This window comes from Pholcus phalangioides, unplaced genomic scaffold, assembly GCF_987345545.1.
Source record: "Pholcus phalangioides strain wild (caught in Gottingen) unplaced genomic scaffold, Ppha-v1.0 ptg000008l_1, whole genome shotgun sequence".
Lineage (NCBI taxonomy): Eukaryota > Metazoa > Arthropoda > Arachnida > Araneae > Pholcidae > Pholcus > Pholcus phalangioides.
This window is the reverse complement of record NW_028301601.1, coordinates 42,244,192-42,388,370: the sequence shown is the minus strand read 5'-3', so window position 1 is coordinate 42,388,370 and position 144,179 is coordinate 42,244,192. Positions and strand designations below refer to the sequence as shown.

The following is a 144,179-nucleotide window of genomic DNA, read 5'->3' as shown; positions in this document are numbered from 1 at the left end:
CAGTGGTTTTTGGACTTCAACAATCACTTTCGGAACGTTTACTTTGGTTACCGTGGTTCCCTAGCAATGCGTTCCAGATATGTATATGCCTTTATAATGGTTTGCCACTTTTTTCAATCCTCCCAGTAATGAGCTTTTTGTATAGACACCATTATCAGCGTCACTTTGAGGGTAAGGCAAAGGATGATCTCCACAGAAATCAGTGTTGAAATAGAGGATTTTACTGCAGAAATGCGGAAATTTAGTGGGGTTTTCTGATACATCAGTAATTTAAAAAAAATGTATTGAATTCTCGATTGTTGAAATATTGAGTTCGCTGAGAGATATACGAAGCCAAGGAGATTAAATACGAAATAATTAGCCGGACCTACTTTTAAGTTGGATATTCATGCAATAACGTTGATTTCAACTTCTTATTTATATCTGATCAACCATGAAAATTAATGTCTCTGTATTGTCTTTTAATATTCAACTGTATCAATTCACACACATATAGTTTAAGATGTTTTAAAATTAGTTATGGGCCCGTAAAGTATATCGAAGAAATTCCACAGTTTTAATTAAGCATTTTTTGAAGCAGAAACGGGCAGATGCATAACTTGAAATTCAGGGGGGGGGGGGGAATCGAAATACCTAGCGCTCTTTAAAAAAGGAAAAAAAAATTAATTTCTACGTTTCTTCAAATCTCTAGATTTGTTTATTTCATGAGTCGCGCAGGAAGTTCTCATATTGGTTAACTCTGACACGGTTTGTATGTCCCTCAAAGAAAGAGGGAGATATCACGTGATCCACAAAAATCCTCATTCAAGAAAACCCGGACAGCGCCGGGTATTATAGCTAATCTCAAATATATTTGTCATTTACATTTTAATTCGCTGCAGACTCGCTCTAGTACTTTATGTCTCGCAAAGGATTATTCATCAGCTCTAATTGGTGATTTCAGTGACAATTAGCAACACTTTTTAGAGCGAATTGATGACATCAAATATTTGTTATACCAATTTTTTCCTATTTTTCTTAATGAAATATGGTCATCCGCCCCCAACTATAATGAAATTACAACTTCCTATTATACTATAAACACAGTACTATATGCAGTACTATATTTGATCAATAGCAACTCATTTGATAACTTCCTATGTAACATGCATTTTCCATTCTTTGAAAATATCAACCGTGGTTATAACGACAAAGTTTAGTGACCTCTTCGATATCGTTATAACCAGGTTCGACTGTATATTGCGAATTTTAAATTTGCGACATTACTATTTCAAATGACAAAAGCCTCTCGATTTTTATTTTTTGTAGACAAAGAAAATGAGTACGATATTGTGGATGTTGCATCTAATGACTTTCGCCCATTGTGTAACCATTGATAGGAAATCTCACTTTTGCTCTACCGGAGTACCGTTCTCTTGTCCTATCGGTGAGGTTCCGTTAAAATTTTTTTATTCTTATGAAAATGAAACGTAATTTTTTTTCAGCGGGAATTTAGTATGTATTATCAAGGTACTGTATATAATGATTATATAATGTGTAATTACTATAATAGTACTATGTAATGAATAGGGCTTAGATTTTTATGACATATTTTTTTATTTTTTTCATATTTTGGGCATTTTCGAGCTATTGGTCATATTTTAGAAATTTTGAAGCCATATACTTTTTTTTTGTCTTGGTCATTTTATCACCAAAATTTTTAATCTGTAGTCATTTTCTTCGGAGATTTAATTCGTGCTTACAATTCTTGTCTTTCTTATTACAAAAAATTCCCTTCCCAGTAGATACTTCTTAGTTCTCGGAGCTGTTTCTTGCGATGTTTGTGAAGGGAAATTCTAAATGGCGCGCAAAGCAAAAGATCATTCGGGCCACTAGAAACCTTGGTGTTCAATGCATTTTCATCATGCCTAAACACAGGGATTTTTGTGAGGAAAGGCAGACTTGTGTGTGTGGTTCTTCCATCACTGTAAAACTCCAAAGCTCTATAACAATATTTTTCGCATCATGTTTAAATATAAAAATAGTTTTTTCAATTCTTTTTTCAATTTTTATTCCTAAAACTGTTTCACTACCTGAAATTTGGTAATTGCTCCCTCCTCGTCCCTTTTTCTAATTATGGCGCTGCCTACAGTTGAAATTTTTTCCAAGACTTTGAAGAGAATATTTTCAGCACCTTTGACGACCGGATACACCCCACTGCCCATCTCAGAGAGATATCGAAGCGTTCGCGAAGGATGGGTGTATCCGGAAAGTTTTATTAAAAATGAAAGAAACAGTCACCTCAAACGAAGGTAACAAAATATAAAATAAATAAATTGATACAATCATCTTGAAACATCAGCAATCGTCAATATGGAATCATATAACGGATAAATAACATATATAAACAATCTAAGCAAATGTGTTTCAAAAAACATATGCGTGTTATGTATCAGAAAATCACTGATAAATTTTCTGAGGAATGTAGTGGATTACGTGGGGAAATTTCTGAACTAAAAAAATCGATTCAATTCAACGATAACATTTTGCGAGATATGAAGTCTGAGTTGAAGGATGTGAAAACAGAGTTGAAGGATGTGAAAACAGAGTTGAAGGATGTGAAAACAGAGTTGAAGGAATTGAAACAAGTAAATGAGAAACTACAATCGGAAAACATTCTGTTGCGAAGAAAAATTGAGAATGTGTACGATTAGATAATATAGAACTAAGGCCGGGATTACACTATAAAAGTTTGACAAATGCCCTTTTATAAAACTGGAAGAATGCTACCAATAAGATCATTGGTTGCATTTTCTAGAATGTAACCAATAACCTTATTGGTGGCATTTTTTAAGTTTTATCAAAGTACTTTTATCAAACTTTTATAGTGTAATCCCGGCCTCAGATTCAAATTAACGAATATTGAAATTGTGGGTGTTCCGGAAGCAACTAGAGAAGATGTGTTAAAAATCGTATCAAATATTGGGAAAGTCCTAAACGTATGAAAATGAAGATATTGTGAAACAATCACAGGGTTAATAAAAACGGGACTAGACCGATCATCGTAAAATTTAGAGATAGTGGTATCCAAGATATAAATGGCTGAATGCCATGAAACTTAAAAAAAGTTTGATTGCAGAAGAGATTGATGATGCATACCCAGATTCGAATATCTTCATCAACGAGCACCTCACAAACAATCTGAAAAATTTATTTTTCTACATTAGCCAGTTTAAAAAACGAACAATTTCAAATTTGCCTGGATCAAGAACGGTAAAATATTGCATCGCAAAGAGGACGGTGAAAGTGCACATCGTATTCGCTGTTTAGATGACTTGGACAAAATTCCTACCTAGTGAAAATGCTGGATATTCAAGATGATATATACAGACAGTTCTTCTCCCTGCCTTAACTCTTTCTCAGTGATATCACAATTCATGGAACTTGCAGGTAATTTGAATATATTTCACTTAAACATAAGATTACGAAAAAATATTTTGATCAATTACTATAATTGATAAAATTACTAGTATATCTAAATAGATTGAACCGTTCTTTTGACCTGATATTATTATCAGAAATTTGGGTAAAAGATGAAATAGACCCTTATAATATTCCTGGTTACTATAGTTTTTACCAATGTCGTACCCTAAATAGATCGGGAGGAGTTATATAGCATTCATAAAAGACCATTTGAATGCATTTCGAAATTTGCAAATTCATGTGAATACCGCAGAAGCATTATATATATATCATGATCATTTTGATTGTGTGATTCTCTTATCTTTTGATATTACTGTGTTTGAATTTTTAAATGAATTTCGATCAATCGCAAATACTATAAAATTTAAAAATGTCATATTATGTAGGTGATATAAATATATAGACATACTGAAAATAAATAATGAAACAGATGAATACACAGGTCTAATCGCTGAATACGGACTTCAGCCATATATAGATAAACCCACTCCTTTATATTAACGTCTTGATCATGTTTTTGGCAGAAGTTGTGAATCTGGTTGGAATTTTACTACTGCGATAGCTGAACTCAAAATTACTGATCACTGGCCATTAATCATAAAATTTAAATTTCCTGAAAATACTGAACACGGGGGTATGAATGATACACATTTAAAAAATTACCAAATAATTGGTTATTATAAATTTGAAACATGTATTAGAACTTACACATTAGATGAAAATTTGTATAATGAACAAGATGTAAATTTTCTGTATGAGAATTTTCTTGATATTATTTGCAAACAGAATATTTTGGGAACAGCAATCACTAAGACGTAACACTAAAAAGCTCAAAAGTGAATGGATCACTACTGAAATTAAAAAAATGATTGACTATGAAGAAAAATTGCACAAAAAAGCATAAACAAAACCCTTTAAATAGTTATTACGAAATAGCTTATAAAATTTACAACAAAATGTTGAAATATGAAATAAAAAAAAACTTAAAAAGATTACTATCATACTCTGTGGTAGAAATTCCAAAAAACAGTGGAAAATTGTAAATTCTATTGTTAATAAAAAAACTCAGAAATTTGTGTGTTATTCCAACAAATAGAGATATTCACAGCCTTGTAGATGATTTCAATCTTTTTTTGATATATAAATATGTTTGTAGTTACCATAATACTACCACTTTAACACAATATTTACCCAATCAACATAATTCTGTGGCTATAATTACCGTTGAAGAATCTACAGTTAAACGAATAATATTTGGTTTGAATAACAATAAAGCAGTTGGATATGACGGAATTTCCGTCAAAATGCTTAAAGTTGTTTGCAAATATCATGCTCGTTTTATTACATATGTTATCAATAGCTCTCTTACGAAGGTGTTTTTGTGAAAAAAATTTAAAAATGCTCTTGTTATCCCTGTTTATAAAAATGAAAACAAAAATGAATTAAATAATTATCGCCCGATTTCAATTCTTCCAATAGTGTCTAAAGTTGTTGAAAGTGTGATTGAAACGAAAATAACAGATTTTTTAAATACAAATGCGTACTTTTCGGACTCTCAGTACGGCTTTTTACGAAATAGAAATACGGAAATGGCTATTTTAAAACTAATGGAAAACATCCATAAAAATATAAACGAAGGTAATAAAACACTGACCATATTCTTAGATTTAAAGAAAGCTTTCGATAGTGTCGATCACAAAATTCTTCTGAATAAAATTTACTGTGCTGGTTTGAGAGGCACTATGTATAATTGGTTAAAAGGTTATCTTGTAAACAGAATGCAAGCTGTGAAAATTGGGAATATGGTTAGCGATTTTAAATATATAAACACGGGTGTTCTTCAAGGATCAACTCTTGGCCCTATATTGTTTTTATTTTTTGTTAATGATTTAAAGTATCTTCAACTAAATGGACGTTTACTAAGCTACGCAGATGACACCGCCATAATCATAGCAGCAAAAAATTATGATGTTTTGAAAAACCATGCAGTAGCAGATCTATATAAAATAAATATCTGGCTAAATAGTAATAAACTGGTCGCTTGAATCTTAATAAAACTACATATATCAACTTTCAACTGTATAAAATGACAACAAAGAACAACTGCCTTTACAGTGCCACAAATCAGTCTGCTCTTTTCATCATTGTGTACGCCCCACGATCTCTGAGGTCGATAAATGAAATACCTGGAAATTACGTTAAACAGAAATCTTTACTGGAAATCGCATGCTATTGCAATCAGTAATAAACTAAAATATATCAATATTAGATTTTACCATCCGAAAAACATAATTTCAAGTGAATTTCTCCATACGCTTTATTTTGGATGCGTTTTGTTCTACTTTACAATATGGTATATGCATCTGGGATGGTGACTAGATCTAATTTAGAACTTATAACGAATAATTTAAGGAAAACCATGAATATAACATCTAGTCAATATTCTTGTTGTTCAAATATTGATCATAATGGTGATTATAGATTTGACATACATAAACTTCATTTATATCGAATTTTACTGGTTCTTCAAGAAACCCTACGTGGTTCACTTTGCGACACACTTTCATAAAAACAAGACAATATGGAATTCAATGATATCATAAAACCTAAAAAAAAAGACACTCATTCAGAAATTTTTTTTATATTTAGCACCAAGATCTTATAACACATTAAGTAATGATATAAAATTCAAAAGAAACATAAACCGCATTTAAAAACTGCTTATAAGAGAAAGATTATATATTAACTTTTTATAATTTAATTCTAAAAATTTTTTTTACCTAAACTCAAAATTCTAAAGAAGCATCAATGTATGTCAAGTATTTAAACAAGTTTTTTTTTTCTTTCTCTTAAGCTTCTATGCTTTACTTCTATGTAAAGAAAAAAAAGTAAGAAACACAACCACTGGATAAAAATATTAAACATACCCTGTACTATTGTTTTCCTTATGGTAAACAGTATAACTGGTTAAATCAAAACGCACCATCCCCTCTCAGCTTTTCAAACTTCTTGGACAAAATGCGCAAGGAACCTAACAGGGACGCCGGAAGTCAAAAATAATTGGTATTGCTCGCTGCGTCCACCTAACTTTCGGTTTCGATATATGGTGTGACCAGGCATCCCGCTTTCAACAAAAATGCCCCGTTCTTTTTTGGGCTTTTTCGTCAAATTCAAATTTCACATTTTTTCCGCCATTCCTCGCTCATATATCTCTGAGGTTCCAAAGAAAATTGGAGTTCTCCGTCTGAATGATTTATCCGTGGAACCCCCACCCTAAAGCAGGGCACCTACGCTGGAGTCTTAGACGGGCCGCAGACTAGACTTTTTACTATAGTCACAGAGCGGGGTTCATGTCTGGTGTTCGAGGCCTCTCTATAGTAAACTGATGCAAATGAGTCGACTGATGCCTCTGAATCCCAACCAAGGCCGTATTCTTAACACCAGGTACGTCGGGAGCGTTTTGAACTTGTGGACTCTTGTCTTGCTCTTATAGAGGAAATTTTGATTTTTGAATCAGTTCGGGGGGGGGGGGGGTTGCTCGGACCTATGTCACAAACTACCGCGGGTGATCGAGCACCCACAGAACCCCCAATTCTGACGGATCTGTTTAATACGGCTTTGACCCCCCCCCCCCCCCAACCAATCAAGTGTGCCATGTCAACCAACACTACCAGTAATATTTACGGTCTTCCGAATATGTCGCATCGTCACACTTTTCACGGGCCCTTTTGTAGTGAATTTAATAGCATGAAAAAACAAAAGATAATGATAATTGTCCCGGGCCCCCAGGACTAGAGACCTGCCAGCCGCACCCTTGTGGGAGCCACTGCTGACTGCTGAATTAAAAAAAAAAACCAAAAAAAACCCATTGTTTAAATGACAGAAGTTTGTTTTTCCAGAGTTATTCATACAAATAAAATTCTAAGAACTCATTTAGATAAAAGTGGACTTACCCTCTCAAGTGAAGTAGAATCTACTTCATCAATGTGGTGTCACTACGAAATTCTTTGAGGCAACAAATATTATGTAATTGCCCTTTTTTTGCTCAGAATAATGATGTTTCATCATTCCAATACTGAAAATTTGAGATCACTTTTAGGAGCAGCAAGTAGGAAACGGTCGCATTCCCTATATGCAACTGATCATCCAACAGAGATGAGAAAAATTTGCCCCACACACGCCATGGAAAGTTCTTGGGAAAAAGTATATGACTGTGCAGCAGTAAAAACGAGTTTTTTCTCTCATGTGGCAAATACTGTATACTGTATAGCTGTTATCAGCATTCTATAGAATGCCTGCTGGTCGTTTCAGGCAAAGTATGAAATACCGGTTTTATTCTATACTGTGTGCCTAACACAATCCAAGCAAAGTATGAAATATCTTCTTCCACAAAACATCCACTGACAAAATTTTCATTAGATAAGCAGCACGATGGCAAATGCGCCAAATAAATTAATAGATTACTGTTAAATTATAAATTCCAATACATTTTTGGTGGAGATAACCACCTGATAAGTTTTTTTTTCTCCAGAAAATGTTTCCGTGTGTCTCGTGAATACGGATTTGTTGAAGGGGCGGTATAGATATGGGATTTTCCTCAAACTTAAATTTCATTTCCCTCGATTTTTTCCGGGATCGTTAACCTCTGGTTCTCGGGAGAAGGGATCTTGTGTTGAGGGGCGGTATAAAATATTAGATTTTCCTCAGATTAAAATTTCACACAGTTTCTTAGATTTTTCCCGGGAATGTTAACCTCTGGCTCTCGGGAGAAGGGATCTGTTGAGGGACGATATATAAAATGTTAGATTTCCTTCAAATTACAATATAATTTCACGCAGTTTCACTTGATAAACTGCAGCTCTTGGGAACTCGCTATTATAAATGATGAAATGCAAAATCTTATTTTTATTTTGTATTTCGTAAATCAGTGATTAGCCATAGTTGTCGGTTGTTGTGCATATTCACCAACTGCCTTGAGTACAGTTTGATAAATTGGGTTACATTTAATACTTTCAATGGTGATTGTGAAGGCTAAGGCTGGGAATCGGTTGAAATTTTCAACTGGTTAATAAAACAATATTCATCGCTTAATGGATTTTTATTAGAATATTCCAAATGCTAATAATTCATTGCAAACGTACATCGGTAACTGTGTAATATTACTAAATGCTATAATAATATATTCTATTCATTCCACGCACCTATCTTCTTCATGGATGTAAACAAATAGGCCTACTACAGAAACATATTAAGAAACTTTGGTGAGCCGATTGAAGCTGTTCAATTAATATGAACACACTAGTCCAGGGCCATGAGGGGGAGGGTAAGGGGTTAAGCAAAATGTAGGGGGTGGCAATTTTAGGTTGGAACAAAGAACACCGTTATAAAATTATCGAATTTTAAAGTTGTGGGAGCTGCAAAATAATAGTTGCTCCGTGCGACCGAATCATATTTTCCCCAATCGGCAAAAACCCTAGTTACCCTTTGCACTAGTTGTATCATGGAATTTCTTAACCTTTTTCTTGACGTTTGTTTTTCAATCAGTTATTGCAAATCACTGATTTCGAAACAAATTTCGATTTTCATACTGTTAGTTTTTTTCCATGAAATTTCCGTCAAATGGTACTGGTGGAGAAGGGTTGCTGATAGAGACCGAGCTCAGCCACGATATCAAGGAAACGTATATTTTCTAGACATTATGCTGTGGTGAACTTGGGAAGAATCATCCGGTTTCCGCTGGGACTCGAACCTATTCTCTCTTGCATACCGGGCAAGCATGCACCATCTACAAAACTGGAGACACGACCCTACCTTCCTCATTTCACGCGGGATGCGCTGAAGTAGGGTAGGATCGTTGATGTTTGCTGGAAAAGAAAAGCACTTAACAGTGGACACAATAAATTTGGGTCTTGTCTTCTATAAACTTCCATGACACTCGATTTGAAACTGAAATCATTTCTAGTTCTTGTTGAATCGGTTTGTATTTCCCCATGTTAAAAAATTAGATGAAATAGTATTGATTCAAATATTTGTAAACATGATCACTAATGAATGTTTTTTATCTTTAAAAACATAATTAATGACATCGAACCGGTTTAGTGAAATTTATCAAGTTAAATTATAAAGTTTTAACAAAAATTTTAATCGAATTTTGATCGAGTCGATTAACTCAAATTAATTTTTTAACTGCGATTAGCAACTGATCGATTAACCGACCTGATTAATCAGACCACCATCAGTGATTGTGCATAAATTTCGAATAAAATTGATAAATATGGTTATGATAAGTATGGAAGAAATCAAACGGAAATATCTCTTAAATTCTATCATTAATTAGTATCGGACGTACGTGATCGATGCACTAAACATAATTCGCCCTAAATATTAAGTTGAATAGAAATAAGTGCCATATGTATTTGTATACTTATCGCACGTATAAATTGTTATCAGCCTTGTGATGTTATAGTTTGTTTGAGGTTTGCAGTGAAGAGAAAGGTAGAGAGTGTATTCCTTCGCCGCAAAATATAGTTCCCATACATCGGAGGTTTCTGACGATCATTTATATAGAATATTTCAATTTTTTTTATGATTTCGTAAAAGATACTGAAAAAATACCGTTTTGAACCAATGCATATTAGTTTAAAATTTTTAAATTAGAAAAAATATTGGTTACCATTATCAAAAATCCATGGCGAGCTCAAGAACACTTTGGCGCGATTTCCAAGAAATTCCCCCGCCAACATCACTGTCGTGCTTTTTTTTTGGTGGCACAATTATATATATATATTATATCGTCATTTTGTTGAATTTTCCATTCAGTTTTGAATGTAGTTATAGGCCTACGACGAATATTCAATCAGGTTTTTTTTTCTCCCGAAAATAGCCTCCAACGAATTCAGATATTCACTCATAGATTACAGGAAGTGTCCCTCTTTCACGACAGCGCCGATACCGTTGTGAGAGGCTCTCTTTATGGGGGTAGGTTACGGTTCCACTCTTTATTACGGCGCCCCCCCCCCCTCTTTTGTTTTTTAATTATCTATTTCTTGCCGTGTTCGTAGGATAGGGGTGGTTTCTGAATTCCAATAGCCGATAGCGGAGGGTGTTGACATAAGTAATGTCTCTTTTGCGTCCACGCCAACTTCTCCCCCACAGCACACACAGAGGCTGTCTCTCCAGATAAATATAAATAAGCAAGAGAGAGACCCACAATGGTTTAGGCTTGCAGTGTATTTTTTCCTTCTGTGACAGTTGTATCTTTTCACCAGAGATAGACACGCTAAAACGTTCTCCTTTCTTTTTGGCAATAATGCATAAAAGCACGTTATTGAAAGGAAGAGGAATTTTGGATTGCAGATGGCCTGATGGAACACATGTTGGAGCAACAACAATTAATAAGTAATTGAGAATCCAATAGTTCTACAACTTCAAGTCAGGATTCCATAGAATGGGAATCCGTAAAAAATGACTAAAACTGTAGTGATAACAAGTGGCATCGACGTATATGCGTTCGGGTGGGTGAGCGACGGAAATTGCGGCAAGAAAAGTGAGTAAAAGAATTCTATATTTTTCCTTATCATTTTTATTATTATTATTTGGGGCTATTCCCGAATTCAAACGTGAAAACCGGGTTAATAGGAGTTACGAAGATACTTTTCAATTAAAAAAAAAGAAAGATTTTTTTTTTTTTTCAAAAACCGCACTTTAATTTCTGAAAGTATCGATGATGGGGTTTTTTTTCATTAGCTAATTGTTACTAACTGACTGCAATTTTTTCTACAAGCATTACGTTATACGTAAAAAATATTTTTTTTCTGCGAGATTGGCGAGAATCAGCCATACCTTACCGAGGCCGCGCATCGATACATAGGTTAAGAGGCTTTCGTTCCCATAGCAACGAGTGATGCGGTTCCCTCGTAGCTTCCTCTTCACTGCAAAGTGAACCTGAAACGGACTAGCTCTCTTTACATTTATCAACATTTTTATTTGTAATCATCATCATCCATCAATCCTAGACTGCGGTTTGTGCAAAATATCCGGTAAATGCAAGTGATTCATGGATGATTTGTCATTTTCACCAATACGAGCTGAGAACTGTACATAATCATCGGAAAATGTGATTAAATTCGCAAAATTTGTCAAACTGACCAAATCGTTCGGTGAGTAATCATAATCACGGATCTATCACATTTACGATAACACACCTATTTTCAAATCAACTTTGTATTCAGGAGTTTCGCCGTTTACTCTTATAGTTGTATGAACACGATTCGCTGAAGAAAAACATTTTTATTTATTTACTCCTCCATTATATAGCAAGACGCATGCAAATTTAATAGGAAATTTAATTTCGAAATATCGTCTTATTAAGGGGTAAACATGTTTTGACGTCAATGCATCAAAAATAAGTATTAAATTCAAACAGTGAATGCAGTCATTTCTCGACTCCAATAAGTTTTTTTTTAATTTATGGACACATTTAAATAAGAAAATAAAATAGTATTTCCTAACTTAATTTTTATTAGAAAAATATAAATTAATTTATAGAACTGTGTGAAAATAAATCAAATTGCCATTTAAGAATTTCAGAAAGTTTGCAATGACCGCTGAAAGGGAAATGAAATAATGATAAAAAGAAAATTGATTACATTCCGATTATATTTTTTACTTTTTACTTGTTGCAACAAGTAAGGCTGCTCTGTGGCATTTCGAGCTGCATTTAATTTTTTTTTTCACACACAAACATTTCTGGCTTATACACTTTGCTTTACACATGCATCGTATGTATCCTTGGCCATTTCCTGTCGACTGCAGTATAGTAACGGAGCGAAGCGGTATTACACCTGTTGGTACATCTTAAATTTTTAATAATGTTTTTGGGCAGATCGTAAATTGGGATCTAGCATACAGTTTTTTCAGAACTCCTTGAGATGTTCCCAATTGGTAGAATCCATCTCCTGTTATGTCCATTACAACGGCCAAGATGTTTCGGGAATCACCACGTCCCTTGTCAACATTGGGAATTTGTACTCTCACCGTCGCACCTACAGAGGCAAGTGGAAACTTTTCATCTGAACGCATTTTCATCTTTTTCGCTTGTTTTTCTAAATTCATTTGAGAGTCAACTCTGTGCTTAATTGAGTTCTCAGTATTGATGCAGAGAATGCACAAAACTTTAGCTCCATACCCTTCTGTTGCCTCATTTTCACCAGTCCCTATGCTTTTACCGCATATGACATGAACATTCCTTTCACATTTTATGCACGTATGGGGCACCACTTGCTTCCTTTGAACAAACGCCGCACATAATTGTCCCCGTTGTTACATCTTCACAACTCGACTTTCCCCCGTCTCATCTATCGCATTATCAACTTCACATTCTGTGTTTTGGTTTTCAAACACATGAACACGTGCTGCTACTTCTTCAAGTTGCTCCTCTGTGTGGACGCTTTCTGAAATGTCTTTTGGTATTAGAGAGGTCGATAGACCCACTCTGACTTTGCAGCCAAAAAGTGCTTCATAAGGTGGTCGCCTAATCCTTGAATGATAAGCCCTATTTTTCATTTTCCCTATTTTATCTAATGGTAGTCCTTCACTCCATCGATTCGTTTCTTGGTCCTGAATCCACTAGACAACATATTTTATATATCTTGGTTTGCTCTTTCTACACTGCTCTGACTTTGTGAATGGCGCGGCTTTCCATGCAGAATTTTCAATTCCGGCCAGGTTTCAAGTTTGTCACAATACTATTAGCAAATTCTCAGAATTGATGGCGCACCTAGTAATGTGAAGATATCTATTAGATTCAATGCAACCTCTTCTGCTGTCTTCGATTTCAAGCTTTTCAGTACAACAAATTTAGTCAGGTGGTCTTGGTAAACCATGATAAACTTGAACTCTCTGTCTGGTTGTCACTGAAGGTCCACTTGACAACGTGAATTGAAATCGGAATGCACGATCGGTTTTACAACTCCTTTTTTGCTCCCTTTTTGTTTCTTTTGGCATGGCTCACAGAGATTTATGAAGAGCTTGATATCATTTCTCGTAATGTTCTTGTATTTCGCCGAGAGTTCATGGATCATCCGATCCCGTCCTCCGTGACCAATACTCAGATGGGTTTCATGTAATAATTCTGAATCAGGCAGGTAAAACTTTATTGCACTGTCTCCTTCTATGACGGGAAAAATGAGCTTGTTTCTTTTTCCTACGACCATAATATCATATCGATTCAATAACCAATAATCTCTAGGTTCTTTTTTAATGGTGTTCTTCGCCTTCTGAACTTCACTCACTAATCTGTCATAGTGAGTGCCGGTCAGAAAAACATCCCCAGCGCGACCCAACCCGCAAGGGTAAAAGGCTTATATCCCTGGAGGGACAGAGCCTGGGCCGTGACTGGTTTGTCGGTCAGAAAAACACAGTTTTAGCAGCGTTCTCTCGAGACTCGACTAAATCCTCGTAAAACCGTCGTTTCATTGCGTCCAAAAGCGATTCCGGGGTTTGATACCGCTATATTCGATATATGATTCCTGCACTCGTTCATTTTCGTCCGCCATTTCTGAAGAGAACAGTATAGGCCAAATCAGCACGAAAGGGTGAAGTTTGTAATCAATTAAAACAAACCGATAAATTAAAAAAGACTATAAAAATATGAATTTACGAATGAGACAGACTCGTGAACTGCACAGCACACGGAATACCAAAGCTAATTTAGGTGAATTTCTCAAAGCTGTTTTTTCTTTTTTCCCCCCTCCCTGCTATCGGCTCCTTTATATGTGAGCACTTGTTTTGTCTGCTTATGTGTCCATAATATCACACCGTCTGCTGAATAGGCGAATCGATTGTAACACCTATTCTAAATTTTCATCAATAATATGCCACAATTGTAATGTTCTTTTCATATTGTTTGTAAAAGTCGCTCAGGTCAGCTGACATGAAAAATATGTCATAACAAGATTTAAAAAAAATTATAGTAACGACAGTATGCGACCTCTTTCTTTCTTCTCTCTCTCTCTCACACACACACACAATACTCCCCCCAAGAGACCAGTGGAAAAAGAGATCTCCCTGTCTGGCTACTACTAGTTGAGCAGTTTTGTCCCATGCTGATTCTGTATTGAGAGCGATATAGAAAAGGTATGTTCCACAACAACATACTCTATTATCAACATATCTCTATTGACATACCATTTGCAGCCCCTTCTGCTGTACCTCTGCAATTGTAACTTGTCTTTGACTTTGCTGGACACCGAGAAAGAATCACCAGTGTGTCTCCGTCTAGCTTCCATCGTTTCTTTGCTTATGTCCATGAAAGGCGCCTTTCATGCTCTTATTTTTTGTCAATGAAAATATCAAATACAGTGATTCCGTTTATAACGCTCTCTTTTAGAACGTTTTTCCACTTGACCAGGGGGTCTATTACGCTCACGTCGTTATATAACGACGTGAGCGTAATAGTGACGTCACGCCCTTAACGCAAATTCTCAACGACCATCGTTAAAAACTTGATTTTTCTCAGCAGCTGGCGGTATATCGTTATCGATTTTACGGGAAACTCCCTGGTCCGAGAGTTGCGTTAGCTCCGAAAGGGATGGGCCTATAGTGTAAGAATTCACTATATTGTACATGTTGATTTAAGATGCTTTATTATACAAATTTATTACTATTAAAATTACTATGGGTTAAACTTTACTATTTCCATCGCAGTCGAGTACAAACACATCCGGACATTCCGAAGTCTCGACCAAAGCCGCTTGAAAGGTACTCTTAATGCAGCTTTGGTCTCGACTCTCTCTGTTGGTATTACACATATATATAAGTACACACTCGCAGCATTCACAGCGGCAATCATGGATGACTAACGCCATCTGCTGGATTATTGGTTACTATACAATAGTATCGCTACAGAGTATCCCCCCAGTAAGTAGGGCGAACGATACATGAAATTACTGCGAAATATATACGCGTATAAGAGTAACATGAAATACAGTATTTTTTTTCTTTGAATTGGTTACTAAAGATGATTTGCATTATGTGAAGCTAAAAAAATATATACATATTCTAAGAATTACATATATAACAAAATTAAGGATAAAACAAAAGTTTTGTTGCACGCATATGGAAAAAATTTATACATAGATTGGTTATATATAGTTGCCATTGATTACTGCAAATGTGGCAACATATCTTTTAGGAAAATGAACTTTTCGTCCATATCGAGTTGTACTTTTTGCAACTGATTGTTCAGACTGTTCTGCTATTGCAGGTTCAGAATGTTTTGATGTATCTGAATTTTTCTTTTCCACAAATGCAGGTTTTACGCGATCAATTGACACTTTGACTGTTCGGTTCGGAAGTTCGATAGTCACTGTCTTGTCATCACTGGTGATCACTTTGTGTGGTCCCGTGTAAGGGTGCGATAGTGGTGGACGCACAGTATCTACTCGCAAGAATACATGTGTGCATTCTTTCATGATGGATGGACATACATCGCCGTTTGACCATGTGCTGATGTAGGCACAATCTTTAATCTACGCATCTTTTCTTTGAGTTCCGTCACGAAATTCGGAGAATATGCTGCTAATGGCTTTGAAGAGTCTGTGAGAATATCAGCTGGTAAACGTAATGAAGTACCGTACACAAGTTCTGATGCACTAGCTCCGATGTCTGGTTTTATTGCTGTTCTGATACCTAATAGCACTATGAGTAGTGTATCAGTCCAGTTTTGATTCTCGTGAGCTTTGATTGCCGATTTTAAATGACGGTGGAATCTCTCAATCAGTCCATTGGATCTTGGATGAAAAGCTGTAGAGCGAATTCGATTTGTGCCAAGAAAATGATTGAGTTCCTTGAATAGATTTGACTCAAATTGCCTTCTTTGGTCCGTAGTGATAGTAGAAGGACAACCAAATCTGCTAATCCACCCCGTAAATAGTGCTTTGCACACTGTTTCGGTGTTGATGTTGGGAATTGGGACAACTTCAGGCCATCGACTGTATCTGTCTATGATGGTGAGACAATATTGCATTCCTTGTGACATAGGAAGGGGTCCTATGATATCGATATGCAGGTGTGAGAAACGTGTATCTGGAGTTGCAAAGGTTCCTAGTTGTGCTCTTGTGTGGCGTTGTATTTTGGACCTTTGGCATTGTGTACACTCTTGCACTAATAGCTTAATAGATTTCTGCATATGGGGCCATACATATCGGGCAGATATCAGTTTGCTTGTGGCTGAAGCTCCTGGATGGGAAAGGTTATGAAAATGCCTAAAAATTGTTTCGCGTTGAGATTCAGGTACGAATGGTCTAGCTATACCTGTTGCCATGTCGCAATAAATATTTGTATCAGCTAGAGGAAATGGTATCATTTTTAATTTTAGAGAAGTGTTCCCTTTTAGGTAGTTTTGGATTTCAGGATCAGTTGATTGAATTTTAGCAAATTCTCTGAAATCTAAATCTGGTGCTGATGAAACTGAATCTACCTCAATGAGACTTAATGCATCAGCTACAACATTGTCGGTTCCCTTTTTATATCAGTTGAAAACTGAGATATAAAATCAAGTTGGCGAAATTGTCTTGGAAAGCATTTTTCTGGTTTTTGTTTGAAAGCAAAAATTAATGGCTTTTGATCCGTAAAAATTGAAAAATTTCTGCCTTCTAACATGTAAAGAAATTTTCTTATGGTAGTATAAATTGCAAATAATTTTCTATCATAGGTTGACCATTTCTTTTGGGTGTCTGATAATTTTTGAGAAAGAAATGCTATTGGTACCCATGCGTAGTCAGTATATTGCATTAATGTGCCACCAACAGCGTTATCAGAGGCGTCAACTGTGATACAAAGTTGTGCACCTGGCATTGGATGCTGTAGCGAAGTGGCTTCAGCCAATGCTTGTTTTGCATCGTGAAAAGCAGTTTCAGCCTCAGGGTTCCACTGTAGTTCATCGGCTTGATTGCATGATTTTGTTAGTTTTGATTTCTTTTTATTTTGTCGACCTTGAAGAAATTTAACTAATGGAGATAATATTTCCGCGGCTTTAGGCACGAATCTCCTATAGAAATTAAATAGGCCTAAAAATCTGCGTAATTGTGTTACAGTTTCTGGACGGGGAAAATCTTGTATTACTTCAACGCGATCTGAAAGTGGTGTAATTCCCTTCTCTGAAACGTTAAAGCCTAAGAAATTAATGTTAGAAACACCGAAGATGCATTTCGATGGTTTAAGACTTAAACCATAATGATTTAGCCTATCGAAAAGTTCGCGCAGGTATTTGAGATGTTCTTCCTCTGATTCTGAAGCAATCAGAATATCATCCAGAAATGCATAGGCAAAAGGCAAACCGCGAATAACTTCATCAATGAATCGTTGAAATGTTGCGGCTGCATTGCATAGCCCAAATTGCATTCTTGTACTTTCGTACAGGCCAAAAGGAGTAGTTATGGCAGTTTTATGAATATTATCTGAATGAATAGGTATTTGATGATATGCTTTAATCAAGTCAACATGCGAAAATATTTTTTTTCTATGCAGTTGTGCAGTGAAATCCATAATATTAGGCACACTATACCTGTCTTTCACTTTTTGCGCATTTAGTGCACGATAATCACCTACTGGTCTCCAGTCTGTACAATCTTGTTTTGGTACAAGATGCAGCAGAGAAGCGTAAGGACTTTTTGAAGGGCGCGCATATGGCCTAAATTAATCATTTGTTGGAATTCATCTTCTGCGGCACGTAAACGATCTGGTGCAAGTCGTCGTGGTTTTGCAAACACCGGTTGACCGATTGTTTCGATATGATGCACAATGTTATGCTTTATTTCTACATTTGCACGTGGTGGTTTTGTTATCTCAGGAAATTCTTTAAGTAACTGATGATATTTAGTGTCACCTGTAATCAGCTTGATTGAGTGAATTGATGCTGATTGAATTTTTGCTATAGATGATAAATTGGTTACCAAATCAAATATTTTTCTTAATTTTAGATCAGGAGTAAGACCGAAATTCAAAAGAAAATCTGCGCCGATTATTGGCGTGGACACGTTTGCTACTAAAAATGGCCATTGGAATTTTCTTCGTAAATTCAAATCAATTGTGAGAAGTTTTTGTCGATATACATTAATGCTAGATGCATTTTCCGCATGTAAAGTGAATAACACTGGTTTCATGCGATCGGCAGAGTTCGCCGGAATAAGCGAAACGTCAGATCCTGTATCTATAAGAAAATTTATGTTCGTCTTTTTATCTGTTACAAAAAGGCGACGGGATTTTGTGAGCAAAGTGAATGCCGCCTCTACACTTTGCTTTCCGCGTTTCCCGAATTATTGTAAGTTCATGGTTGTTTACATTTTCGGGCATTTTGGCCAAATTTTCTGTGATAGAAACAAAACTGATTGTTTTCCCGACTGCGACTTCTACTTCTATACCTAACATTACGTCTGCCTCTGTATCGAAAATTAGGCCTTCGGGCTAGAGCTTCAATACGATCCGATAACTTCCTAATTTCGGGAATTAAAAAATTTTCCGAGGAACTTACCGTTTGAGAGGATGCAGAGGGAATGCTACTGGCTATTGGTGCAACATTGTACTGATTCACTTCCATCACACGATCGGCTACTTCGGCTCGTTCATCCAAGGAAAGTGGCACAACGGCAGCCAAGATGGATTGTACGTGAGAAGGAAGGCGTTGCACAAACAACGGATCTAGAAGTTCATCTGCAACTTTATGTGGCTCCGCAAGGCGTTTCATGGAGCGCAGTAACTCAGATGGTCGTCTGTCACCTAACTCTTCACCTGCCAGTAATTTCCTGATTTCTTGTGTTGAACTGTCCCTTGTTCTTTTTATCAGTTCGGATTTTGGATGTTCAAATGGATCTTCCTCGTCTGGATTGAGAATGACATCGCGAACGAGTCCTGCAATTTTTGGTGGCAGAGTGGAAACAACGTAATTATATTTGGTTAAGTAATTGGTAATTTTCTTCGGCACACCCAGTTTGAAACTCGCCTCCACCATATGAAACCAAAAGATGGGATCATTACTGTTATAGGCCGGGATCTTCACAGCTGTAGCTTCCATGGTTTTTCTTTTTTCTGTTCCATGAGAGAGGAGAGAGGTCAGGGGAAGTTCTTCTTTTCGTGGGTGGCTCGTCCCCTGCTTCTTTTTTTCTTTACATCTGTTTGGATGGAGGTATCGGGTTTCGTTCCGGTTAGCAATGGAAGACTTTAAGTATGGAAGACTCCATGAAGAATATTTTCTTCGTGCGTTTTCAAAGACGGGTCACCATAAATATAGTGTAAGAATTCACTATATTGTACATGTTGATTTAAGATGCTTTATTATATAAATTTATTACTATTAAAATTACTATGGGTTAAACTTTACTATTTCCATCGCAGTCGAGTACAAACACATCCGGACATTCCGAAGTCTCGACTCTCTCTGTTGGTATTACACACACACATATATATATATATATATATATATATATATATAAGTACACACTCACAGCATTCACAACGGCAATCATGGATGACTAACGCCATCTGCTGGATTATTGGTTACTATACAATAGAATAGCTGCCAACTTTTGAAAATGAAAATTCGGGAGATTTTCGCGCACACCCGTATTTTATGCTAAAACCACTCCCTAATAAATACAATAGGGATTTTTCCAAATAAAATAGGGATTTTCCAAATATAAAAGTTAGAGCGTAGGGAATAAAATACCTACTCAAAAACTGAAGTCAAATTAAAATAGGGATTTTACACACATGGAAGTTAAACCCTTGGGAATAAAATTCCTACGCAAAAAACAAGTGAAATTGGAGGCCAAAACTTCAATGATGTAAAAATAAATATTCTGTTAAATCAGAAACGCTGTGAACAAACATTCTGAGCGAATGACCCCAAAATCATGAAGATGAAGGAAAACACCGTCAATTTTTGAAGAAAACTGACTTTTTGTGACACTTGCTTGATGTTTTTTTTTCACTTCACGACTGATGATGGCAGTCTTTCCATGACCGATGTTTATGTCCGTAACACAGTTTGTACAAAAAGGAAAAGTCGGCCCTCTTCTGGAACGTTTGATGGAAGGAAATTCATCGGAATAAGTATCTTTAAAATTGATTAAATATGTTTTTGCTTATCAGTATTCGTGTTTTGTTATATCGCACGTTATAACAAAAGAAATTTTGACCACATGCGCGTGACTATAATCTTCAATAATTATCCAGGACTATTGGCTGCTAAGTCATTTCCCTGCACGATAAGACAAACAACTTTCTTGTTACCATCAGAGGGTTTGTAAAACTTCCTTAAAAAGGGAATTTCCCCATTTACGACGTGTGACGTCATTTCGGGAAAATTAAAAATTCGGGAGATTTAAGAACTTTTCGGGATGTCGAGCGATGAAGGTAAAATTCGGGAGATTCCCGAAAAATTCGGGAGACTTGGCAGCTATGCAATAGTATCGCTACAGGCCAATCAGATAATTTTCTCCGCTGCTGTAATTTATCGCCTCAATTTTTTATGATATACGAATTATAACAAACATTTTTTGGTTCTTATTAGGGAGCAGGCGTGGAAATTGACTTTCGGTACAGGAAATCCCCATGGTGCCTTGGAAAAATGGAAGAAACTGTGTGAAATTTGAATCTGGGAAAAATCAAATATTTTATATATCGCCTTTCAACAAGATCCCTTCTCCCGAGAGCCAGAGGTTAACGGCCCGGGAAAAATCGAGGAAAATGAAATTTCAATTTGAGGAAAATCCCATATTTTATACCGCCCCTTCAACAAATCCGTACTCACGAGAGACACAGGGAAACATTTTCTGGAGAAAATAAAACTTATCAGGTGGTTATCCCCACCAAAAATGTATTGGAATTTATAATTTAACAGCAATCTATTAATTTATTTGGCGCATTTGCCATCGTGCTGCTTATCTAATGAAAATTTTGTCAGTGGATGTTTTGTGGAAGAAGATATTTAATACTTTGCCTGGATTGTGTTTAGGCATTCTATAGAATGCCTAGGCAAAGTATAGAATAAAACCGGTATTTCATATTTTGCCTGAAACGACCAGGCATTCTATACAATGCCCAGATTTCATACTTTGCCTGAAATGACCAGGCATTCTATTATACAATGCCTAGATTTCATACTTTGCCGGTAACATATGCAAATACTAATTTACAAGACAGGCTTGGGAAATATAGACAGTACTAACCATATTTCTTTCAGGTAAGTTTTAGAATGTGGGGGGGGGGGGGATTTTAACATAGAATGCTATGTATCTGTGTATGAATGAGAATTGTGCAATCATCCATATATCGCGTTTTTTCAAACTTCTGAATAGCCATTTTGTCTTTTTCGTTCCACCGTTAGGATTACATTTTCGTCTGCCGGTAAGGCTGTATCCAATCTGGATACCCAGAAAGAGTCCGGGTTTTAATTTTTTATACATAGAATGTACTTATTTATACAACATGCAGGACCGTTGCTTATTTAAAAGAGTGGATACCTTATGTTGTTTTGATATTTAGTCTTAGATAGTGATATTTTTTATTATTATAATTATGCTAGTTGTTTTTGCATTGTTATGTTTGCTTGGGCGTCAATAGCGTCCCACAGCCCCATATCATATTTATTAACCCTGAAATCATATTTAATCTAGATCTTATGTTTATACTGTTACATTTATCTTGTGTTTCGTGATATTTTTCATATTTGAATGGGTTTTTATTATTGTTTTCCATGCTGGCGATTTTTTTTCGGGCGTCCGTAGTGTCTTGGTCGGGTCGGCGGGACATGTTTGGCGCCGAAAAAAAGTAGTAGAAAATCGCCAAGTTGCCCGTTATACCAAAGCTGTTCCGAGACGGGTTTCGAGGACGTATGTCGATGACGTCACGAATATCGGGGTGAGGCTTTCTGCTTTAGGTGTTGGTCAAGCCCGACAGGCCATAGTAACGGACCAGGGGGATGCCCTCAAGGATCGTGTTTGGGGCCACTACTTTGGAAATCTATGTATAAAACTATGTACAACATCTATACCGCTGGTTCAAAGACAAAAGATGAAGTTGCGGCGGCTTTTGCTATCCTTCAGGAAGATGACATCTTCTACATCTGTAAATTGAAAACACGGTATTCCAAGCAGAACTTTTTGCTTTACTTATGAAAGCGGAAGAACTCCAGAAGAGAACATCTATCTTCACAGATTCACTTTCATCACTCTATTCAATCAGGGATCCTCTGTCTCAACACCTCATCGCTAGGCAAATCAGAAAGGTTCTGTGTGTCAATCCTCAAATCAGTCTGAATTGGGGAAAGCTAATGCAGGAACATATGGGAATGAAGAGGCAGACCAACTTGCAAAAGCTGCGACTGCAAGAGTGACGTCTGACTTTTCACTGCTGTTCCGTAAGTCATGGGCACAAAACATCTTATCTGAGGAAATGATGCATAAGTGGCAAAATCGATGGCAGACAGAACGCAAAGTTGGCAGGAAAATATATGCCCTCCTCCCCACAGCTAGATACAAATATAGAAAATGGACCAGGGAAATTATATTCTTTTCCGAACATGGTCCTTTCCCAGCATATCTGGTGAGATTTCATTGACAGACTGAGAAATGCAAATGCGGCGGGGAGAGCACGGTCATTCACTACACTACAGCCTGCCCGTTGACCAAAGACTTCCACTTACAAATCCCTGTTGCTGATACACAGTCTTGGAAGCTGAAGGTCTTCCAAAATCCTCTTAGTTAAATTAAGATTAAAAATCTTATTAACTTTATGGAAAACAATCAATCATTATACAAGGCATATCAAGACAGAGACCAATGGCATATCAAGACAGAGAAGATCCCTTGGACTCTGATACAGGCTCAGACTATGTACCTTACTTGCTACGTCTTTCCTAACCCCATGTGCTATAAAATATATAGTGATATTTTGATGAAATTCCATGATCATTCACGGTTGTCAGTGATGCCAATTTTGTATTCTTTCCATGTTCATATATAACATATTATTTATCCAAAGCATATACTTCAGATTCAATGTTTAATATTATCTTGTTTGAATTTTGCTACTCTGGGCTGAGCACAATTGTTGATTGAATTAGTGATTGAATTTTATTGTTGATTGAATTTTTATTATTTAATCATGCATAGTTTGTGGATGTTGTCCTAAACGCATAATTATATTTTATCTCATTTCATGTATATTTACTACGCATATGTTATATACTGTACCATTGGCGTACCCCGAGCCAAGATTATAGTGTTATTTTGTAGGAAAGAAAGTAAAAACCCCTCCCTCAGAAGAAAAAAAATTCTGCGTACGCCTATGTACTGTACAATGTTTAGATCGTATTATCATGTACAGGGGTTGGACAAAATAATATGAGCACCTGTGAAATGAGACAAAATCTTTATTAATAGGCTGTTGGCCTTCCTTTTTCATTAATTACAGCTTGTATCCGTCGTGGGATAGACAAATACAAGTCATGCACAACAGTCACAAGGATACGTAGCTACTCCTGCAAAAAGGCCACTAATTCAGAACGTGTCTTTGGAGGTGGAAACCTACTGCACATTTTGGCCCGCAAAATACCCCACAAAGGTTCAATTATATTAAGATAAGGGGACCAAGCGGGCCACACAAGGTGTTGCAGTTCATCATGGTGTTCATCTAGTCAGTATCCGACAATTCCAGCAGTGTGTGATGGGCGAATTATCTTCTTGGAACACAGATTGAGAATCAGGAAACAAATATTGCACCATTGGATGAAGATGGTCGGCCAGAATACTGACTGAAACCGCTGCATTAACCCGCCTATCCAGGACAACAAGTGGGCCGATACCATGGTGAGACATGACTCCCCACAGAATCACTGATTCCCCTCCATGCTTAACAGTAGAAAGGAGACAATCAACGTCATAGGCTTGTGCTGCGTTCTCAAAACGTAAATACGTCTGTTAGTATGGAATAATGTGAACGACGAATTCGTCTGATCAGATGAAATTCTCCCATTGTTGTTGTGTCCAATTCTTATGTTCGTGACACCATGTTCGTCGTTTCAAGGCATTGCATGGTGCCACAATTGATTTTGGAATAGTCGCTCTACCTTGTATGTTTGCTGCATGCAGTTCACGGCGGATAGTTTTTGTCGATACACCTTCCTGCAGATGTGTGTTCATCTCAGATGTTATCTGGGATGCTGTTATCTTGTGCTTTCTGGCCACACGCACACACAAAAAATCCACTTCAAAACCCTTCTGGGTCTATCAGCCATCTTCGACTTTCGGCCACTTTTATGCTTGGTAGATGATGTCTTTCCCTGTTTGCTATCGGCTGTCATTACCATCGTCACAGTAATTCTCCCTCCCGACACCGAAAACGGTGGCCGTTTTCATTACTGTGGCCCCGGCAGGACGGGCTCCAACAATCATGACCCTTTCGAAATCTGTGAGGGCAGCCATAACGAAGTTTTAACGCCCCAATATACATCGCATCCGAACGCTATCACTGCTACGACTAAACTGATGTGCGCACATTATCGCCCACTAAGTGAAACTCTTCCACACTAGAGGGTGGGCGTATACGACAGGTTCCCTCCAGTGTTGTTTTTTGCACAGGTGTTCACGTTATTTTGTCCAAGCCCTGTATGTACTCTCTATATCTTACGTCTCGCGTCATCGCTTTATGTCTAGGTCATTCCCAGAGCCCATCTATTACAAAAACTCTGACGTTGTACCCGGTCACCTGCTTTTAATAAAATTATACAGCAAACTTTCTCAACTGCTATACGAAACGCCATAATTATTGTTAGTCATCAATATATTCATGTGTTCGAATATATACCACCGGTGAATCCACTATTGCACAACTGAACTTTATATATTCAAGTGAACGTTGAAATTTCTCCGGACTTGATCATCATTAGGACTATAATGATGATCCAAATATATAATATAATATCCAAATATAAATATGTCTCTAACTGACAATGAAAAGTCCCCCTAGCTCCTTCAGTCTTGTGATATTATTAATACCAGTAATTGGTAAATATTGATAATTTCCCCTTACACCTTTATAGTTCATTGGACCTGAATTTATACACGTATTCTGTTTTTTTTATGTTCTATTTCAGATTCGGGCCTATGAGAAAACCCTTCCAACAGACGACAAGATGAGAGGAGTTGGTGTTGCTGATAGGCTGATGGTTCGGGACAGAATACGGTGATGAGGGCGGATAGCTCGGGATGTTTTCGTTGGTCTCTTGCGGGCGATCCGCCCGGGCTCCTTGGCGGCCAGCGGGGGTTTCCGAGGACTTTGGGGGGGTGTGAATACCGTGAGTCAGAGGCGATTGGGGCCCCGGTGGGGTTGTGTCTTGTGGCTTACGGGCCGGGGATGCCTGCCAGGCCCGAACATCAAGATAGTTTTTCCAGCATGGCCCAGCCGCTAGGTAATCTGCTTCAGAGCGAAGACCATGTTTGATGATAGTGTTTGTAGTCCTTTCGTGGGTCGGAGGTCCGGTGGCGCAATGGCAGCCGGCGTTCGGCCTGTGGTCTTGGACAGAGCGGGGCCACGTTTGGGTTTGCATAGTAACGGACAGCTGCATGAACCTTGAGGACAGCCCATGGCCAGGTGTTTTTTCGCGTCTCCTCCATCTGTTGACATCACAACCGTTCGATCCAATATAGAAATGAGGTTATGAGGAGCCGGTAATTTTCGTACACTAATGATTTTCATCTCGTGGCGGACCGAATCAAAAGCACCACGAATATCTATGGCCGTTACTTGACCTCGTCGATGCCTAATCGTAATCTCCTCCATCAATGCTGCTACTGCTGTTCTCCCAAGCCACCTGTACGAAATCGGAACTGTCTTGAGCTAAACCAGTCTGCCTTCTCTATAGTCCGTTTCAGATTAACTTTGCAGTGAAGGGGAAGCTACGAGGGAACCACATCACTCGTTGCTATGGGAACGAAAGCCTCTTAACCAATGTATCGATGCCCGGCCTTGGTAAGGTATATCCGATTCTAGCCGATCTCACTGAGGAAAATCTTTTTTTTATGTGTAACGTAGTGAGTGTAAAAAAATTGCACAGTAAATTAGTAAATAATTATAGAATTAAAAAAAAACACTGCCGATACTTTCAGAAATTAAAGAGAGGTTTTGAAATCATTTGTTTGTTTTTTTCATTAGAAAGTGTTTTAATATTTAGAAAAAATAATTATCTTCTATCAGCGTGTCACTTACTCTTCATTGATGTGCCGTAAGTAACACAAAAATTTCGAAAAACATAGTAATATTTTTTGCAATATTTCCGTCCCCTCAGCTGAAATTTATTTAAAAAAAAATTCCAAACAATAATATGAAAGCAACGTATAATTTTAAAATACTGTATATTAACAAAAACTTGGGGATTTTAATTTTTTTCTTCAATTTATATGGAAAAAATGAATGTTAAATAAAATTTTTGAAGCGAATTAAAATAAATAAATAAAATAACAAATTAATTAAGAACACGCAGATTAACTCTGTTTTCACGTGTAAATGCAGAAATAGCACCAAATAATAATGATACGGAAAAGTTTAGAATTTTTTTACTCACTTTTCTTGCAGAAAAAATTTTCCATCGTTCACTCCCCCCCCCCCCCCCCCCCCCCGAACGGTATACGTCGATGCTACTTGTTTTCACGACAGTTTTAATGTTTTGTTACGGTTGATGTACCTCGTGGTTATTACGGATGATTCTTATCAAGTTTTGTTTACAGCGAGTATTCAAAAACCAAAAATATAGTATTTAGGAATGGAAGAGCAGAGAACTCTTTAGCGTGGCTATCTCTGGTGAAAATAAAGATACAACTGTCACATAAAAGATGAAAGCCTAAACCACTGTCGGCCTCCTCTCTCACTTATTTTACCTGAAGAGACCCTTAACCAATATTTTTTCTAATTTAAAAATTTTAAACAAATAAACAAGCTCAAAAAGATATTTTTTTCAGTATATTTTTCAAAATCATAGAAAAAATTGAAATACCGTATGTACTCGTGTATAAGCCGACTCGTATATAAGGAGACCCCCCCCCCTTTCCATTAGAGGACCACGAAAACCGCAATAAATTGAAAACCCGTGTATAAGCCGACCCAAAAAAAATCCGTGCATTTTAGAGAAAAAAATGCTTATATATGTTTTTTTTAATTTCAGTTTAAGATATGTCATATAAGATTACAATATATAACATATTATTATAGTCGACAAGAGGCCGTGGCCTGTATAGTCGACCGTAGACAATTTTCTATGAGCAAACTATAAATAAAAGAACAGTGCTAAATGTGTTAAAAAAAATACATTCACCACTTTCAGTATTCAGAAAATACATTTAGCATCAATCAATATAAATAATAATTATAAATATAGATACATTCTTATTTGTATACATTTACAAATACATTAATTATATACATTTACAAATACATTAATTATATACATTTACAAATACATTAATTATATTCAAATGCAATTCTCATATATAATACATTCAAATAAATTTCTTATCTGATGGTGATGAGTTAGAATTATGGCACACGCCGGCATACAAGTAATAAGAATTTCGCTATTGTATATCAAAATATACGTCAATATCGTTAATTGACAAGATTAATTTGAAAATGACCTTTTTAAATTTTGTGTAGGTAGGTAAATTTTGTATTTCTAAAAGTAATGCTTTGTAAAATTTAGGAGCCAAGTAGTAAAAATGTTTCCGGAAAATTTCTTTTCGACAGTAGTGAAAATTTCAGTTGGTCGTCGCAAAGGCATTATTATTTGTTATACATAATGATTTATTCCGGTATAAAGTGAGAAGAATTCGGTACATAAAAGGTAATAAGTTTAGTGAGAAGAATTCGGTATATCTCAAAGGTAATAAGTTTAAGGTTCTGTATATTGGAGTATGTGGAGGACTAATACTATTCATGGTTCTAAAACATCTATTTTGAATTGACACTATTGATGGCAAATTTGTTTTATAGTCTCCACCCCAGATTATTATACCATAGTTTTTATATATATGTAGCAGAATAAAACAAAGCATAATATAAATCATTCAAGAAGTTGGTTGTAACTTTGTGTTTGAGATAAAAAAGTTTATATACAATGAAACAAAGTTTCTTTGAAATTTCATCAGCATGAGTTTTCCATTTTAAATTTTGATTGATATGGAGACCCAGGTATTTAATTACTTCGACTTTAAGTTTTTTACTAAAGTATTTTACTACAAGGGCAGTCAGAGTTCATAGAACAGGTTGGGCCATGGAATTTTAAGTTTAGATCAAGTTCAGTGTTAATTAGTAAATTAAAATGAATGTATTTAGTTTTAGCGATATTTAGGGTTAGATCATTTGCAACTAACCATTTTCTAATAAGACGAAGGTCATGGTTGATCTCCGCAGTTAATGTATTAATGTCGTTTGAAGAATATAATACCGAGTCATCTGCATACGTTATCATGGCTCCGAAAATATTTAATTTGCAGAAATCATTTATAAAAATTATGAAAAGTAATGGGGCCAAATTTGATCCCTGAGAGACACCTCTGTTTATTGAAGTATAATTGCTTAATTGATTCTGTACTTTAACTCTTTGTTGATGATTGTGAAGACAGGAAATGAACCAATTCAGTGTATTTCCTCGAATTCCACAGGAATCAAGTTTATTAATCAATATGGAACGGTTCACATTATCAAATGCTTTGGTGATATCTAAAAAAATAGCAACAGTGTATCTATTCTTATTAGTACTACTGTATATAAATTTTGAGAAGTTTAACAAAGCGTTTATGGTTCCTTGGTTTTTTATGAAGCCATATTGGTTTTCTGCAAAAAAGTTTGTGTATTGTAGAAATTTATAAATTCGGGATGATACGATTTTTTCAATGATTCTGGCGAAAATCGGTAATATTGAAATTGGACGGTATTTAGAGTATTTTTATTGCCAGATTTATAAATAGGCGTGATAGTTGCTCGTATTAGAGATTCGGGAAAATTTCCTGTTTGGTATGATGAATTTATAAATTTAATTAGAAAATCCATATTATTATTGGCGAATTTTTTGAGTAGAAAATAGAATTTCCATCATAATCAGATTTAAATTTCTTAGGAAATGACATCAAGGTATTTATGACTTCATTACCATCCACATCATACAAAGCAAAAAATTCATAGTTGAGCTTAAATAATTTTTATATTCGTCATTCGTAATCGGAGTTGTTAGAGTTTATGTTTTTAAAATGTAAACTGAATTGATTCGCTAAAATTTGAGCATCGGAGGAAGTTGGCAGTACTGGATTCTGATTTTTTTTATTAATAATTTTATTCACAAACGACCATTTTTGCCGGTTTTTATTACATTCCAAAAATCGATTTTTGTAGTATTCATTTTTGGTATTTATGATTTTCCATTTTTCAAAGTATTTGCCAAACAGTGATAAGCTGTTTTATATATTCGGTCATGAGGATATCTTTTCAGTTTATTATAGTTTTTCTTTTCTCTTGATCAGTATAAAAATTTCATTCGTCATCCAGTTATTTTTAAATTTTTTATTCGGATGTGTAGCATACTTAAAGCTATTTTGAATCGAGTTTAGGGCCAATGCAAGATATTTATATTGTACATCTAAATCTACGTTATTCAACCATTTATATTTGTAATTAGATAAATAGGATGACGATGACAGTTTATTTCTATCCAGTCGTATTATAGGTGGGACTTAGAGACAAAATCGTGATCAAAATTCAATTTTAAAAGGATAAGATAGTGATCAGTTAAATCATTTAAAAATATCCCTGAAACAAATGATAATCTGCGATGTTGATTTTTATTAAAAATATGGCCGATACATGTATAGATGTTTCTTATTCTAGTGGGTTCATTGATCGAACACTGGAATCCGAATTGAGATAAATTATTCAAATATTCTTGTGTATCAGGGTTATTAGTTAATAAATCTATATTTAAATCACCTCAAGTAAATTTATATTTCAATCAATATGATGCTATCAAACCTCAGATCTTTTAGTAACGATTCCAACTCAATATTAAAGTTTGAGATCGAAAAATTGTGAGAGCGGTAGATCGATAGTAAAGCAATTTTCAAATATTTTGAATATAAAACGACATATTCCGCAGTTAACAACGGCGGGGGTAATTTCTATTTGCGTAAAATTTAACGTTTTACATGTATAAACAGCTATATCACCTGATCTATCATTTTCTCGGCAACAGAAAAACGAATCAAAGCCCTCAATTTGATATTGATAAATTTCGTTATTGTATATACAAATACAACGCCACAACAGGCAAAATGCCCGACGAGGTGGCTGAGAAAAAGATGCCCATAAAAATATGGATGTCATATATTTCAAAAATATAGCAACCCAATTAAAAATGCAATTGACAAAAGTTGTAAACAATATATTCACACCGATATAGATATTTGATTTATGCAATGAGACAACAAAGCTATTAAATTGTCAAAATTTGCACGCATACTCTGAATATTAACATGAAAAATATTAAAATTGCACTTACAGTTTGTTGGATGGGACGTCAAAAATTTTTTTAAAATCATCCAGGGTATTTATTGTAATACAAGTGGATTGAAAAGAGTAAATTATGTCAATCAGTTCGTCAAAGAATGTAAATCCTCTTCAGGTATTATTCGAAAGATCCTGAATGTGTCATCAGCTCTCACAAATATCTTTCCGTCCCGGGTCCAGCAGTATTTGAAGTTATGGTCAAACTTGAATCTTCGCGCAGCAAAAAAAAGTTCTTTTCAGTTCTGGTGTAAGATGTTCGTTGAAGTAAACCAGATTGTCTAGAAATCTAGGACTTAGCTCAGAGGCATTGATTTTAAGATCTTTATCCTTCAATTTCTTTAATGTGTTGTCTTGGATGGTTTTGGATGTAAACTGAACAATTATAGGTTTAGGTCTGTCTTTGCTAAAGGTGGGTACTCGATGATCGGCTATTGTATTATCGACGATATTTGTGTTTGCCAAGTCATCAATCTTTGTCAGAATTTGATGCATATTTTCGTTTCCGATTCTGGTATATTTGAAATTTCGATGTTCGTGCGTCGTGAATATTGTTTCAGCTCTATCATATCTTGGCGTAAATATTTCAGTTCCTTTTTATTGCGACATTTTCGTCTGTGAGAATATTGTTTTTAGCAACTAAGTCTTTGTTGATGTTTTGGAGAGATTCGATTATTTTTTTCAGCTCACAAATAGTATCATTATTGAAATCAATAGATTTCCAGAATTCCTCCATCTGATTCGAAACAAATTCCTTGAGTTCTTTGTTCTGTTTTGTAATTATCTTGAGAATTTCTTGCGATGATATCACTTCGACGTCGTTAGGTTTTGTCTAGTTTCCTGAAGGCAGCTCCCACATGTCCATTTTTTGTTTTTGTCCGCTGGAAATTTTCGAAAAGCCTTCTCACTGATACCACCACATAGAAAATGGCACTCAAATTTACACTTTGAGCACTGCACTTGATTGGCAGGTACCCCGATGACTTCTGAACATGCCCTGCAAAGCATACCTAATAGACGATGATTATGACTTAATCACAGCGAATAATTAAGAATTATTTACCTCAAACTTATACTAAATAAGATTTTGATTGTTGTCAAATAAAATACTAGACAACAATCCGCGAGAAAGTGTGTGAAAAAGAACGCGTCCTCACAAGAGCGTGCCTCAATTCAGTGTTGATTTTCATGCAAAATGAATTTAGTTTACGAAAATTTACTATAGAAAATGATTCAAACATTTTAATCCGTTTCTTCTGAGTCTCCAAGCTCATCGTAATATATCAGATCATCATAGGGTGCAGCATCTTCGTTTTTATCTTCATCTGGGCTGTCTCATCGCCATTGCCACTTTCAAAGAGGATATCATCTTCAGTTTCGTCCGCATTGTTGATGCAACACTTTTTGAAGGATCGGATGATAATTTCGGCGGAAACAGAATTCCACGCCTCATGTACCGATTGGCACACTAGACCAATGTCAGGTTTCTTCAAGGCACCACTTTTTGTGGTTCCTTTATCATCGGAACTCATCCATTCGATCCACAAATTCCTCAAATAGTCTTTGAGAGGCTTGTCGATGCTCACATCTACAGGCTGTACAATCGACGTTAGCCCACCTGGTATCAAAGCCAATGATGTTTTCGATTTCTTTGCCTCGGCTTTGACATTATCGGTTCTGTGGGGTTTGAACATATCCCATACCAGTAATGCCGGTTTCTCGAACAGTGCTACAAAAATGACTACTGATTGCGGGGTCGATATTTTCTCATCAAAAACTGACCCGAGTATAAGCCGACCCCCCTACTTGAGGAACGAATTTTTCCACAAAAAAAACTTGGCTTATACACGAGTATATACGGTATATATATATTCTAGGCTTTTTTTTCATTTCAATTTATTTTTCAAACATTCCACCAAAAAAAGGTGGTTGAACTTGGGTGTGATATCTAACATTATTATGCGATGAGAGAGATCCATTAACAGATGCATAACCAAAGAGACCAATTTAATTTTTTTATAGAAGATGAAATGGAAAATAGTTTTCTTCCGTCAAACCTAAGGTACTTGTGAGAAGGTCAGTATATTTAAAAGCCCCGCCACCAGTAGCTTTGATGCTTTTACCCTTCCCGAAGTCAAGGGAGCCAATTAAGTTTTACAAGATATACGGAAGACTGGATGTTGTGAAGATATTTATTATTTGAGATGTTAATTTTTTAAGGAAGGAAAAAATTAACATCTCAAATAATAAATATCTTCACAACATCCAGTCTTCTGTATATCTTGTATTAACAAGTGGAGAGCGACATTCATGTCATATATATAGCCCTCTGTTGGCTCGTCGTCCATGAGCTATTAGCTGATCGGTTTCACCGTCCATTGCACGGTTCCGTTCGGCATATATACGCTCTAGCGAAGGAAAATCTCTATCTCCTCTGTAGCTTAGTGGTCAGAGCACTCGTCCGGCAATCGAGGGACCCGGGTTCGACTCCCGGTAGAGGCAGAGATGAGTTTTTTTCCTTCCTTAAAAAAAAAAATTAACATCTCAAATAATAAATATCTTCACAACATCCAGTCTTCTGTATATCTTGTATTAACAAGTGGAGAGCGACATTCATGTCATATATATAGCCCTCTGGTGGCTCGTCGTCCATGAGCTATTAGCTGATCGGTTTCACCGTCCATTGCACGGTTCCGTTCGGCATATATACGCTCTAGCGAAGGAAAATCTCTATCTCCTCTGTAGCTTAGTGGTCAGAGCACTCGTCCGGCAATCGAGGGACCCGGGTTCGACTCCCGGTAGAGGCAGAGATGAGTTTTTTTCCTTCCTTAAAAAAAAAAATTAACATCTCAAATAATAAATATCTTCACAACATCCAGTCTTCCGTATATCTTGTATTAACAAGTGGAGAGCGACATTCATGTCATACAATTAAGTTTTGTTTAATGAAACTAAGGCAAGTTTCAATATGTTTTGTTTCAAACTTGATGAAATGCAGCCTCGGCAACTTCAACATCTATTTCAGCAAAAGCATGATACTTGTCTTGATCATCCTGAAAATGCATAAAGCAAAAAAAAAAAAACCCTTTGAATGCTAAATGAAATGTATATTTGGCATTATACTATTGAAACGTTCAAGAATAACTCCACTTGGAATTGTGTTGGATGCAAGATTATAAAAACCCAGCCTGGGCAGGTCTTAATAAAAAAAAACCCCAAGTTAAATGGGTAATAAAAGCTGGGTTTTTTTGGACAAAATTAAACTTATTCTCTTGCTGAAAATTATCTGATTTACATATATATACACTGAAGAGCCAAAAAAAACTGGTGCACCTGCCTAATATCGTGTAGGGCCCCGACAAACCAGTCGCGCCCCAGGCTCTGTCCCTCCAGGGATATAAGCCTTTTACCCTTGCGGGCTGGGTCGCGCTGGGGAGAGTCAGGGGTGCCGGGCCAAGACGCCCACCGGAGGTTGTCCGAAAGGCGCCCTCTCCCGGCACCCCCAACCCTCTGTCTAAGACCCTTGCTGCAAGCGCAAGGCCTGGTCTTCAGGGTTTTCTGCGATCTGCGGCAGCATCTCCCCCACCCAGACAGCCGTCCCGCCCCCAGGAGGAGCCCACAGACCCGAGCGACAGCCCGGGACGCCCACACCCAAACCCCCCGAGACCCGACCCCAAGAATCCCCCAGAAAATTGTTTATTCGTTTCGTAGGGCCCCCGCGATCCCGCATCAATGCCCTAAAACGACGTGGCATGGACTCGACTAATGTATGAAGTAGTGCTGGAGGTAATTGACACCATGAATCCTGCAGGGCTGTCCATAACTCCGTAGGAGTAAGAGGGGGCGGAGATCTCTTCTGAACAGCACGTTGCAAGGCATCCCAGATATGTTCAATAATGTTCATGTCTGGGGATTTAGGTGGCCAGCAGAAGTGTCTAAAGTCCGAAGAGTGTTCCTGGAGCCACTTTGTAGCAATTCTGGACGTGTGGGGTGTCGCATTGTCCTGCTGAAATTGTCCAAGTCCGTCGGAATGCACAATGGACATGAATGGGTGCAGGTGATCAGACAGGATGCTTACGTACCTGTCAGAGTCGTATCTAGACGTATCAGGGGTCCCATATCACGCCAACTGCACACGCCTCATACCATCACAGAGCCTCCACCAGCTTGAACAGTCCCCTGTTGACATGTAAGGTCCATGGATTCATGAGGTTGTCTCCATACCCGTACACGTCCATCAGCTCGAAGCAATTGGAACCGAGACTCGTCAGACCAGGCAACGTGTTTCCAGTCCTCAACAGTCCAATGTCGGTGTTGTCGGGCCCAGGCGAGGCGTAAAGCTTTGTGTCGTGCAGTCATCAAGGGTACACGAGTGGGCCTTCGTCTCCGAAAGCCCATATCGATGATGTTTCGTTGAATGGTTCGCACGCTGACACTTGTTGATGGCCCAGCATTGAAATCTACAGCAATTTGCGGAAGGGTTGCACGTCTGTCACGTTTAATCATTCTCGTTAGTCCCGTTCTTGCATGATCTTTTTCCGGCCGCAGCGATGTCGTAGATTTCATTTTTTACCGGATTCCCGATATTCACGGTACACTCGTGAAATGGTCGTACGTGAAAATCCAAATTTCATCGCTACCTCGGAGATGCTATGTCCCATATCTCGTGCGCCGACTATAACACCACGTTCAAACTCACGTAAATCTCGATAATCTGCCATTGTAGCAGCAGTAACCGATCTAACAACTGTGCCAGACACTTGTTGTGTTATATAGGCGGTGCCGACCGCAGCGCCGTACTCTGATTGGTTCCATATCTCTTTATTGGCATACGCATGCCTGTACCAGTTTTTTTGGCTCTTCAGTTTATGTTCACAGTCTTTATTATGTCTGAATATAGTCTAGTGTGTATTAAAATATTTGATATATAAAATTTAATACTCTTTGGGCATACCCACCATGAAGTACTTTTATTTGAACTTCAAGTGTGAGGGCACTGTCATATAAAAGGGCCTTAAGTGCAAGAAAGAACTGATCGGGAGAAAAATAGGCTGTTGGGGAGTGAATCTTAGTTAGGGAACGAAGGAAGAGAAAAATAAGATACGTAGAAGGTGCTTCTGGTGATGAGTGCCGAAGGGTTTTATTATTATTGTGTGTGCTCCAGAGAAAGAATGCCATTGTTTTTGTACTCAGCCATTCAAATGAATGATTAAACATTCTTAGTGTTTAAAATTATGAATGGAGTTATGTTATTAAGTGAGATGTTCATAGTTTATCAAGGAAGCAGTTCATAGTGTCGCAGTGGCAAAAAGGATTCGAACCAATTGAGGATCAATTTTCCCTGAGAAAGTTTTTTGTTCCCATCATCTTTCCAGTGTCATGGCTTCCACTTTCCAGGGAGCAAGACAAGCTAAGCTCAATGGCCGGGTGATGTGCGACGAGAGTGCTTCCGTCGAAGGGATGGTCAGCGATCATTGGTGGAGATACAATCAGTGATTCACCATCAGCAGCCGATGGAGGTACATTAAGTATTCCGCTGTATTGCTTAATGTGGTGCCCTGATATAGTGGTGCATTGTTTTTTGTGGTGCCCTTAATATAAGGCTGCACTACTTACTGTGTTCATTGCGCATTGCAGCGCATCGCGTGATATATTGCTTACTGTAATACAGTACTTTTTGCATATACTATGGTGCTTCGCTTATTGCGATAGATCGCGTATTGTGGTGAATTACGTTTTATGCTGTATTGCGGGGCACTGTAAATAGTGGTACATTGCTATTTTTGGTGCATTGCTATTTTTGGTGCATTGCTATTTTTGGTGCATTGCGTATTGTAATGCATCGCTTGCTATAATACTTATTCTAATGCATTGCTTGCTATAATACTTATTCTAATGCATTGCTTGCTATAATACTTATTCTAATGCATTGCTTGCTATAATACTTATTCTAATGCATTGCTTGCTATAATACTTATTCTAATGCATTGCTTGCTATAATACTTATTCTAATGCATTGCTTGCTATAATACTTATTCTAATGCATTGCTTGCTATAATACTTATTCTAATGCATTGCTTATTATGGTGCTTTGTACTGTATTGCATATAGTTATATGTATTGTGGTGCATCGCGTGCTGTATTGCTTATTGTGGTGCGTTGCTAATTGTTATGCATTATAGTGTATCGCGTACTGTATTTCTCATTGCAATGCAGTGCTTATTGCGTATTGAGCTGTATTGCTTATTATGGTGTGCATTGCGTATTGTTGCACATTACTTGTTGCAGTGCATCGCGTACTGTTTTGCTTATTATAATGCAGTACGTATTGTGTATTGTTATGCATTGTGTTGCAGTGCATCGCGTACTGTATTGCTTATTATAATGCAGTACGTATTGCGTATTGTGGTGTATTGCGTTTTGTGCTACATTGCGTGTTGTACGTACATCGTGTTCCGTATTGCTTATTATAATGCCGTGTTTACTGCTTATTGTGCTGTAGGCCTTATTGTAGTGCCCTGCAATATGGTGCATTGCTGATTGTGGTGCATTGCGTATTGTTATGCATCACGTATTGTAGTGCATTGCGTATTGTTATGCATCACGTATTGTAGTGCATTGCGTATTGTTATGCATCACGTATTGTAGTGCATTGCGTATTGTTATGCATCACGTATTGTAGTGCATTGCGTATTGTTATGCATCACGTATTGTAGTGCATTGCATGCTGTATTGCATATTATAATGCAGTGCTTATTCCGTATAGTGGTACATTGTGTATTGTGTTGTATTACTTATTGTGGTGCACTGCCAATACAATGCTGATTTTAGTGCATCGCTGTACTGTTTATTATAATGCAATCCGATGCAGTCTGTATTGCGTATTGTGGTAAATTGCATATTGCGATGTTTCGCTGATTGCAGTGCATTGCTGCTTTTGCTGGTTGTTGATTTGTACTGTTATGCATTACGTACTGTAGTGCAGACCGTGCTGTATTGCTTATTGTAATGCAGTTCTTATTGCGTATTGAGGTGCATTGCGTATTATTCTGCTTTGCTTGATGCGATACATCGCGTATGCGTATTGTGGTGGATTGCATATTATATTGTATTGCTTATTGTGGTGCACTGCAAATGGTGGTGCATTACTGATTGTAATGCATTGTGCATTGTAGTGCATTACTGATTGTAGTGTATTACTGATTGTAATGCATTGTGCATTGTAGTGCATTACTGATTGTAGTGTATTACTGATTGTAATGCATTGTGCATTGTAGTGCATTACTGATTGTAATGCATTGTGTATTGTAGTGCAGTACGTGCTGTATTGCTTATTTTAATGAGTTCTTATTGCATATTGGGGTGTATTGCTTATTGTGGCGTACTGCAAATAGTGGTGCATATAAAAAGTATTTTCTTTCGATATTTTAATTACGATAATATTTTCAATTTTTCCAAATTTTTTTTATCAGCTTAGGGGGAAGTCCGGTGTACTGTCCATATAGTCAGAGATATATTGGTCAGACGTAACGTGTTTCCATCTTCATGATGGATGCCAGTTACACATATGACGATCATAATCAGTTCTCCTGACCTTTCCTTGAGCATAAAAATTGACAAGGTTTGTGAAATTCCTATTTGACGGCTGAACCAACTTTTCTTTTCCTATTGTAACTGACTACGTCTGTGCACCTTGGACGAGTCCAATTTCGCCGCATTTCTCCTAGCATTGAATTGGTAGCCCATTGGCTGATAACGTGCCTGGGGTTTCTGTTGCATGAGGGTTTTTGCCATGCGGGATATTTTTGCCGTCTTGAAGTTCTTCTCTCCGTGTGTCATTGTTACGGTAGCAGGCTCTTTCATAGTCCGGCCATAGTCTCCACATCGTTCAGTGCAGGACAGATGGTTGGATTATCTTTTTTCGTTCACGTGAAACGATAGAATAGCCCCAGCATGCACATCTGATTCCACTGATTTTGACAAGTGTAGCAAGGAGATGTCCACGAACTTAGTCCTTTCAGATGCAAGCTTTCTGCCCGATAGTACTTGATATCTGGACCACATTTTGGCCACTGCCCCCCTCATTTTTGAAACTTCAGCCTACGTTCTCTTTGATGCAAGAGGAGGAGGTAACAACACCTTCTCTTTCAGAGGAGCAGCGCCATTCCCCAGTTGCTTATTCGGGTGCAGATGTGGTCAAGCATCCATCTTTTCAAATTCTATCGAGGGACTACACGTCAGTCTGAACCTATCACTCTTCACTTTACGTTGTCTCTTCGGTTTGGGAGATTCCCAAGGTTCGAGAAATACAAATACAACGCCACAACAGGCAAAATGGCCAACGAGGTGGCTGATAAAAACATGCCCATAAAAATATGGATGTCATATATTTAAAAAATACAGCAACCCAATTAAAAATACAATCACAAAAATTATAAACAATATATACACATGATAAAATATTATACAATGCCCATAAAGAATACTTATGGTTGTCTTATTCTAAGTATGGATAGCTTCTCGATTTACCGTTTTCTACGTTCGAACATAGTCCGGCCGAAGTCCGTTCGTACATGAAGCGACCAGAGAATTCGGCCTTGTAGTTTGGTCCATTACGCGATCGCCGGCTGTTTGGGTCATTTTGCACAGCAGTCCAGGGGTAGTCACTTTGTCTGATCTACCTTTGACTTTAAAATTCTTTGGAGACTATATCCATGACCAGGTCGACTAATAGACGGCAAAAACTGTCTCGATCACTTAATGACACCTTTCGCCGCACCTTTCCAGAGGAGAGCTTTCGGGTAGCTCGAACGAGATTCCAAGTCGATTTAATTGCATCTATGGTGTCTTTTAGCAGGCTCTGTAGCCTTTCATGTTCACTGACAGGCAGGCGGTGATGAGATCTGCCAAGAGAATCATCAGATCCATCTGCCCAACGAATCTCTTCGCGGATCAGTTAAAAGTATCCAGATGTTCAACGCAGCATCATACACATAGGATTCATTCGTGTTGTGGTTAGTTGAGTTAATTTTTAATCACAGAAATTGGTGCAATGTTCTTTTAGAGTCTGGGGATGCAAAGCGGGAGTCGCGACATCTGGTGCGTTAACTATTGATTTCAGGAAGTTCCTCTTGAGATCTATTCTGTAGAGAGGCCTAGTAGTCTTGATTGAACATTGACAGAATCGTGTTGCATATGAAGATATTCCAGGCCCACCGGATAAGTCCAAGGCTTTCACAAGTTGTGAGCTGTGGGCATTGGTGACTTCTGTGGCATCAAAATGGTCGTCCGGCCCATTACGCATCGATTGTTCGATAGTGGTTAAATCAAGAATACCCAAGTTGGTTGATTGGCCACGGTGGCCCAATACAGTGGTCTGCTAGATCCCCTGACTTAAACCCTTTAGACTTTTTTTATGGGGCCATCTCAAAGCGCATGTGTATAGGCATACAATTGACTCGCAAGAAGGCCTTGTAGCCGCATGCGGCAGTGACAACAGTGACGCCTTCCATGCTAGAACTTTCCATCCCAAGCCGTGCCTCTTCATGTAGCTCGCCACAGAGTGCAACAGACCTTCAAACAGTATAAATGTCCAATCATTACACTTCATTTTTTAAATATAGATGGCAGCACTTAAAAAAAATCAGACATCACACAAGATACGCACCCAGACTGTTCGGTACACACTTACACTTCCGGCATAACTCACTAGGAAGTAAATTGCTCATGGCGATAGACCCGAGTTGTGTTCGGTTTGAAAGAAAGAAATCCTCCTTTAAGCCACAATGGTATTCAGCTAAAATGTAGTTTTCTGTGGTTCACAACTTTGAGGCGTGAATGCGAGCCGATTTTCCGTTCAAAAGTCTCCCCAAAGGTAGCAACAGACCTACAACGGTACAAATATTCAATCATTACACTTCACTTAGGGGCCGTTCAAGTATTACGTAAGCAAATTTTTAGCCATTTTTGACCCCCCCCCCCTTGTCAGCAAAATTTCGTCATCAGCTCTGCCCCTCTGAATCCTAACTCATATTTTCATAACGGGTGGTTGATGACGTAAGCATTATCCAAACCCCCCCTCCCCCCTTGTCATCAAAAGTCAGCAAATCGGAACCCCCCATCGATGATGACGTAATACTTGAATGGCCCCTTTACAATTTGAAATACAGCTAACAGCATTGAAAGGTCACACAAACACTAGATATTCAGACTGTCATGCACACACACACATTTCCGGCAGAATTCACTCGGTAGTAAATTGGCCATGGTGATAGATCGAAGTTGTGTTCGGTTTGAAAGAAATCTCTTCCTCTTACCAAACTATCTTTAAACATTTTTCAGAGGGATGAAGTTATTTTTCAAAGAGAGAATTATTTTTTCGAATAAATACTGGCTCTAATAACTACCATAAAACTAAATGTTTGTGAATAGATTAAAATAGCCAAATTTTAGGCTTGAAAAAAAAACCCCAACATTTTCATGTTTCCAAAGAAAATTTCAATTGTTTTAGGGTATATAGGGTGATTCAGAAAATATGGGGAAAACTTTAAGAGGTGATATAGCACACACCAATTCAAAGAATGCATGGTCTAACATGATACGCAAACGTGCTAGCGCGTTTTGAAATGGCCGCTCCGCAAACGTTAAAACGACATTCCTGTTGAAATTTATCGGGAGAAAAAGGAGTTAGCCAGCCCCATTTCACACAGCTGCCGATGAAAGCGCGCAAATGTTTTCGGACTGTGCATTAGGGTGGGTCACCGTTCTATGTAAATTTTTTTTTCCAATTTATATCCGGCACAGCACGAAAAGGGTGCCAAATGATGTCTTTAGCTCACATATAAATTTTTTTAAGGATGGGTTATCTTCTGCCTCCGGATTGACTTTGAAGAATACATATTTGGAAAAAAAATAACTTTTTTTGATGATTTGTCAGTAAGGTTTTACAAAAAAATTTTAATGTGTGTCGGTAAAACAAATACAAATTGCATGAGTAACATTTATTTATGACAAGAAAAAGTTTACAAAAATGGCATTTATATTATCACCATGTTTCAAATAGCGCAAAAATCCTTCTTACTATTGAATTTCGGCACAGCGTTTCGAAACTTACTTACTAACCGAAACGGCAACCCAGTCCATACTCCGAGGAATTTCTAATCGATAGGTCACCGCCGGAGTAAAACAGAGTATGACGGTGGATCAGATATATTCTGCCCGTCAATGAGATCGATGTAAGATGATACATCAAATTTTACAATAGGAAGTTGAAACAGTCGGAGGCTATTTTTCTGAATGCGGCGGGCTGCCAGTTCACGGATGTGCGGTTCAGAGTAGTTCAACATTGCGATCAATGAATTTTCAGGGTGTGCGAAGTAAGTGCTTCTTTGAGAATTACGGGATATATTTTGTGCCTTTCAGTTTTGCGAGCAAATACCTAGTTGCAGCGATGAGCTTGAACAGGTGCTGTGTTCCATCTTTACAGGAAGGATGAGTTTTGATAGCAAACAAAGTTGGAGCGTGAACTTGACGACATACGTTGCTAGAATTATTAAATTTTCAGAAGGAGATTCCATCGAAACGCACAAACGTAGAATTCGATTAGCACGAGTTATCCATTGGGCATGAAACATTTTGCCTGGCGATTTGTTGATCATTTTGGGCATTTTTGTCGCACCATGGTCATTTTTCTGCACACGAGGGCTTAGACCGGGACCTACAATTTATTGCCGATTCCGAACGGCAGGCTTCTTTTTTATACTCATCGAGAGGTTGGTGCGCTAACCCCTCGATGGAGGACTTCCCTGCGGTAGCAATCTTTTTCTGCGGTCATGTCCCCGTTTTTGTTGTACCCCTGTGTCAGGAAAGTTTTCTGACAACGACGAACCGGGTATCGAACTCGCGACATTTCTAAACATTCTTTGGTTTCTTAGACGAATGTCTTATCGACCTGGGCCACCGCACCCCCTGGCGATTTGTTTGCTAAATCCTTAGGCCTTTTGAAACTACTGAGACTATTCTGTACTAATATGTTTGGTCTGTGCATAGAAAACTTGGGTAACTCTGTTGAAATAACTTGAAACGAAAAAACACCGGGTTTTTTTTTCACATATTTCTATACCTTTGCCGATTCTCTCTGAAAATGTTTTGGGTCCCGATTTGCTGCCGTCAATATGTAGAAACAAGTGTCGGAATAGTAATTCATTCATATGCAGTAAACAGATAATCCACCGCAACGGCTTATCTAACCTTTTTTCAAGCAGACGTATGCCACCTCCATATTTATCGACGTTCACATTAGTTCCACGTCACACCCAACTTCCACTAAAGACTCCATAGATATTTCTGATTCCAAGAAGAAATCGAAGATTGCTTGCTCTATGCATTCAGATGCGCCAGAAGCTGGTGCTTCCATTATCAATGGAATATGCTCTTCAAGAATGCTCTGTCTTTAAATTTTTCCGTCCTTTTCTGATATAATTAAAGTTTTCTCCTTCCGTCCGTCGAAGTTGAAGCAGTTATTTGTAGGAGTTTGGTCGCTCGTCCGACGATTAGGAAGCATTTCTTTCTGACAGGTATTTTTTGTACTTGGGGCAAATCTTCGATGTTCTTACACTTGCAGGATGGAATAAATGTCAAACAAATAATTTACGAAACTCTTCTAATTGCTTCTTCGGTATTTTAGGGCGTGATTTTAAAAGATTTTTGTATTTCATACATGATACGCCTTTAACATCGCTTTCACTCGCTTATGCTGGACAGAAGAAATGGAATCTCTTGCCCATATTTCTTCAATTTTTGCCCCGACAATGTCCTCTTTTTCTTTATACGTGGGCTCTTTATTAGTTTCATTATCACGTTATATCTTCTGACGGCTTCACTCATAGAGCTTAATAATATCTTTGTAGGTTGGTAATATATTGCATTTAACATCACTTGAATCACGAAGTAACGGACATTTCCACTTTGAACGAGTACGATCCATGATAAAAATGGCACAAACGAGCGCAACACAACCTCGCCTTATTTCAGCCTGAGTTATACTGGGAAACATGAGCGTCGCATGTGCACGCGTGTAGGGTCTTCCTAGACCAGGGTTTTCCAACGTGAAAACTCACGCGGAACCTTGATGGTAACGAGGCTATTCCGCGGAACCCTTAACAAATTTTGAATATTTTTTCAACATACAGGGTATCCTAAAAGTCCGCATTCGCTCTGCGAAACAAGAATCCCCTCACTTGCAGTAGATAAAAGTGTCAAAATATATATAGTCCTATATTTATGAGTTATGCATAGTGTGACCATATTTTACGGGGCAGAATTATTTTTTCACAATATTCGCTTACTTGCGAGAATAGGAAGAAAGAAAGGAGCCAATACGAATATTGTTTGTCTCCTACTGGTCGATTACCCCAATATTTTCTCTGAATTAGAGTACCCGTTCTCAACAGAAATATAAAAAATAATTGCTTCGGGTGAAACAGTGACAAGAAAATTTTTGAAGCTACCAGGGTTCCGGGATTTTTGGGTACCGTCCCTTTTGATTCCGCGGAACCCCAAAACAGCACTCACGGAACCCTAGGGTTCCACGGAACACCTGTCGGAAAACCCTGTCCTAGACTCTCCCCCTCTATTCCCTCATACCTACAACGTGACGAATTGTCTATGTTTGCAGAAAGTAACATAATTGGTCGAAACCCTAACTGAAGCTTACCTAGAAAAAAAAATAAAAAATATCGAAAAAATAAAAAAAATCGATATCAGTCCAGAGGCAGTTACACTAATCAGAATGTAAAAAAAATCACAAGTGTTATTTTGAGACCATTTAGCACCTTTTTATCGCTGTGCCCCTTTGTCCAAAACCCAACAGAATCAATTTTCATTCCAATCTGACCTCTATTTCGCAAGATATGAGTGATTATATGGAAATGACCACATTTAGGGACCATATACTAGATATAAATTTGAAACTCATTGAATGATTTCCCATGACAAATTATGAAAAAATGTTTAAATATGAAGTAATTTTCATATTTATATCACATATCATAATATATCATATTTTCCTAATAACTTTACTGAAATGGACAATTATTGTTTTAAGTATACTGTCATATGATAAATAAGTCATCCATTCAGTTTTTCAAACATTTTTTTAAGTATTCGAATAAAAAAATAAACAACGAAATTTTGCAATTTTTTACTACACTGCTCAAAACAATTAGGGGAGCAAGCAAAAAAGTGAAGAAAACCGTGCGAGACAGCCACGTATTGGCATACAATGGATGGTACACGCGTATCAATGCGCAATACAGAAAAAAAGACGTAAAAAAATTTGGAATTAAGCTTTAATTCTTTGAAAATATGGAAAAAACATGAAAAGATGATTTAGGGCAACAATTTGGTTACATGTAAACGATAAAAAAAAGTACTGTTTAGACATGAGGCATGAGTTTTAATAGGGCGTGTGGTCTCCTCGAACAGCTAAGACTGCTGCACACCTGTTTGCCATGGATGAGGTTATCGATCAGACTTTGGGGAATACTGTTCCACTCCTCAAGAAGTGCAATCTGCAAGTCTCGGACAGTAACAGGCGGCCTTGGTCGCGCAGCAATGAGGATTCAGGTCAGGAGAGCACGCTGGCCATTCCATACGCTGTATTGTTTCAGCTTCAAGCATGTTCTCCACCAGACGAGCTCTATGCGGTCGGGCATTATCATCCTGGAAAAAAAAGAAACCTCCAATGGCTCCAGCGTAAGGGATGACATGAGGTCGCAGTATCTCGTCTGCATACTTTCGCGCCGTCAAAGTGCCATTCCGAATGATATGCAGGTCCGTACGTCCGCCTATGCTGATTCCACCCCATACCATCCAACCAGCTCGTCTGTATTGTGACCTTTCACGAACGAACGCGGGGTTATTTCGAGTGCCCCTGTCCCTCCATACCAGAACACGTCGGGTGTCACACTCCAGACTGAATCGGGACTCGTCTGTAAACAGCACTTGGCTCCAATCATGTTGCTCCCAATCTCGATGTTCAGCAGCCCATCTTCTTCAGGCCGCACGGTGGCGTGGGGTCAACGGAATGCAGACCATTGGCCTACGTGCATAGAGCCCTCCCTCATGAAGCCGATTACGTACTGTTTGGCAGGACACCCTTCGTCCTGTTGCCAAGAGCAACCGTCTTTGCAGCGCGCGTAGCATTCTATGTTCTGTTTCGACGGGCTGTTAACCGTACATACCGGTCATCAGTTGCTGTAGTGGCGCGTGGCCGACCTTGCCCTGGTCGACGTCTAACATTTCCGTTTCTTGGAATCGATTCCACAGCCTTGCAACAACACTTTTGGCGACTCCAACAGCGTCCGCGACACTACGTTGTGTTTGCCCGGATTCCAGTCTGCCTATAACACGCCATGCCATGGATTCCGGTAAATCACGTTGTTGAGACATCCTCAAGTCACCTTGTCTCAAAGAAAAATACTGCGCAATCGAATTTCACAGTTACGGCAGTAAAACAGACGTTTCTGCAACATCCCGATTTCTGCCCTTATCTCCTTTTTCTGGTTTTTGACGTCATGAACATTGATTTGCGTATGAAGTTTTCATATGCAAGCTGAAAGCTGATCGGTTTCACCGTCCATTGCACGGTTCCGTTCGGCATATATACGCTCTAGCGAAGGAAAATCTCTATCTCCTCTGTAGCTTAGTGGTCAGAGCACTCGTCCGGCAATCGAGGGATCCGGGTTCGACTCCCGGTAGAGGCAGAGATGAGTTTTTTTCCTTCCTTAAAAAAAAAAATTAACATCTCAAATAATAAATATCTTCACAACATCCAGTCTTCTGTATATCTTGTATTAACAAGTGGAGAGCGACATTCATGTCATATATATATATAGCCCTCTGGTGGCTCGTCGTCCATGAGCTATTAGCTGATCGGTTTCACCGTCCATTGCACGGTTCCGTTCGGCATATATACGCTCTAGCGAAGGAAAATCTCTATCTCCTCTGTAGCTTAGTGGTCAGAGCACTCGTCCGGCAATCGAGGGACCCGGATTCGACTCGCGGTAGAGGCAGAGATGAGTTTTTTCCTTCCTTAAAAAATTAACATCTCAAATAATAAATATCTTCACAACATCCAGTCTTCTGTATATCTTGTACATGAAGTTTTCTTCTTCCTTTTCCTGCTAGGCTTTAAATTATGGATGATTCATTTTATGTTACTTATCGGTATAAATCTTTGCGTAATTTTGTTAAAACCATGTGCTCCCCTAATTGTTTTGAGCAGTGTATTTCGGAAATTCGTTTCATTCCTTAGACAACATTCATGAGCTGAAATGGTAAATATAATAATGTGCGGAGAATTCACAAATTAATACCATACAATTAGACTGATGTAGTAATAATATTTATGGAAATAATAATCAATGAATAAAACGGTTCTCTCCTTATCGTAAATCATCTTAGTATGCCCCAAGTTTAGAGTAGTGGCTATTGGTGGAATCGTCTCTGCTAAAACCACGGCATTTCGTTTCATCCGTATTTTTTTAGCATTATTAAAATTGCAAAATGAAAAAAAATTATAATATGAAATAGTGCAATGTTCGACGGAAAATTCGTATATATTTTTTTTTCTAAATTGACGAAATTGTCGTCACAAACAATTGCTTTGTGACACATAGTTTGAAATAATTATGGTGTAAATATTCGTTCGATATATCACGGATATAAAGTCACTAAAATGAAGAGTAATAAATAAAGTTTGTTTTTCACCTCCATAAAATAAAAAATATGTATCTTTTTAACATCACTAAATCCCCCCCCCCCAAACACTCGCGTAGCATACGGAGTATTTATCGTTCGAAACTTGTTTGGTGTGTGTTTTTTCCCCTGCAATCAACCTTCAAATTCAGTTTCTCAATGTTGAGAGTGTCCCCAAACACATTTTTACTCATATCTCTCTCATTTTTATAATTACAGTAATGAAATTTTATTTTTAGGGTCAATGCAATGCGATAAATCAGATAAAATGGAAAAAATAAGGGTTTATATTGAAGATTTTGAAGTTTGAACAATAACAAATATGTTGATGACCCCTCATCAAAACAAATCGCACATATTCGGGTAGAAAATCACAAACCGTAATTTTTGGTGAAAACCGCTTCATTCTACAACTTTTAGCACCCAAGATATCGCAATCGTTCGGTTAAAAGTTGTGGGTACTGTACATTAGGTTATGGGGAGAGCTATTCACACGACGCGGATCCGGGTCGAATTCGTCCGCATCTTTGGCTACTTTTTAAAGATGATTTTGCACGGAATGTTTTTAATTATTTGCCATAAATACCCTTAAAAACACCATATGAAGGCCCCTGTTCATCAAAATGATGTACCCACATACGTCTATCCCTCCGTTTCCTTCTGAGATAAAGGAGATATAGCAACTTTAACTGCCTTTTGTCCATACTTTAGAATTTAATACAATAAAACCTGGCAGCAACGGCCACTGACGGGACCAAAATTATAAGCCGTTCTGTAAGTCATTAGTCATTACGAATATAATTTGCTAAATGCTTTAATAACGTTTAAATTTAATTAAAAAATTTTAATGTTTTTGTTTTTAAATTTTTTAAATCATTTGAAAAATATAAATATTTGAAATAATTTTAAAAATATTTACTCCTCCCTCCATCCCCGATACCTACATATATATTTTACACGATATTGGGTCTATAAACATAAAAAAAATGAAACTTTTACTTCAGAAGTAACTAATCTAATGATGGGATTTCCCTCTAAAAGTTATGAAAGGTATTTTATAAAACTTGAAAAAAAGCAACCAATGAATTTATCGGTTGCATTCAAGAAAATGCAACTGACCAGCTTATTGGTTGCATTTGTAAAATAATTATTATAAAATTTTTATAGCGTAATCCGGGCTTAATACAGAATTTTTATGAGAATATTTTTAAGCACAGACATTTTTTGAAAATCTCCACCCCTCCCACTTTTTCAACCTGCAAAGTCTTTGATATCTCCTGAATTTTTTTTTTTGAACATCATTGGATGTTTTTGGAATTTTTCTTTCATATTTTCCAAAAAGACAGATCTTGGATTTTTTTTTTTCAAAATCTTTTATGAAATTTCCCCCATCGACTACTTGTGAAGATCGAACTGAAGGCATCTTTATACCCATATCTTATGGGACTCTAGATTAAACCACCAAAGTATGGCTTTAGGCCGCCTATGAGCACTGAATCAGGGGTGAAGGAGAAATATAATTACAAAAATTGCAAAATGCAAAAATTTTAAACTAAAAATGTGGGCGTTTCATTTTTAGTGCTAGTGTTAAAGGGTCCGGATTCGCATCCGCTCCTTGTGAAAGGAGCCTAACATGGTATAAATCTGGTAATCAGGGCCACAACTAGGGGGGGGGGGAAGCAGTTGGGTCTCGTGCCACGGGCGCTGGACCCGAGAGGGCGTAAATTTCATTCTGAAACCTCTCCTTCAACATTACAAGGAGGCGTCAAAATGCGTGCTTGCCCCGGATGACCAAGCATCTATCTATGATTGAATATTAGTCATCGCAGTAGGTAGCGATCGTGTTTTCTTCGTTTCAAAACAAGACTCGTTTTTTTTCTTAAAAACGACCCCCAGATTTTAAAACTTCCTACATTAAGCACTGTTTGTGTAACTTCGCTGGTGAAATTGTTGTGTCGGAGCCATGGGTGAACACGTACCCTCCCCCCCCCCTCCGTATTTTTTGGCATGCGTCCGAGCACACCAGAATTTATTCAAAAATCCGAATTTTTTTTTACTTGAAGCTCAAGTCAAGCACCACGGGTCTAATCTTCAGACGCAGTTGAATTGATTCCTCTCTACTTAAACTGAGCATTTAGATTTTAGCACCATGATAACGCGGAATGAAACATTTATGAAATAAAAAATACAAGATTGATTCTCAAATCTTGTCGAAAAAGGTCTATTGGGTATTACATAATGTACGTAGATAACCATATAATGCCTGCTAATAACTATATAACAGCTAGCGAACTATGTAATACCGAATTACCGTAGGCGTAAACTTCTATCCGGTCCAAGAGCCCAAGCGCATTCAATATCTGCCAACATCTTGATCAACATCTCGATTAGATCTATAAAACTATTGGATTTAGCCAAAGCCTTCTGCCTATACAGGAGAATTCGATTTAACCCCCGCCCCACAATATTCTGAGCCCTCCAAATATTTTAAATAACTTCACGCCTTTGCCTATCATTTCTAATTTGATATAACGCAGTAGTCAGTTTTATAAATCCTCTCTATCTTAATAACGAACCCCTGAAGCAAAGACAAGCATGGAAGAAAAGGGAAAAGATTTTGAGCTAAAAAACGTGTTTTTATATACTCCCACAAAAAATTCTTAAGGTTACATTCTTATCTCAAATCGGCACACATACTTTGCAAGCGAAAGAATGGTGTTTTTTTGTATTTCTTTTCTATAGAGCTTCAGATGCAATATTATGTCAGAAAATCGGTTTTTTGTTGGAGTTTTCAGTTTATTCGTTAATTTCAGAGCTTTTGCTGAAAACCAATTTGGCTTCCTTGAAAATAAAAATACAGAATCGGCAATCTTGAAACTTTCCGAGTATATTTTTAAAAATGTTAAAAAATTATTGCGATTTTTCTCGATTTACGCAAAGCATTTGACAGTGTAAACTGCAATATACTCTTGAAAAAAATGTATAAACCCGGAATCAGGGGAATTGCCTATAATTGGTTAAAAAGTTATCTTACTAACAGAAAGCAAGCAATCAAAATAAATAATCACACCGGTTCATTAAGAAAATTTTCAGTGGGGTTCTCTCATGGATCTGTACTTGGACTCCTATTATTTTTAATTTATGTTAATGATCATCATTATGTTAATTCATCATTTACAACTAAATGACAATATCATAAGTTACGCAGACGATACAGCAATAGTTATCTCTGTTCAAAACCAATCAACTCTCAAAATTAAAGTTGAATATGTCATTTCAATAATTTCAATCCGGTTGAAATACAATAAACTAACTCTTAACCCTAAAAAAACGGAAAATGCATTTATTTTCTTGTTATACACAACTAAAAACGGCGAATCTATCATAATCTAATGAGTGCCCGCTGGTACATTGTGTCTGTGAACAAATTTCGGAAACACATGAATTTAAGTGTCTTGGTATTATTTTCAATAAAATCCTTACCTTAATTGGAAATCCCAAGCTGTAGCAATAAGTGATAAGTTGAAATCTATTAACATCAGAATCTATACATTAAAAAATATTGCCTCCCCAGTCTTTCTTCGATCAATATTTCGCTTGGACATTGCCAGTTATACAATATCACAGTTTAGGGAGGTGACTATGTGAATAATAATAACATGGCCAGAAGTTGTTTGCAAAACGTAATCAACAATATATCCCAAAAAATATTTATGATCCAGGACTGCAACAATGACTCTATAGATTTAATACTCAGAAACTGTTACTTTATAAAATAATATTATTTATTCAGCAAAACCCTGCCTGATTCAAAATAAAACAAACAGTGAGACAAATACGACGAATAGAAATCCAATACGAAGTAAGAAAACCAAATAAAGCCACATAATACAGAAACAATTTTTATATATTGCAACCTAAAGAAAATAATAATCTGAATCATCAAATATATATATATATATAATCGGAAAAATGTATTAAAAAATTTAAACGATTACTAATTAATGATATCAATCAAATCTCTTGAGTAATAAAAAGAATACAATCTGTCGTTTTTAATTTTTTAAAGTATCTCATACTTGATTGCATTTGTGTATTATAATCTGATCAAGTATGATTACAACTTAATGACATCAATTTCTCATGTGCATATATACATAGCGAACATACATATATCTCTATTATACATTGCGAATATTAATTTTTATGTACCAAAGTCAAGATACGAGTGATGTTTTACTCGGTTGGTCTATTGCCAAGTATTATGAATTAATGTACCCTGGACGGATCATATTATCCCTTGTTTTAATATAGAAATGTGATATGTGTTTGTGTATCTGTGTTTGTCTTTATGTGTTAATTAAATTTCAATTTTCAATGCACAATTACCCATCTTTTTTCTTTTATGGGCTGAGGACCGGCCTTAGCTTTTTTTCTCTTCAGATTTCACTTCATTTCATAGAAAACTCGCATCATAGTTATGTGCGTACTCTTAACTACCCGTGTGTTGCTTTTCTAAATTGCTAGTAGATAGCATTACCCTATACCCCTGGTTCTCAAACTTTTGTCAGCCAATTCATCTGCTCTCCAGAATAGTTTGGTAGATATCTTCTCCATATAAAAGAACAACTTCAAAGCATAAATTGGCGCACAAATCAGTATCTCTAGCTTGCCGCGACGCCTCTGAAAAAAGTTGGCGACGCCCCTAGGAACTGTGACGTACACTTTGAGAAACACAACCAGCAGCCGTGCTAAAGAGACTCTGGATTAGGGTTTGTAGGATTAGTAAAGTGATTTCATGCCAACTCGTGCTTATTCAATTCCTTAATACAGTGAAACTTCGATACAACGATAATCTGCGGACCAAGAGAAAATATCGTTGTATAAAGAGGCAGCAGTTTACATTAGAGTATACACACACATTTCCAAGCAAGACTTGAAAAAATATCGCTCTGAGAGGGATTTATCATTATATCTAGTTTCGTTTTGTAGCAAGGTTTCACTCTATTATATTTTTTCGTTTCTACATTATTCCCTGTAATACACAGTATGTTTTTTTTAATGCAAACTTACTTTTGAATCACCCACTGTTTCTAAAGTTGATATAGAAATTTTTGTAGGAAGTACTTGCTGTAACATTTTTGCCTGGCAAATGGTTGGTTGCTGCAAAGTGACAAACGCCGTCTGCTGCGGAAACGGCTGCTGTTTCGAAGGAGAAATGTGCTTGGAGCCGATGGGCATGTGTTTAGGACTGAGACCACAAATACCGGGGGTATATTTTCGGAATACGATGAAGTCATTGCCTTTGATTCGACGAGAATCTGAAGAGGGAATTAAGAGAGATGTCATATAATCTGAAACATCAACGTTCCGGGCCGTATCTCTCCACTCCATTATGATCGCAGCTTAAGGCTGTGTAAAACAGCGTATGGTATCACTTAGCATAATCCATTCGCATGTGCGTTTGAATGAAAAATAAATTTTCAAACAAACTGCAGTTCATCTATCAAATGTAATTCATAGAATCTGTTAGAATAAAAATTAATTTTTGAAATTAATGCGGTGATGATCTATTTGATGCATGCTCAAATTTGATGATCCCTTAACAAAAACTTTGAGATAAAACTGAAAATTCTAATAATAATTTTAGAAGACCTTGAAGAACTTTGGGTCCTAAAAGATTTATGAAATTTAAAATAAGATTGGCGCATTTAAAAAAATATGCGTGCAATCACGTCTGTGCCTGCAGGCATATATCACATGTACCTGCAATCGAAATAAAAAGAATGGTAGGTGGAGCGGGGAGGATATTCATTCTACCGTTTTCTTGAAATTCGAATGCATCTTTTGTTTACTTTGCAACTCGTTGCGACTAATCACAGGAAGCTGAATTTCCTCCTGCTGCGCTCATAGTGGAGTGAAGAGGTACAAGTTACAAGAATTTCAACTAGGAAGAAAAAAATGCAAGGGTATGGAGAAAGAGATGTCCGCATATAGTAAAGGAGGAGGAGGATAGAGAAAATGACCGGAGAGGTTTTGAAATGTAAGGGTGTGATGATAATGATCCCTCCGCAGAAGAGGGGGGAAAAAAAGGGAGGAACAGATCAATCAGCAAATAGTGAAAATCAGCAGATCGAGGTGAAAACAAACAGGTTTGTTCAAGTCGTTCACTTCGTTGAGTGGCCTCTTTTTCCTCCTTCGCCTGTTTGTGCGGTGTAGAACAAAACAATACAATTTATTTCGTCGCTAGTCTCTATTATACACTATCGTACCCCTTGGTTGCTGCACTATGTGCGCGGGCTTAGAGCAGTCGTCCGCTGAAAGCTACTATAAGCGAAAAAAGTTGCGTGTATGCGCAAGACTATTTCAGGACCGGGCTTACTTGTATCAGTTTAGGATTTTTAATGTGCCGGAAGCAAAAAGAACCCAGGGACCGACTCAGGGGAGGAAGGTTGCGAAAGTTACGGCCGCACCGGACCGTAAAATTTCAGGGAAGCAATTTTTCCAACAGAAATCATTTCCTTTCTCAGTAGAGGTTTTGGAAATTTTTGATTAAAATTTAATATTTTTCGTCATTCAATTATTATTGATTGTGAAAGGAGACTCAGTTTAAAGCCCATTTCATATCATTTTTAGTGTTGTTAGGTATGACAATAGCTTATTTCGAAGAGGAAAAGAGTGTATATGCAGGGGGTCGCATTTTTCACCCTATAAAAATGTCTGGCCTTTCTTTTAAAGAATAAGAGGACAATGTAACCAAGCAAAAAAAATGCTTAAGGCATCAAACGAAAAGGGACACCACAAAAGACATCTAGAAATTCTTTTCCCTAGAAACCCCTTTCCTTCTCGTTCATCATTTATCGCTTTCATTAGGTCTGGAATTACCAATAGTGCACACAAGGTGAATTTTTTTTTCAATTTATAATTTATTTTATTGAATAACAGTTACATCCTCAAACATAACACTACCCAAGAGGCAAATGGCTGCCAATACTGGGGCTATGATCATGAAAAAAAAAATCAAAAACTGATACAAAACTTTTCATGGGGAAAATATATATATGTTACGGTAAAAGCCCGAAGAGTCGTAAAATCTCCAGTTGTTAAAAGCCCGAAATACGCTTGAAAACGTATACATTTCGGGCTTTTACCAAGCACTTCGGTAAAAGCTAACATTTTGTAACTTTCAAGAAAATTAGTAAAAATGCGGATTTTCTAATTTTCATAAATTTTCAAGCTTGTTATTTATTAATCCCAACGATCCTGATGATAATTAAGATCATAATTAATTAAATAATTAGTCACTAAAATTCGTGAAAATTACTAAAAATATGAATTTTATAATTTTCAAAAATTTTAAAGCTTGTTATTTATTCATCACAACGATCCTGATGCTAATTAAGATCATAATTAACTAATTAATCATTTTCAAATTCGTGAAAATTAGTAAAAATGCGAATTTTCTATTTTTTATAAATTTGAAACCTCGTCATTTATTAATCATTACGATCCCGATGCTGATTAAAATCATAATTAATTAATTAATTATTCATTCGAGTACATGAATTTTTCTAATTTCCCGCATGCCATCGAGTGCACATGTCCCGGATATTTTAATGATAATTGGCAGTAAACTGTAATTACAGCTAATGTCGGGCTTTTTTCACCTCGGTAACAACCAAAACCAATCGGCAAATTTTGGAAAAATATGTTATTATACAGTTGTGATATTAATCGTAATATCTCTAATTTACAAATTCTAAAAATGATTGATTACGATTGTCTTGGCAAATTCATTGAATTTAATTTATAGTAATTTTGCCAGCTAATGTTTTTCGAAATATAGCCAAAAATCTTATTCCTATTAATTATCTTAAATGAATTTTTTAATCAAAGTTGGTTCAAAGAATTATTCTCTATATCATTGCCATTGCTTAAGCAGCGTGGGTTCCAAGCACAGTGGGTAGGAGTTGTTCCATTTTATTTTCTGCAATTGTAGGAACTGATAGAAATCCTGTGGGATCAAAAAAAGCCTGCCAGATTCAATATCAAAACCACTTGTCTGAACTACCCTGTATGAATACCTTTTTACTCCTTTTTTACAAAAAAAGGAATCGGACAGTGTCATCTACTCCACAGGAAGTTTTGAAGCTCTTTGCTTTCTTCTAGATATTTTTAAAGGCCTCATATGACTCATTATCTTATTAGCACTGCACCCCCCCCCCCTCCCCCCGCGGCAGCTCGATCTTATCCGCCGCCCGGGATCGTCGTGAGACAGTTTAGTTCTATCCGAGGATCATGCTTCTTTTTCCGCTATTCATACGAAGGATTTTTTTCACAGCTGGCTGATACGAAGATATATGTATTTATGAAAGAAAGAAAATTCATCTGCCCTTGCAGGGAATCGAACCCACGTATTTTCAGTTTCCGGGTGTACGCCCTGGTTTTTTGCCCATTTCGGGTATTTGCCCAACTCTGACGAACTTTTAAAGTAGCCTACGGTTCAATCCCGGTCCTGTTTGGTATATGTGAAAAATTTGGCGACGATCTCTCGGCTTCCGGCACAACTCACTAGGTAGTAAGTTGCCCATGGCGATGGACCTGAGTTGTGCTCGGTTTAAAAAGGTATAAGTGAGCATGCACAAATATCTGTCTCAATATTTAAAAGGATCTGCCTCAATATTAGAAAGGATTCGCTTTACTCTCTACCAACCACACCATAGAAGTTTCACACCACATAAAGAAGATTAAGTTATTTTCAAGGAAGTATGGATGCAGTACTTCAGAGATATTTCAGGAGCAGCTGATACACAGATTACCGATCAAAATAAGCTACAGCAGCATGCCACAAGACTGATGGAAGTAATAAAAATTAACTGCAAGACTATTTTAGATTGTAAAAACAACCCACTCACACCCTAAGGGTATCAAATGGTGGACGGAGGAGCTCAAAATCACAAAAAAGGGCAAGTACGGGCCATCGAGAGAAAACTAAACCGTATGAAGAGGACTGGACAGTATATCCGTGACACTATGGCCTCATTTCGAAGGGCTCGAGCACTTTTCAAACGAGCAGTAATGCAAATCAAATCCAGCTCCTGGAATAGGCTCTGCACGCAAGCTACTGCGGCATGTATGTCCTACTAGGCAGTATTCCGGCCCAGGTGAACGCAGATGCAACTTCCAGTGCAGTCCAGCTCCACAACAAAAATATAGCAGAGCAACATCTAGCAAGCCTTTTCCCAGCGGTGTGTACATCAATACCGATCCAAAACGACCATCTGAACAGCCCTCTTGTATAGCCACTATTTGGTCCACATGAGGTCTTACGAATAATACCGAGTTATTCAGAAAAGATGGGAGAAACTTAAAGAGGTTCACAAAGATTTATAGGCAAAAAAAAAAATTTTTACTCTCAGTTCTTTAAAGATAAAACGCACTTTAAAGATTTCGGTCACAATTCGGCAGCCTATGATTTAAGTACTTCGTCCCATTACGCTGACTTCCAATTTGGGGAAGGTGCTCGGAAAACTTCTTATACAAAGATTCTCCTACTATGTCGAGCTGGACGTCCTCCTTCATCCTCTTCAATTTGGTTTTCGTATGGGTCGCTCAACTGACTGAGAATAGGGGGAAGGAACATTTACTCAGAGCCGTTATCTCCCTCGACATTAGAGAGCTTTCAATTGTATGCGTCATGAGGTAATAGCTAATGACTTTCGAAATATCTCTATTCCTATTCAGCTAAGAAAAATTTTGTAGGACATTTTCTCGGTACGCACCTTAACTCTTAACACAAGTACAGCACCAGCATCCAAAACGTAGGTTTAAAGTTGCCCCCAGGGCTTATGTAGTGGACCCGCTTTTTGGAATACTGTATTCGAGTCATTACTTCGACTCCAATGGGCCCCGAGGGTCATAGCGCAAGCCTTTGCCGATGACTACCTTCTCTTGGTGTCTGCTAAGGAACTCACTGAATTTACAGCCTCTGCCACCGCCGCGTTGACAGAGATCTCCGAATGGTTACAACAAAATGATCTGCAAGTGGAACAATCCAAATCATCATTTTTCTGGCAAAACAAGAGGAAAAAGAGTCCCATTATAAAAATAACCGGGGAACGAATTAAGTTTGCCGAAAAAGGTCTCAAAATTTTAGGACTATGGTTCGCAAACAAGCTAATTTTTTTAGCACGCACACATTACTTACTTAAAAAAACGACCCATACGCTGGATCATTTCAGACGATTATTGGGTGCAGAGTGGGGATACCATCGTAATCTGAAGAACACCCTCTATACTCTGTATCGATAGATTACCCTTGGGGCTCCCATTTGGTTTTCTTCCCCCCTCTGCTCGGCTCATGGCAAATGTTAAAGATGGACGTGAATCAATAACAAGTTCTAATTTATATCACGGGAGCATATCGAACCATGACCACCACGAATTTAGAGATTGCTATTATCAAACTCCCCCCCTCCCCTCCCCACTGAGCCTGGCTATAAATATTTTCAAATTTATAAAAATTCGCAATTTTACTAATTTTTACGAATTTGAATCACTAACTACTTAATTATGATTTCAGTCAGCATCGGGAGTAAATTCATAAATTTTAACAAGCTTTAAAATTTATGAAAATTAGAAAATTAGCAATTTTACTAATTTTTACGAATTTGTATAGCTAATTAGTTAATTAACTATGATCTTAACTAGCATCAGGATCATTGTGATTAATAAATAACAAGCTTTAAAATTTATGAAAACTAGAAAATTCCCATTTTTTATTAATTTTCACGAAATTGAATGACTGATTAGTTAATTAATTAGGATCTTAATTAGCATCAGGATCATTGGGATTAATAAATAACAAGCTATTAAAATTTATGAAAATTGGAAAATTCGTATATCAAAATTCTTAAATTGGAAAATACTCATTTTTACGAATTTCAGTGACTAATTAGTTAATTAATTATGATCTTATAAGGGGACGTCGTGTAGGAGGTGCGTCTCTTTTCCGGGAGATGGCGGAATAGTTCTAAACCCTTGATATTGGAGGGGTGTCCAATTAAAGCACGAAACTGCGGAACTTAAAGAAGAAGGCTTTATTTCGAAGCACACTCAAAACAGACAACCGTACAGAACGGAAGCTACATTCCAACTCACGTTCTCTTCTCTTGGAAGATAGATTTTCTCTTCTCAACTTCTTTTAACAACGTATAAACAAACAAAACGCATTAGGTGCTGTAAGGCCACAGAGAGTTAGTAAAAATATCCATACTGGGAAAATAGATTCGTTACAATCTCCCCCTCTGGCTCCGACGACGTCTCGGCGAGGAGCCAGTAACAGCCATCTTTTCTTTGGGAGTAGCTCCTGACGAACAGAACGGGAAGCTCCGGGCAACTACTGACACTCTTGTGTCAGGTCGAAGTTCAGTTCTCGAGTCACACCGGTTCTGGGGAGGTCGACTAGGGTTTGGATGCACTTTTGGAGAACGCCACTCTGTTGGGGTCTGGGTAACCACGGTTGTGGTCTCAGCATCTAGTAATGGAGTCAACTCCCTTTGGAATCGGTACTGCTTTACGGGATTCAAGACGAATTCTTGTTTCCTCCCGTTCAGGAAATCTTCAGCTTCCTGAGTAGATTCAACGTTTTCAATGATCTTATCCAAAACATCATTCCTATTTTGGGACTCGCGGAGAGTCCGTGAACTCTTCTCCACTACAATGAAGTTGAACAGCTCACACTGCTTGGCTCCTTTACCAATTGGGCTGGATAGCTTATCAGTGTGGCTGCCTGGACAGTTACGGGCAATATGACCACGATTTTTACACTGATAACACACTATCGGATCCCAACATCTTCGGGCAACGTGTCCACGTCGACCGCAGTTATAGCAAGCATGCCTTCCTCGCGAGGTCGAGCGAGACTTTGAAACACGACACTTTTCGTAGTCTTCTCTAGGGCCACCTTCACAGCGGTGTACCCTGTCATCACCACTCTTGTTGATGTGGTGCTTGAGAAAAGGTCTTCCTCCCCCTAACTTGGAGCATCTATGGGATTCTTCTGAGAAGGAATAAAGTTCTCGCTGCTCGATGAAAGGTATCGGGCCTCCCCCTGGCTTGAAGCATCGCTTGAACTCCGCCGGGGATGAATCAAGTTCTCGTTGCTGAGAAGTAAGGTGGGTACCTTTATCTTCACGAAGTCGACACGATTGTGACTCAGCAGGTAGTGCCAGGAGGGCACTGCTTTCAGATGGGCCTTCGACGAACGGATATCGCTTCTCAGGAGCTTCAGAGAAGTACCACTTTCCTTGCTGAACATCCAGGACGATACCAGCATCACTGAGAAAGTCGGTACCGAGAAGGGTTCGGTTTTCTCTGGCCTGTGGTAGCACCATCATCTCGGTGGGAATCACTTTACCTTGGACGTTAATGTCCACAGTCGTAGTTAGGACTTCGGCTCTACGAGCATATCCATCGGCTAGTCTCATAACGATAGTCTTGCGGGAAAAGGGCAAACCATGTTCTTGTAGGAGATGATATAGCTTCTCCTCTGCCACCGAATGTGTGGCACCCGTGTCAGCACACACTGCTCCGCGCCTGTTACAAATCATCACTTCGATAGCATTTTTTTGACGTCTCTCAGTTGAGAAACTGTAAAAGTCCAACTCGTCGACACTAACTTCTGGGGTGTTCGCGGCAGGATTGCACGTTCGACATCGGGACTTGACGACACCAGGTTCTCCGCACCCGTAACATCTTAGGATATGACTGCTACTGTCATCTTTCGATTCCATATTAGGATGGGATGATAAACTATATAAGTCCAAAGCGTTGACACTGGGTCCTGGTCTATCCATTGGAGGATTACACGTTCGGCACCGGGACTTGGTAACACCAGGTTCCCCACAACCATAACATCTTAAAGCAGGATGACGTCCTGCATCTTCCGATTCCGGATTCGCACGTTGATTAGAATGAAAGTCTCTTTGTCGCACTGGGGACCTAGGGGGTTCATGTTGCTTTGACTGCAACTTCTTCCTCTCACATTGGATCTCGCTCTTTTTGTTTCGAAGGTTATCATAAGCATCAAGCTTCTCCACGATCTCTTCAGGGGTAGTCCACTCACTCCAAACATCCAGAAAATGTTCTTTAACTTCAGGTGGAATCCTCTTCTTCATCTGATCCGAAATCATCAGATCTTTCAGCTCGCCAAAGTTGCTAATGTTCAGTTCGGACAGCCAGCCTTCGAAATAACTTTGGATCTCAAAGTGATAGTCCTTCCAGGTGATTTTCTGTGAGTAGAGAAGAGCTGCCGGAACCTTTCCGCACTCAGCTTGAAACGGCGTAAGAGAACCTCCCGGATGTGGTCGTAATCATGGGCCTTATCTTCAGGTTCTCGAGCAATGAGCTTAGCAACTTCATTCGGCAAAACTCCCAGCAGATACGCAACCCAGTTCACCTTCTCCACTTTCAAGAATTTTAGCTGTCTTTCAAACAACTTTAGGAATAGCGACATATCATCTTCACTCGGATTGAAATTCGGGATCAACCTCTTCACGTCGAACTTGGGCTGATCGATAAGAGCGACGGATGACTCTTCTGCCGGTTGCGAGAGTCGTTGAAACTCAAGCTGCAACCGCATCTTTTCAAGTTCAAACGAACGTTCTAGTGCGATTCGTTCTTTCTCTCTTTCTTCGGCTATTCTGGCTCGTTCCTTTTCTTCGGTGATTCTAGAGCGATTTTCCTCTCTCTCTCTTTCTTCGGCTATTCTGGCTCGTTCTTCTTCTCTTTCTCTTTCTCCGATAATAGTAGCCAGCAGGGCTTTCACGAATTCTTCCTCATAACCGGAGGACTTTGTTATTATGTGCTTGAGATCTACTACACGCGAATCATTCGGAACTTCCTCTCCTAATTCTAGAGCGAGTAGGATCAAATCACGTTTCTTACCTTTGGCCAGGTAAGCCATTTCTTCTAGGCACTATCAGGAACCTCACCACCGAGTTCGAATGTCCGTTTCGTACTGCCTTGAGTTCGAGCCCCACGTTGGGCGCCAGTTTTATAAGGGGACGTCGTGTAGGAGGTGCGTCTCTTTTCCGGGAGATGGCGGAATAGTTCTAAACCCTTGATATTGGAGGGGTGTCCAATTAAAGCACGAAACTGCGGAACTTAAAGAAGAAGGCTTTATTTCGAAGCACACTCAAAACAGACAACCGTACAGAACGGAAGCCACATTCCAACTCACGTTCTCTTCTCTTGGAAGATAGATTTTCTCTTCTCAACTTCTTTTAACAACGTATAAACAAACAAAACGCATTAGGTGCTGTAAGGCCACAAAGAGTTAGTAAAAATATCCATACTGGGAAAATAGATTCGTTACAATCTTAATTAACATCAGGATCGTTTTGATTAATAAATAACAAGCTTTAAAATTTATGAAAATTAGAAAATTCGTATTTTTACTAATTTTCATGAAAGTTACAAAATGTCAGCTTTTACCGAAGTGCTTGGTAAAAGCCCAAAATGTGTGATACGTTTTCAAGCGTATTTCGGGCTTTTACCAACTCGACTTGGTAAAACCTAGGATTTACCACTCTTCGGGCTTTTACCGTAAGATATACATATATATAAATTCAAACACACAAATAATCATAAATACAAAATCAAGTTAATTAGTAGCACAAGTATCTTGAAATTAAATAGTAAATTATGTATAACTAGCTGATTCCCGGCGACGTTGCCCATCCCGTAAAATATTATATACGTATAGCTTATTAATTATTTCTTAATCAAAAAAAATTTCTGCATCAAGTAAGAAAAAATTACTTTTATTTTTAAATATTTTAATTAAAAACTTCAAGCAATCGCTTGTGGATACACAATATTTTTTGTTTTCCCATCCGGTGTGTAGATGCACAAATTTTTCGGATTTCTAACACGCGAACAGGCGACGAAAAGCTGTCCTTGCTAAATACAGGGCTCAAGTAGGTTAACGACTTTCCTTGCACTTTGTTGATTGTCATGGCAATAGTTAAACGAATCGGGAACTACACTGCTCAAAGCAATTAGGGGAGCAAGCAAAAAAGTGAAGAAAACCGTGCGAGACAGCCACGTATTGGCATACAATGGATAGTACACGCGTAACAATGCGCAATACAGAAAAAAGACGTAAAAAAATTTGGAATTAAGCTTTAATTCTTTGAAAATATGGAAAAAACATGAAAAGATGATTCCACCCCATACCATCCAACCAGCTCGTCTGTATTGTGACCTTTCACGAACGAATGCGGGGTTATTTCGAGTGCCCCTGTCCCTCCATACCAGAACACGTCGGGTGTCACACTCCAGACTGAATCGGGACTCGTCCGTAAACAGCACTTGGCTCCAATCATGTTGCTCCCAATCTCGATGTTCAGCAGCCCATCTTCTTCTGGCCGCACGGTGGCGTGGGGTCAACGGAATGCAGACCATTGGCCTACGTGCATAGAGCCCTCCCTCATGAAGCCGATTACGTACTGCTTGGCTGGACACCCTTCGTCCTGTTGCCAAGAGCAATCGTCTTTGCAGCTGCGTAGCATTCTTTGTTCTGTTTCGACGGGCTGTTAACCGTACATACCGGTCATCAGTTGCTGTAGTGGCGCGTGGCCGACCTTGCCCTGGTCGACGTCTAACATTTCCTGTTTCTTGGAATCGATTCCACATCCTTGCAACAACACTTCTGGCGACTCCAACAGCGTCCGCGACACTACGTTGTGTTTGCCCGGATTCCAGTCTGCCTATAACACGCCATGCCATGGATTCCGGTAAATCACGTTGTTGAGACATCCTCAAGTCACCTTGCCTCAAAAAAAAAAAATACTGCGCAATCGAATTTCACAGTTACGGCAGTAAAACAGACGTTTCTGCAACATCCCAATTTCTGCCCTTATCTCCTTTTTCTGGTTTTTGACGTCATGAACTTTGATTTGCATATGAAGTTTTCTTCTTCCGTTTCCTGCTAGGCTTTAAATTATGGATGATTCATTTTATGTTACTTATCGGTATACATCTTTGCGTGATTTTGTTAAAACCAGGTGCTCCCTAATTTTGTTAAAATACACTGTTTTGAGCAGTGTATATGCCTTCGTAGAGATCTAAATCAACTGTGGACTTGACTTTAGCAGGGAGAATCTGTGGCAAACTTCATAGCCGAACTTGGAACTCTAGCCAGGTTTTATAGTTATGGGCATACTTTAGTGACTCGTGTGTGGGATAAATGATGACGCTGTTTAGAGAAGGCTGTTGGCGGAAAGAGACTTGTCTTTCGATCGGGCGTCAGAGATCGCGATATCGATGGAAGCAGCCTCGAAAAACGCCTATGACCTGCGTGGTGAGAACGCGTCTCCAGCGGAAGTGCTGTTTGTAAAGCAAAGGCAAGCGAAGCAGCCACGGAAGAGTTCCAGAGGTCAACCCCCGCCGCAAGCCAATTACCAAGAGTACGTGCCATTGATGCGGGAAGACGGGACACTTAGCCAGAGTATGCCAGTCAGTGAAGAACAGATGGAGTGACGGAGTGACGGAAAGGCCAAGGACGCCGTGCGAACAGAGTGAATCAAGTCGACCAGCTGGATAACTCGTCTCCTGCGTCCGATGTGTTGACGTTGAACTCGATGTCTGATTTCCCACCACCTTGTACCGTGCAAGTCGTGATTCAAGGGCTACGTATGGTAATGCAGGTGGACACGGGAGCACCTTTTCGGTCATGCCTTATTCGATGTTCAAGAAGCACCAACGAAGTTCCACCTTTGAAAGACACTCATATCAAGCTCAGATCCTTTACAAGGCATAGTCTGAAGATAGTGGGAGCGATGGATGTTTCTATGAAGTACGAATCTAAATGTCAAATGCTTCCGATCCTTGTGGTGGATCAGTGTTCCGTCATCTTGATGGGTCGAAACTGGATCCGCGAACTAGGGGTACTGTGCACTATTGATCCAGCTGGCTCTACAAACGCGATCTAGGTTGACGTGAAATCTTCGTCACGGAACTTGCACGCCATCTTGCATGAACATCAAGAACTGTTTTCGGGGGGCCTCGGGGAAGCTGAAAAATGTGAAGGTTCGTCTGAAAAGAAAAGACTGTGCTTCATCGAAATTCTTCAAAGATCGCCCCGTGCCTTACGCTTATAAGAAGAAGGTAGAAGAAGAAATAAGTAGACTTTTGGACTTAGGTGTCTTGGAACGAGTGTCGTCATCGGAATGGGCGACACCTGTAGTACCAGTCCTGAAGGCGAACGGTAGCATTCGCCTGTGTGGTGACTTTAAGCTCACCGCCAACGTTGCTACTCGAGAGGTATCCGTTACCCGAAGTCGAGGATTTGTTCGCTCGTCTTCCAGGGGGAGTGACTTTTTCAAAGATCGACTTATCGTATGCGTACTGTCAATTAGAATCTGATGAAGATTCCAGGGACTTACTAGTAATTAACTCTCATAGAGGTTTGTTCAGGTACACGAGACTGCCTTTTGGGGTAGCGTCAGCTCCATTATTTTTTTAGAGAGAAATGGACAAGCTCTTGCAAGGGCATGATAATGCGTTGTGCTACCTAGACGACTTGCTGATAACAGGCAACTCTGCTTCGGACCATTTAGGAAATTTGAGCAAAGTTTTGTGTACTTTGCAGGAAGCTGGTATCAAGTTGCATCCCTCGAAGTGCTCATTCATGCAGACGTCGGTAGAATATCTGGGGCATAGAATCGATGCAGAAGGACTACATCCAGTGCAAACGAAGTTGGAAGCCATTGAGAAGGCTCCCGAGCCAAAGAATGCGGATGAGCTGAGGTCTTTTATAGGTTTGCTGACGTATTATGCAAAATTCCTTCCAAATATGTCCTCTATGCTAGCACCATTGTATAAGTTGTTGAATAAGAATTCATGTTGGAAATGGACTGAGCAGGAGAGGAAGTCCTTCTGGGAAGTAAAGAAAAGATTGTCTACGTCTTCGTTGTTGGTCCACTTTGATGAAAGTAAGAAAGTGCGTCTCGAATGTGACGCTAGTCCGTACGGAGTAGGAGCTGTATTGTCCCATCCCTTAGTTGTGGGCAATCGTCCTATTGCTTTTGCGTCTAGATCCCTGACGAAAGCGGAAAGGAACTACAGCCAGATCGAAAGAGAAGCCTTGTCATTGGTTTTCGGAGTTACACGGTATCGGAAATATCTGCTTGGAAGAACATTCACTTTGGTAACCAATCATCAGCCCCTAGTAAGCCTGTTTTCTGGACTAAACCGGAGGCTCCAATGGTTGTTTCTCGCATTCAGCGATGGGCACTTGTACTATCAGGGTACTCGTACAACATTGTCTATCGGAAAGGATCTTCTCATGCTAATGCTGATGCTTTCAGTAGGCTACCTCTGCCGACAACTGTGACTGATTCTCCAACGCCTGCTGATGTAGTATTATTGCTTGAATCTATGGATGATGGCGCGGTGACCAGATTTCATTTCCAGAAAGAGTCGCTAACCTTTCTCCGGTTTCTCCGTAGCTATTGTGCTAATGTTGGAATAAAGCTTATTTATGCTATTGTGTAATTCCGAATGTTCCTTCAGTCTGACTTTTATAAAGTCTAGTGAGAGACATTTCATATTTGATATATAATATATATTTGATACATGAAATATATATTTGTCTTAAGAGATGGTATTTTTTCGGCCCGAAATATACTGAGAAATTGAATTTTCTGGATGTTATGCCGAAACTAATACTTGGAAAGGAAAGTGGTTTGTCTCCTCTCTCAATTTCTCAGTATATTTCGGGCCAAAAATACCATCTGTTAAGAAAATGCCAATTGGGTCGAAAATTGCTGCAGTTACGAGAGGCTGCTAGGTCTCCAACCAGCTCTTCACACTACTTGTGAGTGTTATAAGGAATTGAAAAGTGAGTGTCTGTAGTATTGGTTAGCGCACTTGCCCGATATGCAAGGGGATCCAGGTTCGATTCCCGGAGGAGACAAATCACTTTTCTTTCCAAATATTAGTTTCGGCATATAACATCCAGAAAATTCATTCTCCAGTATATATATATGTCTGTTCAATACGGTTCGAGCCACGATGAAGTGTAAGCAGAATTCTGTAACCGTCAATTCTGTCAACACCCTTCTAGCTACAATCGGCCAAATTTACTAAAAACTTGTCCATTCCACCAGCTTTCGAAAAAGCCATACAATCAATCATATCGATGTTCTTGTTAGGAGAAATTCAGCCTTTTGTTTGCAATACCCTCTGTTTTTTTGGCATTCGCACAAGTAGAGGTTCGACGAACATTCCGAAAATGAAACTTAGGTAGATGAAAACGCATGTAAATCCATCATTATCTCAGATATGCAGACGTGCTCCAAGCTTCCGTGCACGCATTCTACTCACAAGTATAAAACAGCGAGTCAATCCACCTTAGCGAACATAACCCCCATCAGCTTCTTTGACGTTTGTTGCTGTTTTATTGCATTTTAGCTCGGTCGATTTTTTTTTCTTTCACTGCTCTTACTTGCTTTCTATTATTTTCTACTTGGCGTGTGTTTCTTACATTGCTACGAACTAACCAAGTTAGTTCTTATTCCGTTGCAGTTTTTTTTTCTTCCCTTTTATTTCTGAATATTATTTCCGATTTCAGTCATTATAGGGATCTAGGGACCTGTAAACGGTTATGGCTCGTTTTACGAACGAAGAATACACGGATACGTATTTCATTTATGGATTTTGTAATGGAAACTCTCGAGGAAGAGTACCGTCTGCGTTACCCACATCGTCGTTCCGTCTGAACCGAGTAGAGGAAGAGCGAAGTGTTAGTTCACGATTACTTGAGAGAGAATTTGGAATTTCACAAAAAAAAAGTGATGAATGTTTTGCAGAAAAACCAGTACTATCCGTACCATTTCACAGCGGTACAAGAGAATTGCAGCGATCAGACTTCCAAAATTGGATATTTTGCTGTTGGTTGTTAGAGCGAGATATTGAAGAACAGCATTTCTCCTGAGATCAATACGTTGGACAGATGAGTCACTTTTCACTCGGGATGGCACATTAAATTTACATAATTGACATCATTACGCTCAACAAAATCCCTTTGTACCGCGAAGCTCATCATTCCAAACATGATTCAGCTTAAATGTTTGGCTTGGAGTGGTTGGAGATGTATTAATTAATAGGTCCATACGAGTTCCACGGTCATCTGACAAACGACATATATCTAGATTTTCTGGAACATCATCTGCCAGAATTACTTGATGTCATACCTGCACCCCAACGAGCAGAAATCATTTTCCAACACGATGGGAGCCCTGCACATTCTTCAAATGTCGTTCGGGTCTTCCTGGCTGAACAGTATCCGCGATGGATTGGTCGTAAAGGGCCAATTCATTGGCCATCTAGATCGCCAGATCTGACTCCTTTTAGACGTCTTTGTTTGTTGTTTTCTGAAGCAAGAGAATTACCGTTTAACAGTTTTCAAGACTTTAACAACCGTCTCGATGATGATATAGTGAAACTAAGGGGTCGCTAAGATCTACGGTGGTTTCAGTTCGTAAGCGGGCAAGGACATGCATGAGGCATGGGAGTGACCAATTTCAGCAGCGGCTGTACGTTTAACACATTTTTTCGAATGCATACGCGCTTCAATCATGGACGTGGGATATGTCACTCGTTTTTTGTTGTTTCTTTTTCATATTCCTTGATAGAAGACGGGGGGGGGGGGCAACGTCCTACTTATTTTGTTTTTTTTGTGTTTCCTTTTGTTTCCTTTGCACTTTAACTTGATACAAATGTTACTTTTCTTATTTGGCTTTACGTTCTTGCATCTGATGATTCCAGCAGGATGAAAACAGACAACGAATTAAAATCAGCGTCGAACATAACACCTCGCGATTTTCCTTTTCCGAGAAAAACGCCGATTTCAGTGATGAAAATCATCTTCAAATCTTAGCCATCCACCTGAAGATATCTACATATCTGAGATAGAGATTTATTTACATAACGTTTTCATCCACCTTAGTTTCGTTTCCCGAATATTGATCATTTTTGTCGCACCATTTTCTGTACACGAGGGATAATTAGACCGGGACCTACAATTTATTGCCGATTCCGAACGGCAGGCTTGTTTTTTACACTCATCGAGAGGTTGGTGTGCTAACCCCTCGATGAGGGACTTCCTGCGGTAGCAATTTTTCGCTGCGGTCAAATCGCCGTTTTTTGCCCCTGTGTCAGGAAAGTTTTCTGACAAGGACGAACCGGGTATCGAACTCGCGACACCTCTAAACATCCTCTAGTACTTTAGGAGAGTATCTTATCGACCTGGGCTATCGCGCCCGTTTCCCGAATGTTCGTCGAATCTCTGCTTGGGCGAAAGCCGAAGAAGCGAAGAGGGTATTGCAAACAAAAGGCCGAATTTCTCTTGCACATTGATATGGTTTATTATAAAGTCTTTTGAAAGTTGGTGGAATGGACAAGTTTTTGGTAAATTTAGCCGATTGTAGCTAGAAGAGTGTTTACAGAATTTGGCGGCAATTCGATTTTAAATGTCGCTAATCTTTCAGCGCTTGTAGCTCATCAATGAATCAAGATATTTCAATGAAAATTGTGTCATCTTATTACAATTTTCTCTGTTATTTGCAAATATGTACTTAGTTTGCGTGTCGATTTTCCAGAAACTTTACAAATTTGGATTGTTTTCAAACTTGACGCAGTTTTTTCCATAATCGATCATCCACCGTAACTCGAAAACCGTTTTGGATAGAACAGGGTTGGTGAGGTGTTTCATGTTCCACTTGGGCTCGTTTATCTCCCCCCCCCCCCCAACTTTCGTTTGGCAGATCATGTTGGATTCACCCTGTGGAATCAGTCAACGTAGTTTGAAAAAACTGGGGACATTCCATTCCAGTGAAACAAAATTTGTAAATGGTGTAATGCATTTTTTCACATCTTTTATTTTTTTGAATCGGAGCTGTATGTATATAAAGCAGAAATATGTCATATGAGATCTGAAATTTAGTAAACAAATACACATAATAAAACACTTAATAAGGTACTAATATTAGCGCCTAAGTCAGCTAGTATTGCTAGTAGCGGCATGGTGTGGTATATATAAACGACAAAAATAAATTTGAAAGCAAATAGCTTAACGCAAAACGAAATCAATAGGTTTTTATTCTGTCGCCACGTTTTTATATTGTTTTCCTGGAATGTTGTCCACGTTTTTATAGTTATTGTGAAATAATTAACTCTCGCAGAATGGGAATACATTATAAAAGTTTGATGAAAGATATTTTATAAAGCAATAAGCAAACTTATCGATTACATTCGAACAAATGTAACCAATAGGCCTCTTGGTTGTCTTCCAAATTTTGTAAACGATCTTTTATCAAACTTTTTTTTGTAGTGTAATCCCGACCTTATAGGCACACTTCCTTTCATTCGCACATATCTCGTATCTAAAACTTGATCAAACAGTTCAATTTTAAACTAACCTTTTTATTTATCTTGTTCTGAGGAAAATGTATATCCCCACTCGAATCTACCGGAAACAGTGAAAAATTAGTGAAGTACGCATTTTTAGTTTGATGTGGTTTGATCGGTTGATGCGTATTGTGAATTGGCCTTGAAGACCGAAGCAAATAAAAAAGGGGATAAAGTATTTTCTATATGTTTTGCACTATCTTGGCACTCCCACAAGAAGGAAATACCGTTATCACAATCTGCCATGGTAACCGATTTCTTATGCTCATAAGTTGAACTCTGCACTTACGAGATAAAGTAGCTCATTCTATCGAAACCGTGGTTCTGCATATATTGTCTAACTGGTAAGTGCAAAATCTTCGATATTTCTCAGAATATATAACTCGTTCTACCTTCGCTATACGCTTATTCTCACATTGATTATACCCGGGCCGGAGCCAGGCATGAGGCGACATCATGCTAGGGTGGCATGATTACAGTGGCGACATTTATTTTATCACAGATTTATTATGACGGTGTTTTCACTTTCACAAATTTTTACAAATCGATGTAATTTTTAAGGGGAAGCGTGAGTGGATAAATAAGCGCAAATAAATGCAATACTTTTCAGTGTTAAAACGCTATTCAACTCTTTGCTATTCAATACTTAATTCATCTCAACACACCTCCTTTCTTGCACTTCCAAAAAGTACCACCTTCTCATGGCTGTTCGCTGAACTCTTGACGAAAATGAGGCAAACAAATTTTTGTATATTTAATGGGAAAAAAAAGTGTGCCCCTACTGCCGTCCCAACAACATCGCAGCCTAAGGGCAAAATTAAAGATGGCCTAAGCACACATCGACACTCAATATACATATTTATTGTCATAAATCATTGTGCCAGATCTTATCAATGAAGCTCCAATTCAACTGAGGTCTCTACATGGCCCCCACAAAGGGAGTGGGTCTGGCAAGGCTTCTGCCCAGGGCCCGAGATGATTCTCATCAGATACGATTACCTTTTTGTTTTCTCACTAGAAATTCATGTTAGTTAAGAGTCAGCACGTGAAGAGTCTGACCTGGGGGCCTATTGCGGGATGTGGGGCCATGGGTCGCCGTGCCGTGCCCGGTTGAACTCACGAGATTGGAGCCCTGTAAGCCTATTGGGAGGTAAATTCACGAATCAAGAGCTTTGATTATAACCATCACCAGACGAAAAGTACGCATACAAGAACTCTAACATATGGCTTTAACGTATGAAAGAAAGCAATATGATATGATATTAACTAATATTTTATAAGCAATAATATTATTTAAATTATCAAGTTTGCCTGTGGTAAAACAAGTTTAGTGTAGACTTGATAATTTAACTAATATTATTGCTTATAGAATATTATCTAATGACATATCATATTGCTTTTTCATACGGCGTATTATTCAAAATCCGGTTGCTAATTTCAATTGAAGAATTGTAACAGTTTTATTTGATAGGTGGCGGAAGGGGTTCTAGTTCATTGATATCTTTCTCACATATAACACAGGGTGATTCTAAATTCATGGACAAAGTTTAAGAGGTGATATGACACCTAAACAAGCATTTTGGATCGCAATAGCAAAGGTGGTAGAAGGTGTTTTGAAGGGTGCGTTTTTTTCACCAAAAACAAATATCATACATATTTTTCCGATGGATTTGCTGCGTTATATGCCATCAACCATTCGAGTGTGCTTACGCAGTTTCAGATTGGATTGGAGTTTTTTTTTTATTGGTGTAAGGACCATCAAGGTTATGCTGCATTAAACAGTGATCAAGTGGTGCAATGATTGGTGGCTGAATTTGCGTTACCCGAATTTCACCATGAGAAGACTTACCATCCTACTATACCCTGTACCCTGATTATGAGAGCATTTCGCACGCAAGATCAACCTTTAGAGGACACATTTGCAGACGTGCCAACTTTTGAAATCCAGAAATCCGGAGATTCTCCCGGGGGGGGGGCGACACTCATATATACATATAGACTCTATCAAAAAAAAGTTCATAAAAAATTTTCGAAAAAAAAAAATTAAATAAATTAAGAAAAAGTTACATTCTTCCCTCCCCCCCCACCACCAAGGCAGGTTCTGCATTGCCCCTGAGAAGAATATAACAGTCTTTCCATGCAGAATAAAGAAATCACATCTACATACTGTTCATAAAGTATAAGTGTTTCCTTCCGTGGATGCTATCAGTGATTGATAATCTTGGGTATATGAATCATTAAACAATTTTTTATTTAGCTGTATATAGCTTAAAGTTTTATATTTTCTTTCTGAAGATGTTTAATCGGAAGAAACAATTAAAAAAAATTCAAATTACAAAGCTGCGGACGAAAAAACGTGCTTACCGCACAGCTGTTAATGGAATACAACAACGATTATACAGGAATTTCGGCAACCAACGTCATGCACCTGATAAATGATTGCCGATAAATGCTACGAAAACGAAGTCGCGTCTTTGCCAGTGGTCACAGAGACTGTTTTTTACCGCTGCACACGATGGAAATGACTACGGCTATCCTCTATGGGTGTTTTCCCTAACGGCAACGTGAAAGCTCGCGTAAAATCTAATTTTCTGCCAAAATCGACAGTGAAAAAAAGGATATTTATGGGTTTCTAGAACTATGTAATATTGTTTTTATCATGGGATATGTTTCTACAACAGTTTTGCACTCATAAGTGAAGCTGAAAAAGTTCGATTAAAACCTATATGATTCACTTCCTCTCTGAGTTTTGACGCGAATTTTCTCAAGAGCAAAGTTCATAATCAGAACTTTTTCCGCCTTTTTTCATCTTTGAAAAGTGCTCAATTACTTTTTGAATATCAAGCTCATTGGCTAATTTCCTTTCTAACGACAACGAAGCCTCAATTCCTCTAATCGTTCTTCTTTCATGGTCGATCTTAAATAAGATTTTATAATTTTTAATCTGCTAAATGATCTTTCTGCAGAAGAGCTGCTGATTGGCAAAGTTAAAAAAGGCTGTTAAAAAAGTTTCGTTTATTCCATGTGTAATCATGAATTTTAGCATTGTGCTGATATTCAATGCTTTTATGTCGTCCGATATATTTTTGCAGAGGTTTCTTAAACGAAAGAAATTCCTTCACCAGTTCGTCTTTATCTAAGACATCATTGTATTGTCTAGACAAAACAGCGATTTTTTCTTGTGCGTCGTCTTCAAAAAAGTGAATCGGATTCATGGAGACAAAGTTGCACGCTGTTTCTTCGAACTGCCTGAATCTTTCTGTTAACATGTTAATGATGGAATCTAATGAGACTAGATATGTTTTCGTTATGAAGTTTCTCCGACTATTCGACACAACTTCATCTTTGGTGATCTCATCATGGAAAAGTTTTTTTTTCGCATCCTGTATTTTTTATACTCGAAATGAATACCGCACTTTCCCTCTAATTCGGAAGCAGTTGATTCTAGAGTCTGAAACTGACTTTCATACTGTACTAGTTTTCAAGAGAGAGAAAGTTGGCATCCAGAAAAAGTCATAAATAATTACAAAATATACAGAAGTCTGAAAAATCACATCCACATAAACATACATGAGTACACTAAACGAAAACTATTAAAATTTAAAGATTTATTTGAAGAAATAATTTCAGAACTGAAGAAATTTTTGAACTAATGAAAGAAATAATTTCCCGAATTTAAGAAAAACATTCAGAATCTATCTTAATTGTGAATAAGTCTTCAATAATTTCGACGCCTTTGTTTCATCCAGGGCCACCTCAAGATACATGGTCAGCCGAGCGAGCACACATTTTGGTGACAGAGTGTGTAAGGGAGGCGCTTGCAGGATGAATTCGGCCCCCGAAGAATCAGACCCGCTTTCTCCACCCTAGTTTCACCCCCCCGGGCGCTCCGGTTAAGACGTCTGTATCAACATACAACTTAAGAAATTTTCGCTTAAGGCGTTTTTCCATTAAGTAGTCTTATTTTCAGAATCCCGGTGTTTTTTCCCTATATCAAGACATCCTTCGTTTAACAATTTTTTCCGCTCAATAAGTTTATTTAATAATGCATTCTGCACACTTATCGTAATGATAATTGCATTGGGCATTGCATGAGAATTTGAATACATCTACATTTTCGCCCTTACCCAAAGCCTTCGTCACGTGATCATAGAAGCAAAGGAGGTTAGTTACACATGACTCCCCCTTCCTGAACCCATGCTGATTATCCAACAATACATTATTCTCGTCTATCCACTTCACAAACTGCCTTTTGATAATAATTTCCAAAATTTTCGAGAGGGAACTCGTCAAACTCACTGGACGATAATTGGACACAGGGCCCTGGAGAGTCAGCCCGAAAACGCAACATTACTGGTCGGGCCATACTAGTGCACAGCCGGTTTATGGAGGCAACTATATTACTTAATACTGAGTAAACAAATATTAATAATAGTAGTTTATATTGTATGAACACAAAGAAAAAATATGTATTCAAAAATGTACACCAATCGAATATTAAGGAAAAGAAAATACAAAGAAAAAATATTGACCACTTGGTGAAAGAATAATTTAGTACTCCACTTATAGGGTATGAAGATATCAGGATTGAAGTGGTAGAGAAGAGAGCAATGATATACTATAAAACGAACACAAGCTCCTGGAAGAAGTTATAAGCTTTGCGACAACCGCACTCCATGTATATTCTAAGCCCTCTTTTTCCTTACTCAAAAACTTGCTTTTATCAATTGTATAGTGCAGCGGTTCTCAACATTTTTTGACTCGCGGAGCCCTTTTAAGTAAAAAAGATTCTATGGCAGAGCCCGTAGGCCAATTTTTTAATTATACCCATCAAAGTTATTGATTTATTTTTATCATTTAAAAATATTTATAATTATTTTTTTTTTAATTTTACTGATTTTTTTATTTTCTCGAGTGGCCGCGGAGCACCTGGATAGTGCACAAGGAGCCCCAATGGCTCCGCGAAGCATCGGTTGAGAACCTCTGGTATAGTGTATGCTTAATGGTGTCTATCTTTGTATGTACGTGGCCATCAAGTACACATGGGGAAAAGAGATGAAGGCGTCAGCGATTTTCTTGGAATAATTTCTGCCATATATATTGTGCTCTCTGGGTTTCCAATAGGTCACCGCACCTCACTTTATCCTTCCAGTGCATGCCTGTGAAAAGCTATGAGAGCTCACGGTGTAACTATAAAAGAAGCCTAACCCCCCCCCCCTCTAAGCACGTATTGACCCTCAGTAAAATCAACGTAGAACGACAGTAAAAAATTCAGAACTTGTTTTTTTTGTCGCAATTTTTGAAGACTTCGTTAGTCATTTTTAGGAAGATAGGTGCCAATGTCGGCAGAATTGTGATTGCTCCCCCGGCTACACCACTGATTCAGGGATGTTACTTCGCTAGAAAATTTTGCGAAAATTTTACTTATAAATAAAAAGGTAGGGGAAAAACTTATCTTTTATAAAACGCAACATGATATGTAAGCAACATAACGCGGAGAATAACCATTTCAAAAACTAGGAAATGAGTTTTATAGCGATTTTTGGATTATCAATAATTAAATTTTGTCTTTTGATTCAGAATAAATATTAATTTATTAATTTTCATGTTTTCTCATAAAAGTGCGCAAAAGCACATTTGTGGTACTTGATTGAATAAGAGTTTTCTTCAAATTATTTTAAGTAAATTTTATGTAGAATTTTAATGCGTTATATGATATATGTGCTAAATAGGTCAATTAGTTCTGTGAAGGGAAGAAATTTTTCCAAAACCCATACGAAAAAGTAAAAACAGGTGCGTCCACTATGTAACCACCTTCCTCCTCTAAAGAAGAGTTATTATACTTATTTATAGAATAGCTAAGCTATTTACTCTCATCGGGACATTTTTATTTAGGAAATTCTCTCGCGACATCTTAAATCATCAACATTAACGGCCCTACCAAGGGGGGTCATGACCAACATTTTGGGAACCACTGTATCAAGGTAATAGAGGTGAAGAAAGAAACCTCTTTTTAGATAGTCGTACCTTAATGGTGACAAAATATTATTCGCCGCATGAAGTGGAATTTCTAAGACCGGCCCTAAATTATACGTTATGACACATCCTTATTAGCATCTTGGTTCGAATTAATTAATACAAGGGAACTCCATAAAATGTGGTCTAACTCGTGATCGGATCAAAATTTTTAGAAGTGTTATTCACAGAGGAATTACTCATTTTGGAATTGTTCGAATAACAGGGTTCTGCGAATATTGTCTGTGACGATGGTAGTACTGAATGATACGTGACTGGTCCGCATAAGCCAGCTCCACACGCTACTATCTTTCGAAAACAGAATAGCAATCGATATATAGAAAATTCATTCTAAAGAAAAATCAAAATATATAAATATTCAAAGAAAGGTTGTGATATTTTTCCCGCCGATATCCGTTTCTCGATGCAGCTTCAATCAATGTAGCTGTGCAAATTACATTAACTTTACATTTAACTTATTACATTACATTAACTTTATTCGACAACCGTCTTATAATTGACGTTGCTGCTGAAAAAACAAAAGCTTGGTCAATATCTATTCTATAATATAAAATCACAAACAAACTCGAAAAGGGCCTGTTGCTAAGCAACCGAGTGACGGAAGTGGGTGAAATTTTTGAGCGACGGAAATCTGTTACGGAAGTCGGTTCGATTCATATATCGATATTCACATTCATATATCGATATTCACATTCATATATCGTACATTCATATTCATATATTCATATATCGATATGATATCATATATCGATATTGGGTCGATATTTACATATCGGGACCCATTTGACCCATCGGGACCATGTTATGTGCATGTACCAAGAGGCTCCTACATCCTACAGCAGAGCCCTTAGGCTGGAATTTAGATTTCGAGCCCCCAAACCAGCTTTTCAGGGGCCCCTCTGTGATTAATTTATAGTGTGAAAAATCAAAAAGTGATAAGAATCGTTGTGGCCCCTGTCAGCCCTTCCTTTGTGGGAGGGGGGGAGGTCAATGCCGAGAGGTATATATATGTATAATATACACACACAACAGCAGTGCTCCCAACACAGGGTCGGGGTACCCGGGGAAGATTTCACGTATAAGTAAAAAGTTTTCATTTCCAGGGGCCCTTGATGGATCTCATTGTTTTCTTGCTGCTTTAACGTTGAAAAATTTCGATAGCGGAAGCAAAAGATATATCCAGTCTGGGGCCCCACCAAAAGTATGCGAATTGGTGTCCCGGGTAATTGGTTGGGGGCCCTGGATTTTATTCGTTGGTAAAACGAATACAAATGGAAATTTTTCATGGCACTCGCTCCGGGGGATGACCGACAAGCTTCCAAGTCGGGGGCCCCCATGTTTACAGGTTTCATTTTGGGGCCCTGGATTTTATTCGTTGGTAAAACGAATACAAATGAAAATTTTTCATGGCACTCGCACCGGGGGATGACCGACAAGCTTCCAAGTCGGGGGGCCCCATGTTTACAGGTTTGATTTTGGGGGCCCTGGATGAATCTCATTCTTTTCTGTTGTAGAATTTGCCACAGCCGAAACCCGAGATAAAGCCAGTCTGGGGCCCCACTAAAAATCTGCGTATTGTGTCCCCGCTACTGGATGTGGGGCCCTGGATTTTATTCGTTGTAAAATTGATAAAAATGAAAAATTCTCACAGGGGGGTGTCCGACAAGCTTGCAGGTCAGGGCTTCATGGAAATGTTGGCAGGTTGTAATTCGGTGCCCCTAAATGTATCTCATTGATTTTTGTGGTTTAACATTGTAAAATTTGCAACACATCGGTAGCCCAAGATATATCCAGTGTGGGGCCCCACTGAAATTCAGCGAATTGAATCTGGGGACCCCCATGGGGAAGTTTTCTGGGGAAACTTGATGAATCTCATTTGTTTTTTGTTGCTTTATTATTATTTTCATTAAAATTCGCTTCTTCAGTAGGCTGGTGCTTTCACACGTCCCTTTCTCCTTTTCCATAGCACGCTGATGAAGTGGGACGAAATAAACAAGATATGTCCGGGAGAGAAGTGGGGGGGGGGGGGGGGTTGGCCGCCTTTGGCGGCCATTTTATTGATCTACTAGGGCAGAGCCCCCCTAGTAGATCAATAAATTTGAAGAATAAAAAAATCAAACGTGTTTCATGAGTGAATTCCTCAAACTGTTTCAATGACATGATGAAATATGTTGGTGACATTGTCTTGGTGATACTATCATAGTACTTACAGTGTATAATTCTATTTCATCATTACAGGTGGGAGAATTCGTTTCTTCCTTCCCACTCTGATGTACATCATGCAGTTTTCTATTGGAATATTTTATTTTACCGCTACGTTCCTTTTCTTCCCAGCTAATGCAGCGAGTCTAATCTGTGATAATATCTGTTTGTGTAAGTCACCAGAGAATAGTAACAGAACGACAGTAGACTGCTCACGAGTAGGTATCGGAGTAGTGCCAAACGTAGACGATTGGCCTCTTTCAACGCATGAGCTAGATTTAAGCATCAACAATATCACGATCTTGGATGTGGAACTGAAACATGAGTACCTGAGAGTGCTGCGACTAAGCAGGAATAACATCGACGAAGTCAATTCGTCGGTGTTTAGTGGGTTAACGAGTCTACAACATCTCGATCTGAGTTACAACAACCTGAAAGAAATAGTCGACAACACATTTCGTGGATTGAGAAATTTGTTAACGCTGAATCTAAGTCATAACAAGCTGAAACTAATCAATGATTTCACGTTCTCGGGGCTGCTGTTGCTACGAGAACTTTCTCTCTCAAACAACACACTGATCCATCTACAAAACAATCACTGGAATAGGATGTACGAGTTAAAGAAACTCGACCTCTCAGCCATAGGAGCATATTCTTTCGAAACCAATTTATTTCACGGAAGGGACAAACTCGAATTCTTGGACGTGTCACAAAACGAGTTTGAGAGTGTACCTACTATGGCTCTCAGAAGCGCGAAAAACTTGAAATATTTGAAATTGAATTCGAACCCTATCGAAAAACTGGACAAAACGTCTTTCTCCAGGATGTCTTCGCTGACAGAACTCGATATCAATTTCATGGTGAAACTAAAGGTAGTGGAAGCCGAAACCTTCAGCGAACTGAAGAATTTGAGGAATTTGGAACTGAGCGCCAACAGTAACTTGAAATTCATAAGCCCGGAAGCTTTCGGAAACTTGTTTGACAACGAAGTAAAACTAGAAAAAGTCAATCTTCAATTCAATAAGCTCAGCACGCTGGCTCCTCTACCATGTCTTCGGATGCGCAAGATGAACCTGCAGGGCAATCCGTGGAGATGTGATTGCAGAATCGGATGGATCAAACGATGTTTGATTCCAGAAATTTATGCTGCTGATCTCAAGTAAGAATTATTTCTATCACTTTTCACGTTTTTCACTGAGATCGACCGTTATCGGCTAGTTCGCTGACATTTGCTCTCAGCATCAGGGCGTATTTATGTTTTTGGCGCCCCCTCCCATTACATTCGAATGTATGCGCTATACTTTCTGCGTACTTGGTTATAGTCTAACAAAATAAATAATGCATTACATAATTTCTATACATATTTTCTTTAACCGCACGTCCTAAAGTGTATTTTGAAATACTGAAATACTTCGCAAAATTGTTTTGTGAACCGATGAAAATTCTCGACGGTGCCCGCCAATGGTTTGTGCACTCGTGTGATTTGAACGCTTGCATTAGTTGAATATAGTGTCCCACAATCGCCTGACGGTTTTCAGAAGGGGAATAGCAAGAAAACGGTGACAGATATTTGAGTCATTCTCGCGGAATGTAAATGTGCGAAGTCAGGAATTCCATTAATGTTTCAAGGGATTGTATAGTTATTAAAATTATATAAACACTTACTTTTTATATGGACACCCTGTGCCCAAAAACCGAATTAGAAAATTACTGCCCTGTCTCTTCTGATGCAAAGAAATTTCCACGTTTCTAAAAAATGAACCACGTTTAAAATCAGTGACAAAAATGCTTCACGAAACTTCATTGGTTTCCAAAACTTGATATGCTCATCAGTTTCAAAACATTTTTCTATAATTTCAATTTTACGAATAATCAGATTTATTATATTAAATTGATTCTAAATATATGGGATTTACTGAGTCGTAATTAATTTTTTATATTAGAATTAAAACGAAATGAGCAATAACTAACATATATTTTATTGTGGTCTTTTGTTTCTATATTTCATTGAGTATATTTTTTATTGCGGTACGTGTAGTTTAATACGGTACCGTATTTCTTGGAATAAGCACCACATGAACGTATGCGTCGCTGTATCGGAAAAAAAGAACCATCGGTATATGACATTTTGTTTATATATGAACTTAAGATAAGGCCCGCATCTGCCGTACATTTCTGATATAAAATTTATTTAATGCTCATTTTTAATTATGGCAATGCTTGCCAAATGCTTAGTGTTGTTGTTAGGAACCATCGAGTCGATTTCGACTCCTGGTGACTCTATAGATCATGGCTCTCCAAGCTGGTCTGTCATTCACAGCATGTCTCAATTGTGCTAGATTCATTCCAGTGCTTTGCAACACCTCTTCTATCCATCTGGTGCTTGGGCTGCCTCTTCCTCTCGTTCCCTCCATTCTTCCAAGCATTACCATTTTTTCTAGTTAGCCTTCTGTGCACATTACATGACCAAAGTAAGAGAGTTTCTGTTTAATGACTGTTGCTTATAGAGAATAGTCAACGTTGACTTCTTCGATAACCGATTTGTTAGTCCTTTTAGCTGTTCATGGAATTCTCAGCAATCTCCTCCAGCACCAAAGTTCGAAGGAGTAAATTATTTTCTTATCGGCTCCGTAGTGTCCAGCTCTCACATCCATACATAAAGACAGGAAAGAGCAACGCATTTATAATCCTCATTTTTGTTTTCATTGAGACATCTTTATCTTTCATTATTATATTAAGCTTTCTCGTGGCTGTTTTATCCAGAACTACTCGTCTTTTTATTTCTTCTGTGCAAGTTCCCTCTTTTACAGTTCTTGATCCTAGGAAATCAAATCTGTCCACGATCTCAAAACTTTCGCCATCTAGTTGAAAACTGCGAATATCTGCTGTAGTCATGATCTTTGTTTTTTTCGTATTTAGGTAGAGAGAGAGTCCAAGCTTCTCACTTTCTGTTTTTACTCTTGATATAATGTTCTTCAGGTCCTCTTCAGATTCTGCCATCAGAGTTGTGTCATCAGCATATCTAAGGTTGCTGATCACTCTTCCTCCAATTTTAACACCTGCTTCTAATTCCTCTAAATCTGATGCTCTCATTATATATTCTCCATAGAGAGTAAATAAGTTTGGGGAAAGGATGCATCCTTGTCGAAGCCCTTTTTCAATTCCAAACCATTCAGTTAAGTCATAGTTTGTTCTTTTACACTTGCCTCTTGGTTAATATATAAATTTCTGATCAAACAGACGAGGTCCTTTTAGGGTGTGATTATACGAGGTGATTAGGCACTCCCATTGTTTCAAGAATATTCTAGAATTTACGTGTTAGGGCCTCAGAAAAACCACTTAGCCCCCCAGGACCCATGATGCTCCTAAGACGGCCCTGCTTTGGGCCTCTCTATTTGCTCCCAGATTTGTTGACAGAGTGATGTTAGTGCATCGATCGTATTTTCCCTGCCTTTTTCAGAAGCTCTGCTGGAATATCGTCAATACCTGGAGCTTTGCAATTCTTTAGTTTAACATTTGACTTCGTCCTTTGTAACTGGTGGTTCATGATTTATTTCCATATTGCTATTTATTATCTTTCTATCTGATTTCTTATAAAGATTTTCTGTGTATTCTCTTCATCTGTTTACAATGTCTTTTTCAGAGTTCAAGACATTTCCATTCTTGTCTTTTATGATACCGAAACGGGGATTAAAATTGCAAGTGATTTCATTAATCCTCTTGTAGAGATCTCTTGTTCTCCCTAGTCTGTTGCCTTCTTCAATTTGTCTGAATTTGGAATTAAGAAAAGTCTCTTTATCTTTCTCTGCCTGTCTTTGAAATTGTGCATTAAAAATTCCTTGGTTTCATTTACTTTTCCAGCAGCCTTAGATATTCTTCTTTTTTCGGCAATTTCAAGAGCAGGCAATTTCGGCAATTTTCTTTCCATTCTTTTCTGACAGCCAGGGTGTTGTCTTCTTTTTATTTACTAGAATATTTCTCTTTGCTTCCTCCTTTAGGATATTTTTTAATATCAGACCAGAATTCTTCTGGTTCCCTATCTACCAGATCAAGGTCATTAAAACGGTTTCTTGTTGAAATTCTATATTCCTCTGGTACATTATCTAACCTGTACCTAGCTGACGCTTTTCCTTTATTGATTTCCTTTATTTTAAGTCTCATCTCTAAAATGAGTCACTGGTGATCAGACCCACATTCAGCACTTGGCAGAGTCTTGCATGTTGTCACAGAGCTTTTCCATCGTTTGCTGCCAATTAGGCAATCAATTTGGTTCTTGTACATGCCGTTTGGTGATGTACTTGTGTACATTCTTGTTTTAAGCTGCTCAAAGTAAATATTAGCTATGAAAAGATCATTTGATGAACAGAATTCAATTAACTTTTGTCCAGCTTCATTCCTGTTTCCAAGCCCAAAGTTTCCTGTTGTAAGTGGAACTGCCATATCTCCAACCTTTGCGTTTAAATCCCCAATGATCATCAACATATCTTTACTGGGTGTTTGATCAATAATTTGTTGTAGTACATTATAGAATTCATCACTAACTACTTCTTCAGCATCAGTTGGTGGCGCATATACTTGGATGATCGTTATATTTATACAAATACAACGCCACAATAGGCAAAATGCCCAACGAGGTGGCTGATAAAAAGATGCCCATAAAAATATGGTTGTCATATATTTCAAAAATACAGCAACCCCATTAAAAATGCAATTAACAAAAATTATAATCAATATACATGTATATACATGATAAAATATTATACAACGCCCATAAAGAGTACTTATGGTTGTCTTATTCTAAGAATGGATAGCTTCTCGATTTACCCCAACATGTTTATCGTACCTCTTTCGTACTTCTATATTGGAGTATTTATTGGACTACTTTTTATTCTGATTGACACAATTCTATCATTAACAGGGTTGTACCCTAACCCAGATGCATCGATGTTACAGTCGAATCCCGTGTTAACGAATACCGTTATAGCGAAAATCTCGTTTTAAAGAACACGTTTCTAATTCTCCAGATAAGTTTACATAGGAACAATAACTTGGAATTCCTTTATAACGAAATTTCGTTATAACGAAGTGATTTCTTCGGCCTATTGGAGTTCGTTATAACGGGATTCGACTGCATTTTTAATAATTATTGCTACTTCATTTTTTTCTATGATTTTCATGTCCAGAGTAATAAATCTTATAGTCATCTGACTGAAAAAATCCCGCACCAGTCCATTTCAGTTCGCTTACTCCGAGAAAATATCTGTCTTTGTTCTTTCCATTTCTTTCTTTACATCTAATTTTTTCATTATTCATACTTCTAACATTCCATGTCCCCATCTTGTATTTTTTCTTTGTTAAACTCAAAGATTTCCTAGTGCAGTGGTCGGCAAACTCATTAGTCAACAGAGCCAAATATCAACAGTACAACGATTGAAATTTGTTTTGAGAGCCAAATTTTTCAAACTTCAACTATATAGGTAGGTACATTGTTATTAACTTAATTAAGGTACTCCTCAGCTGGCCGTTGCCTGATTGAGGTACGTTCGCTGAGGTCGATCCCTTCCAACTCTCCCATCCACACTCGTCTTGTATACTTGTTTCGTCTATCTCCTTTCGTGCATCCGCTCTGTATATCCAAACCATCTCAACATACCTTTTCCCCAATCCTATACACTACATCTTCTTTCACTCCACAACGCTCCCTAAAATTAACTTAATAAACAGTTTATTAAGTTATTATTTTACTTGTCTTACGGGTATCTGGCTCGGGTCTAGGTCAATTCGTCGCGTTCAATTTGTCGCAGCGTCAATTCGTCGTGCTACAAACTCGTCGCGGCACAAATTTGTCGCAGGCTCATTTCGTCACGGTACAAGTTTGTCGCAGTTCTCATTTCGTCGCGGTACAAATTTGTCGCAGTTCTCATTTCGTCGCGGTACAAATTTGTCGCAGTTCTCATTTCGTCGCGGTACAAATTTGTCGCAAGCTCATTTCATCGCGATACAAAGTTGTAGCGAAGTCATTTCGTAGCGACAAATTTGAATTGCTTTAAAATTCATATGTTTGTTGTGATAAATAATTATAAATAGGGTAGTTTCTTTTGGCGCAAAAAATGTAACTAATTTTTTTCTCATTTATTGGAAATGTTCCCCTTTCCCATCTCTGTTTTAATTTTTAACAAATAAAGGAAACTATTCATTGAAGTCATCGAGGGACATTGGAACGTACACCAAGAGATAATAAATTGGGATTCAATAAATTTTTAGAATTTAATTTTCACTATATAAGCCGCATTTCTGTCGGGATTTACATTTCTCGCAGTGAGGGGTGCGATGGGAAGCTCACGCAAATAATAAATTGAGATCGAATAAATTTTTAAATTTAATTTCCACCGTATAAGCCGCATTTCCCGCTTTCTGTAGGGATTTCCATTTCTTGCAGCGAGGAGCGTTGGGGGTGCACATCGAGATAAGAAATTTCGATCAATGTGCCCCCCTCCCCCCCCCCCGGCACGATTTCCGTAATTCACTATTAAATATATCCATGCAGAGAATATATCTTTAAGGAATTTTTTATCGACAATGTATCTAAGTTTTATGTGTAACAGCTGCAAAAAGTCTTATTTTCAAATAATTTTTTTGCAATGCAATGTACATTTCAAATCACTTTGTATTATCACACCGAAATAATATTCAAACACTCCGACTATGGGTACCAGAAACTGGGGGCTGATGCCATATGAGCCCCCCCCCCCACTCCAATAACTCATAAATATACAATGCAATGCGGCATTTCGCCTCCTGAGTACGGGTTTGAGTCCCTTATATACGGAATGAATGGCGATTTTCAGCCCCCTCCTTCCTCAATGTTTCCTTCATGTCGGCACCTTTGACTGACCAAGGATGCTGGAAGTGTTTGGAACTTGTGGGTTCTTGTCTTGATCTTGAAGTAGGAAATTTTGATTTCGGAATCATTTCTCTGGGTGTTCATACCCATTCCATAAAGTACCCTGGGCACCCACAGCATCCCTGTCTCTGACGCCACTGCAATTTTTTTTTTCAACTCTAAAGTAACAACTCGCAAGTAAAAAGAATGAAATCAAACTTTTAATTAGCCCATTGTATGTAACTTCATGTACATGACACTCATACGGCTCTAGTCAACGATTAGTAAAAATTTCTGTGTGGGGGAGGGGGTATGCGGGCTTTATCCCTAGATGACAAGTTCAAGTGAAAGGGCGTAACCAAAATTAAGTAATTGGTGATCAAGAACATGAATTAGAAAGGGAGAAGGGAAGCAAGGTTTGAATAGCCCACAGGTGGGAAAACTATAAATCCGCCTCTGATTATAGCCTACATTTATTAGAATAATTTTTATTTTAAAAACAATTCGTATCGTACATATAAACACTCCACAATATCTAAACCTTTATTTTCAGTTTGAGTAACATTTTATTTAAACACTTATTTAACGTGAATATCGCAATAAAAAGCCATATGATGATTAACAGAATGACAAGTGATGCTATTTTAAATTATCATAATTTTTTTTCTTTTTTTTTTAACGATACATAGAAGATTTAAATTTATTGCAATTTAAATTGAATTCAAACAACTTAATTTAAAAAGTAACACATATTATTTTTGTCATCCGTATAATCTGTATCTCTGTTTTATGATACAACAAAAACTCAAATAAAGAAAATTAATAATAGGCTAATTCATTCAATCGCATTGAAAGTTTTTATAATTTCGGAACATGAATTATGGGAGAAAAACTGTTAAACACACACGCAAACCAATATATCATTTCCACGTTCGGTTTTGCAATATTCCATGTTTTTGCCAACAGAATTATAAACCAGGAAATAATAATATACCCAGAAATGTAGATCAAGCACACCAACCTTGTACCCAAAGCTTAGACGCTAATGAAAACTATGTGAAAATATTCAAACAAGCCAGCCAAAGATATGCGACTGACCCATAGTCATCTTTCTTATTGGTGATCATATGGTCTTTGTGGATGCTCATCCTATGGGCCATATGAAAGCTTCATCGAATCGTCATTCATAAGCACTGTACATTTCTACCCTTGATATGCGCTCAACTCCCTTCGCTGCGAGAAAAAGAAATCCTGACAGGAAACGGGAAGTGCGGCTTATGCGGTGAAAATTAAATATTAATTTAATTTAATTATTAATTAATTAAATATTTCAGGTCCTTATGGAGATACTGTTATGGTAAATGTTGGCGACTCTCGGAGGGGGGGGGGAGAGAAACTCTCGAGCCTATGGGGCAGATAGATATTTACCGTTAAAGATAGGCTTACTGTATAATTTGGGGAATATCATACAAACGGAAATTTTTCCACATGATATTGAAATTTTTTTATCACAGCAAAAAATTATTTAACATTTCAAATTTTTATAATTGAATTTTCAAATATAGTTAAATTTTCATATGCAGTTAAATTTTTAAATGTAATTAATATTGTAATTTTAATTACCTTTCCGCATTGACAAAAAATAATTATTTTCAGTTAACTGCGTGTACACCTTTGTTAATTTTTTTTATTTCACGTATATGACAAAAACCCACATCCAAGCTCGCGTAGAACATGTACAGTGAAGAATCGACGGTTCGACGAATCGATTCTGCGCTGTAATATATAAATTGACGTCACGACGAATTGACACGGCGGTAAACTTGTACAGCTACGAATTGGAGCTGCGACAAATTTGTACCGCGACGAATTTGTATCGCGACAAATTGAGGCGCGACAAGTTGAGTACGACAAATTGACCGGCTACGATCTGGTTCCCTTCTCTGGGAAATGTGCGGAAGACGGGTTCACTGTAAGCTCGTCCGACGAGATATTAGCCGGATGACGTCGTCGATGAAAGCCCAAGGCACTCCATCTTGTGGGGCAGAAGCCTCAGGAGCATCGTTTGCGGATGGTCGCCCTTGGTGAATTGCTTCAGCAGCGATGACTGATGTTTATGATGTTTGATACAGATGGAGAGAGGTGGCCACAGTGGCGAGTCGTCATGAGAGATGGTAGTCCAGGAGCGTCGGCTTCAGATGTGTGGCCCCTGTTGGATGGCTCCTAGCAGTGTTGACCGATGTTGGATGCGGATGGAGAGAGGTGGCCACGGGAGAGTCATCGTGAGAGGTGGTAAGGTGGTGGTCGAGGAGCGTCGTCTTCAGATGTGTGGCCGCTGGTGGATCGCTTCTAGCAGTGTTGACCGACGTTGGTTGGAGAGAGGAGGCCTCGGGATTCTGTCATGAGAGGTGATGGTCCAGGGGCATCGTCTTCTATGAGCTGGCAGGGTAGAGGTTGACGTTCCTTACTTTGGAAAACATTGCATGCCCCCCCCTCCCCCCCCATGTTCTGAGAGTCTATCTACGTCTTTTGAGTCTATCTGCCCCGAGTACCTCACGAAAACAGCCTTATTTTCGACAACATTTTCCCGAACTTCCCAGTTTCGGCCCGAAATCCAGTTTTGATTGGTCGCGGAAGTGTAACGTGACATCAGCGTCAGGATTTCACTCTGTTTTTTCGGCAAAAAAACCGTGAAAAAGATGATTCACTTGGGAGGGGAGGGAGCGAGAACAAAATGGCTAAAATGCGTATCTGAACATGATTTTGCAAAAATCTGGAACTTTTATGCGCCCGCACGTGGTATTTTGGGGAAGAACCACACTCAAGGGGCCAAAGAGCCGCATGCGGCTCGCCAGCCGCGGTTTGCCGACCTCTCTCCTAGTGTTTCTTTCATCATTAGATAAAATTCCTAAAGGCTTTGATCTATCTACGTCATTATGGTCGAAAGACCAGCAGGATCCACAAGGATAGTCTTCTTGAATCTTCCCAGTAATAAAGTGGTTGCTTTCCGACATGGGGCCATCTTCCGGCAACATAACATATTTTCTTTTTGAGCCTTATCCATAAGAGTTTTCTTGGCAGTGATGAGAAGTAGCTTGCCATTACTTTTTTCTCGCAGTAATATCCACTTTTCTGTGAATAGCTATCTGGTCAAAGACCAATACTGACATTGCTGCTGCCCAGTGTCGAGGTAGTTTGGAATCGGAGTCTACCATCTCTTGGGTACCTCTCTTAGTCTGGCTCCTACCCCACGAAGACCTGTCTGGCTTGGGAGGCCCTACCAGTAGCTAAGCTACCGCCGGCATAGCTCTCGGGGTTGTCAGAGCACTCAAGCGCAACCACCGCTGCAAGGTGAAAGTACCATTCGGGCGGGAATGCTTAGTAATAATTGCCAAATGATTGTCCATTTTAAAAATGCTACTCGGTTAATTGACAGTTGAATATCACATAAAGCAGTAGGCCAATATCTTAGAAATTGTGTTTTTTGAAACGAAAATTAACGTACGTACCACCACCACCACCACCAGTCTCTAAAATCGCATTTTAAAAACGTAAGTAACGCGAAGCTCGTTCCATGAAATAAGGGGAATAATATGACATTGCAATTAAAATACTGTGTATATGTAAAAGGCATTATGTCCATTTTCGTGTATATTAAGATAACGCTATTAATTTGGTGTATTTTCGTTACACTATACAGGGTGTTCTGTTAATGGACCGAAAAACTCAGAGGGTTGTTAGTAGGCATCAAGAGGAACAAAAATTGCAATGGAACATGGTGTAACAAACCACGTTGAGAGGGGAAAATCGCGAAAAACGCCTGCAGGCTCCGAGTCCAGAGGAGACGAAAGGTTGGAAGAAAGGAGACGATCGTTGAATGCGTTCGCTCACCATATCTGACGTAAGCAGCGTCGCTAAACGCATCTGCTGGGGTAGGATCACGCGCTGAGTATGACGTAAATGAGCGCTGTTGCGGTAGTAAGCACGTGTAGCAGTTAGTTGTATATTTCAATGAGTATCTTGATGGCTGACTACACGAACGAGGAAAACGCATCTGATTTACGGTCGAGCAAATGGGCAATGGGGGTGCTTAGCACAGCGGATGCACCCAACAGCAATATCTGATGAGGCCCATACTTCTTCGCCACGATCGATCGACTACTACGGGAGACGAGGACCTTCTACCCAGCATGGCGTGATGCAGGGAGACCACTCTATGTACGCACTCCTCAAATGGAAGAAACCGTGCTGCAACGGTTTGCTGATTCCCCTCGACAAGTATACGAGCGGTTGCAGCTGGACTCATACCTGCATGCGTTTTTTGCGATTTCCATCCTCTCAACGTGGTTTGTGACATCATGTTCCATTGAAATTTTTGTTCCTCTTGATGTCTACTAACAACCCTCTGAGTTTGTCTGTCCAACAGAACACCCTGTATCTTTACACAGGTATAAAACATTGCTCCAGACTCTGCCACAAAGCTGGGCTGGAAGAGATCTCGGCAACGGGATAAGTCCAGTGGCAAAGTTCTGGCGTTCATTCATTCAGGTATAAAACATCAAATCCATTTCAATAAATAACAGTGATATCCACTTCAGAAACACCTCAAACGGCTCTCAGAAAATTTTCCTTTTGGTACATGGTTTTATCTCCGATATACAGAAATATTTCAAACTAGAGCTCAAACTTTTTCAATTTATCGATGTATCGTATAAAAACACGTGTGTCTTACGCCTTATTGAATATAAGTATTACAGAGGAATCCAAATTATACTCATGTCCATAAATTAAGGATAATTCAGAATCACACGGAAATCGAAATATAATGTAAAAATTTCACCTGTAGAATTATCACACACATCTGCAAGAATGATATGCGATTTTCAGGAAGCCACCAGATGATGCCGATAGTACGTCACAATGACGAGAGTGTAAGAGGGGGGTATATAAGGAATGGTGGCAAAGAAGTGAAATTGTTCACAAGAGTTCTGTAAGGCGCTCAGTGCCATAATTGAATAGTTATGACACAGAGGACGCATGTGGATGATTTTTTACGTGGTAGAATTATCGGCCGCCTGGAATGTGGGCGTACTCAGATGGAAGTATCCGAGGAACTTGGAATTGCCCAAAGTGTCATCTCTAGGCTTTGGCAACGATTCCAAGATAACGGAAATGCTAGTAGACGTTGCAGTACAGGTCGCTCCCGAGTTACAACGCCGAATGAAGACCGATGTTTGGCAGTAACTGCCAAAAGAAGCAGACGGAGCACAGCATCCGACCTGTCTCGTTAGCTATCTGCAGCCACGGCTACCACAGTTTCAAGGCAAACCGTGTACAGACGTTTGGGAGATATTGGTCTATATCATAGTCTCCCAAACTTTTTGTTCCATCGCCCCCTTCATCAGAATTTTTTTCCTCTCATCGTCCCCCAACTCAAGTAAACCCATAGGATCCTATGTTAAATCAGTAGATTCTATCGCCCCGTTGGACCATTCCATCGCCCACCAGGGGGCGATATTGCCCACTTTGGGAAACACTGGTCTATATGCTCGCAGGCCTGTCAGATGTGTTCCGCTCACGGCAACTCACTGTCGGCAGCGATTAGCCTGGAGTAGAGAACATGCAATGTGGACATCGTCACAGTGGGCTTGTGTGATGTTTTCCGACGAGTCCAGGTTTAGCTTGCAGTCTGATTCACGTCGGACTTTCATATGGAGAACGCCACGTGCTCGTTACCACCAAGACAACATCATTGAACGACACCGTTACGGTGGTGCAGCATTGCTCGTTTGGGGTGGAATTATACTGGGTTTCAGAACAGATCTGCATGTTCAAACCGGAACTATGAAAGCCCAAATTTATCGGGATATCATTCTGGAACAACATGTACGTTTGTTTAGGGGTGCCATGGGCGCAGAATTTGTGTTTATGGATGACAACGCCCGTCCTCACCGAGCAAACATCGTAAACGAATGCCTTGAATCTGAGGATATAACCCATATGGAATGGCCAGCATTCTCACCTGACTTGAATCCGATAGATAGAGCATGTGTGGGACATGCTTGGCCGACGAGTTGCAGGCCGTCAACCACCTCCTACATGTGTACCGGAACTTCGGAGACCATTGCTTGCTGAGTGGAGTGATCTTCCCCAAGATCAGATCGATAATTTGATACTCAGCATGCCTAGGCGTTGTACGGACTGTATTTCATCGCATGGGAGACATACAGTGTATTAACCATCATACCAACCATGTAATAGTAAGTCTTTGTAAAGGACATATTTTTAACAATTGCTCGAGGGAGCAAAAATCGTAGTTTTTATGAATGGTATCATACATACACCATCGTTTTTGTTCTTTATCTTTTGTTTAATAAATGGGCTTTATGAATAAGTAACGTTTGTTTTGTTTCTGAACCTTCATTTGCCGGAGCTGGCATTATCCTTAATTTATGGAAATGAGTGTATTTAAGATTGAATTTTTGTGATTGTTCATAAATTATCATTATAGAAAACTCTCACAAAATACAAAATGCATGAGCCATGAACTTATCAGAAATGGGTGGCTATATTTGACATTCGTTAACTTTGTGTTCGTCAAGAAAGTGTATAATAATGAGGAGCTTTTTCCGTTTTTCTTGTTGGTAATCCTGCGTTTATAACCGAATGTAGCGCGTGTTTTGTAATACTGTATACAATTCATAAAAATGTTGGTTCTGCCAAGTTCCACATTTGTTCTACCCTTTTTTTTGTTTTCAGGAAAACGTCACATGAGCAGAGCTGCCCCTTCTCCTTATAGGACCAGTGAACGGAATCACGTGACCCTACCATTCTGTACCATGATTTCTTTATACAGTCGAATCCCGTTATAACGAACTCCAAGAGAAGGAGAAATCACTTCTTTATAAAGGAATCCCAGGTTTTAGCATTATTCCTATGTAAATTATGGGGATTAGAAAAGGGTTCGTTAAAACGAGATTTTCGCTATAACGGTATTCGTTAAAACGGCATTCGACTGTATTCCAATTAGACTGCAAACGGATGCTGTTCTGGATTGACTAGCTTCTTCCCATTTCGGTTCCAAACAAGTTTAAAAAAAAATCGTATTGTAATCGAATTCATCCATTCGATTTATAGCCATTTAACACTGTTTATATACATGTTACGGTAAAAGCCCGAAATACGCCCTGAAAACGTATACATTACGGGCTTTTACCAAGAACTTTGGTAAAAGCTGATATTTAGTAACTTTCACGGAAATTAGTAAAAATGCGAATTTTCTAATTTTCATAAATTTGAAAGCTTGCCATTTAGTAATCACAACGATCCCGATAATAATTAATCAATTAACTAATTAGTCGTTCAAATTCGTGAAAATTAGTAAAATTGCGAATTTTCTGATTTTCATAAATATGAAAGCTTGTCGTTTATTAATTACAACGATCCCGATGCTAATTATAATCTTCATTAATTAACTAACTAATCATTCAAGTTCATGAATTTTTCTAATTTCCTGCACGCCATCGAGTGCACAGGTTCCGGATATTTTAATGGTCATTGGCAGTAAACTGTAATTACAGCTCATTTCGGGTTTTTTTCATCTCGGCAACAACCAAAACCAATCGACAAATTTTGGAAAAATATGGTATTATACAGTTTTGATATCAAACTATGCATGATAAAAAGCAATGAAATGAATTGTCGCTGTAAATGAATCATCGTCGGTGGCGTTTGCGTCGTATATGACGTAGAGCCTGAAGGATTGCGTACAGCTCTGCCGAATAAATAGAGAATGTGTCGGGAAGTTTGAAAGATGTCTCCTCACAACAGATGTAGGCACAACCGACATGCCCAGGGCTCTTAGAGCCGTCGGTATATATGGGGAGGTACCTGTTGTACCTACCCCTGTGCCTAAAGAATATCTGTCGATATATGACATCTGCTGTGGTGGCTCTAGGGTATGATGATAATGATAGAGAGACATCTGGCAGAGACTGCTCCCATGGTGCCAGTTGCCAAGCAACTGGGGCCACACAACTGATGTCTAATTGTAGTTCCTCCACAAAAGCCCTCATACGAAGACCGAATGACGGTACACATGAAGGGCGAGCAGCAAAAAGTCTATGAAATGAGGGATTAAAAATGACATTATGAAGTGGATGATCTGGAAAAGATTTCATCTTGATATAATATTTCAAGGAAAGTTGCTGGCGTCTTGATGTCAGTGAGGGCTCGTTGCATTCGACATACAGACTCTCCATTGGAGACGTCCGGAAAGCTCCAGAGCAGATCCGCAGGGCGAGATGGTGGACTGGGTCGAGCAAACTCAGATAGCTCCGAGGTGCGACCCGTACACAATGGAGCCGTAGTCGAGCTTCGATCTTACAAGAGCTTTATAAATGTGGACTAGCGACTTACGGTCTGCTCCCCACGATGTAGAAGAGATGACCTTCAAGAGGTTCATCGTCTTCATGCAACGAGCTCTTAACTGTGCAATATGAGGTTTAAAAGTGAGTTTCTTGTCGAATGTGATGCCGAGGAATTTTGTGTTTTCTACAATAGGTATTAGATTATTGTTAAGAGACAGCTGTGGGTCATCATGAAGGTTCCTACGCCTACAAAAGTGCACAGCGACAGTCTTGTCGGCTGAGAAAGAAAAGCCGTTATTATGAACCCACTTGCTGATCTTGTTGAGTGTGGTTTGCAATTGGCTGTGGTTTCTCTCGGCTGACCTCATATTCACTGATTGGTAAGATATCAACAGATCATCCACGTAGAGGGCGCCAGTGACAGACAACGGGAGTTGATTTAACACCCCGTTGAGTCTTAAAATAAAAAGTGTTGCACTTAAAATGCTACCTTGAGGTACACCTTGTTCTTGAATTTGGGGAGCTGATAATGTGCTTCCGATCCGTACCTGGAAAATGCGGCGAGCAAGAAAGTTCTTAATGAAAATGGGCAGGTTGCCCGCAAGCCGCTGTTATAGTGGCCGGAAAGAATTCCGTGCCTCCAAGTACGGTCGTAGGCCTTTTCTATGTCGAAAAATATGGCTATCATATGCTCCCTCTTCACAAATGCTTGTCTTATTGATGTCTCAAGGCGTAACAGATTGCATGTTGTGGACCTGAACCATCTAAAGCCGCTTTGATGTTGGGATAAAATATTGTTAACCTCAAAGTAGTGCATAAGGCGATAGTTGACCATGCGTTCCATGATCTTACATAGACAACTAGTCAAAGCAATAGGTCTGTAACTATTAGGTTGCTGATGATTTTTGCCAGGCTTCGGGAATGCAAGAACAATGGCTGCTCGCCAAGTGTCAGGAAATGAATGACTGACCCAGATCCGATTAAATAATATGAGTAAATGTGACAGTGATTCTGGTGAGAGATGCCGAATCATGGAATAATGAATGGCATCGGGCCCTACAGCTGTGTCAGGACTTCGCTGCAAGGCCGTCGTCAGTTCACGAAGGGTGAACAATGAATTGTATCCCTCCGGTGTAAAAGGCCGGAAGGTGTACGATGTACGTTCGGCCGATGATTTAATGGGATGAAACGATGGGGGATAATTCGCATCACTGGAGACAGTGGCGAAATGGGCGGCGATGGTATCCGCAATATCCCTCACATCGCTGATGATAGTGCCATTGGTGTTTAAAATAGTGATCGGATGAGACTGATAATGACCATTTATTTTTCTTATCCGGTCCCAAATGACTTTAGATGAATTGATTACCGTGGTAAACTTGTGCCAGGACTCGCGTTGAGCCTGGCGCCTGGTTCTTCTCGCTATCGCCTTTGCTTTTAAAAATGTCAACTTGTTGTCATGGGTAGGATACCGCCGGAACCTACTCCATGCTTTCTTTTGTGCTTTAATAGTAAGATTACATTCGTGGTTCCACCAAGGTTTAGGAAATTTAGGAAGTTTCGAGGAGACTTTGGGTATTGTTTCATTTGCTGCAGAGATCATGCAACTGGCCACAAGGTCGACACAGTGGTCGACGTCGGGTTACGAAACCATATCCTCCGTGATTTCTGCCTTGACCGTGAAGTCTGCCCATCGGGCGGCCACAAGCTTCCACCGAGGAGGACCCTCAGGTATGCTATGGCTTCGATCAAGGCACTTAACCACTAGAGGAAAATGATTGCTCCCGTGGAGGTACGGATCGACCGACCAGGACCCGTTCGGCAAGAGTGAGGGTGAACATAAGGATAGATCTATTGCAGTGAAACTATTGTTTGGGGCATGGAAATGAGTGAAACTGCCATCATTCATGATGGCAAGGTCCATGTCGTCTAACAGCCGTTCTACCATTTCCCCACGAGGGGTGTTGCTGTTAGAACCCCATATCATGTTATGTGCATTGAAGTCTCCAAGAAGAAAAAATGGTGGTGGTAATTGATCAATCAGATCTTCTAGATCTCTCTGTAAGATGATGTCATTTGGTGGCAAATAAATGGAACATATGGTAATTCTTAGGCCTGTAGAGATTTCCACCGCGATGGCTTGCAGGTTCGTGCGCAGCGTTAAAACGCGCGACGACACGTGATGTGGAACCAGCAGAGCAACACCGCGGCAAGCCCTACTCCCGTCATCGTAGTCAATACGAAAGAGGGAATGTTGCCTGATGTTCCATGGCTCCGAGGGCTTTGTAAAAGTTTCCTGGAGTGCCACGCAAACAGGATGATAACGATTGATCAAATCCTTGAGATCTTCATAATTGGATCTAAGACCACGAATGTTCCATTGAATTATGTTGGCCATAAATTAAGTAGAAGTAGACGGTTCAACATCTTTGAATTTATTCCGGTCTAGTTTCTGGCGAGTACCACCAGTTTGTGACGGATTATCAAGATCCATGTCACCAATTGACTTGTCATCAATTAGTGATACATTCTGGAGGGTGGGACATTTAATTGCTCTCTGTATCGCTTTTCTTGAATATCCGGTCTTTAACTGTTTCTTTTTAGATTTATTTCCAGAATTGATCTTGGGTTTAGTACCAGATTTTTTGAATGTGTTAGCCGTTGCTTTTTCCGCTTCTTATTCGGAGGTAGTGGTCCCCCTCCGTAATCCAGCGGAGCAACAGCAGCCACAACTATTGCACTGTTGGTTAGATGATGATGTTTGAGTTGATGTTTCAGCTATTGGTTCAGTCTGAGTTGTTACGGATGCTTTGGTGACATTGTTAGTCGTATTAGCTGATGATGGATTTGTTACCATATTAGAGTATGATCTAGTACCTATTGGAGCTTGGTTAGAGCGTGCGACGGCGTGCTTCGATATATGAGATGTTATTGAGGACCTTGATCTTCTGGATCTCTTTTTCTTCATTCCATTTCGGACACTTTCTGTCAAATGCGGGGTGGTCGCCACCGCAATTGACGCACTTGAATGGTGAATTAGTGCAGTTGTCCGAAATGTGGTCCTTCTCACCGCACTTTGCGCAGGTGGGTTGACTACGGCACGCCATTCGTGAGTGACCGTATTTTTGGCAGTTGAAGCATCGAACGGGGTTAGGAATGTATGGCCGGATTTTGAGGTTATAATAACCTATTTTGATATCTTTCGGCAACGTTGGTGAAGAGAACGTGAGAATTATATTACGTGTTGGAGCTGGATTGCCATCTTTGCGGCTCATAATATGTTTAGCTGATGTTACGCCTTGAGACGCCAGCTCTTGTGTTAGTTCTTCTTCATTCATGTTAATTAAGTTAGTATCTGAAATAACACCACGTGAATAATTCAACGTGGGATGAATTTTGACAGTTATCGTTTCGGCTGAATCCGAGGCCAAAGCCAGCGCACCAGGCTAACCAGGATCCATCTCCAGCCTTACGGGTCTCCACGCACGGCAAACACGCAGGTAGACAGCGTCCCAGACAGTGCATACGCTAGAAGCAACGCCCCGTCTGGGAGGACCCCTCCCCGCTTAAGTGGGGTCCACAATGAGGGGTTGGACACAAGACACAAACATGTACAGGACAAAACAAGACGCTAGACATGTACTGCAAGATGTGTAGAAAAAAACATGTAATCTGGGCTATTGAAAGTGAAGGATATGAGCACAAATAAGCGATGACAATGACGTGTGATAGATTTAGCATTACCCAGGGTGCACCCGAGGAGGTTTATCACATTACACCCCAATTACCTTTCATTAATCTTAAATTATTTCTTTTATTAATGTTAAAATCATTTCTTTTATTAATGCTAAAACTATTTCTTTTATTATGCTGGAATTATTTCTTCGCCCTTTTAAACTAGGTAAGGGGACCGAGCTTCTTCAAGCTCCGGCACAAACTCCCCAAATCGAGGAAATTTTGATGCAACATGAAACAGGGCCTGGTCTGCTCACAATTTAGGTAAAAGTACAAGGTGTTATTATGACTTCACTAGTAGACTCTGGAGCATCTAAGCGATGCTCTAATTTGTGATAGTGAAATTCTAAATAATGTTGAAACTATGGACTGTAATTTAAGAATAAGAACTGTTGCAGGTCAGTCAGTGCAAGTGTCAAGAAGGGTTGTACTACAAGTGTACATTGGGAGCAGACCATACTCTGTATCATTATATGTAACACAATTGCCCTTATCACCAAATCTAGCAGATACATTAGTGAAAGAGAATCATTGTATAATAGACTATGTGAACCAGTCTCTCCGGATCATTGGTGAGATATGTCACTGAGGGTGGTATTCACCGACATGGTTTAAACTATAGTCACAATTTTTTTTATGAGAGATCGACATGGATTGGTTAACATCAGGTTTTCTAACCAATCTATATTGATCTCTTATCCAAAAATTGTGACTACAGTTTAAACCATATTGGTGAATACGGCCCTGAGTCGGCTCGAGTTCTGATAGAGGTAACCATGTTGTAAATCATGCATGTAGACATAAAAAATTCGTATGGGTACGTGAATAGAAAAGCGGATACCCACCCCTTTTCCCAACTAATGGTCTATGTCAAATTGAAAGAAAAGCTAAACACACACTTGTTCATGGCAGAGGCAGCTAACGCTGACCAAAAGGTTTATTTTGTGACCAAGCTGTGTACAAGTCCACCCAAGAGTCATTTCCTGTTGTCATTTTGAATCCTACGGATCAAGTCTTGAATCTCAATAAGCTCACCAAGCTTGTAACATGTTTACCATTAGTGTCAAGTAATAACTTTCCTGAAGTGTTTCACGTCGGGGCTGAACAACAGTAGGGTGAATGTGGAGAGACAGACTTGACTTGGGGTCACAGGAATTTGATCTTTCACATTTAGATATGATAATCGACATAAGTTGTGTAATTTCTTGGAGTATAATAATCGAGTATTTGATAAATCAGTGACTGACCTCCCAGGCTGTGACACCATACTGCACAAGATACCCTTGACTGATCACCTACCTGTGAAGAGGAGACCTTATAGGGTTCCCTATAATTGGAGAGATGAGATGAACAGCCAAATTGACACCCTTTTAGAGGCTTACCTACTAACCGAAACGGCGACCCAGTCCATATTCCGAAGAATTTCTAACCGATAGGTCATCGCCGGGGTAAAAAAGAGTATGATAGGGGCAGGAAGAGTCAAGAAGGTGTGAAAAATCAAAGCACACATTCTAGTTCGTTGCATTCCGAGTATCATACGATACACAATTTTTACATGAAAATAGGTGAGAAAAAAAAATCCAGTCACAAATTATATGTCAAACGCAAACGGTTAGGGGAGGCGTTACGCACTTCCTAGTCCATGAGTAATTATAGAGGAAAAAAGAGTGTGACTACTGCGGTCGCAAGATGCATAGATACATAGTTACAAGGGAGTATACAAAGCATATACGGGGTGATTATAAAAAGACTATCCCGACATATGGGCCCCTAACTATCATACCATTCACAGAAACTGAATGAAATTTTGGCATAAGGTATTTTGAGGTATGCGCTCAAGAATGATATGGAAAACAACAGTGTCACTCTAACAGTTACGGTTACAGTGAGAAAATTTCGAAAATATCAAATGGCAACACCAAGTTTTTTGTATTGGAATGCGATCTCCATACTGAAAAACACTAAATAGCGTTGGAATGGCACCTGTAGCACGAAAATCCCCGGAACTAGGCAAGGAAAAAGTAAAAAGGACTTTTTACTTTTTTACGTGCACCAGAGCATTAATGTTCGTTTCATTCGTCACACCGTTTCTTCGGCTGAGATCCCAGCCTGATCAGTCCTCCACAAGGTCATGTGGAAAATTTGTGAAACACAATAAAATGCTTTATTTCATGCTGCTTCTCTGTCCTTATTGGTTGTCCTCACTTTTAGCCTATCTACCGCCTTTAATTTTCATGCTACAGTTGCCGTTCGAACGCTATTTAGGGTTTTTCACAATGGAGATCACATTCCAATACAAAAAACTTGATGTTGCCACTTGATATTTTCGAAATTTTATCACTGTAACCGTACCTGCTAGAGTGACACTGTTGTTTTCCATATCATTCTTGAGCGCATACCTCAAAATACCTTATGCCAAAATTTCATTCAGTTTCTGTGAATGGTATGATAGTTAGGGGCCCATATGTCGGGATAGTTTTTTTATAATCACCCTGTATATGCACGTAAAGTTCCAAAACTACACAAAGTAAGAAAAGTGAGAAACAAGTTTCAGTTAACAATGTGAATGCATCGAGAATATTCTGAGGGAGTTTTGGATAAAAATACAATATATCTTTGAATATGATAGGACCAAAGTATCAAAAAAAAAAAAAAAAAAATCTACATTGAGAAAAGATGCAATTGTGTATCTGCGGAAGGGAAACAAAATGAGTGACTAGGAGATGTGTGAATACATATGCCAGTCTGTTGTTTTCCAAATATCATAGAATACACAATTTTTACATAAAAATAGTTGGAACGACAATCCAGTTACAAATTGTGCGAAATAAAAAATGATAGAGGGGCTATGAGAGATTAGTTTTAAATCATTATATATATTGGGAAATATGGAAATTCAGAGGCATTTCATTTTAGCCTGTGCCCCTCTGGACCATTCCGTCACCCCCTCAGAAGGTATGGGTTGACGAGGGGAAAAAAATTAAAGAAGGGGCGCGATGGAACAAAAAAGTTTTGGAAACTATTAGAACTGTGATAGAGAAATCTAAACTGTGAAATGGCCAATGTTTGAAGTATGGCGATATGGTTGGTCACTTCTCTAGGGCGTCGGAAGTGTTTCAAACATGTGGGTTCTTAACTTGATTTTCACTTAGGAAATCTTTCGAAATCGAAATCAACAGATTCAACAGACGAAAATCACAGATTCAACTCAACAGACAAATCACACAGGGCCCCAGACACCGAAGGGGACGGTCATGTTTTTCTGAGCTCCGCACACCGACGGACTCTTCTTTTTTCAGGTGCCGATCCCGAACTCCTGAGCCGCTACCGACATGGCAAGGTCGAAGAAAGCTCCCGCAAAAAGATCCCGAGCCCCGGAAAAGACGCCACCCAAAGAAGGCTTCTGCTTTTTACATCAACGCTTTTGACTGGGACTTGTTAACTGCAAACACCGAAGCGGTAACACAGAGCGTCGAAGCTGGCTACATCTCTCATCAAGAAGCACTTTGTCAAGACAAAAATTCAACGTCAACATTCTTGGATACCATCTCAGCAGACCTGAAACTCCAGGATATCACAACGGATGCCTGCCCTCATGGTCAAGCTCTGATCACCATCTTCAAGAATCATGCTGACGGAAAGAAAGCACCTCTCGGCTTGGCACGAACCCTCCTAAACCTAAAGGACTCATGGTGTTCCTTAATTCCGGAGAAAACGTCCACATCGCCCGCAGAGGAAAAATGACTACCCTCTCCCTTCTTCTCTTTCCAGGTCTCACAATTTGGAAAAATTACTTTCCGAGGAATTAGCAGCATCAATCTCTCCTGTCTTAACGACAGAGGTAATCCTTGACCAAAATCGACCAATGGAAATCATGGATTCCATTCCGGTGGCCACGAGCCAGAGAGTTGAGATCCATAATGCATCGGGAATCACAGAAGAAATCCCAACAACATCGGGAAATTCGTCCCCAACTACCATTGGACAAGACACTCTAGCTGACCAACCAGAAGCCTCAATGGGAAATTGAACTCTTTTTTTCTTTTCTTTTTTTTTAATTGGACAAAACAGAACACGTTACAAAATACATAAGAAAGACAGATGACAAAACAAAATACATAATAAATAAACAAAAATGGACAAATGGGCATACATATACACCCACTCTGTGACCCTCAAAGGACTACTTGTCCTTCCAGAAGGTCGAATAATTTGTAATACTATATTTCTATTTTTCAAGCAACCTTCATTATTGTTCTATTATCATAAACAAAAAAAAAACATTAATAATTTATGATCGTGTGCACGCACAAAAATTGGATTTTTATAACATCACAAAAATGTGTTGAAAATATTTAAAATTAAAACAAAAAATACATCTAGTTCATAGTATTATCTCTTCAAATTTTGATTAGTGTTCATGAAAAATTGTTGAAAATATAGATATTTATGTAGATATCTCTATGCACAAAAATTAAACACATGTATTGTAAAAGTTAGTAAATATTTCTATTGTATTAGCGTTTCAAACACAATGCTCTTTGCAAAATCAAAAATATTATAATTCAATCTTTTATTAGTATAGTTAGCAGTTTGGTATTTATTTAATACCTTTGGAGCAGTGTAACTAAAACTTTTTTTGAATAGAGTTTTATTTGTTTTTGGCACTTGATATTCCATACTTAATCTACTTGAAGATCTGTTTCGATTCTTTATTAACCATTCTTCATTTGCTATAACAAATTTTATTATTCTGTATATATAGTTTTGTCTTATGGATAATGCATGGCACTCAGTTTTGTTTTGGTTAGTGGGATTAGTTTTTATTGTGAATCTGATTTTATTATATATATTATCTAATTTATTTATGTTAGTATAATATACACCTCCCCAGGCACAGATTCCATACGTTACAATTGAATATATCCATGCGTAAAATATATCTTTAAAATTTTTTTCATCTATTGCATTTTTAAGTCTATATAATACTGCTGCAAAAGTTCGAATTCTTTTAGTTATTTTTCCACAATGCAAATTTCATTTTAGGTCGTCCTGTATTATTATGCCCAGATAATTGTAGTCGAAAACTCTGTTTATTTCTTGGCAGTTACAGTATGATATACTATGACTAGGGGAATGGTTATGAATTTTTATATGTATAATGTATATTATTAAAATTATTTATGTTTTTTGTCTTTAAGCAAAAATATTTAGTTTTTTGAATATTTATCTGCAGTTTGTTTTTACTTAGCCAACTATTTATTTTGAAAATATCTCCTTCTACTTTTTTTAATAAATTTTCCATTTCCATCTCTTCTACATACAGTACTGTATCATCGGCAAAAGATATTAAGTTTCCATTTAGTTCTAGTTTAAAAAATTCGTTTATATATATGAGGAAAAGTAAAGGTCCCAGAACTGATCCCTGAGGTACGCCTTTTTTACTTCCAAGAATGTACTAATTTTTTCATTTATTTTAACTGCTTGTTGTCTATTGTAATAATATGTTTCAAACCATTTCAATATCAAAGGCTCGTTTAAGATCTAGGAATACGGTTATTGAGTATTTGTTTAAGTTATATCCATTGTTTAAACGATTACATAAATCAATTATAGCCATTTCTGTATTTTTTTTATTTTGGAATTGGTTGGTGGCAAAAATTTTTTGATGATTTAAGAAATTTAGAAGTTGTTTTTTTGTACATTTTTCCATAACTTTTGAAAAAACAGGTAGAATAGAGATTGGTCTGTAATTTATTAAGTCGGTTGCATCTCCTTTTTTGTAAATTGGGTGTACCAGGGAATATTTGAGTTCCGGATAAAAAAGTCCATTTGATATTGATGAATTTATGAGATTTCTTACTACGTCTAAATGGTATGTTGAAATAATTTTAATCATTTTAGGGGTAATTTTATCGTGTATCCACTTGATTTGTTTTCTTTTATTTCTTTAATTACATCCTTTATTATTGCATCAGTGGTTTCAAAATAAAACATAGAATTACTTGCATTATTATTATTTGTTTGTGCTGTGCAAAAATAATGTTCATTTTCTTCTACCTCCTCCAAATTTCTGTTTATGAAATCGACATTGAATCTTTCAGCCATATCTGAAACACATTGTAATTCTGGTAATATGTTGTTCTTTATATTTTTGTTCAAAATGTTTTCATTTATACATTTCCATTGCAGCCTTTTATTATTTTCACAAGTGTTGAAATTGTTCTTAATGTATTTCAGTTTTGTGGTTTTTATGAGTTTTTTTAATTCTTTGTCGTAGTTCTTGTATTCTATTTCAAAGGATACTGTATTTGGATATTTTTTGTATTTTTTATACAACTTTTCTTTGTAGTTTATTCTATCTATAATTTCCTTGGTGATCCATTTTTTCTTGGATTTTTTTGGATGTTTTTTAACCGTTTTAGACCATAAGTTCGAGTTTAATGTTATCACATCCATGAACCGTTTGTATTTATTTTGAGTATTACTCTCTTCAATAATAGTCGTTAAATTCAAATTTGAAATGAATTTTTCAAATTTTTCATAGTTTATTATCGTTATTTGTTCATTTGTTCTGTTGATTTTTATATTCCTTTCCAAAAAATTGATGTAACCTATAATTGGGTAATGGTCAGTGACTTGTGTTTTGTAAACAGTGAATTCTTGTGTGGTTGTTTGTTTGGTTCTATAAAAAGCATAGTCAATACATGTTTTAGTTCCATTTCCTTCTCTAGTTACGTTTTTATGTAATGGATGAAATCCATTTAACGCCATTATATCAAGATATTTTGATGTTTCTATGTCTTCTCCATAAAGATTAATATTTATGTCTCCCACTATTAATGTATTACTTTTCGAATTTAACATGTAAAACTCCAATTCATCATTAAATTGTGATATGGTATAACAATGTGATCTGTAGATTTGTAATATTTCTAGTTCATAATCAGGAAGAAATATGCAAAGTTCTTCTGCTGTTTGGAATTTATAGCTTTTTTTTTGTATTGATCTAATTGACTTGTTTATATACATAATAACTCCTCCTGACCTATTAAAGGTTCTACAGTTTGCGTAACTGTAATAGTCATTTATATTATCTGAAATATAATAATTAAACAATTCGTCTGTTTCTATCCATATTTCATTTAGACAAATAATATCTATTGATACATTCAAAGACTTACAGCATTCAAAAATGCTGTAAAGTTGTCAAAATTTGCTCTTAAGCTTTGTATATTAAGTATTAAAAATGTTAGTGTTTTATTTGTGTTAGCGGGTCTTTTGAAAAAATTTTGAACCTCTTCAATATCCTCCAATGGTTTTTGGTTTAGTGTAGATATTTGATCAATATCAGTTTCCATTTATGTTTGTGTCTTGTTTGTGTAATTGTTCTTGTTCTGTTATTCGCAATATTTTTGACTTTTCATCTTTTCGGAGGAAAATTTTACCTTCTTTAACCCATGCAAATTTGTAGTCGTTTGCATTTTTAAGTTGTCTTACCATAAAAAAAGCTTCTTTTTTTCTATTGTTAAATGTTCATTGACATAAATTCTGTTGTCTTTAAAATTAGTATTGATTTGGTCAGCTGTTAACGTGTTCTGTCCTCTCGCTTGCTGGATCCAGATGGTTTTTGATCTTTCACTTTGAAATCTTACAATAATCGACCTAGGTTTCTTGTTGTTCTGCGTTGGAACTCGGTGTGCACTTTCTATTACAGTTTCTTGTTGAATATCCAAGGTTATTTTCACTTTTTGAAGTATTTCATCAACATTTTCATTCTCAATTTCAGGAATTCCATTGATCTCTACGTTGTTTTTTCTGCTTCTCGTTTCAATATCATTCATTCGTTGTTTCAGTTCTTTAAGTTCAGTCTTCAAATTTTTGTTCTCTAATTTCATTTCCTCGTTTTCCTCTGATAGATGCACTACTATTTCTTTCACGTTCTCTAATTTTTTACCAATGCCATCCATACGCCCTGAATTGAATTCGATTGCCTTTATCACATTTTGTATCTCGTTCTCCAGATGTGTTTGTCTCTCGATAATTTCCTGTGTTGCTTGCTTGATGGTATTTCTCATTTCTTGTTTCAGCTCTCTTATCATATTGTCAAACTCTTTTCGTATCTAGCGATGGAAAATGGTTCAACACAGATAGCCATAGAAGAGTTGATCAACTTTGCCCAAGAATATTATAATACAGATAGCCAGCTTTCTAAAATCTGCCACGGCCAGTACACAGCAAGGCTCAGAGGCAAGAAATTTCTTTTCACTCTTCTCTAGATTTCAAATCAGCAGAAAAATGGCTACGCGAAATGCTCAACTTCTCTCGGAGCCCAAAGAAAAGAGATCGGACTTTTTCTCAGTTCTTCTGAGGGGACTAGAGAACAGCACCTCGATCCCGGACATTCAGCTTACCCTGGAAAATCTGGGCTTCAACATAAAAAAATTCGAGGTTTTTAGAAAAAACACAACTTCGGTATTCTTCACCATCTTGAAATTTCTGTCGAGAAATTCGTCAAAAATTCCTCCATGCATTTCAATGCCGTCAATGTCTTCTTTTCTCGCACTTTGCTAAATCCTGCGTCAACGACTATAGATGCATAAAATGTACGGACATTCACGAGCCCAGAAGATGCAGCAAAGTGCGGGGAAAGGACCCTCCGACCTGCGTTCTTGGCCTTCTGACAGGGCCGTAGCTAGGATTTTTGCCACCCGGAGCAAACATGATTCAGCTGCCCGGGGCAAACAGCATTTTGCCGCCCCCGTGCCTCAAAGTACTGGAAGTGCTCGAGCGTCCTCCGCCACTGTGTATTTATGACTTTGCTGCAAATTTGCTCAGTACAAATTTCGTCACCCTTCTTCCGTTCCACTCTCATATTCTTGAATACGTATTACTGAAATATATGCCGCCCATCCGAACCTTCCGCTATGTAGATGTAGTATTGAGAAAAAAATATTAAAAAATAAAAAACTTTTTTTACGAGCCGCGGTAAGTCATCTCTCTGGCCTATAGTATTTAAGAAAATAATCACTTGGGCTGTTTTCCCTCTTCATTTTGCACCTATTAATTTGCTTTTAAAGTGGTATGTGTACGAAAATTTGACAAAAAACACAGTTTCGAATTGAATTTGAAATCTAAAATTATGTCTGTGTTCGAGTTTTTGTTCTACCTCGAATGGAAATATTTCTACAATATTTTAATATAAACAGCTGAAAGGCATTATATATGCTAATGTTTTGCATATATAATGTTTTTCGCAAAAAAAGTCGGATTTTTGCAAACACCGCTTGTTTGAGTGTCTTTAAACATTGTCTCTCTCTCTCAGCACTGAGGTGTCACATGCTTTGGAATATTTTTTTTTAAATTAAAATGGTGAGAAGAAATTTTGTGGCACAAGATATGGGTAAATTTTGGTTATTTTTGTAAAAGGTTCCATGTTGTTGAAATTAATATTCGAAAACAAATAACAATTAAAATTGTCAAAGCTCTCGTTCAATTGTATAAATATATACACAGAATTTGATTGGATTGGATTTTAAATTTATTGGCGTAAGGACCAATTTGGTTAAACTGCGCCAAAACAAATGATATAAAAATAAGAAAAATTGTCCTTTTGTCATGTCAAAAAACTTAAACTGTGCATGATAAAAAGCAACGTGAAACGTAAAACAATAACATGAATTGTAAAAACTATAATTTGTCGTATAAACCAATATCCTTGATGAATTTAAAAATACGAGATGCATCGCAATGGCCAGATAAAATGTCATGAAGTGAGAGATGATCCTGACCAAAAGAGGTCGTAAAATGATGACGATGATGTGAACAAGTAAAAGCGTGAGCAATGGTCAATGGACTTTGACAGTGTGGGCACTCTGGTTGACTCTCTCGTAATAATAGATATGATTGTGTCAGGCGACTGTGTCCTATGCGTAACCGGGCAAGCAGAACTTCCTCCTTTCGGTTAGTTCTGCAGCTTGAACGCCAATGACCAAGCGTGGGCTTATTGTGGACAGAATTTGAGAAAAAAAATTGAGTTCCTGAAGTGAAAAGAAAATTTTAAATGTTTTTTAAAAATGGGGATGTTTCTCATAGGAAAGCATGGGAAGCCACGGTTTGTTTGGGCTTACTTGGTCCCTTTAATAGAGCGATCACTGGCTTCATCTGGCAACCCTACATTCCTCATACTTTCTTAACGGACGCGCTGGTCACGCCACCTCCTGTTATTCTTTCGTCCATGGTTGTGAATAGCTTACCCGTCCACGTTGTTCAATCTGAATAGTTTGGCCGAAGAAATAAAAGGTATTTTCTGATACTTTCCTAACCAAGCCCCTAAGATTAAAAAAAACAAAAAAAAACAATAACTGAACCATTATGTTCACGGGAAGATTCTTGAGAAAAAATAAAATAGTATATAATGCAGGAGTCTTCAACTTTTTTTCATACACGGCGGGAAAAATTTAAACTTCCCATGAAACAAGCGGGCCACCGACTTATGTAATTTTGTGCCATCTTAACCCCTTGCACTCGAGGCCTTTTTCGCTCGGGCGAACCACCAGCAACTCGAGACGATTTTCCGCATATTTGTTGAATTTCTTACAGTGGACTTAAAATGATTTCACACACAAAATTTAACGTTTAAAACTTTTATATTTTAACATTTCATATATCTTTATACTTCAAATAAATAAATAAAAAATACAAGATATACAGAAGACTGGATGTTGTGAAGATATTTAGTATTTGAGATGTTAATTTTTTTTTTTTTTTTAAGGAAGGAAAAAACTCATCTCTGCCTCTACCGGGAGTCGAACCCGGGTCCCTCGATTGCCGGACGAGTGCTCTGACCACTAAGACCACTCGTCCGGCAATCGAGGGACCCGGGTTCGACTCCCGGTAGAGGCAGAGACGAGTTTTTTCCTTCCTTAAAAAAAAAAAATTAACATCTCAAATACTAAATATCTTCACAACATCCAGTCTTCTGTATATCTTGTATTAACAAGTGGAGAGCGACATTCATGTCATAAATAAAAAATAACTTAACGAAATCAAATGGTTCTTTCATGTCTGAAGATACTTGCGGTCCTGGGGCTCTTTTGCCGGATACAAACCGCTTTCTTTGCGGTATTTCGTCGTGCGATTCTGTGCACGTTATCCATTCTGAATTTTCTGTCTCTCTGCGGAATCACTGTCGCTTTCACATTCACTATGTATTACCCTGATTTTTCGCCTTCTTACACCTCTTACTTCATCACTATCTTCATCACTGCTTTCTGTCGTCAAGTAGTCTATGCATAGACGTAATTTCGTTCTCCATCAACGAAAAGTCGAAATCATCTTCACTTAAACTGATTCCTTCATTGTAATCCATGCGTATTGGGCTCCGTAACTTTGAAAATAATATTCCTATTGCCACGACTGTCGAGTTCGAACTAACATGCATGTATCGTTGAATACACTGATGAAGCGATATTGCCCAAACCAAAGCTAAATAAACATCGTTGCCGCTCGAGTTACCGCATCAAATCAAGTGGTGATCGAGAGTCCCCTCTCGAGTGCAAAGGGTTAATAGAAAGGGTCAATGGGGCCCCAAGTTAAACAGGGAGAAAAATAATTGAAGACATTTATTTTTTACTCTGGAATTATTATCATTATTTTTCAATTTTGATTAGTTATGAAATATCTTTTTAACTAATCCTGAACAAGTTGTTGATTAATTACTGATTAAATTAAATAATTCTGAGATTAATTTCACTCTAAAATCACTTAATAATGATAAATTAAATTCTAAATTTTAATTCTAACTTATAATGATATTGCCGTTATTTATTTCGGTAATTCTGAAATTATTTTCCTTCTCACTACATTATACGTATCTTGAAATCATTTCTTTCAGTAATTATGCAATAATTGATTGTGAAATAATTTCTATTAGAAATTACGAAAATATTTCGCTCATTGATTTATGAGTTTTTTTTCACTTATTCGAAAATTATTAACTTCAAAAATTCAAAAATTATTTCTCTCTTTTTCATTTATTCTAGAATTATTTCTTTCATAAATTCCGAAATTACATGTAATTACCGAAATTACATGTAATTACCGAAATTACATCTAATGTAATTACATGTTATGAAAGAAAAAAGAAAAATGCTGCAGTATTTCTTTCTTCTTTCATAAATTCTGGAATTATTTCTTTCATTGATTCTGGAATTATATCTCATTAATTCCGGAATTATATCTCATTAATTCCGGAATTATATATCATTAATTCTGGAATTATCTTTCATTAATTTTGGAATTATTTACCAAGATTTCACGAAAAAGTTGTAAAAAATCAAATTTTAGCATTTATTCGTCAAAATTGGCAAATTTCGCATTTATCGCGGTCACTTCGTAAATACGAAATGCTACACGTACTTACTACAGCAATAGCGCTAATTTACGTCGTCCGCAGTGCGTGATCCTACTCCAGCGCATGCGTTTCGCGACGCTGCTTACGTCAGATATGGTGAGCGAACCCACGAAAGTATTCAGCGATCAACTAACATCCACCTTTCGTCTCCTCTGGATTCAGAACCTGCATGCGTTTTTCGCGATTTTCACCCTCTCAACGTGGTTTGCGACACCATGTTCCATTGCAATTTTTGTTCCTCTTGATGCCTACCAACAACCCTTTCAGTTTGTCGGTTCATTAACAGAACATATATATCACCATTCATCTGAAAATGCAATCTATTTCACTTCAATTTCAAATTTAGTGAAATCCATTGCATCAAAAAAAGCGCATTATAGGCCTGTATCCACTTATAACGGAAGTGATGTGGGCCCCACATGTGATTTAATCTTCATGAACCATCATTTTATATGGAAAAATAAATTGATCCACTGCACTGGCTCCGTTAAATGAAATTTTACATCATACATGTGTAAATGTACGCTCATCGTAGTAATCCTGTTTCTTGGATTTTTATTAATTCTGGGCTATTTTTTGTTCTTTTTTGTTGTCGAGGAAGGGGATTTACTTTCTCATTATTGAGTCAATTTACTGTACCTATGAATATAGTATGTGACGATTTTATGTTGCAGGTGTGATTTACCACAGAGAGTGAAAGGAGAGCTCATCACGGAAACCCCAGAAGAAACATTTTCTTGCGACATGCGTCAAAGCCAGCCTTTGGAAGATGCTCATGGCAACAGGGCTGTGCGAGCTGCTTCTCTCGCTCTGGGTTGCGTATTGCTAGCAGTGCTGTCCATACTTATCGTCTCTGTTCTGAAGTGGAGAAGAATACGCGACTGGTGGCAAAAAAGTGCAAGAGGGCCTGGATCCGTGTACTACGTTCGGGCTCGAGCCAACCCGATCGACTCGTGAGAACAGGATTCGTTGTAGCTACAATATTTTCATGGTCCCCACATCCTGGAGCAGAAGCTCTAGGCTGGGATCTCTATCGGGCCCCCAACTCAGACTTTTCACGGACACTTCTATAGTGAATTTATTTCATGAAAAAACAAAAAAGATGGTAATTGTCACGGAGCTTTAGGGCTGGAGCCCTGTCAGCCCTACCCTTGAGGGGCCATGAATATTTTTTCCATTTTTTTCAAACAATGTTTGCATGGAGAGACGTGAGTTGATGGGGGGAGGTAAAGAACGATGCTAGAACGAAATCTAACACACATGTTTTTAAATTTAGTAAATGGATATTTTTTAAATTTCGTAAATGGATATTATTAAATTTTTATTAAAATCCAGACAAAGAATTAAAATTTCCAAATTCAGCCATACAAAATCAGTACACTCTATTTTATAAATAACAATCGCTAAATTGTGCAGTGGAAAACCAAAAGGTTTGGTGATAGAGAGATTCGCACAACTTCATTATAGCACAAGTGAAATTTGGAGACATTTACCTACAAACACCAAGCCCTTTCTTGTTTTTTTTTCTATATCCCCTATTTTCCTTTATTCCCTTCCTCAAGTGGATACGAGGTGTATGGGGGCTGTATTCACATCATACTGTAGAAGTACGACATTCATTTCAAACATTAGACATTCTACTACACTGAAATATCGAATGTTTTTGCAATATATCCCTGAAATATATTTTTTACGTTAAGGATTACGGGAAAAGTGATAATATATGCATAATCACCTATCGGCTTGATAAATTTTAATGTGTTTATTACTTTCACCGGCGATTATACATAACTCCTGATTGAAGTCGATAAATTTGATAAATATTAAAAAAATATCTCCATCGTTCTCTTTCATTTAATCAACTTATTAGTTTGCGATACGTACACGAGACATGTATTTTGCCATAGAAATTGTATCAAATGAAAATGAGTATTAGAAACATTTTCTTCACACACATAAACATGCGCAAATAAAACCGACGTTACCGATCGAGTGCATCAATGAATGGTCACGTGAATGGCCAATTCAAGTAATTCGTTGATGATTTATTATAGTTGCTAGGGCTGGTCCGATTAATCGGATCGGTTAATCGATCAACTGTTAACCGCAATTAAAAATTTTAGATTAAAATTTGTATGAAAAGTTTATAATTTAACTTGATTTATTTAACGAAATCGATTGAATAACAAATTATGTGACTATTTAAGTAATATTTTGGATGAGTGCATATTTAAAAATATTGGAAACAATATTTTGATCAAACTTTTCGCCTTACGGTCGATTCAACAAGAACGAATCGATTTCAGTCTGAAATCGGAATTTTATTGATAAGTTCTAGATGACAAAAAATTTATTGGTTCACTATGAACCGTCTTTCGTATTCTTGGAAGCTCTCCTCCTCCTAAGTACCATTTGGGAGGATTTTCTAGGAAACCAGGCAACAGTACGATCGAAAGTAGTTTCGAAATCAGTGACTTACCTAAAATAACAAGATCCAGGAACGACAAGAAATTCCAGGTTTTACAAAATCTGTTCAACAGATTTAATTGCTTCAGTGGACGACCTTAATTTCTTTTCTATTCCTATATTTGTTCACATCTAGCAAATTGAAGCGTGAAATGAATGAAGTATATTTTTTCTAGCATAAGGGTGCGAAGACGTTTCCGATTCAGAGACCGGGAGGGTGTACATAGAGCAACCAAATTTTCCGTTGCAACACTTTATACTGTATGCAGGGTGGTAACTATCGACCGCCAAATAATTACTCACGTGATTTCTTGGGAGAAACTTACATCAAAAAGTGCTTTTTCAGTTTTTTTTATTTGGTAAATAATTAATGAGTTACAACACTTTAAAAATTGATGACGTCACTTCATAATCGTGCCAAATTCACCGAACATACACCCAATCTATAACTTGGCGTTTAGTAATATTCTATTAAAGGGATCATTCAAGTATTACGTCCGCACCGATTGGGGGTTCCGATTTGATGACGAGGGGGGTTTGATGATGCTTACGTCATCAACCACCCTTTATGAAAAAATAAAATATTCTTAATGGCATCTTATACTCGGTGCGCCAAAAGCGAGAAAAATCTTTCGTTGTTTGTGGACACCTGAACTAACATTGTCTCTAATGATAAATCCCTTACAGAGCCACTTCAGCGATCTCTAAATGTTTCACGTACCCTTCAAGTGCTGCTCAGGAAATGTTTCCGAGCCAATTTAGTGCTCTGGAACTGTGCAACGCATCATTCAAATGATCCGTAATTATGCCACGGATTACTTACGCAATCTGGGAATGTTCCGCGGGTAACTTGAGTGATGTAGAACCGCTCTGGGGGGGGGGGCCGCTTAAGTGCTCTAAAATTGTGCCACATGTCACTCTAGGGATCTCTTAATGTTCCACGGATCATTTAAGTGTTCTGGAACTGTGCCGCGGGTTACTTAAGTGATCTTTGAATGTGCCACGGCCTACTTCAGTGATCTGAAAACGTTCCACGGGTCATTTAAGCGATCTGTATATCTGTGCCGCTTATTTCATTTTTACAAAATTGGGTTTGGGGGGCGAGCCACATCAGATAATCTTCAGGGCCATATTTGATCCTCGGGTCAAGGGTTTACCATATATGGCTTAAAGGGTGGGTCGCAATGAATTTCTTAAAGAGAAATTTTGAATTCTTACCCTTCAAATAGCATTGAAATTAACAGAAATCGATTATCTACTGTCTACTCTATAATATAAAATCACAAACTCGAAAATTGCCCGTTTCTATGCATTGGAAATTGACGTTTTTTTGTTATGGAAAGTCGGTGACGTTTTTTGAGTGACGGAAATCTGTTACGTTTCTCTGTTACGAGATTTTGGGACAAGTTTTCATTCAACTCCTGAACACATAGGGAACTGCTTGACCTGTAGGGACCAAGTTTTGTGCATGTACAGAGGTATATATACATCACCAGGTCTCCCAACACACAGGGTCCGGGTAGCGTACAGGGTCCATACCGTTCATATGATTTTTAACATGGGATGTGCCTCATTGGCTAAGATCACTATCACGTCACTAAATCGTCACACCCGATCGTGACGGGGCTAGAACCAGAACCTCCTAGAGATAGAAGGTCTCCGCACTTAGCTTGTGACGTCAGTAAGCAGTCCATTTTCCCTCAGAATATTCAGCGAAAAAAATTCCCTGCTCGTTCCAGTATCATCGTTGTGAGGAAAAGAAATGATCTCGGGTTCAGAACTGGCGATTTCTATGCCCCACATCCAATCAGGTATTTGTGAGCCAATCAGGAAGATTCTACTCCAAAATAAGAAGAAACGAAATAGGATGCTGTGTTTCAAAATGTGGCAAACTTGCTAGGTACTCTGAATGACGTTTATGGCAAATAGTGCAGAGACCTTCTATCTCTAGGAGGTGATGCTAGAACCCCTTTATACACGTATGAAGGCGTCTTAGACGGGGCTAACGAGAAAGAGAGGGCTATGGCACTCGGTGCAGAAACGATGATCACGTGGCCAACTGGGTCCTAACTTTCTTCCGTGTTCCTCAAGCGCACCCGTAGCATGGCTTTCTTGCAACACATCCTTTGCAATAACCAAGTTCTTCGAACATTTTTTGCGATCTTTCGCAGTATATAAATACGCATTCTGTTTGCAGTATATAGGATGTTATGCCCCAAACAGTTTATAAAAAAAACAATGATTTAACACTTAAACGAAATATTAAGCTTCTTCCACAAAATTCCTTCTACACAAATTTGAATGATGCATCTTCTTTCAAATTTGGATAGAATTATTTTCTTCTCACTAGATAATTACTGTATATACAAATCTCATCTCCCCCCCCCACATCCTGGAGCAAGGCCCCTAGGCTGAGATCCTTCACTGGCCTTTTTATAGTAAATTTATAGGATGAAAAAAGAAAAAAATATTGTCCTGGGTCCCCCTGTCAGCTCCACCCTTGTGAGGACTATGCAGATTTAATTAAATTTCATAACTACAGTCAGTTACATAGTTAACTTGTATGCTTTTACAGTTCAATGCTTCTGAACATCCTTTTCATTCACCTTTTTAGCAATAGTTAACACACATGACAATTATATACAATGAATGTAATTATTTTTCACGTGTTGCACAAAAACCTGCCGCAAAAGACATTACTTACTACAAATACTTAAAAAAAAATATATAAACACTGGAAGAATAAAAACTGCAACGAAAGTTTTCATTTTACCCTAAAAATTGGGATAACAAACCGTTTAAAATACACTGCACCGATTTACCTGCTTTCAACAGCTCACTAAACTTCGTAAACTCTCTAAAAATAAAGATATCTGTGAAAAAACCTGCAAGTAAATTACAAGATCTACAACGTATAATTCCATGTAATAAAATACGACTTTTCGCTAATTAAAAAAAATTGTAAGCTGCTTATTTTCAGTATGAAGAAATATTGAAATAGGAGAAAAAAATCACAGACATAGAAAAGTGTATAAAATTTTTATTTATTATTTAATGCATAATTCATTACAAAACTAGAGTTTTGTAAGAAAGAAGTACCACCAAAATATTGAAGCTACCAAATACTACAAATGTGCACAACAGCGTTGTAACATATTAGGGTAATAATGTACAGTACCCACAACTTTTAACCGAACGATGGCGATATCTTGGATTCTATTTATTGTAAAAGAAAAAGAAAGGTACCATTCTTCTTCGTTTAAGATCTTCCTTAAGTGTATTAAGTTCATTTTTTCTTAAGAGGGCATCTAGATGTTGAAACTAGATCCAACTTTTGAAAGTTCAATGGTAACCCCATTTTTTTCTTCCATATTTGGATTCAGTATCTCAAGAAATGCCGAAATACCAAATTCCATCAATTTTGAACGAACGGTTAGTGAAATATAAATTATTGAAAAATGAGTGTCGTAGTGTTAAACGGAAACATCTTGTTTTTGAGCATAATTGCTGAAATAATATTGGTATCTCATTAATTTTTATATTAAATGATAGATTCTAATGGGACAAATATAATTTTATTACTCATTTTGAATTTGGCTTTTTTTTAAGTATGAATTATTAAAACATGTTTTAAAAATTTATGAATAGAAGCATACACCAATTTTTACTTCATTCGAATCAGCATAGTCGAAAACTCAACAGAATCAATTTTCATTCCAATCTGACCTCTATTTCGCGGGATATGAGTGATTATATGAAAATGACCACTTTTAGGGACCATATACTAGATATAAATTAGAAACTCATTGAAAAATTTCTGATAATAAATTATGCGAAAATGTTTAAATATAAAGCTCATAACTTTACTGAAATGGGTAATGTTTTAAGTATACGGTGATACGATAAATAAGTCATCCATCCAGTTTTTTTTTCAAACATTTTTTTTTTCTTTTTATAAATTCGAGTAAACAAATAAACAACGAAATTTTGAAAATTTTCACTATTTCAGAAATTCGTTTCATTCCTTAGACAATATTGATGAGCTGAAATGGTAAACATAATAATGTGCAAAGAATTCACAAATTAATACCATAAAATTAGATTGATGTTAATATTTATGGAGATAATAATCAATAAATAACGGTTCTCCCAATAGCGTAAATCATCTTAGTGCGCGCCAAGTTTAGGGTAGTGGCTATTGGGGTGGAGTCGTCTCTGCTAAAACTACATCATTTCGTTTCATCCGTATTTTTTTAGCATTAAAAATTGAGGAATTGTAAAATGAAACAAAATTATAATATAAAATAGTGCAATGTTCAACGGAAAATTCTTATATTTTTTTTCTGAATTGATGAAATTGTCGTCACAAACAATTGCTTTATGACACATCGTTTGAAATAATTATAGCATAAATATTCGTTCAATCTCGGATATAAAGTCACTAAAATGAAGAGTAATAAAAAATAGTTTGTTTTTCTCCTCCATAAAATGGAAACTATTTATTTTTTAGCAGCACTAAATCCAAGCACTCGCGTAGCATATGCAGTATTTGTTGTTCGAAACTTGTTTGGTGTGTCTTTTTTTCCCCTGCAATCAACCTTGAGAAATTCAGTTTCTCAATGTTGAGAGCGTCCCCAAACACATTATTGAAATTAACGGCAACGGCCGAGGCATATTTTTTTTGTCCCACAAAATGACCAAATTTCCCGTTTTTCGGAGTTTTCCCAGAAGTTGGTCTCGAGATTTGAGAAACAAGTGCCCCTGGCTACCTACCCAGTTGCACACCCTGGCAACCTGTGTATAGCAGGAACAAGAGTCAACACCTTGGCAACAGGGTTTTCCAAAAAACAGCCGCCATTTCTCCAGAGGTCATAGCAGCCAATGACAGGTTACTGCAGGCTCGTTTTGTTGCTGGGCTTAGACCCGACATACAACGCCATGTGCTTAGCAGAGCCCCTCCAAATTTTGACCAAGCCGTAACTGACGCACTCACTGAGGAGGCAAACAACAAACTTTACATGAGCTCACTGCAGAGTAGAGAAGAGTCACAAGGAGACATCGTGTCTCAATTGAGCGACCCAGATAAGAGAGCTCACCATGCAAGTACATAATCTGAGCTCACAGCAAATTAACACGTATACACAGAGAAACAGCCGAACACACACACCACGATCACACATCACATGTTTTTTTGTGTGGCCGTATCGGACATGTACAGGCAGATTGTTGGAGAAAACGAGAGAGTACACAGGGCCATCGATCACACTCACGAGGTAGGAGAGTGCATTGTGCACACAACACTCAGGGAAACAATAGAGGAAACAGGCAAAATTTAAACGGGCAAGGGAGGCGCCAAAATTAAATAGTCGTGTTGGGCCAACTGTGCGATCTCCCCAAAATTCAAATTTTGGTCCTAAATTTTTTTTGCCAGCTGTAGAAGTCAACTCAAATGGCCATGATTTTCTTGCATTGATAGATTCAGGACAGGCCTTTTTTTAACATGTTAACTGGAGGGGATTTTGCCCCACTAGCCTTTCTATTTGCCCCACCAGTGAAGATAAAAAATGACCACTGGTGGGGCAAAGCCCTTTTCTTGTTTTCCTGAAGCAGCTTCAAACGAATATGAAGGGAATCAAAGAAAAAACTTGCACAAAAAGATTCCATCATTTGTGAGATGGATGTTTTATGGCTGGTCTTTTTTTTTCAAAAAGGAAAAGGAAAGTTCAACTGAAAAGATAAGTTTTCCAGGGACCGACTTCTCTGGAATGGGTCTTTTGCTCTCACAAAAAGACAGAACAGATGGAGGATGGCGAAGGCCAAGGATATGACCATTCATTGGTTTTTTTTTTGTTTTTTTTTGACGCTCATTAAAGTGAAACGATTTAGTTATATAACCCTGGGAGTAGAAAGGATCTAAAGTTACTGGGTTGTCATCAGATGCCCGGGTTAAAACATTCTATTTTAGAGCAATATAGATAGATAAAAATCAGTGTGGTAGCACAAGACCAGTCAAATTCGGACATTGGGTGGTCTCCAGATCTGAAGAGAGGGGGAATGAAGAAAATAAAATAAATACAGTGGAGAGAGAGAGAACCCCGTTTATACGACTTTCGAGACACCGAATCACGGCATAGTTTTTATTTAGCCGTAACTCTCCCAAATTCTCAGAAATTAATTTTTATTTAACTTTCGGATTATGCTTAAAAGTTATCTGAGTATGAAGAAAACAAAGAAAGGTCATGAGATTGCGATTTTTTGATAAATTTAATCCAATATGACTCTTTGCCTATTTAATCCCTCTTTCTCTCTTCAGGATTCTTACGATTATTTTACAAATGACCAAAAAAAGAAGAAAATTAAAAACAAATTTGTTAAATTTTCTGCGAACAATACTGTTTGTATATTTACAGATTTATTTTTATTATATACATATTTTTTTTGCAACCGTCTCCAAAAGTAACTCGGCATATTTAATTTCTTCACAAGCTTCATTCTTTCATACATCCAGATTTTTTGTCGAAATTTTAATTTCACGTTCAAGAGAAAGGGTGGGGGGGGGGGCTTTTCTTTCTTTAGAAATTAAGAACATATGATTCCACGTAGCCAGCTAGCATACAAGATACCACAACCAAAAGAAATTCTGCTGGAAATTAAAAAACGAACTGATATATTACACATGTTTCTCACGGTGAATTCCGGCTTGCTACGAATCATCTTTATTCTTAGAGAAACAAGATTCAGTAAGAGTCGCTGTTGACAGAATATGTCTCCGTGAATCGAACCTATCATGTCGACGGTCTTACTCTCTTCGATGAACGCTGCGCGTTGTTTTAGACCTTCGTTGGGAGTCGCTGACGTGGTATCCACAACATCCATTCTTCCGGCAGTGTCTTTATAAAATAGTTCTGTAGTCAGCTGACTGGTTTTACTTTCGTTACCGTGATTCAAAAGTTTTTCTATCATAGCCCTGTAGGGGTATGTGTTACTGGAAGACTATATGAGACGATCATTCAGAGAAACAACAACTTGGGAAAACAGGGATTGCAAGAACAGGTTCACAGGTGCAACTTTACTCTCTTTACTAAGAAAAGTCCCATCTCCTTTCACGACCTCAGCTTTCACGTGAATTAATGTTTGAGAGAGATCTAGATACTCGTCACCGCTTCCGCCAATGTTAAATTCCAGAGGGCCTCCATCGGAGACGTTTGAAAGCGGATAATAGGTGATCCATTTTCCACTTTCTATGGTGGTCTGCGTCCCGGGTAGAGCGAATAGATTGAGTTCGGATTTTGCCAAATGAGGTGAATCCTTCAAGAAAAAAGCCATCACGGATCAAAAATATCGTGTGTGTTTACGTTGGATCGTTTGGCTAAAATGATGCGTTTCATCTTCTTGCGTTTCCTTTTATGTCCCGCTCCAAACATGGACCGAGTCTTGGCCACTGCTTTACCCGTCAGTATCTTACCAGCTTCACCCATTCTTCTCTTCGCAGCGATTTTGACGTTTTCGCCTTTCATTACATCATCAACAATATCAGCACCAGAGCGTAAAATCTGTTTGCCTGCAGTTTTAGCTCCTGTTTTCAGGAAAGGCATGGCTACTCTAAAAAGACTTCCGAATATACTCCCTAGACCATAACCTCTCTGAATCGCCACGCCCGAATAATACGGCAGGCCTTGTCCGGCTTGTTGGACATAGTAGTCCTCAAACTGTTTAGTGCAACAATGGTAAGGAACCTTCATCTTTCGTATCTAATCCGTAAATCACAATCGATCGATAAGACCAGGGGGTCTATTACGCTCACGTCGTTATACAACGAGGTCGTTAGTGACGTCACGCCCTTAACGCAAATTCTCAACGAGCCTCATAACACAAATCTCAGCGACCATCGTCAAAAACTTGATTTTTTCTCAGCAACCCGCGGTATGTCGTTATCTATTTTACGAAAAACTCCCTGGTCCGAGAGTTGCGTTAGCTCTGAAAGAGATGGACCAATCGGATAATTTTCTCCGCTGCTGATAATCATCATCACTATCAACGAGTGCTGCAGCACGTGCGTTATTATTATTTTATTTATTTGTGCGCGTTTGTGTGTGTTGGTTGTCCGTAATTTTCTAAGTTACATTTTTTTTAAAATTCATCCGGATTCTTTTTATTTTCATCAAATATTTGAAAAAAAAGTAGGCTATGCACGCACCTGATACTGGCGCGGGGAAATTTTCTAAATTATTACGGTTATAAAATGATTTTCTATTTAAGTTCAATGATATGAATTTCCAAAGCGACTCAAAAATATCATCATATATTACCATGTTTTTAACACATTTATCTACCGTCTTGAAGTCAAAATCAAGGACAATAATCTTTTATTTACATCATTAATTAGAAAATTGGTTTCCTTGTTTCACACATGAAAATGAAGTGCCACCAAATTTACACTGTTGTTGGCATCTTTTTTATACTCCGATCAGAAAATGCACTCAAGGATTAGAAAAAATTTATTTGTTGATTAATAAAATTTACTTTGATTTTTTATAGTGCACTTAGTGCACAGAGTGTGTGTGTGTAATGGTCTTTACTGCGTTGCACTTCTGTGTACTGCACAGAAAGCAGCAATACTTAATTGATATTACAAAATATGAATGTTATGAAACGAATTAAGAATGGGAAAATCTGGAGACATTTAAATATATATTGACGTCGATTTTGAACGAGATGTAAAAAAAATATCGAGCGAATTTCAAAATGTCTTGAAAACATCGCAATAGAGAGATTTACCAGTTAAATAATATTCTTATATTGAGATGAGTTTAAGATTAGAATAAAGGTATTTCCATGCAAGATTAAAAAAAAAACAAAAAAAAACGTTGTGTAGAGTGATTTATCTTTGTACCGAGTATAATTTATAACGATTTACCACAATGAATAATTTTTTCCAATCAGTATGTGTACAGATAACATTTTAAACGATAATGCTGTCTCTGAATCATGTTACCAAATTAAGGAACGTAATTCATAGAATTATTATTCATTATAATGAACGACTTGATAAATTAATAATGAATGAAGAATTTCTAGTTTTAACTAATTTGTCTCCGTTGCTCTCACCATGGAAAAATGTACGCGCGAGCGGCCATATTTATTTCCGTAACGCGAACATAAGGAGTGGTCTCCGGTTCTCGTTAGTTAACGTTTCACGTAGCGATGATGATAACGAAAATCGCTAGTAACGATGTGAGAAAAATCAACCTTTAGCGATGGTGACGTAAATCTATCCCACAATGCACCGCAAACACGTTTGAAACGCGGGCATAACGACATGAGCGTAATAGACCCCCAGTGTTTTTATAAAGCCGCGTGTACACTAGCGCGCGGATCGTGCAATGCAAGCATTCGCAAGCGCTCGCAATGCATTCAGTGGGTACGATTTCCGAAACGAATCATCATCATCAACGATGGCTCTATCCGAGAGCTGTTTTAACGCCATCTGTAGGTTGTGAGCGGCGGTAACAACTATTGAGGAACGTAGATAGGCTAGTGAGTAGTTTTTGTCATAAAAAAAAATGTCTCGTGAGGAAAACTTGGCTTTGGTTGTAATGAGTAGTGCGGTCATATTAATGGCTGGGCTAAATAAAAAAGAGAGAAAACCTCGACGTTGGTGGAGGACGGAGCTGTATAAAAAACGGTCTGGCGCGGAATTAATGTTGGACTTAAAGGCTCAGAGTATGAGTGGGCAATACAAAAATTTCTCAAGGATGTCTCCTTCCGATTTCGAGGATCTTCTCAAGAGAATAGGACCTTTAATTTCGAAGACGGAAACTCGTATGCGTTCTCCTATCTCCGCTCAAGACAGGTAAGCTCATATTGTTCATACGTTTTGCTTGGATTCCCCCCTTCCCTTCTTTTTCAATTTTAAAAAGAAAATCAAATCATTGCAGACACAAATTCCTTTTGGAGTTTTATAATTGTCATGTTTAATTCTTTTGTTACATTTATTAGTCAAATTATTTGCTTATAATTGTGCATATCTTATCAGCTATAAGCAGCACATTTTAAAAAATGTGCTGCTTATAGCTGATTTTAAAAAATGTGCTGCGATAAATGTGTAGTTCTTATAGAGCGATTTAGACAAGTTTTGGCGTGAATTTGATAGTAATTGTAGTTGCTTAATAGAAAATAAGCAATACGAAGTCAGCCAATGCATAATGCGAGTATAAATTTATACAGGTTGGCTGTAACGCTGCGATACCTCGCAACTGGAGATTCGTATACCAGTCTGCAGTATCTCTTCAGAATTTCAAAGCAATCAATTGGACGAATAATTCCAGAGGTTTGTGCAGCACTTATCCAAGAATTGAAAGGATACGTTAAGGTAATTTAAAAAAATTTAGCTTGTTCGATATTTTTTATTGGTTTCTTGTGGCTCCCGACTTCCCATTTGAAAAACAGTAAGCATCAGACCCACAACACATATATAACTTCATTACACGTTAATACGGATAATCTCACCACTGGATTTATCACATTGCGGAGATATCAACGTGGCAAAGTTGAACACATTATGATGTGGTTGACTGCACTACACACATAACTCGCCTCTTCCATAGGAAATGGTAGTAAATTGCAGTATGGACAGTTTGAAAAAATTACTCAAAAATATTTTCTCAAAAATTTCAGTTTAAATATATTTATTGACAAAAGAAAAAAAAATTACACATAATCATCGAAATCATCATGTGACTGTTGGCTCATTGTTGAAGTCGATGGTGACACCATCGAGACAGGCCTTGAAGGGCGCGGTGATGAACTTACCGCAGAAAGATGAGAGATGTGTGGCCTAGATGGCCTATATGTTGTCAAGGCACTTTCACGGGGCAAATCGTACAACCCTTGATCGGCTTTCATCAAAATTTCAAATACTGCGCATTGAACCGCTCTCTGTGCATCTGGAGAAAAGTTTTTTGTTTTCGCTGCGGCATAATTGAAGAAAGATGAAATCTCATCATTCTCTGCTGGCATTTTCTTCAGGTTCGAAGAAGCACTCTTCAGAATAGAAAATGCGCTTGAAAACATTTCTGCGTTGGAATCTTTGTCTTTACTTTTCCGTTTAAGAGGTCTCTGAGGAGTGCCCATTTCCTCTGGTGGAGCATCTTCATCTCCTGCCACAATATATTCCACCTCCAGTTCTTCTTCTCCAACAGCATCCAAATTTTCCTGAAAATACATATAGTGAGAAACCATGAGTTCAATACAATGAACAAATTATTTCATGTTCTTGAAGCAGAGAAAAACCATTCTTAACCACAGCATGTATTTTTTTTGTGTTAGAAAGAAATTTCTCTACTTATGAAGATTAAAAATGATTTATTTCATTTAATAAAATTTAATATTTTCAATGATTAGTCAATGATTTTTGCTTTAGGAAATTATATTGTTTTATTTTATTTCAGCGTCCCAGCACACCCACTGATTGGAAGGAAATCGCTACAGCCTTTGAAAAAATTTGGAATCTGCCTCACTGTGTAGGTGCCCTCGATGGCAAACATGTAACTCTACAAGCCCCCATAAAATCTGGCAGTGACTATTTCAATTACAAATCTTTCTTCAGTGTGGTCCTGTTAGCATTGGTGGATGCAGAGTACAATTTCATTTTTGCTGACGCAGGGTGTCAAGGCAGAATATCGGATGGGGGGGGGGGTTTCAAAACATGTAAACTGTACAATATGCTCACAGAAAATACAATGGGATTGCCATTAGCAGAAGAACTTCCTGGACGCAGTATGAAAGTTCCATACTTCGTTGTAGGTGACAGTGCATTTCCTCTAAGTGAAAACATCATGAAGCCCTATTCGGGAGAGCATCCAAAAGGTTCAGTCAAGAGGATTTTCAACTACAGACTGAGTAGAGCTCGCCGAGTTGTGGAAAATGCTTTCGGAATATCAAGCTCAGTATTTCGGGTACTGAGAAAACCAATGCTTCTGGAGCCGGAGAAGGCAGAGTTGATAATAATGTGCATCATCATGTTACATAATTATTTAAGGGCCAATTCAAAGAATTTATACACACCACCTGGCTCACTAGATCATGAAGAGAATGGTGTTTTAACTATAGGGTCGTGGAGGAACACCGAAGACATGACCTCTATGGTACCGCTGAAAAATACACCTAGAAGATCTTCAGCCTACTTCCACAAAATAAGAGATGAATTAGCTGACTATTGCATGAAAGAAGGGGCTCTGTCCTGGCAGAATTTATATTCATGAACATGGTCAAATCTTGACAAATATGGTAATAAAAATTATTAAACGAATGTGAAGGAATTATTTTGATGCAATTGTATGTCATTACACCAGCGGTTCTCAAATGGTGTTCGGTGGATCCCTTGGGGCTCTGTGTTGACTCCCAGGGACCCCTCGGCCACTCAAGGAAAATAAAAACCAAGTAAGTTTGAAAAAAATATTTTTAAAAATAAACACAAATCAGTATAAAATGGGCCCGAGGCAGGGTAGGGAATCATGTCTTTGAACACTCTTCGGTACAGTAGGGGAGTATTTAATCAACCTATGTTATTGTCCCTACTTGTATTTTAATGAAGTTTGGAACATATAAGTAAAGCTTTATTTTACTCACTGTATCTATTCTACTCCTCGGAGTATCCCTATCCTGTAAAAATCGGAACGCTTCATAAGCAAACCATCTGCTGACAAAAACGTCCGTGGTTCCTAGAAAAAAAATATATTCATGCAACATTTCAATGCCAGTTTATGTAAAAAAATATATTTGGGTGTGTACTCATTAATGTGTGCTGATCGGTTTAACAATCAACAGGTTCAATATTACATCATTTCAATGTTTTTTGCAATCAATTTTGTTCAATCAACACACATTAATCGAGATAACAAAATAATTAAGGGTAAACGTTAAGAAATATTATCGACAGACCATGTTTTACTTCAAGTTAGAACTATAGATAAATATATAGAAATTCTCAATACAAAAAAACCACCTACCTTTTCCTGTTCCTTTACTATTTTTTTCTCTGGCTTTTTCTCTACGGTAGGATGCCAGCAGGTTTCGACTTGCACTCATCTGCTGGTCGGCCCATGGTGCAGCTAATCTCTCGTCACGCATCCTCCTTCAAATTCTTGCGGAAATGATGTACATGGCGAGGATCCCATAATAATGTTTGGGATTTATACATTTCAATCAGCTGAAAACAATCTTCTTCGGTCCACGCCGTATGATAAACGAATTTAATGACTATTAAAATGACGATAAATGACAAATTTATTAGGACTATAAATGGCTTTCGCGAAATAAGACGAGGAAAAAAAATTGAGGCTCTAGATAGGCTCAGAAGCACGTACAAACACGCACACCGATAATGACACCGTCCAAACTAGAAGGAAGAATCCCTTTGTGTTCGTCGAAAAAACCGACTCCCAGTGGACCGGTTCAAACAGATCAAGAATGATTCGTTAATCGTTCGCAACACCGTACAAATTACTGAACAACCGATTGCGAACGCTTGCATTACACGATCCGCGCGCTAGTGTATACGCGCCTTAAGAGCTGTCGCGTGCGGAAATGAAGAATAAGAATCGATTTTCCTCTACTGAAAGGTATATAATCTCCCGAACTGTCCCGAATTTCGATCTCTATAGTCTGGAAATCTTTTCGGGCTATGGGAAGATAGTGAGGCCTGTCATAATGTGAACTTATAACATCGTTATCTTTTCCTTGCACGCGAACGACTCTTAGTAGAGGAGCCTGGACGTCACCAACAACCTGAGGTTGTATGATATCTGAATAGACGTACAAAACGGGAAAAAAACACGTTAGTGTCAGCAACGTAAGGACTTTCAATCGTTTCTTCGACCAGCATGGGTTCGAATCCCAGAAGCTCAGCAATACCGGATTTTAAAAGAAGTTTTGCACCATCTTTTATTGTAATTTTCACTTTCCGGGTGCTTTCATTGTAATTGAACAATATTTTGTTTCTTAAAGCAGGTATCTTCAGACTGTTCAAGAGATCTGGAACTGTCTCGTAATATCCAACTGGTACGTTTCTTCCTTGTAGCTTTCCATCACCTAGATCGAATCCAAACAGATTATTTTTCTCCGTTATATTAAACAACGTATGGGAATAAACAATTTCTGATAGGGCACATTCCCATTCACCAGTCAAACTTATGGGAAGCGGTAGTCTTGTGACAAAATTGGATGTAGTGTTTTGAGGATAGTATGACACTGAACTGTCTCTGGGAAGTGTTACATAGAACGACATCTTGTTGAATGTCTGATAAATACGTGATCACCGTCATTTATATGCGCTTGAGATGAGGCACCCACGCATTGAAACGGTTGTCGTAGCCTTAATTTAACGTAATACTCCATTCTACCTCTTATTTTACGTCTTTTTAAAATTTTTTCTACTTTATAATATTCGCTCGGTTTCACTTTCTGTAACTCAGATTCGTAAAAAGTACCTTGAATAACTTCACCGTTAAAGTCGGCTATCCTGTACACTGGAGGGACTCGTTCGAGTCTCTCTTTAATAGTGAAAATTTCACGTGTCCAATTATGCTCATATGCTTTCTCGAAAATCATTTTGGCGCGGCTTATGCGAACCGTATCTCCAATGTCAAACTTGAACTTTGTTTTCACGGGTTTCAAGATGCCCTTATACAATTCATTCCAAACAATCGATTGATTCTTATCAGTTACGAGGATGGGTTTGGTTTTGATACTACGATGCCATGTGTTGTTATAGCTATGCATTCATTTGCTTAACACGTCTACATATCTATGCGTATTTCTGTGTGTGAAATATTTGAACATTTTCTGTTTCAATGTTCTGTTAAATCTCTCGACGACAGAGGCTTTTTTCTCGCTCTCTGTTGAAAAATGTATGACACCCATGGATTTTAGATATGATTGCAGAGTTTTATTTTTGAACTCTTTACCCGCATCCGTCTGTAAATAATTGCATACACGATCCTTGAAAATTTTTCTGAACGCCTTGGTTACTTCTTTTCCGGTCTTATCTTTCAAGGGTATGGCCCAACCGAATTTTGATAAAATATCAATGCATGTAAGTATGTATTTGACGCCTTTGTTCTCCTTCTTAAACGCCTGCATGTCTACCAAATCAGCTTGAAATTGTTCGTTTATACCTCCCACTATCACTCGATTCCTCCTAAAATTTTTTCTCGAAGGTTTGTGCAAGGTATATGCCTCATTACCCTGTAATAATTCTTTGACGTCTTTCAAAGTCACATTTATATCGTTTTCTTTCAGACTCTTGTGAAACGCATTGATTCCTCCGAAACTGGCTGGTTCGGAGGGATTTGTGTATTTATCCATATTTTTTCAAAATCTGATATTCTTTTCCTGAATCTTGTTACATCTTCAACCCAAAATCCTCTTCTATCTTCGCACCCAACTATGAATGTTGTTACGTTATCACTAAAACACACCCGTTTCTTACTACTGTTCATTAGCAAATGATGTTATTAATTATTATATCGCGTGTGATTAAATACCAGAAAAAAACGAAGTTTTTAAATAAACAAAACAACACAAGATTTTACAAGTTTTACTTTTCTTTTATTGTATAAAAAACTGTAGTTACAAGTTCAACCATTCATGTGACAATATACGTTCAACAGAATTTTTAAATACTTCGTTTCCCCTAGGTGATTTTCCAGTAACCTTTTGTCGTAAATTATGTCTAACAAGTTCCACAATATTCGATCCCGGGACCACAACACCATCTTGCACAAGCTCGCCATCCGCATTCCAGAACAATTGTCTATTATACACTTTCATGGTATCAACCAGTTCTTTACCTTTTTCCTTTTGTTTCGGAGCGGTTTTTCGAATGATCATGTTCTCGATACTGGGTCTCGCATCTTCTTCTTCTTTTCCCCTAAAATTTCAACATCTTTATTTTCTGCAACTGCTAGGTATTTTTGCAATACCTGTAGATAATGTTTCGCTTTTTCATCATCTCTCAGCCCTTTCTTCTTGAGGACACTGTTGATATCATCATCTAACTTGCTTAATTGTTGTTCAACAGCATTAAGGTGTCTATGTACCGAAACGATGACGTATTTTTTAGCGTGTTCCATTTACGAGAGAAGAGATAATGGATATTGCGGCTGGTAAAAGCAGGCTGAGAAAACCGTTACCTCTCTGGACTAAAATACGTCGTTTTTTATATAACGGTAGATTCTTCTTGGACAAAGTTCTCAGACTCCTCTTGTGTCTAGTGAGTTTGGCTTTCTGAGTTTTCGTGATAGGAACATTACCTTTTAACACGTTCAGACAAACTTCGCATACAGCTTTTATGACACCGTTGCTACTTCTCTTTATCAGAGCAGTGCGTTTTCTGCCTCTACAACAGGTTAGCTGTTTAAGAGTCTCTAAATTTTGCTGTATACACCTCGACATCTCGAACGTTACTGACAGTCGAAACCTCTTTCACGAATATAAATACCATATTTGTCGGCTTTGACCAGTGCGCAGTGGGGAAAATTAAAGCCGTGTTTAAAACAGATGACTTTTGGATTACGTAGAGATGGGGAGTGAGGATATCCAATGAGATCATGGCATGGTTTTCCCGTTATCCGTTCAATGAATTTGCATTTTTCAAGACCTTTGCAGTAAATACCAGTATACGAGTCCGATAACAATGAAAGAATTTCTGAGCATTTTTCATAAGGTAAATCCCCACCAGTCCAAGAAATGCGATGCAAGTTTGATATCACCCAAACAGCTGACGATTTTGCTTTACTGCTCAGTTCAGACCAGTCACATGGTGGTTTGAATGTATATGTACCGTAACTACTGCCGTCTAACGAAAAGTAGGCCAATTCTTTAACTATAAAACCGTTTCTCTCACATTGGAACCCTTCAAAGTCTAGAACGAGACCACCCTCCGTGACGTGTGACTGCTTCGACTGTTTGACACGAAATGAACTATCTAGGCTGGTAAGCGTAATAAGTATCATCATGGAAAAAACCGGTTCTCAGTCGCAATTGTTCATCTGTATTCGGTTTCAAGTCTATCATTAGGTATCCATAAGCTGGCTTACAGGCATCATTAAAAACCTCTTGAAAAAATGTTTGTTTACCAGGATACATCTGTCTAGCTAAATGTTGAACTTGGCTTCTATCTCTCGGATTTTTAAACAATACCAAGTAATGCGCATTTAAAGATATTTCCCGCATCTGACTGCCTTTATGAAAGAAATTTTGAACTATGAATATCACAGAAAGGTTTCTGTAGTGACTTCCACGAATAAACAAATTAGTTAAGCGTTTGTCATTGCCAAGTTCAGTCATCAAGTCGTTAATAATAAAAAGAGATTTTGATCCAATATAAGACTCGTAATCCGATGGTAATCCTTCAACGAATTTAACTCCTGAAATCTCATCATAAAATGGTTGATAAACTCCATAGAACCAGACTATTTCTGAAGGAAACGGATGTATCATTTCTTCAGCTATGAGTCTATGAACAAATCTAGTTTTACCCGAAGAAGTCGGTCCAGACACTATACATCCAAAAGGATGTTTCAGCTTCAGCTCTTCCATCGCGAATGATAGATATCTGTGTTGACATGACATTAAATACCTGAACAAAAGAATACTCAAGAACGAGAGAAACAAATCAATAACAAAAATAATTTATTAAGGATAAAGGGATTATATTACATATCGGGAAGTGAATTTATATTGCGTAAATTTGTATGACTAAAAAAATATTGCATTTTAATACCCGAATGGCAACGTCGAGAAATCAGGCAATAATACTCGCTTATCATAGATGATGCCATACTTCTTCTCTTCCACTGTAGTAAGAATTCGTCTTCTTTTCGCTTCCCTGGTAATTTTGTAATTGTCTCTAATGACGACTAGTCCATGGACTGAACCAGAGCTTTCATTGTATTGTAGTTGAGGGACTGAGAATTCTGATAGTTGAGCGTGAACCCCAGTATCTTACAGCATGTTTTCTCCCATCAGACCTCCTATACGCGTAGTTCTTGGCTCCACCTATAAAAAATAATGAGATTAATCGGCACATAAGTTTTTTCCCTGTTAATGTCATTCAAACGAAAATAAATGTTCACAAATAATAGTTTTTAATAAGAATAATGACAAACGTACCAGATACGTATTCTGTAATCACGCAACCATCAAGCTCATCTGTAAATTCTCCAAGAAAATCTCCTAAGGGTGGGTCGTTGGTCCCATTACTAGCATAGATGATTCCGAAATTTAAAAAAGAAAAAATCATAAAAAAACGATAACTATATAAAAATTAAAAAAATATATGTGTGTATCATCATATGTTTATATAAAAACTTACGAGTCGGTGTCAAAATACAGCAAAGCATCGCCTAGCTTCTCCATCTCGGAATACAACTTCAAACGGGCCCACGTTGTTGTGAACGCAGCGAGGAATATATTCGTCCGGTCAGTCTGTGGTATGAAATCCGACCTGTGATGCCATTGGATAGCCGCAATGTTACCATTCGGTAAATACAAGTCTACGACCTGTAAATGATGAAATGAAATATAAATAAAAAACTGTGATGAAAATAATTTAAATATTTCAGAAAATTTGATAAAGTATATGTACCTCTATTGCAGGATCATTCATCATCTTATAGAATTCTGAAGCCTTGGTCACGTATGACAACTGCGTCTTATTTTCTTTCATACCCCAACGTCCCCAAAAACTAAAAAAAATAATACTCTGGTAACGGACTTGATACATAATTTTCAACGATTTGCACGTTTTAAAAAATTTTCAATTGTTTTTCTCTCTTACCTATTCAAACACAGTTTGGCCACTTGGCGTCGACCTGGGTTAATTTGGATATTTTCAGGATCCAGCTGTATGTTTTCAACTTGCTTGTATTTCTTAATGTACGAGCTTTTCTCCTCATCCGTCACACAATTTGATGGCCAACCAGAGGATTCTTGTTTGATTTTTAAGAAGGCGTTTATATAAGGAGCAAAAAGACCTTCCCGAGATTGCTCAAAGTGATAAACCTAGAAAAACATATGAGTTGAAAGTTATTTATAGATTAAAAAATGTTAAAGTAAAAAAAAAAGCGTTAGTGTTATTTCACGAGTCTGAAAAAAAATTTATCTCGTATACTTCCTTTACAACATAGTTTTTCTCAATTGCCTTCTGAATCTCTGCAGTAACCCAAGTCCCCGTGAGACTCCTCTCTTCGTCATCATGGTGACATTCTTTAGCCTTTGTTCCCACACATGTTCGACATAACGGAGAGGTTAGCTTTCCACCAGATCTGAAAAAAAAATCGATATTTAGAGAAGAAAATCGAGTATCTTAAATGGATAAACACTATTTCATTTATGAAATGAAATATTAACTGTTAAATAACGTTTGTAACAGGCAAGCTGTTAACAAGGATGTACAGCAATACTTTTATTCACGAGACACGTGAGATTTAAGTTGTATCGAGAGAAGACATTCTCGGGAGTTTTTAACCTTCATCACGAAGGGTTGTGTGTTTCGCATGTTAATGCAAAATAAAGGAATGCTTCATGTTCGTCGCTTCGTATACACCTCACCAATCGTCACATTGGCGCCCAACGTTTAAAATAGACGCGTGAGTGTTTTTAGCTAAGCGGACATCCTAATTAGGTAGCAAGTGAGTGAAAATGTCTTACTTAGCGGAATATCGAAAAGACGAACTCCGTCGCCTTACCGAAGAGATGGGCGAACCTACCGAACCCGAGATGAAAGTGATAGAGCTGAAGAAGCTGATTACGTCCAGTAAAGAATACGATGAGGTCTTCGCAAAAGGAGTGCTACAGACCCTCGTAGAAGAGAGAATTCGACAAGAAGAAGCAGAAGAAAGAATTCGACGAGAAGAAACAGGGGAGAGGATTCGACGGGAAGATGTCGAAGAGAAAGAGAGAATTCGACGGGAAGATGTCGAAGAGAAAGAGAGAATTCGACGAGAAGAAGCCGAAGAGAGGAACCGGCGAGCAGAAATGCAGTTCAAACTCGAGAGACTGAGGATAGAAGCGGAGAAGTGCCAAGCTTCCGTTCGACCGGCTGTGACAAATCGGGACTTTCAAGTGTCGGTTCCGCGTTTTGAATCATCAGATGACATTTCATTGTTCCTGGTCGTGTTCGAACGACACATGGGATTACACCAGATTCCGGAAGAATTGTGGATTACGTATCTCATCAATAGCTTACCGAAAGAGGTGGCTAGGATCTGTGCCAGGGAGCCTGACGAGAAGTTCAAGGACTATCGGTATCTCAAGGAACTGCTGTTAAAACGATTTAAGCTACATGCGGACAGATTTCGACAGCTTTTTGTAGAGCATCGGAAGAACTCGGAGAGTTCATGGCGTGATTTTTATTTTGAGTTGAAAACGTATCTTGAAGGGTGGTTAACAGAAGTTAAGGTCACAACATTCGAGGACTTGATTAATCTAGTCATAGCTGATCAGATGAAGAAGAAGTGCCCTCCACAAGTGAAAGAACATTTCATCGATGTATGGGCCATGTTGATCTCCCCATCGGAACTAGCGGAGAAACTCGACGCGTATGAAGATGCCAGGAGTACTTTCACAAAGAAATTCAACCAGCAGTACGATGTCGAGGGTGATCGAAAGCAAACACCGAGGAAATATCCATGGACGTCATCAAAACCAGTGATTCGTGCAGATGAACAGATACTTCCCATGATCAGCCTGGATGAACAGCGACCTGTAAGCTGCTATGGATGTGGATATCCGGGGGTAATTAGAGCGCAGTGTCCGACCTGTAATCCCGAAATGACAGCGACAACCGCTCAGTTTGGTCAGTTGGAACTGAATCTATGCTCTTCTGTAACAAAACCCGTAGCATTGTTAAAAATTCATGTAAATGGCAAAGTGGGAACTGCCTGTGCCGACAGCGGTGCTACGCACTGTATCGCAAGTGATACTCTGCATCGTATTTTGAAAGAGCAAAACGCCAAATTCCATCAGGAAACTATCGAGATGCGTCTTGCAAACGGAGAATGTATGCCAACGACGATTCCAGGAAGAACTATAAATTTCGTCCTTAGTCGCTTCCATTGGATGTTGACCAATACCGTTGTGGTCCACACATTCACCGTTGATTGCTGGAAAGTGGAATCGCCTTGATGTCCTTATACAATTCATTCCAAACAATCGATTGATTCTTATCAGTTACGAGGATGGGTTTGGTTTTGATACTACGATGCCATGTGTTGTTATAGCTATGCATTCATTTGCTTAACACGTCTACATATCTATGCGTATTTCTGTGTGTGAAATATTTGAACATTTTCTGTTTCAATGTTCTGTTAAATCTCTCGACGACAGAGGCTTTTTTCTCGCTCTCTGTTGAATGTGTCTATGTACCGAAACGATGACGTATTTTTTAGCGTGTTCCATTTACGAGAGAAGAGATAATGGATATTGCGGCTGGTAAAAGCCGGCTGGTATAATATCATCTAACTTCTGCGCAAGTTAGATGATATCATCATCTAACTTGCTTAATTGTTGTTCAACAGCATTAAGGTGCGTTAGACACATTCAACAGAGAGCGAGAAAAAAGCCTCTGTCGTCGAGAGATTTAACAGAACATTGAAACAGAAAATGTTCAAATATTTCACACACAGAAATACGCATAGATATGTAGACGTGTTAAGCAAATTAATGCATAGCTATAACAACACATGGCATCGTAGTATCAAAACCAAACCCATCCTCGTAACTGATAAGAATCAATCGATTGTTTGGAATGAATTGTATAAGGACATCAAGGCGATTCCACTTTCCAGCAATCAACGGTGAATGTGTGGACCACAACGGTATTGGTCAACATCCAATGGAAGCGACTAAGGACGAAATTTATAGTTCTTCCTGGAATCGTCGGTAACAGAACTCTTTTGGGAATCGACTTTCTAGAGAAAGCTGGTATCGTGTTGGATCTCAAGCGAAGGCAATGGTTCTTCGGGGGAAATACTCGGAAGCGATTCCACTTTGTGAACGAGTCTACGATTAAAACTGTTCAACATGTAGTAGAGCATGTTAACTTGAATTCTTGCCAACTACGACAAGTTGAAGGACAGCAACGGAAACAAGTGCTGAACAGGTCGTGGAAAAAGAATGAAATTTTTTTCAGTCCAGGGGGAGGAGACACTCCCGAAGGCGAAGTTCACCATGGTGATATGGCATCGGAACCTCAGCGGTGGGATCGGTTTAGACGTCTCAGGAACCAAACAGGTCACGTCCGTGACTATCCACGTCATGTTTCTGGCTATCCACGTCCTGCTGTCCATAGCGAAATCCCCCGATCCGCAAGAAGCTTTCATCACCAATCGGTGCAAAGGCAACCACGAGTTACTCCGACAGGCAGGCAAGTACTAGACTTACGTTTCCGCAGGAACGAACGAGTCGAACTTTCCGGTGCCAGGCGACGCAGTCCAGGATCACCAGGATATTATCACATACTGCATCGTTGTAAAATGCCAAGCCAAACAATAACGTCTAGCAATAGCTTCCATGAGTCAAGGACCCAAACAAGTATAAGCAGTGCTAGAGAAGGGAACGATAAATGCAGGGGGAGCGGCATTAAATATTCGGATCAAAACCCTAACGCGCGTCGATCAGAAGGTCGCAGCCATGCCCAAAGAAGTCGTGAAAACAGGTTGACTCCCATGCAAAGCCTTACAAGAGTTTCTGTGAAGCAGAAAGTGGAACAAAAACGGGATGAACGCAAAGGTTATGTTGACAACGGTTCCAAACCGAGTTCTCGAAGGAAGAACTGGTCGACAAAGTTCACGCCACAACGAGATGGACCGTACCCTGTGCTAGCCCAGAGATCGCCTACGAGGTACATAGTCGCTGATCCGGCCAAATCGGGTGTCTCTGTCAGCGTATATCGTACTTCTGCTCTCACACCATGTGCGAAACCGGATGCTGTATCCGTAGTGTCATCACGAAAGAAGGGACGACCACTCAAAGTTGGAACTAACAAGAACACTGAACAACCTCCCACAACGCCTATTGCTGGTTCCTTGCCGGGACGTCCGCGAAACCAGAGGGGGAGTATGTAACAGGCAAGCTGTTAACAAGGATGTACAGCAATACTTTTTTTCACGAGACACGTGAGATTTAAGTTGTATCGAGAGAAGACATTCTCGGGAGTTCGATTTTAACCTTCATCACGAAGGGTTGTGTGTTTCGCATGTTAATGCAAAATAAAGGAATGCTTCATGTTCGTCGCTTCGTATACACCTCACCAATCGTCACACGTTCTATTTACCGGTACGGGAGGACGGGCAAATATAATCCTCGGGGTGGTAAAATTTTGCATTTCATCACGCCAAAATATGCTGACGGGTCATCGAAATTTTCCGTGATAATTTTTGGATGCCCGATCGGATATCTGCAATATTAAAAAACAATAAATACGAGAATAACATGGGAAAAACTTGGTACGCATAAACACTAAATGATTACTCACTTGCAATATTTATTGACCCACGGATATAGAGACGTGAAGTCGATGTATTTAGCAGTGCCTTTATAAAAGAGCTTGGTGGCATTGGTCCTTCCGCCGTAGAAAGCGTCTCTGGGTTCTAGACGGTCGACATAGTGAAAGTCTGCCAAAAAGTTTGTCAAATTGGCATCCGTTTTCTTCATAGCATTGAAGTCGTGTTCCCAGATGACTTCAAGCCTGTATCCGGCCTGACGAAACTTTTGCTCTTGCTGAGATGTTTTTTTATAGAGTTCATACATGCGTGTCTGAGTGCTGGGGTTCACCATGCCTTTATCGAAGCACTGTGGACACCCGTGCCAATAACATCCTGAAAAGAAATAAAAAATTTAATCATGGACACACACACAAAAATAATAAAACGAATTTAAAATAATAATAATCGATGACACTTACCATGAAACAAAAACACGGTGTTTGTTTCCTCACAAAACCCGTCGACACTGAGGCCAAGCACACGTTTCTCACCTACCCCGTTTCGTGCATGTTGTATATTTTGGTTGTTCTTTAAGGCCTGATATGATAACCATTCCGCGCAGAGCCGGCTGCTGTTTGTTTGGTTGACATATCCATTGACGGGCACCATTCCAAGAGAATTTTCGTCGAGGAATTTCGACCGGTACGTTGCCATACAGGCAGAAGCAATGGTCAGGTATTGGAAGGGGTCGACGTCAGCGAGTGCCAAAAATTCGTTTCGAAACTGCAAGCAGCAACGTCGAAGTATATCAACGTCTGACCTGAGAAAAAACAAAATGCAAATAATTACTCTACTGTATGAAATCATCAAAAAATCAAGTTATGGGTTTATCCATTTAGTCCAACAACTTACTTGCAGTATTCGTACATCTCTTTTTGGAAGACGAATTTTTCAGCTTTCCTCTGCTCGTACCAGTTTTCAAATTTTGCTTTCATATCAATGGAGAATGATTCTGCATTATAGAAATTCTTGGATGGAAGGAGTCCGTCATAATCTTGATTTTCTGGGCGATTGAAGAGGTGGGGGAAGAAACCTTTCTTCAATTCGTCCAACCCAAACGTCTTCGGTAGTTTGGAAAGAGCCATGGGCAAGAAGTTCAAACTATCGATGATGCGGATTTTGAGCGTATCCAGACTCAAAGTCCTGATCTTTGAGCCGCACGGCACAACAGAAGGTTTGATACCTTGCTCTAGGAGGTATCTATAAAGAAAATAATAATAACGTAATTATTAACAGACCCATGTTTTTATAATTTTGATAAAACCATAAATAATGAAACATAAAAATGTTTTTTCAATATTTTGAAATTGTTTATACATGTGAAGAAAATTGTAACCTAAAACATTCTGAAAAAATCAAATAATAATTAGCGAAACATAAAATGATTTTTTTCAAATGTATATACAAATAAACTTACTTGAGCAGAAACTGGCCATCATATCCTTTCATGTTGTGTGCGATGGCTGTAAATCCTTTATGTTCTTTGCGAAATAACCATGTGCAGAAGTCATTGATAGTGTTGTACCCCTTGAATACAGTTTCTTGACCGTCGGCATATTGCGCTACGACAAAGTTCACGATGTGTTCGCCCGACGACTGGTCAGATTCAAAATCAAAGAAGATGAGTTTCTCCGAAGGAACTTTCGGGGCTATCTTCTTGATGGTGCAGAGATGATGCTCGTCGCGGTGAAATTTTTTACAGTTGCTGCAATATTTTTCACTGCAGACGTGTTTGTCCCGGGGTCGTTCCTTGGTCACCAGAAATTTTTTGCATATCGGGCACTCGTAGAATTGGACAGTAGCTGTTGTTTTTTCCTCCAAGACTCTTGTGTCTTGTAAAGCAGTCATCCGACCGACATAGTCTATGGCAGTCCTTGCATGTTTGAGACACCCCAACAGTACATGATTCTTCGAAACATGTATTGCAGCTGACACTGCATTTATGTTTCTGGATATGGTCGTAGGCTTTGTCACAGTCCGAACAATAAAATTTGGAGCCGTGGAACCCCTTGGGAGAAGTGATCAGGTCGTAATGTTCATTATGAAGCAACAAAAATATTTTTTTGTCCTTCTTAGGTGTCTTGAACACCACCTAAAACATAATTTAAAAACATAAGTGAATTTTGTTCATGTAAGGGAATATCGATAATGTAAGGTGTAAAATATTTTGATAATATAAAGTGAAAAAACCGTCAATATAAACTATTCAGTCATTACCTGATAAAACTCTTCCGACGCCTTGACAAATATCTGTACATCTAGAACTGTGGCAAACTTATTGATAGCGTCAAAACCACAGGCGCCCTCGTGTACTCCAGCCATTCGATACAGGTCCAAGGCCATTTCTTTCTGCAAATTTCTGCGTCCTTCTTTTACCAGGGAGAGTTTCGGATGATTATCCAAGATGGCTTTACCGACGACTATGGCTCTTGCACAGCAAAGTCCATCCTCAGGAATGGTTCTGATTGACCTCTTTGACAGCCGGTCAGTAGAGATGTTGATTAGTTTGCGACGGCCCCCTGCTCGTGGCAGCCTGACGGTAATGACTTCGAAGCATAAAGACAGGTCGTTGAGAGGTATAGAATTCTTGCTCTGCAATACCTTCATTATCACTGCCAGCAGTGATTCGATTGTGAGCGAGCTAACTTCAACAAGTGCTGTACTCACGGGCTTTTCAAAATTTTCGGAGGTCATGACCACACTGAAAATAAAAAAAAAATCTAATCTATTATTTAAATCTATTATTCAAAATGTATTGTTAAAAATCTATTATTAAAAATCCATTATATTCAAAATTAATCTATGATCCATACCGAATCCGATCCAATGGGTGTAGACCTCTCGTCGTTTCTTCTATCAATTGCCTCAACAACGATCGCAGAAAAGCTATGGCAGATATCAATCGGGTGGTTGGGTCCAGAAGAGCCTCCGTACGTATCCGAGCAGAGAAAGTTATCTGTTCGGCATTAAAACGAGCATTTTTCTTCCGTGACTTTTCTTGCAGAACGTATGGGCGTCGGGTCTATTGAAGAAAAAATATATATTGAGAATTGGAAAAATAAAATGATAAATCAATGAAACATAAATTAAATAAAGCTTACGGAATTCGACGTTCCCTCGCCAGGATCACAATCTCCTCCGCCTATCTGTTCCATGGCATCCTATCGGAAAAGAAACATATAATAAATAATATTGAAATTGTTAATAATCAAATATTATTTTAAAAATATTAAAAATAGGTGGGCACCTTCTCAACCTGTGTCCAGTTTATTTCCTGTGAAAACGGATTTTCAGCAATAATAAAGTCCACTTCATCTATCGCAAAGTCAGATCCAAATAATATAGCATTCTGTAAATAAAATGATATTCGTAAACACATTGATAAAATACATTGATAATAAATAAAATATATTGCGATTAACAGAGACAAAATAAGAAATTACCTGTTCTTCTAGATCCCAATCTATGTTATCCGGCAGAGGGTTACTGCTAAACACAGCGTCGTCGTTGAAAGCTGACATGTTCTTGTTATCGTCGTTCTCAGAAGAATGAGAATGTTTCGCTGATGCAGTGGTGTTTTCTGGCGTATCTGTGTACGGGGTTCACCAAGTGAAAGCAAGGTGAGCGTTAGAGTTTTTTAAAACTCGAACTATCGCCCTCACACGTCGTTGGTTCATGTTCATACATGAATTCGTTTCCGAAAAAATTCGAGGGAGACTAAAAGGTGTATAAATAATAATAAAATCCAGCAACCCGGTGGTCGTACAGCAATGAGTTAGAATTGAAAACCTGGACACAAGGCAGGACAAAAAACGGTGCGCAACAAAACTCTCGAACAGGTGAGGTAGAAATATGTAAGGACCGCTTACAATAAAAGCGGAAATGGTGTGGTCAAGATTATTGTTGGGGTTAAAAATGCAGTACTCGGCCATAATCGAAGTAGTTATAGGTGAGAAAGAAATTTTGAAAAATATCCGAACATAACAGAGAATATAATTTTTCCCGTCTGGACGTGAAATGTAATGGTATCGTATTCATGAATGGAAATGCTCTTTTGTCATCCAACATAACCTAAAAGGGGAGAAATATGGAAGATCGCGTCCCTCTGAAACGGCTATTGTGAACCATCCCCCTTTTTTCATCAATAGTTATCGATGTTCTAAGAAGAGCGAGCTTTCTTATGCGGGATAAAATCTTATGCTTCCCGTAAATATAATAATAGGAAGAAATGTCGTATATGCTAAAATTTATCGTACGCCCCATAATGGAAGTGATGCCTGAGAAGATTTTCGTCGCAATAAATATTTCGACAAAAAGCGACGGAGAGAACTCTTGTGTGGTCAACGAAGGATGAATTCTCCCGCCACATTTGTATAATAAGAAAAAAAACCACACACGTAACAAAACGCGCCATTTTTGGTCATCGTATTCACAACATTTTCTTATTGTCGTGCTAGTCGCAACAGAGGGTTTTATTTAACAGTTCGTAAGAAAGAACGAAATGTGGGAGAAAAAAAAAAGCGCCGAAGCAGCAACGTCCATAACAAAAATAATAATATAAAAACCACTAGGAGAAGAAAAGGGTAGAGTGAGAAAAGTTTTCCCGCCATATCGCTATCAGTATATAACTGAAAGTCCATAACAAAAAAATATACATATATAAAAGCCCAAGGAGAAAAAAAAGGGGGCGGAACAACCCCCCCCCCCACCATCGAGGTAAAAAAAACCCCGACCAACAATAGGGAGGGAGTTTTCCCCGCCATTTCGCTATCAGTGCCCCCAAGCGGCGAAAAAGCCCCCTACCCAACAACCGGGGGGGGGGGGGAGCACTCTTGCCGCGCAAGGGGGGTCCATACTACTTGCATTCCATATTGTAGTGCATCGTATTGCGCTGTATTGCTTATTGCAACGCAGTGCTTATTGCGTATTGTGGTGCATTGCTTATTGCTGCGTTGCCGATGGTGGTACATTGCTTATTGCTGCGTTGCCGATGGTGGTACATTGCGTTTTGTGCTGTATTGTGGTGCACTGCATATAGTGGTGGATTGAGTATTGTGCTTTATTGCCGATAGCGGTGCTTTGCGTCTTGTGATACACCGTATATAGTGAATCACTACTTAATTTGCTGTATTGCTGATATGGTGGTGCATTACTTATTGTGCTGTATTGCTTATCGTGGTGTATCACGTATGTATTGCGGTGCATCGAGTATTCTGTTGTATTTATGATGGCAGTGCATTGCTTATCGAAATCAGAATGGGAAACTGGCAGTGAATAACTATTTCGCAGGCATTTGCAGTGCCTGAGGAATATTTTGCTTTATAATTAAAAAAGATGTGACGACTAGTTAGCTCCATTGGAGGAGTTGGGGGGTTGGACGCCGTAGGCGTTAGTAATGAATTAGTTAGTTCCTAGTAATGAAATAAATATCTATTCAGAAAAGCAAATGCAACCACGGAAATAACACAGTTGGTTCATTTCAAGCCCATTGCTTGAGCGCACATTCCATGTTTTGTTCTGTGGACAGTTTTTGTCAAATCGTGTGCTATCATATTTGAAGTGATGATATTTCTGACAATGATATGGCCGAGGTTCACAGCTTCAAGCACAAAATGATGTCGGATATCAATATGCTTTATTCTTCCATGGTATACACTATTTTTGGTCAAATTTATGGCCCCGTTATTATTACGGTGGAGTGGAACTGGTTTCACACAAATGACAGTCCAAGTTCTTTCACTATTTCGTTAATCCATATAGCCTCTTTAGTTGCGGCAGACAGAGCCATGTACTCTGCTTCTGTTGTACTGGACGCAACGTTTACTGCATCATGACACTGCACCTCCGCCGATAATAAAAACGTATCCAGTAGTTGACCGACGATCACGCACGTCACCTCCAAAATTGGCATCACAATAGCCAATCACTTTCGCAGCATAATCCTTGAAGTATTTTAAGGTCGTGTTTGCAGATCCTCTCGAAGGTATCGCATAATTCTTTTCACACCAGTCCAGTGTGGTTTCCCGGGATTGTTGCAAAACTGGCCCACAAGATTTACAGCATGACTGATGTCTGGCCTTGTTGCTTGCGCTGCGTAAAGCAGGCTTCCAACAACTGCTTGGTATGGGACAGTAGACATCTTCTGCTCCTTTTCAGCATCATTAGAAGGTGATTGAATTTTTGACATTACTTTTGATCCGATGCTTGTAGTGACGACATAAAACGTAATGAAAACTTAACGATTTAATATACGAAAGAAACATAACGAGAAGGATGACACGTGTATACAAATCGGTGGTACAATTCCAACTGACATTTTTTCTTTTTTTTACAATCACCAGGAGCCTGAGGAGGGTGCGCCATCTATACAGATAAGAACGCACTACAGCACTCCCCCTCCAGTCGAAGACGAAACATTTAAGAGAAGAAAATTTGAATAATAATCATACAAATAATAAAAAAAAATTGCAATATATATATACATATATACCATACATAATTACGAATCATATAGCTAATTTCGAAGGGTCAATACGAAATCGCACTCTTCGGCCAGACCTGGAAATATACTGATTTTTGAACGTGTCACATAAATTATTATTTAACATAAAACATGGCTTAAAGCGATCTATGGATACATTTTTATGATTGCCATTAATGTTCAACATAAAATACTTATCAGTTCTTGAAATAACTTCAAATGGTCCGGTGTATGGTTGTTGCAGAGGTTTGCGTACACAGTCTTGTCGGACGAATACTGATGGAGAAGTTAGCAAGTCTGTCGAGACGAAGGGCTTAGACGAATTGTGATGAGAGGTTGGTACTGGTCTCACACGGGAGAAATGGTCTCTCAGTCTCTGCAAGAAGTCATATCAAGGTAGGACGTCTCGCTCATCCGAGTGCCGGAAGAGTTCACCAGGAAGGCGTAGGGCTGTGCCGTATACCAACTCAGCGGTTGATACTTGGAGGTCTTCTTTGATGCTGGAACGTAACCCCAACAGGACTGTGGGTAGAACCTCTGTCCAGTGCTCGTTACCTTTGAGGACACACATCAGAGAGGCTTTGAGATCGCGGTGGAATCTCTCAACCTGGCCTTTACACTTTGGATTGTAGGCAGTGATGCGGGATTTTTCGATGCCGCACAGCCGTGCAACAGAGCGAAATAGATCACTCTCAAACTGACGACGTTGATCTGTGGTCAACTTTTCAGGAACGCCAAACCGACACACCCAGGTAGAAAAGAATGTCTCAGCTGTAGTTTCAGCGGTTTGGTTAGACATTGGTACCGCTTCGGGCCACCGTGTGTACCGATCAACGCATGTCAAGAGATACGTGTATCCTTTAGAGGGAGGCAAGGGTCCGACAATGTCCAGATGAACGTGTGCAAAGCGAGAATCAGGAACCTGGAAAGAGCCTAAAGGAGACTTGGTATGTTTGATAACCTTCGACTTCTGGCAAGCGATGCAAGTACGACACCAATCTTTGCAGTCTCTCGCAATCGATTTCCAAATAAATCGTTTGCGTACCATACCTAGAGTGGCTTTTATCCCAGGATGGGACAGATTATGCACAGAGTCGAACGCTAGACGTCGCATTGAAACGGGTACATACGGGCGTATATCGTCAGTAGACACATCGCAGTAGATATTAACACCGGAGATATCGAGACGTTTTAGCTGAAGCCCAGTTTCACTTTGAAGCAAGGTATGCAATTCATCATCATCTGCCTGCGCCCGTGCCAATTCTGCATAATCGATTGTACAAGGAGTGTGGATTTCACAAATTCTTGAGAAGGCATCAGCTATGACGTTACTATCCCCAGGCAAATATCGTAAATCTGTCGAAAACTGACTAATATATTCAAGATGTCTAAGTTGCCGGGGAGAACATTTATCGTTACGTTGTTTGAAGGCATACGTGAGAGAACGATGATCACTGAAAATTATGAAGTTGCGTCCCTCCAAAATGTGCTTGAAATGCTTAACAGCTGAATATATTGCTAAGAGCTCTCTGTCATATGTACTGTACTTTTTTTCAGTCGAACTGAGCTTGCGTGAAAAAAATGACAATGGTTGGGTTTTGTTTCCTATTTGCTGTTGAAGGACTGCACCCAATGAAGTGTCGGAAGCATCGGCAGTCAAAAACAATTTTGCATTCGGAACAGGATGGGCCAGAAGTGCGGCGTTGGCAATTGATTGCTTGCATGACAAAAAAGCGGATTTGGC

The 144,179-nt window shown here is 38.4% G+C and overlaps 3 protein-coding genes and 1 pseudogene across 4 annotated transcripts; 2 read left to right on the top strand and 2 right to left on the bottom strand.

Moving 5' to 3' along the window:
* Positions 1–70,549: 70,549 nt before the first annotated feature.
* On the top strand, positions 70,550–120,945 carry LOC149084307 (uncharacterized). The gene is made up of 3 exons (XM_089234670.1): positions 70,550–70,643; positions 78,574–79,696; positions 110,614–120,945. The coding sequence occupies exons 2-3, from the start codon at positions 78,606–78,608 to the stop codon at positions 110,894–110,896; spliced, it is 1,374 nt and encodes a 457-aa protein (XP_089090796.1). The 5' UTR covers positions 70,550–70,643; positions 78,574–78,605; the 3' UTR covers positions 110,897–120,945.
* A 484-nt stretch (positions 120,946–121,429) lies between these two features.
* LOC149084306 (uncharacterized) lies at positions 121,430–125,041 on the top strand. Its single transcript, XM_089234671.1, has 3 exons — positions 121,430–122,258; positions 122,633–122,777; positions 123,856–125,041. The coding sequence occupies exons 1-3, from the start codon at positions 121,969–121,971 to the stop codon at positions 124,666–124,668; spliced, it is 1,248 nt and encodes a 415-aa protein (XP_089090797.1). The 5' UTR covers positions 121,430–121,968; the 3' UTR covers positions 124,669–125,041.
* LOC149084305 (uncharacterized) lies at positions 123,108–125,160 on the bottom strand. The gene is made up of 2 exons (XM_089234672.1): positions 125,036–125,160; positions 123,108–123,619 (listed from the first exon to the last, which is right to left on the bottom strand). Exons 1-2 carry the CDS (start codon positions 125,153–125,155, stop codon positions 123,116–123,118), a joined length of 624 nt encoding a protein of 207 aa, XP_089090798.1. The 5' UTR covers positions 125,156–125,160; the 3' UTR covers positions 123,108–123,115.
* Positions 125,161–130,028: 4,868 nt separating this feature from the next.
* LOC149084304 (uncharacterized) lies at positions 130,029–137,900 on the bottom strand (annotated as a pseudogene). Its single transcript, XR_016192962.1, has 10 exons — positions 137,372–137,900; positions 136,807–137,154; positions 136,374–136,714; positions 135,945–136,287; positions 131,580–131,733; positions 131,247–131,470; positions 131,055–131,154; positions 130,782–130,969; positions 130,580–130,668; positions 130,029–130,465 (listed from the first exon to the last, which is right to left on the bottom strand). The product of XR_016192962.1 is annotated as an uncharacterized LOC149084304 (transcript).
* Positions 137,901–144,179: the final 6,279 nt, after the last annotated feature.

Excerpts from the sequence above, each read along its gene's own strand:
- LOC149084307 (XM_089234670.1), top strand. The coding sequence starts at position 78,606 with ATGTACATCATGCAGTTTTCTATTGGAATATTTTATTTTACCGCTACG. Across the intron at positions 79,697-110,613 it reads ATTTATGCTGCTGATCTCAA|GTGTGATTTACCACAGAGAG; the intron begins GTAAGAATTATT and ends TTTATGTTGCAG.
- LOC149084306 (XM_089234671.1), top strand. The coding sequence starts at position 121,969 with ATGTCTCGTGAGGAAAACTTGGCTTTGGTTGTAATGAGTAGTGCGGTC. Across the intron at positions 122,259-122,632 it reads CCTATCTCCGCTCAAGACAG|GTTGGCTGTAACGCTGCGAT; the intron begins GTAAGCTCATAT and ends AAATTTATACAG. Across the intron at positions 122,778-123,855 it reads AATTGAAAGGATACGTTAAG|CGTCCCAGCACACCCACTGA; the intron begins GTAATTTAAAAA and ends ATTTTATTTCAG.
- LOC149084305 (XM_089234672.1), bottom strand. The coding sequence starts at position 125,155 with ATGTTGCATGAATATATTTTTTTTCTAGGAACCACGGACGTTTTTGTC. Across the intron at positions 123,620-125,035 it reads CGAGGAGTAGAATAGATACA|GAAAATTTGGATGCTGTTGG; the intron begins GTGAGTAAAATA and ends ATGTATTTTCAG.